Raw genomic sequence first — 144,179 nt, forward strand, 5'->3', positions numbered from 1 at the left:
GTATACACTAAACTCATGATAGCCACACATTGGTATTAATCTATTCCGTCTTACTAAGATGTGTCTCACCCGTTATACAATTGATCTTTTTCAGAACCTCCGCATGATTGAGATTAGCAAGCTCGAGATTGGGTTTGTCGGCATAGTATTTTCGTGAAAGGGTACAGATCTTGGATGTATTTTTGGGTTTATGTTTTTAGTTTTCTGAGATAAATATATATAGATACTGGATGTTGGGAAATTTTGGGATGTTTATATAGAACTCTGGTATATTATTGAGGATGTTTATTTTTTTCCACTATGTGATTGAGGTTATGATATAAGACACCGGTGATTGGATCACTTCACTCCTCGAGCCCCACTTGGCGGGTTCAAGGCATGAGAGAAGAGGCAAAGGTATCTCATTCAAACCCATCTTTACTATTGCTTACAATATCTCTAAAGCAATCTCTTACTTAGGGATTGGAGTGATCCCCTGAACTACACCCCAGGCCCTCCAAGCCACTCTTATTTCCTTTTTTTCAGGCGATAGAGATCGGAAAATTCATCGGAGATCCTTCGACATTTTATCCTGCAAAAATTGTATTATGCATGACATGTTGATTAGGGAGTATAATCTCTCTGAGAATAAATATTTCTAAGAGATGATACTTCTTCCTTTTTTTATTCCTTATCATCCTGTCCAAAATGAAATATGAAAGAAATAGACATTTTGATAGTAATTTCTAAAAATAGTTTTTCATTATCATGGATTCATAAAAAATTTTAGACAACTATCAAAGCACTCTTTTATTGTAACTACCTCTATTCATAAGAATACACACTCCGTGGACCAAATCTAATCTTATTTTCTTCTCAATTGTGAGGATTCAAGTGTTATCACCATACTAATTAATATAACTATAGTGGTTGTAAATTGTATATGTATGGAAGATCCTTCCAAGTTGTTTATTTTTCTTTTGGTTGAGATAGCATAAAACTTAGTTTGCTTAGATAAAATTATCTATCATCAAATTAAATTATACTTTTATTACAAATTTACTTGTTTATGCGTGCTCAAACACCTTTTGATCATGATATGAAGGTTGGTGACTAGTTAATCATGGAGATAGTATATTGCTAAAAACAAATTGATTATGCCAACCCCCATAAGAGATTCTAGTGCCCTATTTCACAAGAGGTATCCTAAGAAATATAGATAGTAGAAAAGAAATGGTAAAAACCATAGAATATTATGAAAAAAATGAGAGAGAAGAAGAGGTAGGTAATCAAACACATAATAGAAGAGGGAGAATATAGAGAAAGATAGATTAAAGATAAGAGAGGAGGAGAGAGAGGAGGTGGGGGATAAAGAGGAGTTAGGCCATTTTACGGCCGACTAGTTGTATTGAAAAGTTAAATTGGTTTTTAGATCCTTACAAGATAGAAAATACACATATTTATATAACTTCTTCAAGTCAAACTTGGAGTTATAAAAAATTCAAATAAAAAATGTAGGATATTTCAAAACATTATCCTAATTATTAATTTGACATGCTTCTAAACATTGATTCTAATTATAAATAAAGGACATTTCTAAAAATTAAAAAGACCTAATTATTGTAGTTGACAAAACTTTCATGCCATAAATTTTGTATACAACCCTGCCCCAAATGCTTGTTTGCTCTATCATCTGATGGTTGGACATTCTTTGTCATTGATTAATAGGCGAGCTTTGTCTCTTGATGATTGTGCAACCTTTTGTCTCTTAATGTTGTGCAACCTTTGTCTCCTCATAAGTATATTAGTGACATTTGTTCATTGAGCAACTATGTTTTTTATGTTTTCAGGATTTACTAGTGACATTGGGTGACTATGTTTGTATATCTTGAAGATATACTCATGACTTCTTTAAATAGAAAAAACCCTATTGTAATGTACGTCAACTTTCCATATGTCATGTGCATGATTATTCGGCCCTATGTTACATCTTTGGAGAATGCACAAATTAATATCGCACAAACAACACTATGATTGTATTTGAAAACATGAATTTTAGGTTTTGGTTTTGAATTCAACTTTTTGACTTTATATTTGTAGTGGCAATGACTCAACAGCTTTCAAGGACTACCTACAATTGCTAGAGTGATGAAAAAGTTCACATTTTATGAGTACTTATGTAGGCTTACCTTGTATGCTCATCTTTTCATTAATTCCTATTAGTAGTTTTCTTTGGCAAGCAAAAAAATTGTATTAACCTAAATAGTCTTTAAGGGTCTTAACTAAGAGTTAAGCTTTATTTCAAGAACATTGTTAAACTTTTCCATTAAGGACTTAAATCCTTCAAATAAAAAAAATTGTAACATAATTAATTGCATGGGGAGGGGGGAGTGGATCTCATTATTTTGCATAGAGGTATTGTTAAAACTAGGGGTGGAAAACGGGTCAAAACCTGACGGGCGACCTATGACCCGCCCGTTTAAATCGGGTTTGGATTTAATATAAGTTGACCCATCTATAAATGAATCAACCTGAACCCGACCCGTTTATTAAGTGGGTTAGGTGGGTTTGAGTCAGGTACCCATCAAGTGACCCATTTATCTTGCTATATATATATATGTATATATATTTTAAAATGAACCCTAAGCGAGTAAGTTAGTAACCCTACCCTCTCCGGCTCTCCCTCGTGACTCATAGCTCACAGCGAGAAGTGTAATGCCCTAGGAAATAATATGCATATTAGAGTATATAAACATAATTAGTATATGTGAATGCCGAAAATTAACTAGACAATGTTTAAAATTAATTCCCTTTAATGAGAAGTATTATGTATATTGCAGGAAATGAAGACAGTAAGATGTGGTGATAATCATCTTCTGAATCAAAGTTTTCTGAATCAGTAAGGATGAGAATGGTTTCTTCAGTCATCTCTTCTTGTTCTGAAAAAACAGATTTTGCATCTGCATCTAGCTTTTGAGTTTATGATCAATAGGCTCAAAGGGCAAAGGTTTTGCTGGGATTGGAGATCTTTGAGAAATAGGGGTTGATGGAATAAGAGATTGCATCTATAGTCCTAAAAAGAAGAAACTTTTTGAGAATAATAATATATCATCAATATAAATCAAGGTACTATGCAGGATAGGATTAAAAATCCTAGTCATCGCCTTTTGAAATAGTGATGGTGCAATCTTTAAGCCGAAGGGCAAAACTATCCATTGGAAGTCGGGAGCCCCAAGACCTTCCAAAGGAAAGCAATCAATCTAGGACCACATCCCCAATACAGGCCTTCCCATGGCCACTCAAACGGAGAACTCGGGTCCTTCAACCAAATGCTTTACTAGAAGAGGTCCTCGGGGACCGTACAACCTTTCTGATGTGCAGGATCCTCCTTAGAGGCAAGCACAGAGCATACTCGGTGCCATGTTATGATCATCAAAGGAACCTATTACAGTTTCGTTAAACCAAAGGTTTTCCTTGCGCCAGCACAGTGACTCGGCAGGTTACGGGTATCCACTGTAAAGATATCCCTCATAATATCATAAAGACATTACAAGCTCATAGAAGTAGAAGATAGAAGTCCTTTGAACAAATAGTCTTTAGGGGAAAAGAGGAATTTAGAAAGCCATGGAAGAACACAAAGAGGAAATTTTATTTTCCAGCTTTGGATTCATTCCAGTTCAACTCTACCTTACAAGAGGGAAGGTAGTCCCTTATATAGAGGTCTGAGACCTCAAAGCTTACATGCTAAGCAAACATCGAGGATGACATAAAGTAAACATGATAAAGACTTAAAGCTAGACGACGACATAAAGCAAAGTGGGTGAAGACTTTTGTCGCGTCGACTGACTACTGATAAAGACGACTTACATACTGACAACAAACATAATTAAAAGGTGACAGCACATGGGCGGCTGCATTTGTGCAGGAGTGACTCACCACATTTAATTATGCAACACTTCTTGACTTTGAGCCAACAAACTCTAACTTACAAGCAAACTTATTACACACGCAGACATAGAACGGCCCACCATTGTGGACTTTAGGAGATAATAATGCATAAAATAGTCTGCCATTATGGACTTCGGTGAGATGGCGAGAGGTTGAGGTTGACGTAATCTTCATCCGTGATTTCTCCATGGATCGGATGGTAGTACGTCTTCTGCGTCCAAGGATTGTCTTCATCTTCATCTGTTTCCATAGGATCTGGATCAGGAGGGTCCTTGTCAGGTGGCTTTGGAGCAGGAATCTTGTTTGGAATGGCCTTAATGAGTTCAGAACAGAACTTTAGGTCACTCATTTCGCAGAGATGATTCAACAGTAAGGGCTTGTAGCTTGGCCATGTACTTGGAAAGTTGTACAGTGTCTCCCATTCGTAGACTTGATTTTGGGACCACAAGAGCTTCCTGGTTGGATTGTAGAAATACGATCAATGGAGGATGAAGATATTGTGTACTGTAGTGGCTTCAGCTTGGTCCATCTTCCATAGGTTATTGTGACCCATGAGGGTAGTCAACTTCTTTATCCATGTGGAAAAAGGATCGAACAGTTGGAGGAAAGTCCAGAACAGGGATTTCTGGTTGGCTGGATCATCAAAATGAGCGTACGTCTCTTAAAGAGGGAGGAATACAGCATGTACCTGCAAAACAGAGATATACCATAGATACCATAATACATAAGTATTAAAGGATGGCAGATGGATGATGTATGGATTGAGAAAAGGGTATGATGGGAAAGTCAGGTGATGGTCTATCAGGTCAGCATAGTGGCTACAGTAGGGTTTTGCATAGAATTTGATCAAGGAGACATCGGTGGTTTCCGGAGGTATTTCTGGTAGGAAATGAATCTGGGTAGAGGCTCCAAGGTAAAGGATATCTAGAGGTGAAGAGGAGGATGAGGCCATCAGAATTAGAGGAATGGCTTGGTGACTGGTTATGAGAAAGGATGTTTTCTAGGGGTGAGACAACATATCAGCGAGGACATTGTGATCGCCTTTTATATGCTTCACAGAGAAGTCATATTTGGAAAATTAGTCTTCCAGTCTGAATATGTGGATCAGGGAGAATCTTGTTCCGGAATTCAAGCATCTTTGGGAAAGATGAATTGCCCATTTCAACTGTGAAGTGCTTTGATCTAACGAAGAAGTCAAATTTATGAATTCCATTTTTCACTACAATAACTTCTTTGAACACAGTGTGATAGTACTTTTGAGATTCTTTGAATTCTCCACTTGCGTGTCCATAATAGGACCTCTTGTTATCTTTATCTTCAAGCAGTAGCGCGCCCCAATAATGGTCATTTTCGTCTGACTGTAGGATAAGATTTCCTGTGGATGGAATAGTCAGAGGCGGTGGATCCTTCGCAGCTTTCTTAAGATATTTGACAGCCTTTGTCTGGTCAGGACCCCATGGAGGTGGTTTCTTTTTCAACAGCTGTGACAGGGAGCTGGTGTAGTGACTTGCATGCGGGATAAAGTCTCTGATGTAATTAATGATGCCAAGAAATTGTTGTATTTCTTTGACAGTGAGATTATCATTAGGAAACTGCAATAATTGTTCAGCGAGATGAGGACCTGGACAGATAGTTCCATGGGATATTTTCATCCCCAGAAAATCAATTTCTTGTTGTCCAATCATGCTTTTCTTCCCTGACAGCATTATCCAGTACTGTGATGCCAGCTGGTGGAAATGATCAAGAAGGTGATGATGATCTGCAAGACTTTTTGAGAATAATAATATATCATCAATATAAATCAGGGTACTATGCAGGATAGGATTAAAAATCCTGGTCATCGCCTTTTGAAACAGTGATGGTGCAATCTTTAAGCCGAAGGGAAAAACTATCCATTGGAACTATTCATTCGGAATACAGAAAGTTGTCTTGTATCTGTCATTTGGATGAAGCCCAAGTTGCCAAAAAGCACCTTTCAGATCAAACTTGGAAAATATTTCTACCTCTGCAAGATGGATGAATTGTGTCCTGGCTTTTGGAATAGGGAATTTATCATCCCTGATGAACACATTCAATGGCTTGTAATCAATAACCAATCTTTTCTTTCCTCTAATCTTCTCTGATCTTTTTTCAACATAAAATGCTTGACATGCCCAAGAGGAATCGGTTGGTTCAATGAGACCTTGCTTTAATAAAGAATAACATTCTTCTCTGGCAAGCTTAAGGTCTGATGGAGTCATTCCCGGAAGGGTAGCCTTGGTCGGACTAACATCTTCATTGAGCTTGAAGGGAATGTGAATGACAAAGTCTGGGTTTTTCCAGAATGGATGATCATGGATGAACTGATCATGACTTTCTGCACACAATTTCAGAAGTTTGTTTTGTATGGGCTGAAAATCTGGAGGAGAATACGAAAGAGAATAGATTTTTTTTGTCTGGGTAAAAGGCTTGAATTCTCTTTTGTATTTAATTCCAGTGGAAAGAATCCTCAAGGATTTCGAAAGACAATAAACATCTCATCCTAATAAAACATCTTTTTGAGGAAGTGGACTACCGATAACATGAGTCCAAATGATGCAATTAGGAAGGAGTTTAATCCCAATTTTCCTTTTGGAAATCAAAGTGATAGTAAAAATTTGATCATCGGCAGCTCTAAAGAATTGAGTATGGGAAGACCAACAATCTGATGGTAGAACTTTTGGATTGATCATGGTCTTATGGGATCCCGTATCAATGAATGCAACAGTAGGAATGGGTTTACCATATTTTTCAGGGAGGAGCTGGATTTGAACATGAGGACTTATCTGAGAATCTTAAGAAGAGAGAATAGGTTGGACTTGGAAAGTTTCATCCGAATCATAATCATCTTCTGAATCAGAGTTTTCTAAATCAGTAAGGACGAGAATAGTTTCTTCGTTCATCTCTTCTTGTTCTGAAAGAACAGATTCTGCATCTGCATCAAGTTCTTCATTTTGTAATTGATGGGCAAGCTTTGCAGATTTTTTCCTGTTCATTGGGCATTGCTTTGCATAGTGGCCTTTCTTCTTACAAATGAAACATCGAGAAGATTTGTCATGTCCCCGTCGAAACTTCTTTTTGAAGAATCTGAACTTTTTCTTCTTTCTGTGATCTTTCTTGTAAAGTTTGTCAGAACCATAGTCCTTGAAATGCTTCTTCTTTTTAGGACTACAGATGCAATCCTTTTCTTTGCATTTGATCTGCAAGTAAGGCTTCTTACATTACTTTGTGAACTCATGATTATGTTTCATCATCTTTGAAAACAACTGATGGGTATCACATAACTTTTCAAGAGCAGTGAGTGCTAGTTGATGAATTTCTCCTAATGAGATATCTCTGAGTGGTCGTGAGAGAGATGCAATCTTCCTCTATAATTCTAGCTGGATATCTTCTGGTAGAGAGTTGATGTAAACTTGTCTGAGATTGTCATCATGAAATCCACCAAGAAGATAATATCGCTTAGACATCCTTTGATAGTGAAAATTGAGGTCTTTTCTTTTTAAGGAGCAACATCTCATTTTAAAATATTCTTATCGAACTTCATTAGCATGAACATCTGGATCTCCAACGAATTCTTGATAAAGTGTACCCAAAGCAAAAGAGGGAGTCTGGGATTTAATGAATGTGACTTGTCTGTATTCACCAAGCCTTTGAAACCAGTCTCTTAAAGTACCAATAAATTTGGACGTGAATTCAACGAGAACTATTTCTAAATTATTCCCGTGCTTTGAAAGTTGAAGATCAATCCGTGCACCAAATTCACCAATTCAATCTCTCCATTTATTTGGAGGTAATCCATCAAAAGAAAACCAAGAACCATTAGTTGAATGATGGGGAACCGAATGAGGAGTAGTTGAAGTAGCCTTAGAAGGTTCTTCCACAATGGGAACTGTGGTGTTTGTTTCTTCATGGAATTCCTGTGTTCTAGATGATCCTGGATCAGTGGGAGATGCCATCATCATATTTGTGAGATTAGTGATCTCTTGATCTGAAGAAAAGGACGATGTTTCAGTGGAAACATCACTGTTATCTTCAATGGGTACTTTAGGAACAGGGTCGGCAAGGAAAGATGGAGGTTGATCAGGTGACACATATGGGCTTTTGAGTTTATGATCAATAGGCTCAGAGGGCAAAGGTTTTGCTGGGATTGGAGATCTTGGAGAAATAAGGGTTGATAAAATAAGAGAATGCCTCTTAAAGATCTCAACAGTGGATTTGAAATGCTTGGAATAATCTGGCTATTGGTAGGATGGAGTTGGCGGTGACTGGGGAATGAAAGAATACGGAGGAGCATATGGAAAAGCTTTAGGGATATATGTTGGTGAGGGAATTGGACAATGATCTCGTTCAATCTGAGATACTTGATCTTTGAGTCTTCTGATTTCTGCTTCTTTATCATTAAACATAGATCCAAAGTATCCTGCAGAAATGAATTGTCTAAGCTTAGCATCAAGACAATCAATTCTTCTTTTGAGATCAACATATAAAGCTTCAATTCTAGAATCAAGGTTGCCAAATCGTTGGTCCATCTTAGTGCCATGATGTATAAGTTTATCAACTTTGTGATCAATGGCAGTCAATGTTGTATTCTGCGATCTGGCATTCTGAGTTTGCCAATTCAGGACTTGTTTAGCTTGTAATGGAAGCTTTCTAGAACCGTCTGGTTGGACTTCAGAGGGTTGGATGAAGGGTCTGGTATGAAGGTTGGAGTCTGTGTATGATCTTGGTTCCAAGGGTGGAAACTGTTTGTTATACGGAGAAGCCATGAAATAGGGATTGGCTGAGATGGGATTGGTTGAGATTGGGGTAGGTTAGAAACTGGAGTTTGGTAAGGTTCTTGTTCAGGTTCTTCTGCAGGAAGGAGTCCTTATTCACGAAGAATTTCAAGGGCTCTGTCATAGATCCATAAGGGCTTAGGTTTCAGATCTGGACATCGGATTCCTGTCCATGGGCTGCTTGGGTCATCAGGTTTTCTGTGAGAAGAGAAAGGTTTACAGGATGGTTTGGTTTCTCTCTAGTGAGATTGGCCGCAAGTGCAATCTAGGTCGCACATCGAGGGATCAACATCCCAAATGAAATGTCCTTCAATTTTTTTGGTGTAGATGGGGGATCCATCTGCTTCAACGTGGCTGATAGGAATGTCATCTGCAAAAGTAACAGGCTTTATCATCAAGGATTGGAACACCGGAGGAGTGCTGGATGAAGCTGTATCTTTTGGGTTGAACACCGTCTTTACTGTTCCATCAGGAAGTCTCTGAAACTTGGGATTTGAGAGATGGATGGGTGACGATAGTTTATGAAGTTGTTCATAATTGGAAATCCATTCCAGAGGAATGAGTTGCTTTAACTCTTCCCTGGGAATCTGTCGTGGAATCTAGAGAATAGTGGGAACATCATCTTCTCTTTCAGCAGTGATCTGGATTGTATCTTCAGACTGTCCCGGAAGGGGAAGATCAACAACATGATCTTGAAGTCTGTAAATGAGCTGATGGTAAAGGGTAGCCATTAAGGCTGAAGAAACTTGTGGAGCACCAGTAATCTGCAGCTGGACTTTTATGCAGTTCCTCAGATTCTTGTCTTTCATAGGAATATTGAAGTTAAGAAACAACGTGAGACAGACGCTACTAGCTTGGAGAGTGGTAAGCGAAGTGCCAATTGCTGCGTGCTCATATTGAGTGTATGTAGTATTTAGTAGAGTGATCCTGGCTATAACTGGAAGTCCTTTACGGCCATGAAGGGTAAGAAGCAGTCTGACAGCTCCAAAGTGGAGATGAGTATAGCCTTCTCTGATCCATTGGTTGATCAGATCTTGATCAAGCTCAAGATCAACATATTGTTCTTTGGAGGAGGCTAGAATGAGACACTTATCCAGGGCTGTAGTCAGGATGAACTCCTTGACTTAAGGTCTGTTGTGAGATATAAGAAGAGTGCGAACTTGGTTGGCTAGAGATTTTTTTCTTCTAAAAATATTGTAGGGATTTACAAGTGGAAGAGAAGTTTCTTGGATCTGAGCAGAGTCAGGAAGAAGTACTTTTCTTTATAGAGGGAGGAAGAGAGATGGAAGAAGAAAGTCGAGCAGGTGTAATTCCTGTACTTTGAGAGTGAGAATCCATGGTTTGCAAGTTTCCCCTTTGAACTATTTATACCTCGTCCTTCTAAAATTTACTTCTATGATCTTAACTTCCCTGGACTCCAAGCAAGAACTTGGCTCTGATACCACACGAGAGTCAGGAGCCCCAAGACCTTCCAAAGGAAAGCAACCAATCTAGGACCACATCTCCAACATAGGCCTTTCTATGGCCACTCAAATGGAGAACTCGGGCCCTTCGACCAAATGCTTTACCAGAGGAGGTCCTCGAGGACCATACAACCTTTCTGATGTGCAGGATCCTCCTTCGAGGCAAGCACAGAGCATACTCAGTGTCATGTTATGATCATCAAAGGAACCCATTACAGTTTCGTTAAACTAGAGGTTTGCCTTGCGCCAGCACAGTGACTCGGTAGGTTACGGGTATCCACTGTAAAGATATCCCTCATAATATCATAAAGACATTACAAGCTCATAGAAGTAGAAGATAGAAGTCCTTCGGACAAATAGTCTTTAGGGGAAAAGAGGAATTTAGAAAGCCATGGAAGAAATAAGTAACATGAAGGATAAGCCTTCAGAAAAAGTTTACTTCTTGAGATTGAATTCTCTGAGAGACCCCACCCCTTTGGCCGTTTCCATCTCTTTCTCTCTCTCTCTCTCTCTTTTCAATTTCTTGACAGTTCTTCGCCGAATTGAAAAAAGAACACTTGCTAAAATATTCCTGACTAAATTTGAGAATATGAATTGAATTAGATTCATGTTAATTAAAATATGCTCGATTTTAATTGAGCATGTAAAATTAATTATATCTATGTTCAAATTTTATTTTAAAATGTGCCTGAGTTAAATTAAACTACAGAGATTTGATTATATTAGATTTTTGTGAATAATTTGGAATTAAATTAAACTACAAGGATTTTAGTATATCGGGTTTTCTTGGAATATAATGGAATTAAACTAAATAGGAGAAATTAATCATACACTTGTTTTCAGCAAAAATATATTTTTCTCGGGCAGTTATTATAATATGAATTATCACTCAAATCGTGTTGCATGAGTATGTTTTATTTTTATTACATAATTGAATCTAAGGATTTTTTATGAAATTATACAGTGAGAATGTGTTTATACTGATTTATGGAAAAATTGTGAATGCGGTGGAAATGTAAAATGACGGTTTTATACCGAGCAGTGAAATGTGAAATGATGGTTTCATACCGGATTGTGAATGGTTGAAAATACTGATATGAGATGTATGTTAAGAAAAAAAGATTATGATACTACTTTTATTACTTAAATTGCATTATATGGTTTAAAAACGCTGATGACCAGTTGTAATGATAGCACGGTACCGTAACTATAGACAAGATAAATTCGTGCAACCACATTGTACTACGAAATGTTGGTAATGGAAGTCTATTTGGCATGTGAAGTGTTGTGGAACGCCCCTACAGTTTGGACCAGACTGTAGTAGGCAAATCATACTGCAGACAACGAATTTTGACTTAGCTTGGTGGTAGGTCAGCCAAGGCTAAGTCCAGTCTTTGAACCGCACAACCCGATAATGGAGGTTTATACATGATGATGATGATGTTGTTAGTCCAAAAGGGTGGTTCTTCTATGCATATATGTGAATTTAAGTAACTAGTATTATTTACTGAGCTGAACTATAATGTGAAGGAAAATGTGTAATTTCAACTGTATAAGTGTGAGTTATATTTTGCAAATGTCATACTTGTCAAATAAAGTAAATTAATGATTGTACTTAATTTCACTGAAGCTCATGTTTGCCACACACTGATAATAATCTATTCCGTATTACTAAGAGACTTCTCACCCCATGATTATCTAATATTTTTCAGATGTCATGTAGAGTATAACAGTGATCAGAGTAGCGTAGTGAAACGTGGGTGAGATAAAAGGTCGTGTTTAGAATTATATTATTTTATTTATGTTTTAATGAGTTCAAATCTTTATTGTGATAATGGGATTGCTATTATTATATTGTGATAGTTTAGTACTCTAATAATTTATATTTAAGTCTTCCACTATCTGTTTCAGTGATTAATATAATATGAAATATTCAGGTTATTACAAGTGGTATCGGAGAAATTTAAGCAAAACTTTCCGGGTTGCTACAAGAAGCCTCACTCCCGAGTCCCATCTCCCTGCTACCCAGAATCCCAAATATGAGATCTCATCTCACAATTCTCACCTAGTACACAGGGCCGCACTCCGTAGGCACACAGTTGTCGACCCACCACAGCGGCAGTACCCCCTAGCGGCCACGCCATTATCCACTCACTCACACTTGCATACCGTAGACGACAAACTCTCTTCTCTGCCTCACTCCCGAGTCTCGCCTCCTTGCTACCCAGAATCCCATATTTGAGATCTCATCTCACGATTCTCACCCAGTACGCAAGGCTGCATGCACGCAGCCGTCGACCCGCTGCAACGGTAGTACCCCCCACACGACCACGCCACTCTCCACTCACACTCGCAGATCGCAAATAGCAAACTATCTTCTCAGTTCTCGCTTTCTTATACTCGACGACGGCAAAATAAAGGAGTGTTTTTCTACATTTTAGGTTTTTTTATTTAGATATTAATAAATAAAATGAAGGAATGTTTTTTAGAATATGTCGTTTTATATGAAATATTTAAAAAATTTTAAATAAATAAATTATATTTTTAAACGGGTGACTCGTTTACTAAACGAGCAAATTTGGGTTTACATATTAGTCATCCGTTAATAAATGAGTTAACCCAAACTCATTTAATCCTGATCTGTTTATGGCTCATCTGAATCCGGCCCGTTAACCTGTTTTGCTATCTCTAATTAAAACCTTCGTAAGTACTTTTATTTTAATTTTTTAAAAATGAAACTTTTGGCTATTGTTCAACAAAAAATTAAAAGTCTAATAGATCATTTAATACAAATTTCATGGGTTAAAAAGAACTCACATTAAATAGTTTGACTCACTTATTAAAGAAAAAAGAGTTGACGACATTGCAAAATTTCCTGCTTTTGAAACATAAAATTTTGTTTAGTTAATACTAGGAAAAACATACAAGTATAGCTTTAAAATGATGCTTAACCCAAAATTAAGGTCCTTAGGATATCATTTTAGCCTCTTTATATCCTAATTTAATAAAATAAATTATTATTTATTTAGCCTCTCTTAATATCTTTTGCCTTAATGACTAACTAAGTCACATTCTTTAAGTGCTCAATATATTAAGATTTTTTTTTCTTTAGACCACTGAGTAGGTTATGATGTTGGTATCTTAAGAAATTTTCGATGAAGTTTGAAAATATGAACATCTAATATCATAATAAGTAAAGCATTATTTTCTTAGTGCTGTAGTATGTGACTCATATTTAGTGGAACACGTGTATAGAAAAAACTTGGGCTTGAAATTTATTATTTTATTAGCTGAAACGATTAATGGGTTGGGGGTGCGGGGGTAACGCCTTCTCAATATGGTATAGGGATATTTGAGGAATTTTTCCAATACCTTTGTATGGCTAGTGTAAAGACCAAGAATGTAAAACTATTAAAATAATTAGAAAAGATAATAAATAGAGTAGATAAATAAATAATAAAGGGAAAAGGGAAAATTTGAAAGAAAGAACAGTAGACCTCGTCGACAAATCTCTTGTCTTTGTCGACGAGTGTTCTTCTAGGGATCATCGATGAAGTTCAGTCCCTCGTCAACAAAAAGATCCCAAGTGAGCGAATTTCATATTTTAAGTTTCGTCGACGAATGCATCCTCTTGTTGACAAATTCGCTTCTGTGGTTCGTTGATGAATCCTCTCTTCTCGTCAACAAAACCACGCGGCAACATCGTGTATAAATTGGATTAGGGTTGCTTCTCCACGAAGAATTCATTTTCTTCTTCGTTTTCTCTCTCTATAAACGTTTTCTCTACCTTCTCTCTAAGTTTCTGGCCTGGATTCAACCCAAATCAACAAATGGAACCTGCTAAGTTGTTCTAGGGGAGATTCTTTACACATCTAGTGGAGCAGATTTCTAAACTAGGCTTTTCAGGAAACGCTCCAAAGTTGAGGTAAGGGTTTGGATTCCTAGTCTTTGGGTTTTTAAAGGTTTATTTGAGATTTATAGGTTGAGAAAGTGTTGAAATAGTAGGTATTTGGGATTTATTTGAGTAAACTAGGGTTTTGATTTAGGGTTTGGGTGAGCGCCGCAAACATCATTTTGGGGTTCCTGCCGGCGTAATTCAAGAAATTAGGTAAGTAGAATATATTAAATTAGGATTTTTGAGGAAATAACTGGTGAAAAATAGAAATATTATGTATATATGCATATGATTTTTATGTGGGTTTTGAAATGCCAACTGTTTGAATTGTAAATTTTTGAACTTAGGGTTGTGCTATTAGATATTATTTGTGAAAATGGAAAGATAAAATAGCAAATTTTATAGTATATTGCGTAAGGAATTAAATGTTTATTTTCAATATATCAATGATGATTATGGGTTGGCTTATTTTCAGTGAACGTATGAAATATGTTGCTAAGTCGTGTGGTATAAGTAAATAAAGTTTTTGTGTTAAACTATAATATATATATATATATATATATATATATATGTATGAGATGCTGGAAATACTGGAAATGTATTGAGAATTAAAAGGTGATACAAATTATCTTGCATGTGTTTGGTAATGTTAAATTACAATGTATGGTTGAGAACTCCGGTGGACCAGGAAAAAGGGCACAATACTGTTGCGGATATGTATGGAACGTTAGTGCACCCACACATCTTAGATAGAATGTGGAGACGGGATGGTCGATTGTGCTGGGGAAGTGTAGTTTCCCCCCTGGAGTCTAAACCAGTGTGAGAAAAACCAATTGTACCTAGAGACTGTAGAATGTGGTTGATTTAACTCTGGAGGGCCAACTAGGGTTAAGTCCAGCCTTCGAGTTGCATAACCCATCATGGGACGAAAGCATGATTAGGATTTATCACCGGTATAAAGGGTTTTAAACGCATAATTGTAAATTTAACCATGGATAATATGAGAATAATGGATATAGAAATAGAAGTTTTGGAAAGAATGGATAAAAGAACAACAGACGAAAATGACATGAAAACGGAATATGTGAAAACAGACATGAATATAGAAAGAGATGGTGAATATGTGACATATGAATATAGAATCTGAAAGTGAATGTAATGAATGACATAGAAATAACAACATAAAGAGTAATGTAACAAGGTAATATCAGTATTAAATATAGTAATATTACTTATATTTGGGGCGGGGTATTCTCTTTGCCCGAGGGCTTGCTGAGAAAGGCGAGTGCCCTGATAGGTATCAGATATTGCTGTAGGCTGCATAACGTATTAGAGCAGAGGGAAACTACTTGTATGAGCGGTTAATCTTCCCTATTCTTAGGAACTTCTTCCAGTAAACCTTTGTGTGAATGTATGAGTACGAGATAAATCATCCACGTAAGGGTTTACTGAGTAAGGCAAATGCTCTGATATGCTTCAGTTGTGACCGTAGGTTACTTAAGGTGTCAAAGCAGATAGGTGCTACTTGTATGAGCTGGTAATCACCCTTATTTTTGAGAACTCTCGTTGGTAAAATACCTTACATGTGCTTGAGTAGGAATAAAAAATGATTTCATAATTGTGGTTTCATTTGAAAATATTGAATATATATATATATATATATATATATATATTGTACTTAAACCTCATAATTGTCACACACTGATTTAATGTATTCCATCCTTACTGAGATGTGTCTCACTTGATAGTTGAATTTATCTTTTCAGGACCTTCACGTGATTGAACTTAGAGAGCTCGGGGATGGTATATAGCGTTTTTGAAGGAAGAGAGAGTATAAACTTCAGTTATAATTTATGGGGTTGTATATATTTATGTTTTCAGAGTTATAAATATTTGTGAATACTAGTTGTTGGTATATACTTTTGGGATTATATAGGTAGAAACTCTGGTATATTATGTAAGAATTATTATTATTTCCGTTGCGTAACTGATATAAAGTTAGGTTAAGGTAAATGGAACATATGGTACTCAGGCCCCACTAGGTGGGTTTGGGGCATTGTCAGATGGTATCAGAGGTATCTTTCAAATAACACTTCGGACCCTAGTTTCAGATTCGGGGCGTTACAGTTAGGGTGTATAAATATATATGATGGAACCCTACTTTCGACAATAATAAAAATTAGTCATTGCTCGCTCCTGTGGATGTAGGCATATTGCCGAACCACCTTAAATCTGTGTATTTTTATTGCTCTATCTCTTTGTTTTTGTACTATTCATCATAATTGCTGCACATTTCCTAACGTTTAGTAATATTGAAACGATATAAATTGCTATTTTGTTAGAGAGAGCATGACTTTCAAATTGAATAAAAACTTTTATTTACTAAACGCTAAATTTGAACTTATATGAATTTGGATAAAACATATATATAAAACTATATTGATTTCTCTTTGTAAAATATTTAAGTTTGAATATCGAGGGTTTCGACTTTTCATCTAAATAATACCTTAGTATTTAAGCAAAAAAAAGATAAGTTCATTATCCTTATGAATTAATTGCGTATTGTTGTGAAACGTGCGACAATTATGATGAATAGTACGAAAAACAAAAAGATAAATAAAACAACAAAAACACACAAATTTAACATAGTTCAACAGTATGCCTTTAGCCACAAAAGTGAGCGGCAGTTGAATTTCACTATATAAAAGTAGGGTTACGTCATATATATTTTATACTAACCATACACGTTCAAAGGTATTAGAAAAATTTCTCAAACACCTCACTACCGTACCACGGGGATGTTGCCCCTGCATCCTTAGCCTATTAACCGTCTCAACCAATAAAACAATAAATTACAAGCTCTGTATACGTGTTTCACTTTATATGAGCCACATACTACAACAAGTATTTAAACAAAGTCAAACACAATCATTTCAAATATATATATTAATTTTTTAAAATTTAATTTTGAAATTTGAAGTTTATATTTCTACCTGTACACATAGTGTAAACACTATCATATGTTTGACTACTAATAGAAAATTTATTACTTAATCCACCATCTCCTAAATTCCCAAGGCTTTTAGGTTTCGAGGCATCATTTTGGATTCTCTCTCTCTCTCTCTCTCTCTCTAGGGTGCAGATTTGGTTGATCCGTGACCCTTGATCCTATTACCATAGGCCAATCAAATCAAATGCACTAATATTGTCAAAAGCAATTTGGTTTAATGATTATTAAATTGTACGGTGAATATTACTGGAGGATTTTGGTCAATGTTCCTTTCTATTTTTTGTAATACAATCTCATAGTCTAGTGAATTGGTTAGGCATGTTTATTTTGTCTTTTACACCATCCACCATGCACCTATCAAAACAATAGCATCCAACTTTTATTTTTTTATCATTAAAGAAAAACCCATCATGATTATTATACAACTTGCACCCAAACATTTCAACTACCTTCTTTATTTCTTTCTTTCTTTCTTTCTTTTAGTTCATCATTTGGCTGTTCCACATAAAGAAATATGGATCTTCCCCCTTACCAAAATTAAATATACATATTTGAAATGGAGTGTGGTGGGCAATGCAAGGGACATGGTTCAATGTTTGTCTTTTTTTTAAAATTTTTTTTATTATTAATTATTATTTTTAAAGTTTTTAGATATACTTTTTTTTAAACGAAACGGGATAATTTACTACACACAATAGTCGGATATTCACACATGCATGATTGGAATCTTTGAACATAATGAAAAGGTTAAGCATACTATGATTAGCTTTGATAATTTATGTGGTTGTTATCTTGTTAATTGATTTACTATTAGATTAAATTATCTAATCACACTTTCGATAATTTTTAACTCATAATTATTTTATTTGAGTAAAACTTCTTTATAGAAACTTAAATTTTAAGGAGTTGGCTGTCTGTTTAAAACATGATGAGATTATCAATATAACCTAGTTAATTGGCATTTCTAACAATTATGTTAAGTTCGATATGCCAAATTACTTAATAAAAAATTTCAATTAGTTTGGTTAATTAACCAAATTTACTTTTTTCCGGCCAAATGTTTAATCCCAATACGTGCAATATCGATTTCTTGAGCTCAATGAATAAAGTACATGATATGAATTGGTTGAAGCACTTAAAATATGCATCTCAAGGATAATAGTGTTTGGTAGGTGGTTCTACTTTTGAGAGTTAAAGACTTCAAAATTAGAGTACTCATGGAATTACATATAGTCGCGGGTCAATTACTATGTTAACTAATAAATAAATATTCAAAAAGTAGAACTTTGTATATTTTCTTAAATTAATTATATAAGTTTTTGGTTCGAAGACATGTCTACTATGTATATTTAATTTTTCCCATAGTCCGACAATATTATTTAGGCACAAAATTCCCTAAATCATTGCAAGGTTCTTATTCCTACATTTTGAAATTTAGTGGGAGAATATGGGGAGATTTTCAAACTCATTGGATCTTTTCATTGTGGTTTTATGTTTTTCTTTTTCTTTTTTTTTTTTTGGGTGATAAAGGAAATGAATATAAAAGAAATCTTGAATAGCACCCATTTTCATCAATTTGTCTACATGAGCATTTTTTCCAAAAATAAATAATTAATTAAATAATTAAATAGCAATATTCTCCCTTCGTATCGCTAGTAATTCCTAGACATCTGCAACAAAAGCAGCCTAGTGATGCGTAACAGTATTTGAATGCTTGATGATCTTGATTGCTTCTCTAATTGTATTTGCACCCTCTTAAAACTTAACTCCCACGCTAAGAGAAAAATCAGGTGAATGACCATAATTTTGCTATCATATTTTTTGATATAACAAAGTGCTTAGAGAGATTTGTTACAATGAATACATCTTTAGGAGGAAAAACTTTCAATCAACAAATACTTATAACCTGAGTTCATCAAATAATTACCTGAGCTATCTTTTCTTCCATATTTCTTAATTTTCTATTGTAGAAACATTTGGAAGAGGAGCAATACACATTGTAGAATTAATGTTACTTAGCCCTAGAGAATGTAGAGAGTTAAAAAATCGTATCATTAGAGATAATATGTTTAATCTTCAATCTATCTTCTAAGATGAATTCCATGAATTGCTTTCGATTACCACCAACCCATCTATCGAAGCAAATAAAAAATAAAAAAAAAATTGTGAAATCATTTCCAACCCTCCACCCAAAACCACCACTTATCTCCATAGTTACTTTTTAAAATGAATTTACATGTGAACGAGACATTTTTAAGGGGATATCAAAAAAGATATTACGGCTTTTAAGATACTCAGTCATTACAATACCAATAAATCAACTTACCCATGAGGAAAGTATTATATATTTAGCCTTGCATTCTGTAAGAGGAATTTTATATGAATAATTCTTCCATTGAATTTACGTATGTACATCCCAATCTTTTATAATACAATCAACTAATTTAAATAAGGAAATAATCTCCCTATAGAATAAAATAAAATAAAATAAAATAAAATCTCCTACGTTTATCCACCTTCCTAATTTATTCATTATTCACAAAGATACTTGGGATTTTAACACTCCCTCTCAAGTTGGATCATAGATATTAATCATCTCCAACTTGCTAATGAGATCATCAAAGTTCTGTTATCCAACCCTTTAGTGAAGATATCTGCAGTTTGTTCCTTGGTAGGTACATAAGTCATACAGATAATTCATTCTTCAATTCTTTCTTTGATAAAGAGTCTGTCCACTTCCACATCTTTGGTCTTGTCATGTTGAACTAGATTGAGAGAGATATTGATGACTACCTTGTTGTCACAATAGAGTTTAATAGGAAATTTCACCAGGACTTGTAGTTCCTCCAAGAGTTTTTGTAACTACAGTCCTTCACATATTCCTTGAGTATCTGCCCTGAACTCTGCTTCAGCGTTACTACAAGCCACTACATTTTGTTTTTTGCTTCTCCAAGTTACTAGATTTCTTGAGACGAATGTGCAATATCCTGTGGTGGACCTTTTATCTTCCACTGATCCTACCCAATTTGCATCTGTAAAGATCTTAACTTTCTTGTTTTCACATTTCTTAAAGAAGAGTCCTTTGCCCGGGGAGCCCTTGAGATATCGAAGGATCTTGTACACAACATCTAAGTGGGCTTCTTTTGGTGAATGCATATGTTGGCTTACTACACTAACTACAAATGCAATATCTAGTCTAGTATGTGATAGGTAGATTAGCTTAGATTAGTTTACCAACCAATCTCTGATACCTCTCCTTTTCAACTAGTTTTTTTCACAGTCTCCAACCCTCTTTATTGCTCAATCGAGGTCTCACTAGGATTGCATCCAAGCATACCGGTTTCACTTAAGAGATCAGTAACATACTTTTGCTGAGAAACATTAATTCCCTTTTTTGTTCTAGCAACTTCCATGCCCAAGAAATACCGCATTTGTCCCAAGTCTTTAATTTCAAATTCAGTAGCTAGAACCCTCTTCAATCTTTCCATCTCTACCGTATCATCCCCAGTTAGGATTATATCATCAACATATACTATTAGAATTGTTCTCTTGCCCTTTTCAGACTGTTGGAAGAATAGGGTGTGATCTGATTGCCCTTGTCAATATCCTTGGTTCTTTATTACTTTTGCAAATCTATCAAACCATGCTCTGGGAGATTGTTTAAGTCCATATAGGGACTTCTTGAGTTTACACACTCTGTTTTCTTCACTTTTCCTACTGAATCCTAGAGGTATAGTCATGTAAACTTCTTCTTCTAACTCACCATTTAGAAATGCATTCTTAATGTCAAGTTGTTGTAGTGACCAATCTAAATTAGCTACTAAAGGCAGGAGATCCGAGCTGTATTCAAGTTTTCCACTGGTGCAAATGTCTCCGTATAGCCAATGTCATAAGTCTGTGTAAAACCTTTTGCAACAAGTTTGACTTTCTATCGTTCAATTGTCCCATCAGATTTATGTTTCACTGTAAAGACCCATTTACAACCAACTGGCTTCTTCCCTTTCAGAAATTTCATTAACTCCCAAGTTCCTTTTTTTTTTTTTCTAGTGCCCACATTTCCTCCATGACCGCCTCCCTCCATTTAGGTATTTCCAGGGCTTCTTGAAAGTTCTTTGGAATTCTCGTCTTGTCAAGATTAGATACAAAAGCACGATAACCTATAGACAAACTTTTATAAGACATGTATTTAGACCAGGGATATTGAGTACATGACCTGGTTTTTTTTTCTGATTGCAATAGATAAATTGATGTCATCAAGTATAGGATTATCAGATAAGAGCTCTATTACCGGATCAGGATTGGGTGTGGACTCATGGTTATTTGGAGCCATCACCGGTTCCAACACTCTTGCTGCTTTAGGTATGAGATTCTCCCTATTCTTTGTGTTCGACTTTCTTGAGTAAACAAGTATATTTGCGTTGGTTTTTTTTCCTGTATCTCCCTCTAAGATCAAGCCCTCTTTTGTGTTCGTCAGGTCAGGAAGTGAAGCAATGGAAGAATCAATAGATGGGTCAGGGAATGAAGCAATGGGAGGCTCAATAGCTGGTACGAGTTCAGATGGTACATATTTAGTAGTAAAGAAGTCAACGAACCGATCTTCACTCCATTTCTCCCCCTGAAGAGAGGTCTTGGGGAAATAAGGAGTGGTTTCAAAGAATGTGACATCCAGGCTAACAAATGTCTTTTTTGAGACAGAATCATAGCATTTATATCCTTTCTGGGTGGGGGAGTAACCAATGAAAACACATTTAACAGCGCAAGGATCCAAGTTAGCCCAATGGTGAGCATGAACATGAATAAATGTAGTACAACCAAAGATTTTTAGCGGAAGACTAGAGGGAAGGCGAGAGGTAGGAAAAGGTTCCTGGAATTTCTGGAGAGGAGTGGCAAAAGAAAGTACTCAACTCGGCATTCGATTAATGAGATGGGTAGCTGTTAAGATGACATCTCTTTAGTTTTTCATATTTGTAGTGAACATCAAAGCCCGAGCTACTTCAAGTATATATCTATTTTTTCATTTGGCAACCCCATTTTATTGAGGGGTATCTACACAGGAATTCTGATGAATAATCCCATTTTCTTGAATATAAGTTCCCAGAATTTCATTAAAATATTTCGTACCATTATCAGTACGTAAAATTTGAATTTAAGTCTAGAATTTTGTTTGAACCATGGAATGAAAATTGACAAAAATGGATTGGACTTTTGTTTTATCTTTCAACAAGTAAACCCAACAAAAACGAGTGTGGTCATCAATAAAAATAACAAACCATTTTGCATGGGTGCGATTGGGGGATCGTGAGGGTCTCCACACATCACTATAGTAAACGGGCGGGATGGTTTGTATATGGATGATGGGAAAGAGGCACGCCAGTGTTTTGCAAGCTCACACACTTCACATTGAAACTCTGAAGACTTTTTATTTAAACATATAGATGGAAACAAACATTTTAAATATTAAAAATTTGGGTGACCCATCCTAGAATGCCATAACAAAAGTTCATTCTCTCTTGCAATAGATACATAATCACACATTTCAGTATTATATTGTTTACTCAAGCTTGCCTCCTCAAAGCAGTAGAGTCCTTCATACACCTTAGCAGCGCTAATATAGGTCCTGAAAAACACAATGAGATGAAACAAATTTAGCCGAGTAATTGAAATCTTTTGTTAACTGGTTGATAGATAACAAAATGCAAGATAATTTGGGAACATGGAGGACAAATTTTAAAGTTACAAAGTCAGATATGCGAATATTTCCTTTATCGACGACTGATGTGAGAGAACTATTTGCAATTTTGACTCTTAGATTTCTAGCATAAGGTGAATAGGATGAAAACAATTGATAAAAATCAGTCATATGATCAGATGCACCTGAGTCAATTATCCATGGTGGTTTGTAACATGATATAGAATTTAAGGCTGACAAATAATTACCTCAGTGAGCTAGAGAACTAGTGGAAGACTGACCCGATCTTTGAATTGAGGAAATCATTTTATACAACTGATTCAACTACTCAGGGCTGAATGCACTACTTGAAATATTGTTGGTTTTTTCACCTTGTGGTTTTTCAGTTAAACAATCAGTAGTAGCCTGATACCCACAATTTTTTTGATATTATATTGGCTTCTAATCTGTAGGTTTTCCATGAATCTCCCAGCAGGTTTCTTTTGAATTCCTGACTTTTGACAATGTTCGCACCAAATTTTTCTTTTTTTGTGGCCGAAAATTCAAGCCCCATTTCTTTTCGGGTTAGGGCTGGAATTTCATGAGTTCCGTGCGTCTTCAACATCACTTTGTGGCGACTCTCCTCATGCCGCACCTCTGTGAAGACCTCCCGAGTCAAAGGTAGGGGATGCCGGCCAAGGATCCTCCCTTGTACATCATCTAGGTCATGATTGAGACTCGCCAAAAACTCGAACACCCTCTCATTTGTACCGTATGTTGTCGCCAGAGCATTCCCACTCTTCATCAACACTGAGGTCAAGTTCCTGCTAGAGGGTGGTCATCTCCATGAAGTACTCGGTGACCTCCCTTTCTCCTTGCCGCAGTTGCCACAGTCGGGTCTTAATCTAAAAAATTTGGAAGTAACTTTTGGCGTCATAGTATGTCTCACGAATTGAGTCCCAGACATCCTTCACCATTGGAAGGAACAAGCCGATTGAGGGCTTCATCGAATTTATGAGCCATGTCGTCACCGTGGAATTCTCGGCTTTCCATTTTTGCAGAGCTGCAATGTCGGTTGTGGTTGGCTTCTTCCGTTCGCTAGTAAGGTATCCTAACCACCATTTTTCTTCTATCACTAGTTTAATGGACTGAGACCATTCACGGAAATTTTTTTAGTTCAATTTCTCCACTGAGAGTGGAAAAGCCATTTTGTCTAACCCTGCAAACTCACGGTTGAGATGATGTTAGAGTTGTCGTCGAGAGTTTCAGAGGAACTCAACACTTTGCTGTTGATGGCGACTTCGTTTGCCATAGTTAGCTAAACCTTACCTCTGATACCATGTAAGAAGAATTCTATTTGAATAATTCTTCCATTGAATTTACGTATGTACATCCCAATCTTTTATAATACAATCAACTAATTTAAATAAGGAAATAATCTCCCTATAGAATAAAATAAAATCTCCTACGTTTATCCACCTTCCTAATTTATTCATTATTCACAAAGATACTTGTGATTTTAATGTTTTGAACCATGTTTTCTTTTTGTACACGCGTTCCCTCAATATATGAGCCACATATTATAACATGTAGCATATTGTATGACATATTACTACTTATTTGAATACTCGCCTATAGTAACAAGTAGTAACTTACATTTGGAAATTTAAAATTTAAACTTTACATTTAAATATATTATTACGAGTTGATGATACATGTATTTCCATCCAATTTTTTTTATACAAAATTTAACAGAAAAATTATGTCATATTTTATTTAAATTTATAAAAATAAACCTAAATTATAGCCTTTGGATCTCCTAAACGAAAACACAACAGCATGGTGCATGGACTTTCCCCGAAATTCCCCAAATCATTTTATGTCACGCTCAAGATTGCAACAAATGGAAGAAAAAGACAATGCCATTTCCCACAAGATGCACAGACCACAGCTGGTTCCTCTCTCTCTCTCTCTCTCCCCCCATTCCTCTGCTTGTCTGGCCCAGCTGATGATGACAAGGGCCGCTACCGCGAGGCCAGGCAAGCAGCAGCCAGAGCTGGCGGAAAAAAGGTAAATTCGTAGTCTAGAAGACGACTCGGAGGTACAGGAAGCCACTCCTTCTCCTGTTGACTGCTGTAAAGTTCACTTTCTCCATAACAGTTCTTCCTCTCGGCAACCCCCACCCGCCATCCTCCAAAAAAAAAAAAAATAAAATAAAAAAATAAATAATACGACTTGAATGATCGTAATTATTGATCGAAACTTCTGTTGTTCGCGAAATTACGATCCAAGGAGGAGGATCCAAGGGCAGAAACCTCTTTTTGGATTCGCTCCCGTTGCTCGTCTCAGCTGAATCCTTGGGAAGGCCTTACTCTGATTTGGTCGTCCCCATCTCATTGCTGCTTTCCCGAGAAAATTCGCAGTTTGAGGTATCTATTCTCGTTCTTCTTCTTGGAGTTCTGTTGGTTTCTTGTTTGTTCTATTGGGTTACTCTGGTTGGCTAGATTCTGATGTTTGCGATTCTTACTTTTGGGGTGAATTTCGCGATTCTTATTTTGGTAGCCGTGGAAATGTGAGAAAAGAGTAAGGAAATTGGAAATTTGAGTCTTGTAGTTTTCTTTATTTGAGACCTGCGGAAGTGAAGACTTGGAATTTCTTGTGCTAGAAATTCCCTGAGGATATAGTAGTTGAGGGACCCAGGGGAAAACAGTTGGGAGAAGAGTTTTTGGTCCCCCCTTTTACTTCGACTTCGTTTTGGCTGAACAGGAGGGTAAGGCTCTCTGGAGATCTGCTTTTTGGGTGATTTTGTGAATTTGGTTGGAGCACAATGTTGGAACTTCTGAGGGTTTTGCTACCCTTACTGGTCTTTTATGGAGCCGGGTAGTCTTCTTAACTTTGCTTTGGTGTTGTGTTTTTAAGAAATGTTTCTTTAGTCGATATGCAAAGATACTGGAGAGCTTTGCTGAATTAGTTTATGATTTCCTTTGTTTAGTGGAGGATGCTTTACCACCCTCATTTGCATATTTCCTCTTTCCTCTTCGTTTATAAAAAAAAATACGAAGGTTGGTGAATACAGCGTTGCCTTGTTTTAGGCTCTCATAGGTGACAAGTGCGACATTGACAAATTCGGCTAGGTTTAGTCTGCATATTTTCCCTTTCTTGTTGACGAACTTTTTTCCTCTTTGTTCTTTCTCTGTCAAACATATGCATGCTACTTGCTGCAAGACTTGCCCTTTTACTTTCTAAATAAACTATTTCATTATGACAATTCTAAATAAACTATTTCATTATGACAATTTATCTTGAATTTTAATTTTTAATTATTTTCTGTGCTGTGATGTTTTGCAGAGATGGTACACGCTCATGCACTTGCTGGGGATCATGTGTTTTATTGCATTGATCACTGGGAATAATATCAGTGCAGATGGAACTGTTTCTTGCAGTTTTGATACTGGCTTGTTTGCATTCTTCTGTGTTGTCTGATTCACAAGGTACAGCACTATGCATTTCTGATACGTTAATTAATTCTAGTTAATTGGTCATGTTTGTTGCATGCAATTGCGAGTGAATAATATTCAGTAAACATATTTAAATTATTTAGTTTCTTGATTATTCAATTATATCAATTGGTAGATTTTAATAGCAAGAACAAAAAGTCGTATTTAGATTATTTTCAGGGAAAAATTTACCAGCCTCCCTTGATGCATAGCAAAAATATGTGGACCTCCCCTCACACTCAATTATATCAATAGGTAGATTTCAATAGCAAGAACAAAACGTCGTATTTAGATTATTTTTAGGGCAAAACTTACCAGCCTCCCTTGATGTATAGCAAAAATATGTGGACCTCCCCTCACATTCAAAAAGTTACACCAGCCATTTTTTGTGACACTAACCTGCCCTTCATTACTGTTGATTTTAGAGAAGAAAATAATTCTCTTATTTTTTAATGATAAATGTACAGCTTGTATATAATGGAAGGAAGAAAAGTTCCTTTCTCTATATTCGGTAACAAAATACTAATTACCACAAAATTAGGAAACTAGCCAAATATAGGAAACTACAAAATAGGAAACAAAGTAATAGAGATATAAGGAATTTTCCAGAATCTCTTTATTCCTAAATTAACGTAGTCAACTAATAATAAAATCAGAATTGCTGCAACGGTATCCCTAAAAATCAGGGATTGGGTATTTCCTCACTCCCCCTCAAGCTAGGCATAGATGTTAATCAAGCCAAGCTTGGTACCCAAATCTTCAAAATTCTTCCTTGGTAGAACTTTAGTGAGGATATCTACTATTTGCTAACTTGTCGGTGTTTATAGCGGACTTACTGTCTCATTTTCTATCTTCTCCTTTATGAAGTGGCAATCTATCTCCACATGTTTTGTCCTGTCGTGATGCACTAGATTCTTTGCAATGTTAATAGCTGATTGATTGTCACAAAATTCCTTCATTGGTTTAGAAGTGATGATTCCTAGTTCCCTTATTAGTCTTTCCAGCCATATTCCCTCACAAGTTCCGAGTGCCATAGCTTTGAACTCCGCTTCTACACTGCTCTGAGAAACTATTGGTTGTTTCTTACTTCGTCATGTTACTAGGTTCCCCACACATACGTACAATAACTAGATGTTGACCTTCGGTCAGTTATTGATCTGGCCCAGTTAGCATTTGCGAACACTTTCATATCTTTCCTTGTGTTTTTCATAAAGTACAAGCCTTTACCTGGTGTCATTTTAAGGTACCTCAGTATCTGGTTGACAACTTCCATATTCACGAATTGACTGATTACACTAATCGAGAACCCAATATCAGGTCTGGTTTGTGAGAGATAAATCAGCTTCCCAACAAGTCTTTGATATCTGCTTTTGTCCACTAAAACATTGTCCTTATTAGCTCCAAGCTTAGTACTTGAGTCCATGGGTGTTTCAGCTAGTTTGCACCTAAGCACTCCTATCACTTTAAGAAGATTTAGTACATACTTACATTGTGACACTGAAATTCCCTTTCTTGACTGGGCTACTTCCATTCCAAGGAAGTATTTTAAGCTCGTAAGATCCTTGGTTTTGAATTCTTTGGCAATTAAGGTTTTGAGCTTGATCAGTTCGTCTTCATAATCACCTGTTAAGATGATGTCATCTACATACACAATGAGAATTGCTAATTTTCCTTCGGTTGAGTGTTTGATAAACAAAGTGTGATCTGCTTGACACTAAGAATACCCATACTTCTTCACTGTTTTGTTGAACCTGTCAAACCAAGCTCTCGGGGATTGCTTCAGTCCATAAAGGGATTTCTTGAGCTTACATACCTTATTCATAGTTGCCTGTGTTTCAAAGTCAGGAAGAATGTTCATGTAGACTTCTTCTGTAAGGTCTCCATTGAGAAAGGCATTCTTAACATCAAGTTGGTGAAGAGGCTAGTCAAGATTGACAGCCAATGATAGTAGTACTTGAATAGTGTTTAATTTGGCTATGGGAGCAAACATCTCTTGGTAGTCGATGCCATAGGATTGAGTGAACTCTTTTGCAACAAGTCGCACTTTAACTTTGTCCACGCTTCCATCAGCCTTGTATTTGATGGTGAATATCGATTTACATCCTACTGGATGTTTCCACTCGGTATGTCTAAAATCTCCCAAGTTCCATTTTTCTTTAGTGCTTATATTGCTTCCCATACTGCAGACTTCCATTCTGGAATTTAAATGGCTTCTTGAATGGAGTTAGGAACCTACACTTTGTTCAGATTTGCTATAAATGTTTGGAAGCTAAGTGACAAACCTTTATAAGAGAGATTTGCTAGGTGGCTGGAAAAGCCTTTTGAGGTTGAAGAAATTAGAAAATCTGTCTTTGATATGCGTAGAGGCCTTAACGACTTGATGGAATTTTTCTAGGAAAATGGGAGAGTGTTGGAAGTTGATATCCTACATTTTTTTTGATGACTTCCATTGCGAGCGTGTGGTCAATATTAGCGCAGGCTCCATTTTTGTCACCGTCATTCTAGAAAAAGTGAGAGCTAGAAGAGTCAAGGAATTTAGACTGATAAGCCTAGTTACTAGCTTGTACAAAATCCAATGAGAAGTTCTAACCATGGCACAATTCGCATTCATCCATGATAGACAAATCCTTGATGCAATACTGGTGGGTAATGAGGTGGTTGAGGAACTGAGGAGGAGTGGTAGGAAGGGGATTCTCTTTAAAGTGGATCTCGAGAAAGCTTACGACATGGTCAACTAGAGTTTTTTTAGAAACGGTGTTGGGTAAAAAAGGCTTCGAGGACCAATGGAGAAAGTGGATTAAGGGGTTGCCTTAGATCTACTCATTTGTTTGTCATCATCAATGGTCAACCTAGATAGTGGTTTAGGGCCTTTGGAGGTCCTAGACAAGGGGACCAGTCTCCTCATTCTTGTTCACCCTAGCTAATGGCACTCTTAATAGGATCCTTCTCTGTAGTTAGGGTAAGGGAGTTATTAGTGGTTTGCATGTGGGGAGGGAGGAAGTGGAGATTTCTCACCCCCAATTTGTTTCTTTTTGAGGACAATTTTGCTAAATTTCAAGAAGTCTTTTTGTTGCTAATTGTTTTTTAAACAAATCTCAAGCCTTAAGATTAACATATCCAAGAGTGGGATTAGTAGGCAGCAATATGGGGGAGAGTGCTCTTTAGAATTTCATTTCGCTAGTGGGTTGTGAATCCCTTAAGCGCCCCTTATCATATCTTGGTCTCTCTTTATTGAGGGAATCCGAACACTAAAGCATCCTGGGATCTTGTGATAGATAAGATGGCTAGGAGATTTGAGGGTTGGAAGAGGGCTTATTTCTCTCTTGCGGGCTGAGCCTCTTTACTTAATGCCTCACTCTCTGACATTCCTATATGTTATCTCTCTGTTTAAGATTCCTTTGGAAGTTATCAAATCACTAGAGAGGCTGATGCTACAGAGGTTAATGCGTGATTTTTTTTGGTTGGGTTTGGGGAGGGTAGGAGAGGCCACCTAGTTAGTTGGGATGTGGTTAGCACACCTAAGTCTGAGGGAGGTTTGGAGATCGGGAATGTGGTGTCCAAAAACATCTCCATTTTAGGCAAATGGCTTTGGAGGTTCCATTTGGAAGTTGACTCCTTATGGCATAAGGTAATTAGGAGCAAGTATGGGATTAAACAACATGGGTGGGAGGTGAGAGGCAGTGGCCGCCTCTTAAGTGTGTCAATGGAAATTCGTGTCCCAGATAGCTTGCCTTTTCTTTCCTCTTATTCGATTTAAAGTGGGCAAGGTAAAAAAATTTCCATTTTTGGGAGGGTGTGTGGGTGGGGGGAGTCATTGTTGGAGTTGAAATTTCCTTGTTTATTCCAGATTTGTTTGTTTTATAATAAATCATAATGCTCCCATTAGTCATTCTTTTCTTTTTTTTTTTTTGGGGGGGGGGCGCTTCTTTGGAATTCCATTTCTTCAGAAATCTCAATGAAAGAGAGGTCGAAGAGCTCACTAGCCTTATTTCTTTATTGGACAATCATGTTACTACCATTCATGAGGACATAAGAGTGTGGGAGTACATTCTCTTCTAAATCCTTTCTATCCCACCTTTTAAATCTCCCTCCCCTAATCTTTTTCCTTGGAACTAGATTTTTTGGAGGGCAAAAGTACCTGGGAAGATTTGAGCTTTTGGTTGGATGGTGATCCTGGAAAGATTAACATGCAGAATTTGCTTTAGAGGAGAAGGCCACATAAAGCTCTCAGTCTTGTCATGTACTTCATAATTTGTGCATGCAACGAAAAAAATGCACATATTTTTGTGGCATTGCAATTTGCAAGTTAGCATTGGAGCTCTAGAATGCCCTTTTCTCTCTTGTGGGGGAATAGTGGGTGGACTTGAGAGAGGTGGGAGACTAGTTATTGGTAGGGTTTTGGAAAAAACAGAAATGGAAGAGCTCTTTGGTTTGTGATTGGCTTTGCCATCCTTCGGACCCTACAAATTGTGAGGAATGCTACGATTTTTAATGGTTGCTCAACCTGCTCATGGTTACTTTGGGATAAAGGAACTTTCTTTGCATCCCTTGGGTGCACTCTCTTGCTTCTTATTATTAATTTTTTTTTTTCAAAAGGGTATTACCACTGTCTAACCTTACGAGAGATTGAAGGCAATGCTTTTGTAATTAACACTTGTTTTTTTGTCTTGGTTCCTTGAGTAGCTTATAGTGTTTTTTCTATCTTTTGTTATCCAGGGAGGACTTATTGTCCTATATTTTGTATTTTTCTTATTATTTTAATAATATTGTCTTTTATCCAAAAAATAAAATAAAAATAAAGACTCAATTTGATTTGCTTGTTTGGATACTTCATACTTATAATGCTAAGGAGTAATTTTGTACCCAATTTACTACCTATATGGCTAATTGTAGTACAATTCATCAATGATCTTGTGCCTATGCAACAAAATGGTGTTGTAGTGAGGAAAATAGACGGCATCTTGAAGTCACTCGTGCCCTACTTTACTATATGAATGTCCCTAAAGTGTTTTGGATTGATGCTGTGCTCATTGCCACCTCTTTTGTCAACATAATACCGTCCTCTATTCTTGGTGGTAAAATTCCCTACTCTGTTCTCTTCCTGAATGCTCCTTTATTCTCTTTACCCCCTTGTATATTCGTGTGCATGCCCTTTGTTCATCAACTAACCCTGGGGTGGATAAGTTGGATCCTCATGGCATAAATTGTATTTTTCTAGGCTATCCATGTACTCTAAGGGTATCACTGTTATATTCTTACCTTGCATTGTTTTTTATTTATGTTAAATCCTTTGAGTATACAACATACTATTTTGATTCCTGGAGCCCTTTCTACCTTGATAAGTCCTTTCCTTTGCCTAGCCTTCGGAAAGGTAAATAGACCTACACACAACATCTAAGCTTTAATTTTGTGTGCTATGGTTTCTTACCACCTTTATCTAACTGTTTTGTTAGTACTCTATCCTTTGCAGCTCTTCTTAAATTTGTTTGCGCAACAATTGTGGGTGGAGGATGGTTGGAAAGATGTGTTCGTTATTGTTAAGGTTTGATATACATTGTTGGCCCACAACCTAGTAGCTTAAGATTTTGGTGAAGTGGTAATCTAACATGGCATGAGAGCTATGGTTGCTAGGAGGTCTTGGGTTCTACTCTTGTTGCCTGCTTTTGATATAAGTTTGTTAAAATTATTGTGTTCCCAATATGGGTGTTATTCGTTGTGTGTCTATCTCTCCAAGTGCATCAGAATGTACATGCAGGGGAGTGTTAAGGCTTGATTTACATTGTTTGCCTACAACCTAACAACTTAAGCTTTTATTTAAAGTGGTAATCTAATAGTTACATGATTATGATGCTTGGGAATTGCTACCTCTTCCTACTGATAAGTCTATGGTTGGTTGTTGTTGGGTGTATACTGTGCAACTAAATCTTGACGATTTTGTGGCTCATTTGAAGGCTTGCCTTGTAGCTTAGGGATATGCTTATATGTATGGTTTGTATTATTTTGATACATTCTTCCCGGTTCCCAAACTTACCTCATTCATTTATCTTTGTAGCCACCACTTGTGTTATTGGCCTCTACACCAATTAGATGTTAAGAATGCCTTCCTATATGGTGATCTTCAGGACGAGGTCTATATGGAGCAACCATTTGGGTTTGTTGCTTAAGGGGAGTCGGGATTAGTTTGCCGACTCAAGAAATCATTGTATGGTTTAAAGCAATCTCGTTGGGTATGGTTTGGTCAATCCAGTGTCATAGTACTTGAAAGGGGTGCAGTAGATTACTCTGTATTTTATTGTCATATTGCTTTTGGTAGGATTTTGCTTGTTGTGTAGATGATATTGTGATTACTCTAGATGATTATCAAGCACTTGAAGCATTTTCTATAGACAAAATTTCAAACCAAAGATTTAGGACCATTGAAATACTTCTTAGATGTAAAAGTTTGTAGATTTCATATAGGGACCATTGTCACAAATTGTATTCTTGACCTTTTAGATGAGATTGGGCTGGGTTTTGAACGTGTTGATACACCCATGATCCTAATAGCAAGTTAGTGCTGCAGTGGGTGATTTGTATTGTAGACTCATTGGAAAGTTGAACTCTCTCATGGTCACTCTACGAGATATATCTTTCACAACAGGTGTTGTGAGCTAGTTTCTTGATTTTCCGAGAACAAGTCACTAAGATGTAGTCATTTGTATCTTAAGACACCTCAATGGTGCACTGGGAGTGCTCAGGTTCATGGTCACACTTAGGGGCAAGCATAATTCGGTCAAAACCAAATTAATCAAATTATTGAGCCATTTCCGTTAGTTCTGTTCGGTTCGTTTAAAAAATAAATCAGTTTGGTTCTGTTTCTATTTTAGTTAATATTTGGTTTTTGGTTTTCGGTTCGGTTTGGAGATTTATTAAATTCAGTTAACCGAATTAACGGAATGATATATATATTAATAATAATTAAATATTATAATATTGAAAGATAAATTAAGGAATAAACATATTTGTGGTAAGCTAGGTGTAGCTTTTATAGAAGATAAGATTAGGGAGGGACGACTCAGATGGTATGGACACTTGCAACGTAGGTCACATAGTGCACCTGTGAGGAAGAGTGACTTAGTTACTGTGGAGGGTAGTAGAAGGGGTAGGGGTAGACCTAAAATAACTTGGGAGGAGATAGTGAGTGAGGATTTAATATCCTTGAATCTATCAAAAGAAATGGTCCATGACCACATAAATTGGCGGAAAAGGATTCATATAGCCAACCCCACTTAGTGGGACTAAGGCTTGGCTTTGTTGTTGTTGTTGTTGTTATATTATATGTACATTAAAATCAGTTCTACACACTTTTATCGACGATTAAGGGCCTTAACCCTAAATCAGTTCAGAGACTTCTACTTCCACTCTTCGAGTCTTCCTCTTCTCAAATCTCCCTCTAGTTTTGAAGTTTGAGCTATCTTCAGACTTCAAAATCGAGTCTTTAGTGATCAGTCTTCGTCATCGTCGCGATTCACAATCGAAATCGTCTTCATCGCTTCAATTTTGTTGGTTATGATGTCACTGCATCACCTCGACCTTGGTCCTCTCCCATTAGCCACTCCCCAATTTGGCAGTCCTCCACTCCTTAACTGCCAACTCCCCCTGGTCTGAGCTCTCAAACTCAAAGCTTGGAGCCTTGGACGGCTTGCTGCTTCCGAAGGCCGAAACCCTAGGCTCTTTGCCCTCTTCCATTCATCGACTAACCACAGATCTGAACAAGGTTCACTGAATCACCGATTCTCTTCTTCTCTTTGTAAAATTTTATGTTTATAAATTTTTTTTATTTTTGGCCTTCTTTATTTAAAATTATTTATGTAGAATTTGAAATGGTTCACCATTCACTGCTTTATTTTTTAAATTGTTTATTAAAAATTCAATTTGTTTTGACTTGGTTAACCGAATTAACTGAAAGTTTGGTTCAGTTGGTACAAAATTGGTTAATATCATAGTTCCGTTCAGTTTGGCTAAATCCCTAACCTGAAAATTTTGAGGTAATTCGGTTAATTGACCGAATTACCTATACCAACCGAATGCTCACCCCTAGTCACACTTATATTTCAGGGATATACAAATACAGATTGGGTTAGATCACCTTGTGAAGACCCTAACTTGGTATCCTCGAAGAGTAAGAAACAAAATGTCGCAGCCCAGTTGTGTGATGACTGATGACTGCTGAGTTAGAGTCTCAAGCCATGGTCCACACAACATGTGAACTTGTATGGGTAAAGAAGATGCTGGAAGAACTTGGTTTTCCACATTCTCAGCCCTGTATGATAATCAAGTTGCTATTCATATTGCCTCCAACCTGGCCTTCTATTAGTTGACAAAACACATTAAAATTGATTGTTACTTTGTTCCAGAGAAACTTTTTGCAGAAACTCATTACAGCCATTCACGTGGACTCTGAATTACAGCTTGGTGATTTTTTCACGAAGGACTAGTGCTTGTGTTAAATTCATTTGTACAGGCTAGGAGCATATGATATCTATGCTCTAGCTTGAGGGGGAGTGTTACTGGTTACTTTAGTCATTTAGCATTGTGTTATTGTGTTAGTAATGTGAGTTAGAGTGTGAGTTAGTTTGGGTATTATGATAATTGTTATGTACTTGGCATATATATATATATATATATATATATATATATGCATATATATATTTATATATATATATATTATAATTAGAGGGAGAGACCTATCATTTGATTTGGTCTTCCAATTTAGCAAATATTTCAACAGTAGTTAAATATATTTTTTAAAAATTGAATATATTGTTGTTTACATAATGTTTTAATTTGACAAAAGATTGATAAATCTATTATTCTGTGTAAATTTTATAATTAATTTTATGATATGCATGTGCGTTTCATGTAAAAAATTCAATTTATGTAAATTTAAGTAGTGAGTGAAGTGAGCGTAGTTTAAGTACATGTCTGTCCTAGAACTTACAAAGATAGAAGATTCAATACAAGATAGAATGATCTTTTTTAAAATTTTCAATTTATCTGTTTGACCCTCCCTGCATTTTTTTATATCCTTCTACATTACCTCTCTAATGTTTTTCTTTGTGACAACCTTATGAGTGCCTCTGTTTTGCCCTCTAGTCCTTTCTATTGCTTCTTGCAAGAATATAAAACTTACAACGTTTGATTTGATGGTCTGAATGTTGCATCATAAATATTTGCATCATTTAGAATGAGTTAAATATATTTTTCAAAAGTAAAGGTTAACATTAATATGCAGTTTTCTTAATGACGTGGATAGGTTCTCTCTCTCTCAATGTTTTGCTGGGCATGACAATGATACCGTGAAATAAATTTTACAAACATTTTCCATATCTTTTCTTATATCTTTTGTTTTTGGACAATGAGAACTTATCTGCTTGCACATGTTTTAAAATGTACATTGAAATTCTGAATAATTAGGTAGCTCAATTGTGCATGGTGGATCCTATTTTCCATTTCAGGGGATGCACTCATTGCATTGAGGAGTTCGTTGAATGCTTTGCCCAATCAGCTTTCAGATTGGAATCCGAATCAAGTTAACCCATGCACTTGGTCCAATGTTAACTGTGATGTTAATTCTGTTGTTATTTCAGTGTGAGTTGCTCTTTTTGTGCCTTTTCTTTCCTATTCTTCAACCAGTGTTACACTTCCAAAATTTGTGTTGCTGACATCTCTGTAATATCATGAATTGTGGTAGTTCATGTTCTTTTAGTTGCCTAATTTTGTTTCTTAAATTGTTGTTGTATGCTTATATATATATATATATATATATATATATATATATATATTTTCCTTCTTTGCAGAACATTGTCATCCATGGGCTTTTCTGGAATATTGTCACCAAAAATAGGAATTCTGAGGAATCTTTCGACACTGTAAGTGTGGAGTTTATTCTGAGAAATCACTATCCATTCTAAATTACATTATTTTACATTCTGGATGCATTTATTTAGCCTGAAATCTTTTCTGTTGTCCAACAATGACTAAAAGGAATGTTACTGCAAGTTTTGTAAGCTTCTGTAGTTTGATGCTGTCATCCTTCTGTGGCTTTTAGGGGTATCGGTTGCTTGGTTTGAAGCATTTTGTGCTTCCTCAAGGAGGCTGAGCCATAGCTTGATCCCATTGCCATGGAGGGCATTTTCACATTGAGTTTGAGGCCCGAGATTACATGACATGAATGAAATCTAGCCATGCCATGCTGCATCATTGACATTCAAATAACCTACCCTCCAAATCACATGGGAGCAAGCCCTCACCACTAAGCTACCTCTAGTAGTTATTCCATTGAAAGTTAGGAGGCATTTGGTATCACTGCCAAAAATTATGAAAGCAAAAACCAGGAACGATGACTAAAAACCAGAATCAGAAACTAAAATCCAAAAATTAGCAAGCTGTTTGGTTAATATATATCTAAAACTAAGAGTGGCTTAGCGGGTATCAATTTGTGGATTAGGGTATTAGAGGCTTTTAGATCTTTAACAGGTGGCGAGTCATTTTCTTGGTTGTTATTACATCTTGGTCTTCCGCGAAGGGGTTGATCCTTTGTCTGATTTTGTTGTCTCCCCCCCCCCCCCCCAAGGATATCGTGATCAAGAAAGTGGGCAAAAGATTAGACTGGTGGAAGAAGGCAAGTCTCTCATTAGGGGGCAAAAGTCACTTGTTATTGCTTCCCTTGCCAATATTCCCATATATTTTTTTATCTCTTTTCAAATTACCTTCTAGGGTGGCTAGGAAGTTGGAGAAGATTATAAGAGATTTCTTGTGGTCTGGTACCAAGGAGAATAAGAGGGACCACCTAGTTAGCTGGGAAGCCTGAGATGTTGTTAGGAGGCCAAGTCCGAAGGGGTTCTAGGGCTTGGTAATGTGGTGTCTAAAAAAATCTGCTTAATTGGGAAACGTTATGGAGATTCCTTTAGAATCTAATCCGTTATTGCATTGGGTAATAAAGAGTAAATATGGAATGCACAGGAATGGGTGAGATTCCAAAGGGAGTGGCAATGCTAATCATGCAAGCTCTTGGATGTTTGTTTCATAGGTAGCTTGTCTTTGCTTTACTTTCACACACTTCAAAGTGGAGATTGGGGATAAAATTTGTTTATGAAGGATATGTGGGTTGGTGAGTCTTCATTGGAGATGTTGGTGCTGCGTTTGTATAGACTTTCTTCAGTTCACGAGGCACCAATTACAGCATTTTATTTTATTTTATTTTATTTTATTTTTTTTTTGGGGGGGGGGGGGGGGGATGCTCTCTTTCTTGGCATTTGCACTTTTTCAGGAGTCTCAATGAAAGAGAGGTTGATAGAGTTAACTTGTTTGCAGGGTGTGTTGGATTCTTTCTTGCCAAATTTGCGGGTGATGCAGCGCTTTGGACTAGGGACACTTTGGAGTCTTTCTATTCAAAGTATTTCCTTTCTAATGTTGCTAAATACACAAATGCTCGTCCCTTCCTTTTAAACAAGGTTGTTTGGAAAGCAAAGGTTTTTTTAAAAATCTGGGCTTTCATATAGACTCTTCTCAATAAGATCAATACGAATGTTTTACAAAGAAAATCGCCATACAAAGCCCTTGGTCCAGACATTTGCATGTTGTGCAGCAAGTCAAAAGAGACTTCTAGCCATATCTTCCTTCATTGTAAGGTTGTGAGATACATGTGCAACAATCTGTTTTCATATTTTGGAGAGGTTTGGTGGCTCAGTTAAGAAGGTCAACAAAGCCCTTGGTCCAGACATTTGCATGTTGTGCAGTGAGTCAAACGAGACTTCTAGCCATTTCTTCTTTCGTTGTAAGGTTGCGAGATACATGTGCAAGAATCCTTTTTTATATTTTGGAGAGGATTTGGTGGCTCAGGAATCTATTCATGATTTTTTTGATGGTGAAGTTTTGGGAAGAATGAAAGTGGAAGGATTTTTGGCATTGTGCAGTTTATACAGTACAGTGCTACTGTGGCTCAAAAGGAATGATAGAATTTTCAAAATCAGGAGGCTTCTCCATTTTTGCTTTAGGAGAAAGTTACTTGTTATGCTTCTTTTTGGGCAGTGTCTTTTGGGTTTTTTGAGGGTCTAACACTGTCCAATATCCAAAGAGATTGGAAGGCAACTTTGAAGTAATTGTGTTTTTAGTTTTGTTAGATTATCACTTTACCTAAAAGCTTAAGCTGTTAGGTTGTGGACCGACAATGTATGTCAAGCTTTAACACTCCCTCACACGTGCAACCCGACAGCACGTGGAGAACACACGATAAATAACACCTATTATAGGGAATACAACAATTTTTTTAAACACCACAGAATAAATGCGGACAACAAAACTAGAACCCAGGACCTCCTGCAAACCAGCTCTGATACTATGTTAGATTATCACTTTACCTAAAAGCTTAAGTTGCTAGGTCGTGGACTAACAATATATATCAAGCTTTAACAAGTTTGATAGTTCTTTGTGTCTTTCTGGGAGGATTTCTTATCCTCCATCCTTTGTAATTATTTATGTCTTTAATAGATTTGTTTTGTTATCCCAAAAAATAAAAAAAAAATCTAAAACTAAGACAAATTAAAAAGTTGATTAAACAAATGTTCATTTTTGTCCTTGAATCAAATAACAATTTAATAAATATGATTAAAATAATAAAAATACAAAATAGTTCAAATTTTAAATATTATAACAAAATACAAAAAATTATAATTATTTTACTTAATTATTATATTTCAAAATTCACTTTACAAGAACAATCTTATTGTACATGACAATTGAAAAATAATAAAATATTTTGTAAATTGCTTTTGTTATTTTTAAAATTTGTTTGAGAATTTTTGGACATTTTTATTTTAACTAAATTTTATACTCATATGATCATTTTATCTATATTTTAATTAAAAGTTTCGTATCAAATGAATGATTTAATCCATAAAAAAGTTGGTTTTGGATAATTGGGATCGTTTGAAATCAATTATAGAAAATTGGTTAAATTATGGATTGACACTTGGTTGAATTATGCTCGCATCTAACATTTCTTTCACTATATTTTCTATTTTTGCTTTCTAAAAATAAGGATAGTGATTAGGACAAACATTAGTAGGGGCACTACTTGGCAATAGAGGAATACGACGATCATGTGTTCATTGAGGTGGCAATCCCCGTGGCTTTGCAAATAGGTCAAGAAATTCCAAAATAAGAGAGTCTAGCCCTTCATCCTGGCCATATTGATGTTGTCACTTTGGTGCTCGAAGTTGTACCAAGCAGCCATGTTGCTCCTTTCTAAGGTGCTTCGCCATATGATGGTTTGTAATTGTAGTGACATTACCACAACGTTTGCCTTTAAGAGTCACTCTCTGGCTATTCACAGCAAACTTCATAACAAGTTTAGAGAAATTCCAAGTTATATCTCCTAAAACCACTTCATAGTCTTTTAGTGGTAGCAAAAAGAAATCAACACACAAGCCATGGTTTTGCATAGTAAGTTTAACCTTCGGATACTTGCTTTGACATGTCAAGATCCTTCCATCTACAAGCTTCACATCAAACTATTCACATTGCTCCACAGGATAGGCTAGCTGTTTAGCAATTCATGAAATTATTAGTGCTACTTGTATCAATTAAGATAGTAACATATTGGCGTTTTAGGAATCCACTAATTTTCATGGTTTGAGGATTAGCATAACCATTTAAAGCATGATCTAAAGAAGTAATAGATTCATCATTATCATCAAATTCCATACCTTCCTGATTTGAATAAGGGGGTTCATCCTCAACCTCTTTTGGCTCCTCCATTGGTTCAATCATCAACAGTCATCCCTTTTTGCGACGGTGCCCTCTATGCCACTTTTCATCACAATGCCAGCACAAACCATTTGTCATTCTCTCTTTAAGTTCCTTATTAGTCAATCGTTTGGCAAGGGGATTACAAGGAGTAGGTGGTGTGATAGTGCTGCTAACATTCTACTTGCTAATGGTCTTGTTGGAGCGATGTTATTCTTCTCCCATATTCTCTTCTTCTAATCGTGCATAGGAAATTGCAGCAGTCATAGTTCGTGGCCGGCGTACTTTGACCAATGCTGAATTTCAGGTAGGAGATTTTCAATAAAAGTGCTAACGAGTTGGCTTTTGTTCCAATCTTTAGTGCTATTTGATAGCTACTCAAATCGTGTCTGGTACTCCAAGTAAGTGCTAGTTTGGCATATTTTAGCAAGCTCTCCATCGATATTCACATATCTAGTGGGCCCAAATCAGACAAGGAATCTAGAAACAATTTCTGCCCATGAAAGCATTCCATAATGAGCTTCAAACCAGTCATACCATTGAATAGCATCGCCATCCAAACTAATAGAAGCAATCTCAACTTTTGATGTTTTTGGAGTGCGGTAAAAGGAAAGTATTTTTTAGCCCTAGAAACCTAACTGGTAGGGTCATCACTGTCCCACCGAGGATATTCCACCTTCACTGAGAAGGACCACAATCACGCTCTCCTTGGTAACCTCCTTTGCGCATGTATGCTCCCTACAATTAGCTAATGTGGAGGCATCATCTTACCTCTCTTTGTGGGAAGATGTAATGAGTAGTTTAGAGAGCGATGCCGGGATCTATTCAAATGGGACTTACACATTTCGCTAAGTTCAGCCTTTAGCCTAGCTTCTATCTGGGATTGTGCTGAATTTTTTGAGGCCATTACGTATGAGTGATGATCAGGAATTCCAAGATCTTGCTTTTGTTCGCAGGTTAATGGCATCCACAAGAACGCCGGCTCCAAATGATGAGACCTTTGGGTTTTATCGTGGAGAAACAAGGTTAAGAAGGGAAAATAGTAAGAAAAAATTAGGGTTGAACACTTCGAGGGGATCTGCCTCCAAATTAGCCAAAGGCTATGGATTATGTTATCACTGGGATAGACATACATACATACATACATATAAACTTACTCCTATTAGGAATGTAAAATATCCCAATCCAAGTCTTAATGGACTCAATCCCAATTGGTTTGAGAATCTAAACACATTAAATAAAAATATCAACATTAAATGGCCCTAACATTGAATAGAATTCATTGGGAATCATAATAGATTAATTAGAAATCCCAATTGATTTGGGAATCCGAACACATTAAATAAAAATCTCAACATTAAATAACCCTACCATTGAATAGAATTCATTGGGAATCATACTAGATTAATTAGAAATCCCAATTAATTTGGGAATCCTATCATTAAACAAAAAATTCCAATTGATTTGGGAATCCTAATAGTTATAAACAAGGGTCTTAGAAAATCAATTTGGTTTTATTCTTGGAAGATCTTCTACAAAAGCTATATATCTTTTAAGAAGATTAGTAGAAAAGTTTAGGAAAAAGAAAGGGACTTGCATTATGGTTTTTATTGACTTAGAGAAAACGTATAATAGGGTACTTAGGGAAGTTCTATGGTGGGTTTTAGGAAAAAAGGGTATATTTAGTAGGTATATTGATGGCATTAAGGATATGTACGATGGGGTAATGACTAGTTTTAGGAGTTAAGACTACTGGCGGAGAGGTTAAGGAATTCCCTATCGCAATAGGTGTACATTGAGGATTTTCTTTGAGCCCTTATCTTTTTGCCCTAGTGATGGATGAACATACTAGGAGTATCCAAAAATGAGGTTCCATCGTCTATGTTGTTTGCAGATGGTTGTGTCTTGATTGTTAAAACTAGGGTGTAGTAGAATCTAAATTAGAATTATGGAGAGAATCTTTAGAATCTAGAGGTATTTGGATAGCAAGAAATAAAACAGAACATATGAAATGTAATTTCAGTTATAGTAGGAGGAATATTGGAGAAAGATTAAACTTGGTGGTCAATAAATCAATAACACAAGTAGATTTTGATACTTTAGATATATTATGTAAGGTGAAGAAGAAATTAAAGAAAATGTAATAAATAGAGTAAAAGCAAGTTGGGGATAATGGAGAAGTGCTTTGGGTGTGTTGTGTGATCATAGAATACTCTTAAAAATAAAAGGGAAGTTCTATAGGACCATTGTAAGATCAATTATGCTATATGGATTGAAATGTTGGGCAACTGAAACAACATATCCAAATAGTAAAACTTGTTGAGATGAGAATGCTAGGGTGGATGAGTGGTATAACATTAAAAGATTAGGGAATGAATATATTCATAGTAAGTTAGGCGTAGCTCTTGTAGAAGATAAGATAAGGGAGGGATGGCAAACCATGTGCAACGTAGGCAAAATAGTGCACCAGTGAGGAGAAATGAGCTAGTTACTGGGAGAGGTAGTAGAAAGGGTCGGGGTAGACCTAAAATAATTTGGAATGAGATAGTAATGATTTAATGGCCTTGAATTTGTTGGAGGAAATTGCCCATGATTGCATAAATTATCAAAAAAGGATTCATATAGCTGACCCCACCTAGTGGGACGTAAGGGTTGGTTTATTGTTGTTGTTGTTGAATAAGTGCTGAATTGAAGAAGTTCTAAAAGTTAAGTTCTGTTTGGTTGTGTTTAAAAATAAATACTGATTATAAGTGTTGATTAATAAGTGGTGTTTGGATACTCACTTTTATTATAAGTGTTGTGTGAATCCATTATTATAATGTTATTACTATACTTCAAAATATTAATATACTATACTATATAACCAAACAAATATATGATTATTATACTATTAAATAAGTTAACAATTTAATCAATATAAATCTATATTATTATTGTCATATAAATAATATTATGGAGAGTTTTTAATATGAGTTATATAGCATGACCACAATAATTAATAAATAACTACTAATTATGTCAATAATGATATCATTAATTAAATTAACAATTTTTATTAATATGTTTCTAATTAATTTTAATTCATCATTGTTGATAACATTTTTTAATACAACATATTTGTAATTATTAATAATGTATTACAATTATAGTTTATATATTATTTTTTCATAATTAGAAAAATCTAAGATTGGGGAAGAAGAAGGGGTTTTTGGATCTGGGAGGTCCTGTGATGGAAGTGCTCTTGGCCGAGGTTGCACAGCCATGCTCATAGCGGAGGGAGTGAGAGAGAAGGCACAATGACATGTGGAGGAGAAGATGATGGTGGTGTGAAGAGGAGAAGATGAGGTGGCAACAGAAGGGGAGGTGGGAGGTAGAGGCTGTAAGCAAGCACACAACAGCGGGGAGAAAGGAAGAGAGAAAGAAAGGGAGAGGAGGTTTTGTGAATTTACAAATTTGCCACTAAATTTCATTGTAATTACAATTATGCAACTGCCTCTCTATAGTGCCACTTATTAGTGGCTAAAAAGCTATTCTCCTTTGCTTTTTGAAAACAACTTTTCTTCTTCTTAAATAAGTGGGTCTATTGTACCACTTTTTCCCATAAGCACTTATTTCTGTGCAAGCCAAACAACACTTTTTTTTAAAAGTACTTATTTTAAGTGATAGGTGCTATAAGCACTTTTTTTGAAGTCCCAAATGGGGGCTAAAATATTCTTGCAACAGGTTGCCAAAGCTATAACCATAAAACCCGATTCTCTCTCTCTCTCTCTTTTGCAAATAACTGAAAACCAACGATAGAAACAGAACACTAGCAACATAAACAAACATGTTTTCATAATCTCTTTCTTCAATGTATAGAAACAAAAACAAAAGAACAGAAAAGATACCAAACAAATCCTTAGTCTTTCAGAAATATATTCTTTTGTGACTGAGTGGTTCATAAGCATATGTGGTACATTCTTTTTTGTTTCCCTTGTCATATAGAATTTGTAATTTGCAAATGGGGTTAGAGTCAAACTTCTCAATGTCTGCATAATATATTATTTCTATAATAATTGAAAAATATCATTTTTTTAATGCTTAAAATTATGTCTATATTTCCCCCTTTTTTAACATAGTATTTTTTTTGATTCTGTGGGCGATGCAATGAGTATATTCAAAAAAGAGAAAGAAAATTAAACTTCAAGAATTGTTTAGTGAAAAAAGCATTCTTACTGTTTCATAGTTTATTAACAATGTAATTTTTTTTGATTCCATGGGCGATGTGATGAGTGTATTCCTAAAAGAAAAAAGAAAATTAAACTTCTAGAATTGTTTTGTGAAAAAAGCATTCATACTGTTTCATAGTTTATTTTCATTTTGTAAAAATTAATATATATATATTATATGTTAAAAATTTTTGTCATTGTTGTCTTTGATTTTTTCTCTTTTTATATAACATAGTAATCTTTTGACCATGTGCAATGCAGTGGGTATACTTCGAAAAGAAAAAGAAAATTAAATTTCAAGAATAGTTTAGTGAAAAATACATAGTATCATATATAGTGGACTTATTTAGCATAATTAACTAACAAAATTGTTTACTTCTTGATTTTAAGTGATGGATGTTTTAGTTAGGAAAAGCACATACATGCAAAAGATATGTTGCAAGAAAAAAATTGTGAAAGTTTATCTCTTATAATTATAAAACTCTTTTCAACTGTAGATTTAGAAAAAAAGAACCTAGTAGAAATAGCTTACATATGAGAGAGTAAGAGTCATGAGGATTGTACAATGACTGATTAATGTAAGTGACGTTGGAAAGAAAGAAAAAGAAAAGAGCAAGCCCATGTGAAGAGAGAATTCTCCCTAAATAAAAAAGAACTTAAAAAAAAAAAAAAATGAAGAGATAACAATAATTGAAGCATTAAAAGGTCTCATGTATTTTTTAACAGAAGAATTACAGCAAAATAGAAATCTTTCTAGCACTTATTATGTGCCTGTGAAAAATTTGAATGTTATAAAACAAAGTTAATTACTCTGCTTGTCCTCAAATTTCAATTTGGTCCAAATAAAAATATCATTAGTTACAGTTTTGGGTGGTTTTGCAACTTGTAAGGATAATGGGGTATTTTTGGTCTTTTGGACTGTTTTTCTGCCTGTCATAATGAAACTTTCATGCAATTCCTTCAAATAGATTTCAAAATTAGTCATACAACCTATTAAATTTCATATAGTTGGCAGCTGCTTTCACCCATATTATAGAAATAGTAAGGCTAAAAATACAAAGATGCCACTTTACTCTTAACAACTAATGCATAAATTATTCAAATGAAGTGGTTAAATAGAGAAACCCTTCTTTCAGTGGTCTAAAATGTTAGAAGTAAAATTTACTTTGAATGTTTCTTTTTCAGAAGGATTTCTTTTTTAGATGCCTGCTAGGCTGAGTTAATTTTGAAATGAGGTGTGTAAATAAAGTGTTCCTCAGAGCCATGTCTGATTTCATGTTTGCTAATGTGGAAATTTTATGGTCTTGACTCCTGAGCTAGTACCAGTGTCATGGTTGCACTGGGAAGAGTTTTCAGTTGCATGTGTTTGGATGAATTTTTACCCCTCTACTGATTGATACACAACATGATGATTTCAAGTCTTTGTTGTCTTTTTTGAATTTTTGATGAGTTAATATTTTAGCTGCATTCTTCATGCAGTAATTTGCAAGGAAATGGCATTACTGGCGAGATTCCAGAAGAATTTGGAAATTTGTCAAGTCTGACAACCTTGGACTTGGAAAATAATCGCTTATCTGGTGAAATACCTTCTTCCCTTGGTAATCTGAAAAAGCTTCAATTCTTGTAAGTTCTACCTATCAGATTTCATTTTTGTGGAGTGTTTAATTTTTCTTTGCATCACTTTTTATAATTCTGTCATTGTAAGTGTTTTTTTTTATAATGTGAGCAGGATTTTGGGTCATAACAATCTGACTGGGACAATTCCTGAATCACTTACAAGTCTCCCAAACGTGATCGATCTGTATGTGATCAAATCTTCTGTGTTGCGCAGATGATATTGGAAAATAACATTTACTTGAGTCATTCTTGTATGAGTTTGATCTGAAAGTTTCAGAATTCCAACAGATTATCTTGTTTTGATGTTATATAATACAAAAATTTTCCTTCAGTATTTGATTGAGTTATTTAAACTGTTTTTTGCAGTCAGCTTGCATCGAATAATCTCAGCGGTCAAATACCTGAGCATCTATTCCAAGTTCCCAAATACAAGTATTAAAATTTCTATTTGAAGAAAATATTTCTTTTATTTTGATATGCTTCTGCATATTTACCCTTGCCCTTTCTCTCTTCTTGTCATTGTTGCTCTTGTTCGTCCGCATCAAACTTGATTTGACTTGGATTTCTTATTGCAGTTTTAGCGGAAACAATTTGAATTGTGGGACCAATTCTTCACACCTTTGTGCATCTATTGGTAGTGGTTCAGGTAGAGAGAGTATTATGAGATATGGCTTTGCTTTACAATATTGGAAATTTTTTCTGCAGTACATCTTATCTATATGTAGTTATTGAAGGTGCAAAGGATACTAAGATGCAAGTGGTGCCTGAGTGTGAGATGTGAGGCACAGGCACAGGTGTGAAGCACATGTTCTGTAATATTGTCTATAAAATGCCATACACAACGCATTTTCACACTCAAAACCATTCAGACTAATATTTCAATGCAAAAGTTATAAAAATTTAATACAAAAACGTAAGAAAACATCAATAGAAGAACAATGGGAACACCAAGTACCAAGCGAATGCCAGTGCAAAGAAAATACCTTCCACAACTCAATAGAAGAACAAAGGCAACACAAATTACCAAGTGAAAGCATAGTTAGGACCTGAGAAAATACCAACTACCGAGCACCAAGCATGGTCCAAGTCAACATAAGAACTCAACTACACGAGGAAAAAGAAATTGCCAACTAGAAGGCACAGTTCAATTAAAAAATACTAGATATGAGCACACAAGAGCATGCTTTTAAAACTTCGATTGATGACCAACTAGGTAAAGCCATTGGATTGGTCAGCATGATGCTCTAATATGTATAAATATAAATGTGTATGTGTGTTTCTAGATAAAATTTGCAGTTTTTCTATTTTTCTGAGCTATTATTACATGATTTAAACAAATATTGGAAGCTAAGAGAGAGAAGAATTTTGGATTACTTCGATTCAATTATAAAATTGCTAGAGGTGTATTATTGTTCATGTATATTTAATAGAGTTAGTCTACGTATTCTGTTCTTGCACAAGTATAATTTGAGAGAGATAGATGTGTTGTTTTTTGAGAGTATTTGGGATTCTAGATTCAAAAAATGGGTGTCTTTCCCTTCTTCTGGAGCGTCCAGGGCCAGATTATAGCTTGAGATACCAGGGTTGCTATGTTTAGAGATTGTACTTTTGGGTTTTTTCTTTGTCTGTCTGATTAAACTTTTGAAGAGTGGTCATGATTTACATCCTATGGAGTATGGCCCTACATATCTATCTCAGCATAATATTTTCTTTGATGAGTTGGCTGTTTAATTAGTGCGAATTAGTGGGGATTGACTTAACCGTTCTTAGAAATTTGAAGGGTAAGTTTGGGAGTTTGAGGGCGTCTAGTAGTATGAAGAAATTTATTAATTAATTAATTAATTTATTTATTTATATTTTTCATTTGAGATTGCGGCCTTTGGGATAATGGCAGTTTCACTTGGGTGGCTAGATATGCCTCGTCTAGTATTGACAGATTTCTGTTTACCAATGCTTGGGAAGACTTGTTTCTGAATGTTGTGCGGTCCTATTTATCAGAGATTTCTGGAGGGAGTGCGTGTTCAATGATGGGTAGGTTTTAAAGTCATGAGAAAATTGAAGTTTGTTTAAAATGGAGCTGAAACAATGGAATTAAGAGGTGTTTGGGAATATTAGAGAGCAAAAAAATGAATATGTATTCTTTTTTCTTCTTGAGATTGTTGGGTTGGATAGGTGGGAGGAGTGCAGGTTGTTGGGGAGGAGGATAGAGCTAGGAGGATTCATCTTTGTAATGTGCTGAAGGTTCTCTTGCTCAGGGAAGAGAGGAGTTGGCATAAAAAATTGAAGGAATGGCTGAAGAAAGGGGATTGTAATTATGATGTGTTTAGGGTGGCTAATGGGAGGAGAAAGAAAAGTAGCATTAGGGAGTTAGAGTTAGGTTCCAGAAGAATAGTGAAAATCAGTTGTTATACATAGATGATCACAAGAGTAGGTCGATGGTGGAGGTCTTGATTGGATCCCATAGGAGGATATTGCTAGCTGGTTAGGGTGACCTTTTGAAGTAGAGGAAGTTAGGAGGGCCGTGTTTGATATGGATAGGGATAAAGTACCAGGTCTTGTGATTTTATGATGGCCTTTTTTAGGATAGTTCGAAGGTGTTGCAAGATGATATCATGAGGTTCTTTTGGGAAGTTCATCGTAATGTGGTGGTGGAAAATAGTGCTAACTCAACCTTTATGCCCCTTATTCCTAGGAAGGAGAGGTCAAGGAGGCTGAAAGACTTCAGGCTGATTAGTTTGCAACAAGTGTTTATAAGGTTTTAGCTAAAGTGTTGTCTAAAAGACTTAGGAAGTTGTTGGGCAATATGGCGATTATGGCTAGTTTGCTTTAATTGAATATAGAAAGATTTTAGATGCAATTATGGTGGCAAATGAAGTAGTTGAGGTTATTTTGGGGGGGAAGGGGAAGACGGGTGCGGTTTTTAAACTGGATTTTGAGAAGGCCTATGACATTGTGAATTGGGGCTTTCTAGATAATGTGATGTGTAAAAAGGGTGTTGGGCCAGTGTGGAGGAGGTGGATAAGAGGGTGCCTTGGCTTTAGAAAATGTTGGTGATAGTTAATGGTCAGCCAAGGAACTGGTTTAGGGCTTCTCGGGTATCAAGGCAAGGGGATCTGCTGTTTCCATTTTTGTTTACTTTGGTGGTTGATGAATTGAGTAGGTTAATTTCCCATGCTCTGGGTTTTGGACTCTTGGGGTGATTAGAGGATTATTTGATTGAGGATTTGGAGGTATCTTGTCTTCAATTTTGCGGATGACACTACTTTCTTCCTGGAGAAAAGTGTTGGAAATTCTGTAGGTCCTTATTTTTTAATAATTTTTTAGAAGATTTTGGGGTTAAAGATAAATTTTTCAAAAACTGGGGGACTGGCATTAATTTGAGTAATGGTGACTTAAAGATTTCAGGACTCTAGCTGGTTGTGATTCTTTGGCTTGGCCTTTATCATATCTAGGTCTTCCTTTAGAGCGCAATCCTTTGTTTGTAGCTTTTTGGGATCTAGTGATTGAGAGAGGGGCGAGGAGGCTAGAAGTTTGGACGACGGCTTATTTATTGAGGGTATGATTACTCTTATTAATGCTTTCCTTTCTAACATTCCATTTAATTTTTTTTATCCCTTTTTAGAATCCTCGCAAGTTTGGCATGGATTCTAAAGAAAATTATGAGAGATTTTGTTTGGCCTTGTTCAGGGGAGAATTAGAGGGATTACCTTGTTAGCTGGGATGTGGTTAGGTGACTTAAATTTGAGAAAGGGGGGGGGGGGGGGGGGGGGGGTGGGATTAGGGCTTGGTAACATGGTATCTAAAAATATCTGTATAATTAGAAAATGGTTATGGGGGTTCCCTTGAGAGGTTGATTCCTTGTGGCACCAGGTTATTAGAAGTATGGAATTCATTAGAATGGGTGGGATATGAAGGAATGATTCCCACATCAGCCCCTAGAAGTTTGTTTCCTAGGTCGATCATTTGTTCTTTCCACTTACTCGTTTTAAAGTGGGTAATGGTAATAGAACTTGTTTTTGAGATGATATTTGGGCGGCAGAGATTTTGGTTGGAGCTGTTGGTGCCATGCCTTTTAAGACTATCTATCATTCATAATGCACCAATTTCAGCCTTTTTCTTTTTAAAAAGAGGGCTCTGTTTCATGGGATTTCCATTTTTTCAGAAGTTTTAATGAAAGAGAGGTTTATGAGCTTAATTCTTTATTGTGTTTGTTAGATTTTTTTGTTCCTACATGAGTAGAGATGCTCAGGTTTGGATGGGGGATTCTTCAAGTTCTTCTCTTCTTAGTCTTTTGTTACTCATCTTCTAAAACATTAACGTAATGCTGTTCGGCAGGCAACAGTTCCTTTTTAAGATTTGGGCATTTGTTTGTGCTCTAGTTCTCAATAGGATTAATACGAAATACTTGCTATAGATAAGGAGTGCGGGTCTTGGATCACTGGTAAGGTACCTTTGTGAATGGTTGGTCATGTGGTCAAGTCCAAGGAAACAGCCTTTTTGCATAAAAGCAGGGGTAAGGCTGCATACACTGTGATAATCCTCACCCTACCTTTGCAAAGCGGGGAGCTTTGTGTCCTGGGGACACCCTTTACTTGCTACAGATAAGGAGACCTTATAAGGCCCTCAGTCCAGATATATGTTTACTGTGCTGTGTGTCAAACAAGACCAATGTGCACCTTTTCAGCTTTTCCTTCATTGTTGGGTGGCGAGACATCTTTGAAATGCTTTGTTTTATTATTTGAGCGACTCATGGGTGGCGCTGCAGAAGTGTATGATTTTTTGATGGTGAGATTTTGGGGTTTTGGAAGAGTGGAAGAGGAAGGGTATTATTGATTTGTGCAGGGTATGCCATCTTTTGGACTCTATAGCTTGAGAGGAACGTGAGAATTTTCAAGGGTAAGAAAATTATTTGCTTTTTCTTTTGGATAAGAGTAATTTTTCTTGCTTCTTTCTCTGGACGCAACTATTGGATTTTTTTTGGAAGGGGGGTTATGGGTTGTGAGGCAGTGTTATTGTAATAATAATAATTATTATTATTATTATTATTGCAGAGGATGCCTTATCCTCCATCTTTTTGTACCTTTTTTAGTCCTTGATGGAATTTTTTCTATCTAAAAAAAAAAAATCTTCGCCTTCACCTTCATTAGATGTGTAGCGAAAACAGATGGAAACAGAGTCTGGTTGTGAAGGAGGCTGGAGGAGGAATCTGGTCTGACAGAGGAGGGAAGGATACTGACCTGGTTGCGGGAAGACACAGGTAGGCAGAAGGAATGCAACTGGTTAGAGAAAAACTAAGCAGCAGATTATTTGGGCTCGAAATATGAGTAAAAGGAGGGGAAAGTGGAGAAAAACTGAAGGTAACAGAGGCCTTGTCTGCTGGCTGGGTTGAAGAAGATGAGGATGGAACCATGGTGAGAGACTGACCTAGTTGTTGCTGGTAGATGAAGAGGAGTATCTGGCTGTTGCTAGGGTTTGGTGAGTCCCAGAGAGGATTTTCATGAAAGTTGAGGGAGTTTGAGAATTGTGTTAAGGCTTTGAAAACTAACGTGTAGTCCCAAGAGGGAGGGGGTGAATTGGGTTTTAAAAGCTTCTTTTAACTCTTTTTATGGATTCACAACTTATTGTAAGTTAAGTATTCAAACAAGGATGATTTGAATTATAATATAAGCTAAAAATCAATATTCACTTTAAAACTTTAAGAATGAGTAAATTGATTATGCAGCAGTGTCAGTTAACGCCCAACCAAAGATTTTGATTTAATCAACACAAACCAATGATTCAAAATGTAATACTCTCAGCTTTTGAATAATTCAATCAATCAATCAAAATACAAGATACTTAACCAATTGTAAGAGCTGCAGCACTTCCTTAATTCAGCGTTTGCAAAAACTCAGCTTAGAGTTTTAAATAAAGCCTTGTATGAATGAACATTTGTGCACTTCTTTTAACCAAGATTTCCGCAAACGATTAATCAACGTATTCCATTTAAGGTTTCCGCAAAAGATTAATCAACGTACTCTCTTAAATTAAAAGTTTTTTTCAGTCTCGACCTTTCAGCTACCTGCACTTAGAATCACAACCACACAATTTATATATACTGAAAATTTAAAGAGTAAGGATAGAGAGTGAGACCGAGTTTTTTACGAGGTTCAGCTTATACCTAGCCTACGTCCTCGCCTTAGGCAAGACTACCTAAGGATTCCACTAGAATGCTCCTTTGCGGGCAGACAAACCATTTACAATCTCTCCTTTAGGGTGGAGCGCCCTCTCCAAGCGATACCCCACGCTCAGTAACAACGATCCAATAAACCTGAACCGTCAAAGAAACAAAGAAATAAGAAAAATTTCTTTTGTACAAGAGATGCTCTTAGATAGAGCTGGTTAGTACAAATAAAGTTCAGCTAATATACTTCAAAACAAATATCAAAGAGAATAGGATTTGAAGCTCAAGATTGTATCACTGGAATTCTTCTCTTGATGTGAATCAGTAACTCAGAGGTTTGAGCTTAGAGAAGAGTGACCAGAGACTCAGTATATCTCAGCAATTCTCAGTATGAATGTGTAAGCAAGAGAGCTTTGAGAGAGAAAGAGCAATATGGCTTGAAAACAGATTTTCAATTCTTCGCCCTGATTTGATTTGAGAAATCATGTATTTATAGGCCCAAAAAGTGTTTAATTCGTGTTGCCTAAGTTACTTGGAGTGTTTCCTAAGTTCATACGAAGTTTGGGGCACAAGCAATATAAATTTGAATTTTAAAAACTTTAAAAATTATAGCCGTTAACAAGGGTCAGGCGCTTGAGGCTTCGGGGTCAGTCGCCTGTGCCTTTTGAAAACAATGTAAATTTTCTGTTTAAAACTGGGTTAGGAGCCTGGACCTACACTGCCTGTTCAAAATTTGTCCAGAAAAATCTTCAGGCGCCTGAGGTCTAAAGTTTAGTCGCCTGAACAGTTATAAAATCTGTTTTTTCAGTTTAGTTTCAAAACTCTTAGCCATATTTCTTTTTTACTTTTAAAAAGCATTTTTCGGGGTTTTCAAAATAAGGTCTCTGAGTCCATATCAACCCCTAATGAGCTTCAAAGCATTTCAAAATGATATTTATAATGAAGTACTTACATAAGTCATCCTAAAGACTTAAACACTCTAAGCTTGAAGTCCTTATATATATCTTTGCTTTGAATCCTCTTAGACTTGAGCTTGAGTTTTCTTTAAGCTTCCACATGTTTTGAACATCTTGGTCCTCTTGAGCTTTCTTTTGATCACTTTGTTGATGGAGTATCACTTTTATTTCTTTGATCCTTTTGAACTTTGTCATACAAGGTTTCCTGAAAAATAATATCTTAAAAACAACTTGTTAAATTAACCTTTATTTGTTATTATCAAAACAAGATTTGAAAGCCATGTTAGGCCAACAGGCTTGATATACATTGTTGGCCGACTACCTAAAAGTTTAAGATCTTGGGTAAAGTGGCAATCTAACATGGTATGAGAGCCATGACTGCCAAGAGGTCATAGGTTCTAGTCTTGCTGCCCACGTTTACTGTTCGTTTGTGTAGAATTATCTAATTCCCTATAATAGGTGTTATTTATCGTGTGTTTGTCCCTCCGTGTGCAATCGGGCTACATGTGTATATGAGTGTTAAGGCTTGATATACATTGTTGGCCCAGAACCTAGAAGCTTAAGCAGTTAAGCTTTTAGGTAAAGTGGTAATCTAACAAGTTGAAACAAGTTTCAAAAATTGGTTCATAACTGTTGTATTAGCTGTTATGTAATGGTACTGGTAGCTTTTGAGACTGTTATGGGGCGTTATCTTGGAGTTGGAGGTCCCTTGATTCACAGCCAAGTAATAAAAGAGAAGATGTAGTATGTTGTGCACTTCTTTAAATGCCTTAACACACAAATAAGGGGGGTTTGATTAGAACACAAATAACTCAAATAATAAAAAAAAAAAAAAAAAAAACACAAGGCTCGCCTTACGATGCCTTAACCCCAGCTGTGGTGCTTACTGCTCACCTTAGTGTGCCTCTTAAATGCCCCTTTACCTGTGGCTGGTAAGGTGCAGGGGCCAGCATCTCATGCCACCATACTCATGGACACGCTTTGCAACTATGTCTTTTCTCCAGTTTTCTCTTCTTTGACCAACTTATCCCTAGCATTTACTTTCCTTGGCAGGTGCTTCACATAAACCAAGCATTCCACTGATAGTCGGAATTGTTGGAGGATTGGTTGCTCTTCTTTTCTTTGGATGGTTGCTGCTTTTTATGTGGAAGGGAAGACGCAAAGGGTACATGCGTGAAGTTTTTGTGGACGTTCCAGGTTTGTTTTGCTTTTAGTTGATGCATGAATTATTAATTTCTGATTGACAGGCTAAATATCTCATGTCTTGTGATTTTCAACATCAGAAAATGTACATTACTGCATTTGCCAAAGAGGGGTTTGGCTCAAGTGGACACTGAAATATTAGATGTTTATAAGCTCATTGGAACTCTGGAAGTTAAACTCAATTTTATAGCATTTCAGTGCAAGATCATGAAATAAATCTCTATTTTACAACAGAACATGTCCTGAAATTCTGATGAGTTGGTCAATTGTTGTTCTGTCTTGTTAAGAATTCAGTTTGATTTGAAATTGATCAAGTAAGAAGGTTGAATAAAAACTCTTCAGAATTTCAGTTATATTCATGCTTGAGCAAATAACCATCCAGCCAGCATTCGAGACATGGCTAATTTTAGGTTCAGGAAATGGAGTAAAACTAAACTGGTTGTTGGGCTTAATATGCTCTCTCTTTCTTTGATAAAGCAAAACTGGCTTTGCTAGCATAATCTTAAAAAAATGAGCGCACCTCTGGATTTGTTAAAAAATTCTATTTTGATTTCTTATAATATGATTTAAAAGCTGCTGAAAACTTATTCATTGTATTGGTGTAGATTGGATTCTGGTTTGCTACCAACATTTTCAAAAACCTCCTCTGAAATAGTTTTGTCTTTCCAGCTAATTTAGGTAAAAAAGTATATTATTGTGTCACTATCGTCTATGAATCATTGTTTGAACTAAAAGCTTTAATAACTATATTTTCATATGTTTGAATTGAATTCAGAAGCTACAATATGTTAAACTAACATAGTTTTTTTTGTGCTTCCTTAGAAGATACAACTAATTTGATGCTTTATTACATATATTTGGTCAATTTGAAGGAAACAGAGGGTACTTAAGAAATTTGAAAAAAGAATTGTACAATAATGTAGTGACTCGGATGAAATTTCATTTCTTCAAATTGTTTTTTGAAATTCAATTTGTTTGGCATGATAATTTCCACTGGTGGTATTTATGAGCTTGCAGAGCATGGGTTTAGCTTCCACTATGTTTTAGATTGTGAAAGTTTCCAGTTACATTAACCGGTCCTGTGTTTAAAAGTTGCTCTAACTCCTTGGGCAGCTATAATCTATGCTTGATTTTGACTTCGATGTGAATTTCCTTTTACTTGAGTCTTTGGTTATTGACTTATTGGTATCTTCATGACCAGGTGAAGTTGATCGTAGAATTGCATTTGGGCAGTTGAAAAGGTTTGCATGGAGGGAGTTACAACTAGCCACAGACAATTTCAGTGAGAAAAATGTTCTTGGGCAGGGGGGTTTTGGAAAGGTTTACAAAGGAGTGCTTGCAGATAATACAAAAGTTGCTGTGAAACGATTAACTGATTATGAAAGTCCTGGTGGAGATGCAGCTTTTCAGCGTGAAGTTGAGATGATAAGTGTAGCTGTTCACAGGAATCTGCTACGACTGATTGGGTTTTGTACAACACCTACAGAGCGCCTTTTGGTGTATCCGTTCATGCAGAACTTAAGTGTTGCCTATTGTCTACGAGGTATTTACAACACCTGTTGATAGATGAACTATGCCCTCATTCTTTATGTTTTATTTATTTTTTGATAACAGAGGACGCAATTGTAAGTTTGTGTACTCTGGGCAGTGGGCACCATGGTACCCCCACCCATGGCACCCGATAAAGCAGACCATAAAGGTGTCCTAGGTGGTTCCATGCGATGTTTTAGAAGGTGCAATTGAGGTTTAAAATTCCTCAAGGCAGTCTAAAATACCAAGTGCTTGAAAGGCAAATGCATAATATAGTAGGCTTATGCGTTTGTGCAGATGGTGCCTTTTGCTTATTTAGTTGAAGCTACGCATTTTGAGTTTGTGTATTTTAAGCCAAATTTGGTTTTGAAATAGGCTAGCAAAATTTAATCAGATTTATATAAGAAAGGACTAAGAATTGTTCTAATCTTAGGATCCCTAAAACTCTTGAATGTAAATCTTTCCACAAGAATCGAAGGCTGCATTTGGTTCAAGAACACAATTTGAACTTTGTAATTTTATGATTATCTCTTTGCATGATTTACTCAAGTGATTTTAAGTTCATATCCTTAGATTGATCAACTAGTAGTTTACAAATCATATTTGAATTTTGTTTGTAATTTTCCTAAAATTTTTCACATAATTTATTTATTTATTTTATATATATATATATATATATATATATATATAAAATAAAGTTCAGAAAAGACTTTTGCCATAGCACTTAAGGTTTAGACCTCACCTCATGAGGGTTTACAGCACCTCATCTTATGCCTTCACCTTTTAAAACATTAGTCCCATGGAATCATTTGTAACCAGGGAGACTCGAACCTAGGACTTGCATTTCTCATTAGGCAGCCTCCTTGGGGTTTATGCATCATATACTTCAAACTTTGTTTACCTTTCTTAGTACGGTTTTTATGTCTGTTATGTATATTTCTATACATATGCATCAACTGGACTTTTTTGGGGCATGCTTTAGGAATTTTAGTTCAATCATTTATGTGCTGATGTACTTTGTTTCTGCTGAGATGTATTCTGGCATACATTGTAGGAATAATGCCCAGAGACTCAATTGGTGCTTGAATTTGGGTCAGGAATACGTTCCTTTGTCATTAATAGTCTTTTTAATGCCAAAGTCGTTAAGGCTCTAAGTAAATTGGTCCTAATAAAGCATGAACAAGGGTTTAAAATGGTTCAGTTCAGTTCAGTCCAAGGATAAATTGAAACTGAGTCTGAACCTACCCAAAACATCGCAGGAATCTAAGCCTAAATTAAGGTTCTGGTTCAGTTTGTTTTGGTTCTCTGATGAACTAAAATTTTATTTAAGTGAAAATGAAGCAAATAAATGAACTTGCTGCAGAACATTCAAGCAAATAAAAACATCCTGGCAGCAAAACCCAAAAAATAAGGGAATATTGGAACTAAATAACAATTCAAGCTAAAGTGTGAAAACAGTAAATACTAAATAACCCCAAAAACTAACATTTGTAATTCAAATAGCGTTGCGGCATAATGGCTGGGAAAAAAAATACAAGGACAAAGGATGCAAGAGCAGTTGATTTCAATGGTTATCATTCAAGAGGAAAAAAAAAGGAAAAAGGGAAAGGAGAACGACAAGTAAAAAAAAGAAATAGAAATTGTAAAGTGGGAAGAAACATATGAAAACAAGAGGTGAGTGGCTACTAGGAGTGCTGGACAATCTGGTGACAGTGAGTGGTGATGGCGGCGAATGGACAAAAGGCTGCTATAGTGCTATGGGAGACTGGGAGTATTTCAATAAAGGGGAATTTGGGGCTCACTCAGGTTCAGACAGCATTTGGATTTATAATTTTGCCTAATTTTGATTAATTTGTGTGACACACAGATACATACATATAGATAGTGATATCCAGGTGTTAACATAAAAGGCATTTGATCTAAGTGATTTTGCACTATAATCTAAACCCTGTAGATCAATGGTTTAAGCCTCAACTTTCACTTCTCAGAAAATGTAATTTTTTTTTTCAGAGGCTAAAAATAGAAAAGGTCACTATGGGTACTAAGGGGGTGCAACCCAATGACACAGGTAGAGAACACACACACACACACACACAGAGTATCAACACAATCAATAGCAGCCTGAACATTAACAAAATGATGCCCCATCAAACCAAAAGTACATGGTTTTAAACCATCTTTCCTTTACAATTCTATAGAATATGTTTCTTCCTGCAAATGTTCTGTCATGTTTCCTTTCCCTCCACACAGAGGGATCTGTTCTGAAATTTGATTTTTTCTTTGTCTGTTTGTACCCCCCCTCCTGCAACACCACACACAAACACACACACACACACAGACAAAAAATTAAAAAAAAAAACTCACAGTATATATTGTGAAATTGGTAAATAATAAAATGCTTTTCAAGTTTCTTATTGGGAAACTGGAAAACAAGGAGACATTTTTGTAGTTCTTTAGGAAACTATAAATGGAAAATGGAAATTGTTTTTCACATCTAAACAAGTGCTTTACTCCTGTGATTGTCTTTTGTACTATTTTAGAAGAGATAAATAAATAAAAGTGAAAAGCCTGAAAGAAAAAAGAGTCTGGTGAATGCCAAAATAGACAATGAAATTTTGCTAAAGTTGTGTTTGGGAGTATGAATTTCAAATCTTGGATTTTGATTTGTGTGGATTTGGATGGAACTCAATACAATTTTGTATTACATTTTTTTTCCAAATTCATAATCCAAAATTCCAAGCTCCCAAACATGGGGTAAGAGTTTTGGACCAATTAATAAGAACTAAGAATACAGTGTCAGCCTCATTTTTGTATCGAAAGCATCTGTTTATCACCACAATTCCCCTTTTCTGCAAGTTATCAAGTGTCAAAATCCTTTCATATAGTGCTTTCTAATAAAAAAGAAAGCAACTTTAGTGGAAGCAATTGTAGCTTTTGATGAAAAGACACTCCTTTCTCCATGTGGGCACCTCTATAGTGTATCAATCATCTGGGAAAAAAAAAAAACCTTAGAGCAGCCTCTCTTTGGGCTCTTCCATATCAGACCACCCTTCCCTTGTAGTTTGTAGTGTGACAAGCATGGTATTAAATAACGGCCGTTACGTAGCGTAACGGCCGTTACGTAACAGAAAATCATCTCTCCGATACCGTTACAGCCCGCATTAGCGGTGAGCAGAAAATTCACGTCCGTAACGGCCGTTACAGAACCGTAACAGCCCATAACGGCCGTTACACTAACGTTACGACCCGTAACGTCCGTTACGACACATTACAGCCAACAGCCCCTTACACTACTGCGTACCTTCCTTATCTCCTCAAATCTGCTCCATTTTGTGTGTTTCTCTCCATCATCTAGCTTAGATCTCCTCTTTTGAAGCCTCCAAAGAAACGAAAGCAGCTTCGAAGCTTCGATTTGTTGTGTTGTTCCCTCTTTCACTCTTCGTCTCTTTCGTACAGCTTCAATCTACTGATCTGAAGCTTCAAAATCCCCAAAATCAGCTTCGATTTTTGCCTTGAAGATGTTCTTCGCAGTTCGCAGCCATCGCAGGTCAGCTGACTGGCAGTTCATCTTGAAGGTGTTTGATTTTTCCCTTGAAGGTGTTTCGATTTTTCCCTCTTCGTCAGTTCATCTCCTTTGTCCAGTGTAAGAACCCAAAAATCAGCTTCCAATCTTCGATTTGTCGCTTGAAGGAGCTGTGCTCTGCAGGTCGCCTCCATTTGTAGGCTCGCAGTCACAGCTCCAAAAATAAGTTTTGAAGCCTTCGATTCCCCCAAATTTTGGGGGCTTGCAGGTTGCAGCTCTCTCGCAGCTTCGGTGGGGACTCGGGACTCGGGAGTGGGTATGTTTCTTCAGTTCTTCTACTTCATTGGTTAATGTAATTGTAAATTACCAATTTATTCTAAATTAATAATTTAGTTTATTTTATAATTTCAGTTTATATTTATTATTTAATTAGTATGCAAATTTATGAATGATTATATAAGTAGAATTTATTAATTAAAATAAAAAAATTAGTATAAAATTATTAAAACATAAATTTATAAAGTTACTTAGAGAGTTAGAGTACAGATTTAGTAAAAAATTATTAATTAATATTCTACATAATTATTTTTTTAAATACCTTGACTATTAATAATTTAATATTAGATCTAAAATTTATAATAAATCCTAATTTCTACACAATTAGTCAAGTCTCAAGTGACTCAAGTACACTACCATTTAAATAATTAAATTGTAAGATTTACAATTCCATATTTATTTTTTGTAAATTGTAAATTTTAATATAAATTATTGTATTGTAATATAAATTATTGGGTCGATTGACTCATTTTAAGTAACTTTATGTCTTTAATCAATTGATTCTTCATTTTAATTACATTTCTACATCTTTTTTACCCATTAAACTGATGCAAACTTTAAAAAAAATGCCTTTTTTTTATAAGCAGCGCACTGAAATTAATATAAAAATCATAATGCCTATTAAAAAGCATTTGTAGGTTAAATGAAGGTTGTCAAAATTCATTAAAAATCATGCATTAATGGATTTCATGCTTATTTTTCGATTTTGGCATGGTTGTGCATGCGTGAAAAAAATTCACAGCCGTTACGCCTGCTTCCCGTTACGTAACACCTGCGTCTCCCGCGTCCCGCGACCGTTACGCGATGTTACCCACTACCGTGATTTCGAACCATGGTGACAAGACTCCCATATATGCTGTCAAAAAACTAAAAAGGTCCCAATCCTGAGCTCTTCTAAGAAAAGGTACTTTCCTTATTTGACACTACCCTTCCAAATATGATTTTAAATAGCGGCAATGACTGTTACATATGGCTGTTACATAAAGGTTTTTTGCATTGGACACTTCACTATAGCATTGAGGATAAACATCCCAGCTATAACAGCTTCTACAGACCAATACCATTATGTAACGACTGGCTGCTACAGGACTGCTATGGCTGCTACAGAGATGTCACGGAAAAAAAATTATTATTTATTTAGTCTTATACTTTTTGTAAATGCAGATTCTTGCGTGCAAGGTACTAGGTAGAGATAGCATTGCAAATGAGCAATTGGATGTCCTAGAGATGGCAAAGAGGGAACCAGGCAATGCTTAGGAGTTCAAGTGTCACGTGCAAGTGAATGAAGTGGGAATGATATTAGGGAAGGTAAACATCCTTACTCTGTGGTTGATGCAAGGGAATGCCCTTTTGGAGTACGATGTTGGGGGTGATTTAAAGTTTTCAAGAGGGAAGGGCGCTGGGCCGCCTTTAATTGACCCCACCAAGCCAAGTCTCTCTACAACATCTTAGGATTTGGGATTGATCTGGGACTGCCCTGTCTTTCGTGATCAATCTCAAGTGTGCTAGTGGAGTGTTCGGCATTGTAAAATTTTTAGTTGAAAATATAGTAAATAGAGCAATTAATACTTGACTGTGAGCCAACTCTAATATTTATTATGTAGTTGAAATAGAGATAAATGTAGGAGTGTGCACATTTTGCACCTTGTGCCAGAAATTCTTTGGATAATCCCAAAGAAATTCACACGGACTGAGTGACCATGGATTTAATTAAATAATATATATATATATATATATATATATGAAAATAACATAAAATTGGATACTTATTTATGGGTAAAAGGCACTGGCCTCCCTTGAGATTTGACAAAAAGAAACTGACCTTCCCTAGGATTTAAAAATCCTGAGGACCTCCCTTGAGATTTCAAGAATTCCAAAAACCCCCCTCGAGGTTTGCCAAAAAGGCACTAACCTCCCTTTGTATTTTGCAAAAATATAAAAATTTTGAGTGATGAAAGTGTCTCAAAATCAAATTTTTTTTTTTTTTTTTGGGGGGGGGGGGGGGGGTAGGGGTGTACAAAATTTACCAAAAAACCGAGAACCGGACCGAAACCGAACCGTTTGAAGCTTCGGTTCGGTTTTTCGGTTTCGGCTTTGAATTTATAAAAAATAGATTTTCGGTTTCGGTTTCGGTTTCGGTTTCACTCAAAAACCGAACCGTAAAAACCGAAAACCGATTATAATTTTAAAATAATTATACCCTGTGGGAACTTTGATTACAAGTACATTTGGGAAAAATAATTATACCTTGTGGAATATATTATTTTTTTAATTTGAATTATTGTCTTGTACTTTCTTGGGGAGTGGGGAAGGATTTTATAAAGGATGCATGAGAACCGAAGCTTCCCATTTTGGCCATGTGGGATGAGTGCTATTGGGAAGAACCGAACCAGTAGCAGCCTGGTACTACCACAGCACGCATCGTCTTCTCCATCTTTAGTTTCAATCCTCTTGGCTCCTGGTCTTGGAATCCTGGTAACTAGCCGAGTGCCGACTGCCATGCCCTCCGACGCTCACGCCCACACTAGCGACGCTCACGCCAATGCCAGTCGCCAACGCTTACATCTCCACGCCGACGCAGTCACACACAGCAACGCCCACGCTCATGCTCAATCACAGCAACGCCCACGCCAGCGCCCACATCTCCACGCCCACGCTCACACACAGCAACACCCACGCCAACGCCCACGCTCACGCTCACACCCACGCCAATCACTCACGCCCACGCCAGTCGCTCACGGCCACATTATCTCTGGTGCTCCGTCCCACATCGGTTGGAAATGGGAAGAAAAAAGTTTCCCCACCCTATTTATTGAAGTTGGATCTGCTCATCCTCTTCCGTGCTGGGCTTTGCAGTCAAAGCTTTGGCCCAGTTGGAATAATATAGGAGGCTGTGGGCTGTGGCCTGACTTGGCTTTAAGTAATAAGTAATCATTTTTTTATTTTGTTAGTTTAAAATTTGGTAAAACCGAATTAACCAAACCGAACCGTAAAATAAACGGTTTGGTTTGGTTTTAAACTGACGGTATACGGTTCGGTTGCGGTTCAGTAGTTTCAAAAACCGAGAGGTTCGGTTCGGTTGACGGTTTTGGCAATAACCGAGCCAAACTAAACCGTGTACACCCCTAGGGGGGGTTTGTTTGTGGGACTTTAAAACCTCAAGCTAGGTTCATGAGATTTTTGAAACCTTAAGGGAGGTTAGTGTCTTTTTGCCAAACCTCAGGAGAGGCCAACATTTTCTACCCTAATATTATTTTATTTATTTAAAAGAAAGCCCCACAAAAATATTATTTTTGATGTCAAAATTAGTCACCAACTTTATAAAGCTTGACCAAGTACTAATATCAATTTGCAAGATATAAAATCCTTAAAATTAAAATTCGTTAGTTAATAAAAGCATGGTTGACTTTGGGAATGAGGTCTAGAGAACTCCCACCTAGGTCATGTTTATAATTGCTTGAGTGGCGATCGAGTAGTAGGAGGCATGGAAGAGTAAATAAAATCAGCAAGTAATAGGAAGATGTAGGTTAAGTGGATACTTCTTGGAGGGCTTGCCAGAAGGAGGGCCCTTTATATGAAAAGGAAGGGGAAGTCATTGGACAGATATTGATTTTTATAAACAAGAGAGGAGGACATAGATTTGTGGAAGAACTCTGCCTGAGAAGCTTAGTCTTGAAAATGGTATTGTACACAGTTATCTTTATTCTCATAAACAAGGAGTAGGTTCCAGAGTATATATCAACAACTGTCACCCTCACGCTAGGAGGTAAAGAAGAAAAGAACTCATGCCAACCTGTAGATGGGAAAGAGAACAAAAAGATTAAAAGGAAAGCATATCCTGCTTGATACAGCACCACAAGGACACAAATAGGGTACAGAGCAGTGCAAGGACACAGATTTATGTTGTGTGCATCCATGGACGAAACAGAAGGGGTAAAGCACTTCACTACTTTTTTATGCTGCATGTATCCATTGTAGAAAACAGAAGGGGTACAGAGCAGTGCAATGACACAATTTATGTTATGCATCCATGACAGAAAGCGGATGGGACAGAGAATCCATGGAAGAAAAATAGAAGGGGTGCCGATTGAAGGCAGAGGGGGCACAGAGAGAGAGAGCTTAGAATGAACAGTGTCTTGGTGTTGGTTTCTGGATTTGTAGAAACAGAAAAAATAGAGCTTAGAATGTTGAAAGGATGAAGATGATAGTAATGATGATGATGTGGATGAATTGTCTTGATGTTGGTTTCTTTCTTTGACCACACATCCACTTAGTGCCCGTGGGCTGAGTTTTTGGTTTGGCGATGTTGAGCTCACACATGAAAAAAGCTGTTCTAATTTAGCTCTTTTTCAAGAAGTTACTTCTATATTTTGAGTTACGTTTTGACTATTTATAATTCACTAGTTGTGATTATTTTAAAAATTGAGTTATGATTTATATTAAATATAGAATGTTTGGGACATGTTTTATTTATAATGGTGTGCTAAAAAGTCCTTCATTTTATTATTACCACTTTGTTGAAAAAAGAAATGTTAGGTTTTGTAAAGTAAACTATGAAGTAGGACCTCTCGATCCAATAGAAACATGAAGTCTAGGGAGTGGCTCTTTGATATGGATTTTTCATTTAATTTAAAATTCATGTATCTGTGTGTCTAATGGTGTGTATATGTGTGTGTGTGGGTTTGCTTCAGATTTTTATAGATTGATGGTCGTCATTGGAAGATAGTTTATCAACCATTCAGATAAGAAAGAATTTTTCAATAGAAGAAACTTAAAAAAATCTTGGATTCTTATAAGAATCCCAGAGAGTGAATTGAATACCCATGGATCTTATTGGGCTGAAGCCAAGCTTCCATGGTCTATGATGGGCCACAGTCTTTGCATTTTAAGCCCAGTATATTGGTTGGGAAAGGAGGACGTAACTGGTATTTAAAGGAAGGGAAATCTATTCCCTTCCCAATTCCAACAGATGTGGGATTGGAGTAAATTGCAAAGGCTGGCGCATGCAATTGCGTTTGGCATGTGGGCAACACCTTTTGTGCTGTGGTCCTATCGAGGTCAGAGGGGTAACTCGATGAACTCATCCCATATCGAAAACTGAAAAGATGGGGGAGCCTCACCACTTGTATAAAATACCTCTCCCATTCTAATAACCAATTATTATTCTAAATTATGAAGTAAAATTTATTTATTTTATAAAACGATTTAAAGAATTTTTATATTGATAGGGTGGAAATAGGAATTATGTTTAAATGAGAAAAAATTTATGAATATAATTATACAATTTTTACTTCAATATCATATAAAATTTTATGTACACAATTAGTAACTGATTTTTCAGTTTTTTGGTTCAGTTCTTAGCTAGAAACCAAAACCAAAATGAAAATTTTTTATTTTTAGAAAAAAAAAGGAATTTGAAACTTTAAATTGAAAAACTGAACTGAATTCGGTCTGGTTTTCGGTTTTCCAGTAAAATCTGTACGCCCCTATTAAGAAGGTCTGCAGGGTCAGATCATGAATCGTAAGATTCTATAAACAATGTAAAATAAATTAAAAATTTATACATTTTGGAATTTTATGACAACTCTCAATAAAATAATCCTAAAAACTTGGTAGTAAGTTTTAGAAATAAAAAAAATAAATTCAGGAATGCAGCTAGCTTGCTAGCTAACACCTAGCAAGTTTTTCCTTCAATAATTTTGTCCCTAAAGAAAAATTTGAATGGTCTGAATTGAAAAGTGCTCTACAAAAGACTGATTGTTGTTAGCTTATTTATTTAATAATTATAATTTAAAAGAAAAGAAAAAATGAAGATAAAAAGGAAGAAGAAATTGCTAATCGTAATTCAATGAATTGATGTAAAATTTCTAGGGCTTGTTTGGTATTATTGTCGTCTTTTATTTTCTATCTCTATTTTTACACAGTGAAGAAATAGATTATAAAAATGCATTTGTTTTTGTTGCCAGTTTGTGTTTCCGTTGTTGGTTTTCAGTTATTTGCTAAAAAATTAAAAAGGTAGATTTTATGGTTTTTAGTTGTTTTAAAAACATGTTGCTAGAAATTTTAATATGTAGAAACATTTATTTTGGATTAAATTATTCATTTAATACATTTTAAATTAAATTTAAAATTAAAATAAAGTGATTGTATGAATTTAAATATAATTAAAATAAGAATATACATACAACAACAAAACCAAGCCTTAGTCCTACTAAGTGGTGTCGGCTATATGAATCCTTTTCCGCCAATTTATGTGATCATGGACCATTTCTTTTGATAGATTCAAAGATATTAAATCCTTATGTACTATCTCCTCTCAAGTTATTTTAGGTCTACCCCTACCCCTTCTACTGCCCCCCAGAGTAATTAAGTCACTCTTCCTCACAGAGCACTATAAGGCCTACGTTGCAAGTGTCCATACCATCTGAGTCGCCCCTCCCTTATCTTATCTTCTATAGGAGCTACGCCTAACTTACCTCGAATATGTTCATTCCTTAATTTATCTTTCAATGTTATACCACTCATCCATCTAAGCATTCTCATCTTTGCAACTTTTACTTTTTGGATATTATGTTTCTTCGTCGCCCAACATTCCGATCCATATTGCATAGCTGGTCTTATAGCTTTCCTATAAAACTCCCCTTTCAATTTTAAGAGTATTCTACGATCACATAGCACACTTGAAGCACTTCTCCATTTTACCCAACCTGCTTTAACTCTATGCATTACATCATCTTCAATTTCTCCTTCAGCTTGCATAATAGATCTAAGGTATCGAAATCTACAAGTGCTATTTATTTCTTCATCATCAAGTTTAACTTTGTTTCCAATATTCTTCCTATCATTACTAAAATTACATTTCATATATTCTATTTTATTTCTACTTATCCTAAAGCCTCTAGATTCCAAAGCTTCTCTCCGTAATTCTAACTCAGCCTCTACTCCATCCCTAGTTTCGTTAATTAATACAATATCATCTGCAAATAACATATACCATGGAACCTCCTTTTGAATACTCTTAGTCAATTGGTCCATCACTAAAGTAAAAAGAAAATGACTCAAAGCAGATCCTTGATGTACATCTTTGGTAATTGGAAATTCCCTAGCTTCTCCATCTATAGTCCTTACACTAGTCATTACTCCATCGTACATATCCTTAAAGACATTGGTATACCTACAACATATACCCCTTTTTTCTAAAACCCACCATAAAACTTCCCTAGGTATCCTATCATATGCTTTCTCAAGGTCAATAAATATCATATGCAAGTCCCTCTTCTTTTCTATAAATTTTTCCATTAATCTTCTTAAAAGATAAATAGCTTCTGTGGTAGATTTCTCAAGCATAAAACCAAATTGATTTTCTGAGATCTTCGTTTCTAACCTTAATCTTTGTTCAACAACTCTTTCCCATAGTTTCATCGTATGACTCATAAGTTTAATTACACGATAGTTATTACAATTTTAGATATCTCCTTTATTTTTATATATATGTATTAAAGTGCTTTTCCTCCATTCATATGACATTTTCTTAGTTTTTACAATTGTATTAAATAAATTAGTTAACTTTATAATTCCGTTATCACCCAAGCATTTTCAAATTTCAATTGGGATGTTATCTAGTCCCATAGCTTTCCCATTTTTCATCTTTTTTAGCGCAAACTTAACTTCGTTAACTCCAATTTTGCGAATAAATCTTATATTTTTAGTCTTTTTCTCATTTGACAACTCTAAGTTCTAGCCTTCTATTTGGTTTTCATTAAACAACTTACCAAAGTAACTTCGCCATCTTTCCTTAGTATTTTCGTCCTTAACCAAGACAATATCATCCTCACTTTTTATACATTTTACATTTCGTAAGTCCTTGCTCTTCCTTTCTCTAGCTATAGCAAGTTTAAATATATCTCTTTCCCCTTCTTTTGTATCTAATCTATCATACAAACTATTAAATGATCTATATTTAGCTTCACTAACGGCCCTTTTTGCATCTTTTCTTGCCTCATATTTTTCAAAGTTATCTCTATTTCTACATTTTTGCCACGTTTTATACCAAATTCTTTTTGTCTTTATGATTTTTTGTACGTCTTTATCCCACCACCAACTTTCTTTGCTATTCGAGAATCTTCCCTTTGATTCACCTAAAATCTCTTTTGCTATCTTTTTAATAGAACTAGCTAATCTATTCCAAAGAGTATTTGTATCTATTCCATCCTTTAAGGTCCAATCCCCATCTTTGATAATTTTATCTTTAAATTTTATTATATTTTCTCCTTTTAGGTTTCATCATCTAGTTCTCCTACACTGGTTTATTTTATTCTTTTTCATCCATTTTTAATACACATATCTAACACTAAGACTCTATGTTATGTGGTTAGGCTTTCACCTGGAATAACTTTACAATTCTTGCATGATAAACGATCTACCCTCCTAGTTAAAAAAAAATCTATTTGACTTCTATGTTGTCCACTTTTAAAGCTTATTAAGTATTCTTCTCTCTTCTTAAAGTAAGTATTCATTATACTAAAATCATATGACATAGCAAAGTCTAAGATCATCTCCCCTGACTCATTTTTGTCTCCATATCCATATCCTCTATGTATCCTCTCATAATTTTTATTTTCTCTTCCAATGTGTCCATTCAGATCTCCTCCAATAAATATTTTTTTAGTCCCTGGTATGCCTTGTATAATACTATCCATATCTTCCCAAAATTGTCTCTTAAGATTTTTTGCTAAGCCAACTTGAGGAGCATAAGCACTAATGATATTTATTATCTTTTGTCTTAATACCATCTTGATTTTTATAATTCTATCCCTTACTCTAATTACATCCACAACGCTATCTTTTAAGTTTTTGTCTCTAATAATGCCTACTCCATTCTTATGTTTTTCTTTTCTAGTATACCAAAGTTTAAATCCTGATTTATCGATTTCTCTAGCTTTCTCCCCCACCGACTTAGTTTCTTGAAGTCAAATTTTATTAATTCTTCTTCTAATCATTGTATCCACAATTTTCATGCTTTTGCCCGTAAATGTCCCTATATTCCACGTTGCCAATCTAATCCTTGTTTCAATTGTTATGTCCAACAAAATTTTTATTGTGAAGTAAATTTTGAAAGTATAACAATTAAGGAAAATAATTACAATAAATTTTATTTTTATTATAGTATTTTTAATTTGTATTATTTTGAAACTTTATTATTTTAATTATATTTTAATAATATTATTTGATTTAAAGGAGAAAATGAGCATTTTAAAATTAAGTTTTTTAATTTTTAAGTTCTATAAAATATTAACCAAGTAGGTTGCTAGTTTTTGTTTCTAATTTTTGATTTTTGTTTTTATAATTTTTGACAGTGATACAAAATAACTCCTCAACTTCTGTGGTTTTTTATTAGACCATAAGAAGAAGAAGGAGAAGAGGGGGAAAAAAGGAAGTGGAAGAAAAGAAGAAAAAAAAGAAAGATTTTTGTTGAAGGAAGAGCTTTTTGTTAGTCACAAAGAAAAGAAGAGGAAAAAGAAAGCTGTATGCTCTTTGCTTTGGGAAAAAAAGATGGGTCTTTGGCTTGTCGATAATAAGAGAAAAAGAAGAGGGAGAAAGTAAAAAAAAAAACTATAAAGATAAAGCATAACGACTATAAGCCTGCAATTTTAAGCTTTCAGCTTGACTCTGCAACTTTGTATCTATTGAAGCTCTTAGCTGATTTCAAAGCTCTGATCAAGCCTCTAGTGTTGGGAGAAGGAACAATCCAAGCCTATTGATAGACAACCTAGGATCTGCCTATCAAGAACTATAAGCTCACAAAGAGCTTTCAATTTTGAAGGAAGAGAGCTTTCAAGAGATGCTTAGCTGCTCTGTTGACTTGGATTGAACAAATCCTAGAGCACACTCATTTTTTTGCCCTAATTTTGATGCATTTGAGCTAACTAGACAAAATTTTTTGTCCATTGTAAAATGTTTGGGCCAATAAAAATATATATTGGGCCTTTTTCCTTAAAATCCTAAATTGAAAAAAATCCATATTCATTGCACATGTAGGACTGCAAGTAAGATTGTGATCCTAAGATCCTAATGACCTGCTTAAGATTTGAATCGATTAGGCAAATGTGGATTGTAGGATTGCACGATCCAGATTGGGATTTTGATAACCATGCTAGGGCTGACTCTAGGGTTCCTATCCTCACAAGTTCAGTGTTGAGATTTAGAGTTCTTTCTCAAATTTATTTCAAATGTTCAAGTGACACTATTCTTCGATGGGAACATTGACCGAAGCATATCCTATTAGTTATATGGAGAAGATTAAGTGCACCAAAGTACTTGAAGCCTTGTACCTAACTTCTCGCCTTAATATTTGCTAGGACCGGGTCCATGGGGTTGTATGGGTGTGACTTGTTAGCTCGTTGGAGCACTTCCACTCTTGTGATTGCATGGGATTAGTTACATTTACCTTGGAGGGTGTCTTTATGTTGCTAAGGCTGTATTGCTTTGGAAATTGGTGTATCGGAGAGATAATTTTATAATGTCAAGAGATGACCTTTTCCATCCTAAAAAGATGAATAAAGGAATCCAAGGAGAAGTATCATACTACCTCCAAGACATCAATATTTTTGCATTGGAAAAGCTGTTTTTTCAAGTGATATGTCAAGGATTAGGGTTTATGGTTTGATGGTCTAAGCTTTGGGAGGGAGCATGATTTTGGGGCATTCTTGACTTGTTATCTTTTCTTTATGTATTCTCAGGTTTGTTGGATGGGAAAGTGGGTGCATGAGTACTTTCCTTTGTTATTTGGATTTCACATGATCACCAGTTTGCACTTGGCCTAGTATAATTAGGGTCCTTATATTGCAAGAAAGATTTGTATGATTAGTGTTGATGTGTCTACAAGACTGCGTGCCACCCATGTAGATTGTTGTTTCCTCCCGATGTTTTCTTGAGAGAGACTTTGGGAGTATGCTTGCTGCATATTCAATGCTGCCTCAAGGAATTCAGGAGGCACATATGGGTAAATCTCAGTCATAAGAACTAAGAAGGCATTTTCGCAAGTTTGGGCGTGAATTATTTTCTAGAGGCAGGATTAGGAGGAAGGATTCACCTTTCATCCCTATGCTAGGGAGAATCTTGGCTTTTAGTGGGGTTTGCATTTTCATATGCTTCGGTTTGACACTTAACCTTTCTCTTACTAGGAGCCCTAAGAGATGAAGAGTTGTTTTCTTTCTTGGTTCTTTTTTGGATCATTATTCATTATTTTCGAGTCCCCTTTTGCTAGTAGCTTGGTTTGATGTGGGGGGGGGGGGGGGGGGGGGGGTTGCTTTAGGATAATGCCTTGGTCGAGGACAATGAGTCCTGTTAAGAAAATGCAACATTGAAGGAAGTCCGTTGCTTGAGATATGTGCTAGATATATGAGGTTGTTTGTGTTAGTATAATGCCATCATTGAGTTGACATCCGTGAATTGGTAGATCCTTGGTTTGTAGTGACAGTGAGACAATTTACTAGTGGCAATTAGTGGTGTCTGAAGGGACATGTCATGAACATAGAGCTTCTTGCTCTACCTCAACCAGTCTAAGGGAGAGAATTCTGATTGCCTTGTAGGCTGCAAGGGGTGTAACTAATTTGGGTCCCTTCTTTTGACCCAATGAACCAAGATGTCCAGCTATCTTAGAAAGGCTAAGCATATAACCTTTTGTTACCTGCCTTGGGATTCTTGTCAACATTCAATTTCATTGGGTGTAAATTGTGGACCTTGAAGATAAAAACACAAAAAATAAATATAAGCCCTATTGGATCATGGCACTTGCCAGATTATCTCTTCAATGGCCCTTGTAAACATCATATTTGACACATACTTGCCATTTGTTTATAAGAAATCCATGCTTAAGATTCTATGGATTTTTATTTTACAAGTTTGTGGGTTAAAAGTAAATGGTTTTTGATGGCACTTGCCCTTTCTCTTTCAAAAAGAATTCCACTCTCTATCACGAATCTCCCTTTGGTTTTGAATGTAGCAGGAGATGTCAAAGCTCACGTTTCAGATCGAAGGGAAGAACTTCGACTTGAGACTGGATAAGGTGGGAGATATTTAGTTTATGCTCGTGTTTGAGGAAAACCGTTCTTGGACTAGATGGATTAATTTTCAAAAGAAGCAGTTCTTTGGTTTGCCAATGGTCTTCCAAATTTTGTTCGGTTGGTCAGGGGTTCTCGAAATGTCTATGTGGGAAATATGCTGTATTGGATGTTGATTAAGTGGACTTGGTGGGGAAGTTTTTGGAGTTAGGGTTGGGATGGAATGGTAAGATTTTTTCTGTGGTTAGGGCTGCAAACAATCCAAGTCTCTTACGAGTGGCTTGAGAGCTTGGCTTGGTAAGGGCTCATTTATTATCTAAATAAGCAAGTCCCTAGCCTGATTTTTAGGCTTGGTTTATAAATGAGCTGAGCGTGAGCACAGCCGGGCTCAGCTCATTTCGACTTGTGAGTGGCCTGATAACTGGCTTGAATGGACTAATTTATTAGGCTCGTTAAGGAGTTTGTTAATGAGCTTGTTAATAGGCTTGTTAAGTTGATCAAATCTCGAGAGTTCAATACTGGTCTAACCACCCAATGAGAAAGACAAAAATTTGACCCAAACAAAATAGGTGGATGAAATAGTTATTATTAGGTCGTTTATAAAATTTTAGCTCAATCTTGAACTCAAACTCGCAAATGAGCCAAGCCTAAGCTCAAGCTGGAGCCCAAGCTCGAGCCTGAGCCAATATTTTTAATCTCAAGCTGAGATTGAGCCCAACTTTTTGAGCTCGAATTGAGCTGAGCTTGAGCCCGAGTTGAGTCCTACTCTGTGGAGCCAAGCTCGAGCATGCTAAAGCCTGATTTAGCTCGGCTTGTTTGCAACCCTATCTATGGTTATTCCGAGTGGCACAAAAGAGGTTAATTGGTGCAACTTTGCGAGTGAGTTTTGCAAACTAGTTGAAGAGCTTCGTGTTCAATCTTGAGATGCAGGTGTTGTGAGCCACTGAGCACTTTTGTGCAGATCGTTAAGTCAAGCGATTTTGAAAGAGAAGATAGGTGAAGTAGAAGGTTGCGAAAGCAAGTTTCAACAAGGGAAGTAGGTTGTTGTGGATGGGTTAGATGAGATGTGCGTTTGATGTGGACCTGAGTTCAAGTTGAAGGTTGCTGATGAGCTAATGCCAGAAGATCTCCTTTTAAAGATGGACGTTTGTATTGCTCTAGAAGTTGGGCTTGCTGAAACTACGAAGGCAGCTTGGGCTTAGGAGGAGGGTGCAACTCTAGTTGAGGTGATTAGGGCTATGGTAGGGGAAGATAAGGATAAAAAGTCTAGGTTGGACTGAGTAGTTATTGTATTGGACTTGGGAAAGTTAATTGAAAAAAAAGAGGATCCTCATTTATTTATAAAATGGGATTATTAATCAAATAGGCCCATTTTATTTAGGGCCCAATTTTGAATACCCATCATAAGGAAAGGGTGATTGGGCCAATCATAATGGCCAGGCCCAACACTTAAGCCCCACTAGGCAAGTGGAGAATATAGGGGAAGAAGGATCTTCACCCATCTATAAACGAGGGTCAAAATCTCTTTCCAGCTTCTCAAGACTTATGTGGAACATTTTATATCATGGATTGCTTACTGGATGTTGGTAGCTTGGTTTCAGAAAAGTCTTTTGATGATAAATAATCAAAATTGTCAAAGTAGGTGAAGATTTTGGTTTTGTAGAGGGCAAGAGGATGCCATAGGAAAGGTTTATAAAGGTGATGATGTTTTGGGAAGGACATGAAGCCTCATACCTAATGGTAAAGGAATATAATGGTCCTATAGTTTATACTCGTAGGAAGATTGCACAAATGGGTGCCAAATGAAAAAAAATTGTCCAAAGAAAAGAGAGAGCACTCTATTGAGGTAGTTCCAAAGATTTTAAAGAGGAATTTAAAAGGATAATTAAGTATTGTGGAAGACATATATGCTAAGAAGATGGACAATTCTTGTGACTGGGTTAGCCAAGGAAAGGAGGTAAAAAAAATGGGGGTAGTTATTAGATAATGCAAGTGATGGTCTTAGTGACTTTGATTGCAGTCTTAGTCAGTTTGACTAGGGTGGGGGTTTGCTGTTGGATGAAATTATGGAACAATATGGATATGATTCTAACTCTAGTGGAAATATCATATGTACACCCCATTCCCTTTGGAAGGATTGGAGGGGGTTTCTATATTTGATAATGATAGGTTGGTTAATGATCTACAACGTAAGGATAAAATTTTACCAACATCAGTGGAGGAAATTTCAAGTAGGATTTATAAGTTCAAGATCTTATGGATAAAATGGATCTAAAGTTTTGTGATCCTGGAGGGAATTAAGTGCATTTTGAAGAGGGTTAGCTAATTTGAAGTGTTCAGTGAGTTATGAAGGAGAGGGGTTCCTTGGTTAATTGTTAGTTTCTTGTTTTAATTTTTAATTTTTTAATTTAATTTAATTTATTTAAATGGGATGGACTTCTTGCCCTCATTCATTATAATTTATCTTTCTCTATTTAATATAATTTTTTTATTATAAAAAAAATAAAATAAGAGAAAAAAATGAAAATCACAACAAAAACAAGCCCAAGGCCCATGATATTTTGTTTTCGGTTGTCTAAGTTCAATCTTGACCTTCCCTAAGATATTTGATTGGTAAAATGATGATTGGTGAAGCATTATTATACTTGACCATCCAATTGGTAGGAATTAGTAAGATTCTTTATTGGCATGGAAGTGGGGGAATAATTGGTATACCACTTGTTTCTATATTGTAGAAGCTGTTGATTTTCTAGTTGAGTGAGTTTTGCCTCAGGAATTCGGTGTTTAAGAACATCTTGCTACTTGGAAAATGGTTATGGAGGCTCTTCTTGGAGGTTGATTCCTCATGGCACATGGTTATTAAAAGCATGGTTTAGCATTAGGATAGTTGGGATACTAGAGATGGTGGCAATGTTTCTCAAGCCCTTGGAAGTTTATTTCTCAGGTTGCTTATTTCTTTAATCCTCCTACACATTTTTGAGTTGAAAATGGGAATCTTGTTTGGTTTTGGGAGGATGTGTGGGTGGGTTGGATTCTTTGGTCCCCTTATCTTTTTAGTCCATCTTCCATTCATAGTGCTCCAATTAATGCGTTTAATTATTTTGGGGGGTGCTCTTTCTCTTGGAATTTTCATTTTTAAAAGAAATCTCAATGGGAGAGCGGTTGATGATATGGCCATTTTGTTTGGAGTGCTAGAGACTTTTGTTCCTCAAATGTGGTTTGGTTTGAGGATTTGGAACAGGGATTCTTCTAGTTCTTTTTCCATGAAATATTTTCTCTCAGTTGTAGAAAATACAGATCCCTTGCTTGCTTTCCCTTGAACCATTTTATTTGGAAGGCTAAAGTTCCTCTCAAGATTAGGGCTTTTATGTGGACTATGGCTCTTAATAGGCTTAATACAATGATTTTCTGCAGGTGAGGAGGCCTTACAAGACTATCAGTCCAGATATTTGTGATATGTGTATTGAGGTGAGTGGGACTAGTAACCACTTGTTTCTCATTGTCAGATTGCTAAGCAGTGTTGGGCTTATCTATTCTCAGTTTTTGAGGAGATCTTAGTATTTGCACGGCCTCTTGATGCATTCTTGTTGGTGCGATATTAAGGCTTTGGGAGGAGTAAAAAGAGGAATAAGGTTATGGAGATTGCGGTTTTTGCCCTTTTTTTGGACCATGTGGCTTGAAAGTTATGCAGGGATTTTTAATGGCAAAACAAATCCCTGATATCTCCTTTGTGATAGACTTATTTTCCTGGCTTCTTTTTGTGCTCATTTTTTGGGTTTCTTTTAGCGAATCTTGTTGTTAGATCTTCAGCGAGATTGGAAGGGGGCTCTTGTGTAATTGTTTTTGCTTTTCTGCTTTTGTTTTGTATTTAGGAGGATATCTTACCCTTCACTCTTTGTCATTTCTCTTTTTCCATTTATGAATTTTCTTTTTCTACCAAATAAAAAAAACATTTGTTTTTCCTTTATTTCAACATCATTGTGAAATGGAGATTGGCTATTTAATCGCTCTTAAGCTCCATTTGTAACTTGGAAATGGAAGAAGGAAAAGAAAATATAAAGGATTTTGCTTTTTCTTATTTAGTTATATAGGAAAATGAGAAAGAGCATAAAATATATTGTAAACCAACCAACAAAAAAATATTAAATGCCATTTACCTTTAATTTTTATTCATTTTCAATCATATCTAAATAAATTCTAATTACTTCTGGTATTTGAGATAGAGAGAAAATATAATGCAAATTAGTTTCTTTCTTGTTTTCTTTTCCTTTTCTTTTCTCTCACAAAATCCTTTATCCGGACAGAGCTCAAGTGTTATGCCCATGACTATTTGAAATTTGTTCACATTTAATGACAGTGACGGTCTCACCCAAAAGCATCTGAAAAAGCTGCTATATATGGAGTATGCCTCTGAAAATGGTATAATGAACCAGCAACTGTTAATGGAGGTAAAGGAGCACTATGACTTTATTCTGATCATATGAAAACAACTGTTCAATGCCAACTTGAGAAGTAAATCAATTGAAATAAAATAAAATAAAATATTTCATCATTGAATTTCTAATAACACATCTTATTGCAAATTTGATGCCACAAAAAAGGAGTTAGGTGCTTTTACATCACCTCTAGAGGCTTACAGGAAAATGAATACAGTAAAAAAAAAAATCAAGTTTTGGATTCCAATTGCACCTTCCCCTTAGATAGCAGGATGGAGATGAGCTGTTTGTGGTTGACATGCTTGCTATTGTCTACTCTGGTCTTAAATGTTTGATATGGAGACAGGAAGCATTCATAATTGAATTGCTGAGGCAGTGAGTTGCAATAATAGCTCAGGTCAATTCCGAGGGTTTGAAGACTAATTGAGGTGAAAATTGGGAAGAAATGAGTGTATTAATACAAAGAACTGCCTCAGTACCTCTCTCAAACCTTGATTATATTCAATTAAATATATTTTTTTTCTTGACAATGTACCCTTGATTACGTACATGGAGACAAGGCTCTACCTGCATAAGAGCCTTTGTATATGTGGACGAATATATAAAAAAGGTTGGGGGGGGGGGGGGGGGGGAGCCTAATGGAAGAGCTGCCATCTATGCGGGGTCTGGGGAAGAGGCGGATTATGATGGGTCTATAGTACACAGCTTATCCTGCATTTGCGCAAGAGGCAGTTTCCACACCTTGAACCCGTGACCTCCAGGTAACTTATAAAATAAAATATGGTGAGGACATGCATTTCGTCTGGACAACTGTTGGCTTGTGAGAATTTGATATGACATCTGGTAGCTGCAACTGGAATTATTGTCATTTTTATACTGACATTGACAGGAAATTCTCAAGGTTTCACATTATCGTTCTTGCCATCTGGATCATCGTGATCATTATCCATTACTATTCCAACTATTTCTAGCATCCTAAAAAGTGAAAATTATTGTTGGACAATAAATCATGCAATTTCTTGTCATGGATTATATGCACCTCTTTTAAAGTGATGATTTGAATTTATCAGTAGGTAACTTCTACCTACACTGGACCACTCAGTTGTATTTGTTATCTAGTGTATTGCTTTTGATTTATAGTGCCCTTTCTGATTATATTTGATTAATTTTGAATGCTAATACAGAGGTTAAACCTGGGGAACCTGTTCTGGATTGGGTTACAAGAAAACGAGTGGCCTTGGGTACGGCACGTGGACTGGAATACCTTCATGAACATTGCAATCCCAAGATTATCCATCGGGATGTTAAGGCTGCTAATGTGTTATTGGATGAAGATTTTGAGGCAGTTGTTGGTGACTTTGGCTTGGCAAAGTTAGTAGATGTGAGGAAGACTAATGTGACAACCCAAGTTCGTGGGACAATGGGACACATAGCACCTGAATACTTGTCCACTGGGAAGTCATCAGAAAGGACAGATGTTTTTGGTTATGGGATAATGCTTTTAGAGCTTGTAACTGGTCAAAGGGCGATTGATTTCTCACGCTTGGAAGAAGAAGATGATGTCTTACTGCTTGATCATGTAAGATAACCTTGAATGTGTTATAATATCTTGGTTGTCTATATGCTTCTCTTTCTCTCTCTCATGGTCACCTCAGATGTATACTGATACACCTACAATGCCACATACATTGCATATATGCACATGCATTTGCAGCACAATTGCAGTTAAATTTTTAGCTAGTGGGATATGACTCTTGTAACACGGGGTGCTTTGTGGGGGTGATTCATGGACCTATGAATTATATCTAATATCTGTGGCTGGGGCAGATGTACACTTCTTTTATGTCTCTGCATATGCATAGATCTGACTCTGTTTTCCAAAAAAGGCCAACATCATGCTTCTGTTTTAGACATTTGCTGCCAGATATCTATGAAGGTGTCTTTGTCATTGCTATTTTACTTCTATTTTTCAAAATTAATACAGGTAACAATGTTTTTGCACTTATCCAGAAAGGTAAAATATTTTGACAATAGCAAATAAATTCTTCCTAGTTCTTTTTAAGAATTTGACTTTGCGAGAAAGAGATGAATTCATTACACTTTCATTTTCTTCAAATATGATTGTGAGTTGCATTGTATGGTAATGCAAGATCCTAGTTTAATCACGCAATGGAGTAGCAGACATGTTGCCACAAAAAAGTACTAGTCCATTTAGCTTGCGCCCCTTAAGCCAATGCTCAGAGTTTTGATTTCATCTTAGAAACTGGTGTTGCATTTTATATCATGAAACTGTTAGGCAAATGCTTTGGAAATCAAAATTGTAACTTGCTATTCTTGTGGTTAGTCCCCATATGCCTTGATGGTCTTGCAATTATATCTAGTCCATTTAGTATTAGGCATTGTTTTTGAGTTTTTGCCTATTGTGTAACTTAATTCTGTTTCTTATGTGAAGGTTAAGAAGCTGGAAAGGGAGAAAAGACTAGATGCTATTGTGGATCGCAACTTAAATAAAAATTATGATATCCTGGATGTTGAAATGATCATTAAAGTTGCGCTGCTCTGTACGCAAGGATCGCCAGAGGATCGACCAGCAATGTCAGAAGTGGTACGGATGCTAGAGGGAGAGGGACTAAATGAGCGGTGGGAAGAATGGCAGCATGTTGAAGTTACACGTAGGCAAGAGGACGAGAGGTTACAGAGAAGATTCGACTGGGGAGAAGATTCGATTTATAATCAGGATGCTATCGAATTGTCTGGTGGAAGATGAGGTGTTGAACAAATCCAAACCCCTTCCCCCTGCACTGAGAGCATGTGTTTCCATTTTTTCATAGGTTAGCTTGATGATGCCTTTGGTGGAGCATATTTGTTTTCCCAGCTCCTACTCCTTTCCTCTTGTTATCTCCTTGTTTTTATTTTTTTTTTGTGTGCACATGTTTATTAAGAGACATGAGATGATGTATTTTGTATGACAAAGCTTTTCAATTTTGATATTGAGATATCTAATGATTGCTGCAGTATGGATTTCTTAGAGTTTTGTTTATGCAAAAAGGAGGAAATAAAAGCAAGAAAAATTGGTGTTCTATTTTCTTGTCATCTAAGGAGATAAATTATGCAATGCACACTTGCCCATACATAGTATGTATGCTTGCTACATGGTATATTCAGTGCGTACTGGTGGGTATTCCAGAAGGCACATGGTTCACGCTGGCATGGCTAACAAGTCCGCTTGCTTCTTTGGATTATGGGTTTCCTTGAGTGGTCATCAACATACAAAGGAACCCAGTCAGGGATTTTTTCAGCGGGTATGTCATTTGACTCCTGTTCTTGTACTGATGTTACCCAAATGAGCATTGTCTACGTTCCAAATCTCTGTTTCGATTAGTTGCATTGCGTTTCCTGGTTTAGTGAAAATTATTTCATAGTATTCTGATCAACTCTATTTTCACAACATCCAGCAGGAATAAAGGAAAAATTGCAAAATTCCAAGGCATGCCAATCTGCTCCATGCGGTCATATTTCCTGCTTGTCGCGATACATTCACCCAGGCATATAGAAAGAACTATGCATTCCTTTAAGCCCTCCAAATCATCAGCAATGCTGAAGCATGAAGATATTCCCCGAAGCAATGTTCTCTTGGGGAACCATAAGGTGTGTCTGGGTTCATACGAGAATCACACTCTTAAGAAGTGCTATGGAGCTTGTTGAGTTTGGCTAGCCAACAGAATAATTTAACTCTGGCAATGGTCTGAATAAGACCAAGTTCTCCAGTTGTTTTCATCAAATATTGGGTGGTTGTTTCCAGTAACCAGGCCAAATCAGTGGATAATTGACTGTTGCCTGTAAACTCTTCAAATCTCTTGTGCTATCTTTGCTGACGGGAAGATAGATTATTCTGTTCACCTTGGGGAATATGAGGTATTCTTTCAACAAATTTTATTTTTATTTTTATTTTTATTTATTTATTCATTTTTTATATTCCATCTTCCTTGAAGCAGAAAGTCTTGAGACTTTGTTCACTGTATTCTCTGCAATTTCCATTGTGGGTGTGTGAAGTTAGATGGGGCATGGGCTATCTAATGGTCAATGTCCATTAATCTACGCCACGAAAGTTCTGTGGACCGAACAATATTCATATGTTCCATCCTTTTTATACCCCTTGGTTTTTGGGAGAGCAAATTTTATCCCAATTAATCTGTGTTTTTTTTTTTCTTTTTTTTTTGTTTTTTACTTTCTGCATCCCCATAGGAAATTGCTATTGAGGGGACACATTGTTATGTGCATTTTATACAATGTTATTGTGTCGGAGGCTGCTTGCGTGAGTCTTTCTACCACTGAGGGGGAGTTGTGAGTCATCATTTGTCATTTAAAATTTTGACCTTTTTTTTTTTTTTTTCCCAGTTCTAAAATTTTTGACATTTGCATGAAAAATTTGGAAAATATTTTTTTTCGATGTTTTATAGAAAAAGAGAAAAGAAGTTAGTTTCTCATAGCATGCTAGCAAATATGATCTAACCTAAGCTGTATCTTAATTTCAATAAATTATTTGTTAATTTTCTGGCTGATTTTGTCGTCTTCACTGTTTCTATCAGATATGGCAAAAGTCTAGTTTAGCTGTCTGACAAGCTCGGGTCTAATTGTCGTTGCTCTAATTCCAAATTGTAAGCCAGTGATTCTGAGCTAAATGGCTTGGAGTTTGGAGGCTTTGTAATCTTTAGGTTTTGATCCTGTTGCATTATTTGTTGGAGATTCTTCCAGCCTGAGTCCTCTTTGAGCATGAAGAGTAATTCTCCAGTGATTGTTTGATGATATGGATCGAAGTCTGTTTCTAACCATACACAACTTTCAAATACTGCTTTTGTGCTCTTGAATTTCGGCCCTGCTAAGAAAGAGGATAATAGTTGGCCCCACTGAGATGATAATAGCTTGGACTGTTGGAGTTTGTTCAAATCTTTGAATCCAAGGAGGCTAGTTTACAATATTTTAAACCACTTAAGGAGGCAAGGTTTTGGTTCAACTACCCGAAGACTTTCCTTATCATGGCACTGCAAAAAGTGAAGGATTGTTGATAAAATGTAGGGCAATATTGAAATTCCTGAAATCTACACTCTTAATAACGGATTCATATCCTCAAAACTTAAGATTTGTGAATCCAAATGAACTCTGATCAAGTTCTTGACAATAGTTTTTGGTAAATTAGAAGCAAACCTCTGCTTTTTTAAGCTATGGAATCCAGTATCAGAGAAGATTGAAGCTGATATTTGCTTGTTTGGGCGAGAACTTTTACAATATTTTTTCTTTGTTATGGGTTGGGATGGGCTTTTGCTATATTGGAAGTGCAGTTGGTGTTCCCCTTAAATGGAATGAAGAACCTCTCATTTGTTGGAATTTGTATTGAAATTGATGCAGTAGTTGGTTACCTACTTGCTTCTGTGGAAATTTGTGGATAATGAGATCTCGACAAATGAGGTGGGGCATGCTTTTAAACCTACTCGCTGCAGCTATTGTTGAGTTTTTCATGTTCAAACAAATATGCACAACCCAAAACAGGATTGGATTGCAAGGATGATAAAGTTTGGCAAATTTGATGATTGAGTATACTTGGGAGCTGAGCTATAGTTTGGCATCCATTCAATGCGGAGAAAACTTGAAATGGTTTAGCCAAAAATCTACGTTAATTATTGTAGGTGTTTTGGGGGGTGGAGGTTTACAAATAAATTAGGTTCAAAAGGTTAATCATGGGATGGAAATCTCAACTTTGTTTGCAGCCCTGGACAATGAAAATAAATATGATACTTATTTTCTATTGTCGAGGGCCTTGAGGCTTGTTATACATTGTTGGCCTACAACTAACAACTGAAGTTTTTTTGTTAAGTGGTAATCTAACATGGTATCAGAGTTGGTCATCAAGAGGGTTTGGGGTTCTAGTCTTGTTGTCCGTGATTATTGTTTCTTTATGAAGACTTATCTTATTTCTTATAATGAGTAATGTTTATCATTTTAATTATTTCTCCATGTGCAACCGTGCTACTTGTGCGGGGGAGTGTTAAGGCTTGACATACATTGATGACCCACAACTTAACAACTTAAGCTCTTAATTTTAGTGGTAATCTAACACCTATGTGTGCATAAGTTAATTCTAGTAATGAGTTTTCCGTTCAAAATGTAACTAATGATATGTGGAAGTAGGGCATGAAATTTTTACATTTGCTGAAAGTTGAGGGAGACTCTAGTTTATAAGGTCAGGCTTCACCCTACTCAATACTCGTGCAATGGTCTATTTTTAAAGTCAAAACTTTGAGGTCCATGGGGCAAAGCAAGTAATACCCCACAATGACAAAACTTTTGATATCAATAGTCAATGTGATTTGTAGGATGCACAATCGTTAGGTTGAAAGGCTTGGACTTTGATGATTTCTAGAGGGGCTTGGAGATCCAACATCAGTAGTGAGTTGAGGGAAATTTTGGTTCATAAGGTCAGAGTTTCACCCCAGCCACATGAAGTGTCTTTTGACTGCAAAACCATGAGGCTCATGAGCCAAAGAGCACAATACCTCGCTCAAGCCACATGACAACTTTCAGAATCAACAAGTTTCTTCTCTAATACATAAATCTATTGGTATGGTTGCTCTAGTTGGTTCTTCCCCAATTTCAACTCACGAAAAAAGAAATCAAGCTAATGTCCTTAACAAAGAGTCTTACAATGTGGTAATGGGCAAAAAAATATTATCAAGGGGGTAAGAGAAAGAGGATATCTCAATGAATTATCAAATGGTTCATGTGGAGAGGAAGATGACCCATAATTTTTGTTTGATGCTAAATCTTTCTTGTTGGAGTCTAGGGGACATTCCCATAATAAAAAATGAAGTCAAGAAGTTTATCAAGGATGGATAACATGATTAGTTTTTGTGAGACTAGAGTTAAAGATAAATTATTTGAAACCTCAAAGTTTATGAGAAGGAATTGCATCTTTTCAAATATATATAGCTCTTAGGCCCTTTTGTTAAGTCTATATTGATTTTGATCCCTTTGCTTATAAAGGGGTATGTTGTGTTTGTGTTCAACATATTATTGTTTTGATGAAGCCTTCCCTGATTTTGATTTTTCATTTTTGGATCATTGTAGTTTATGCATTGAATAATATGGTTGCTTTCAGTCTCCTCCATGTGTTAATCTAGACTCAAAAGAACCGTTGCAGGTTTGAACTATATTGTTGCAGTATTGCTTCTCGCACTAAAAATGAAATTCAATAAATTTTGGGTGTTGAACTAGGGCAATCCACCCATAAGATATGTAGGTTGACCACTCATTACTGAGTGGGTTACCCTTGATGATTGTGAGCAGCTAGCTGAGAAGATGTTAGGTAAGTAAAACCTCCAATTCCACTAATCTGCCTCTTATATTGGTAGGCTATAATTTTTGAAAGTAGTACAAAGGTGGCATTTGGTTCACAACGTCAAAAATGTTTTTAGAATGACATTTGTAGAAATCTCATTTCCAATTTGTGGAAAATGATTCATATAACCGACCCCACTTAGTGGGACTAAGACTTGGTTTTCTGTTATTGTTGTTGTATAATAAGAGATTCTCACATCAATGTTTTGTTGAATATAAGAATCCTAATAGACGTTTTAAGAAGATGATCAACATACCCTTTATATGTGTATATTCAATATATGAAGAATAATTAGATTAAAAGATTTGGTTATTAATAATATGTGGGATGTGAAAAATTTACAAAAGATTTTGGGTTTTAAAAAAGCAGAAGAAGTGATGGAAAGAGTTGGGAAACTTAGAAACTCTTCGGACATCCTGCTATGGCTCTCGGAAAAGAATGATTGCTTTAATACAAAGTCGTTATGAGATGCTATCAAAGTTAGGACTCCAAAGTTTGATTGGGTAGTGTGAGTTTGAAACAAATGGTTACCGAAAAAAATTGCTTTCTGTATGTGGAAAACTACTTTTGAGTGCTTAAACGTTGATGAAAAGGTGAGAAGGGTGGGGGTATCACTTGCTTCGACATGTGATTGTTGTGAGGTGAGACAATCAGAAGATGTTGAGCATGTTTTGAAAGGAAGGTTTTGGTGGATGTAAGTATATCGTTCCTTAGGCACCAAAGTTGGAAAGAAAGAGTCCAAATGTGATTTAATAGGGCTTCCAGATACTCTCAATTCGGAACATTGATGGGCTTGATTCTTTATTTAGTAATTTGGAGGTTATGGAGAAGGAGATGTGTGGCTAGAATGGAGGGGAAATTGAAGAGTAGTACAGATGTGTGGCTGTCCATTAAGAATTGGGTGGGGGGTTTTGAGTGAGAACATGACAGTTATGACTCATTTGAATGATGCTCATGTTCGGATATTACAGAATCTGGAGGTGCAAATTGTGAATAAAAAGAATAAAACTATGCAAGTTGTGAGATGGCTAAAATCGAAGCAAGAGAGGTTGAAACTAAATTTGGATGGGAGCAGCTTGGAGAACCCAGGGCTGACGGGTGGTGGTGGCATCCTTAGAGACTGTACAGGTTCTTTTATTTTTGATTTTTCAAAATATTTTGATTATTATTCTAATAATGAAGCTGAATTGAGAGCAGTGATGGAAGGAATAAAGTTTTGCAAACAATTGAGCCATACTAGTATTGACATTAAATGTGATTCGTATATTGTAGTAAATTGGGTAAGATCTAGTATATGCTCTTTATGATATTTGTGAAATTTTTGGGAGCAACTTATTGGTGTATTGGAGGGAGTAGATTTTTCTATAAATTATTTCTATAGAGAAGGGAATAAAGTGGCAGATGCATTGGTTCGACAAGGTGTCATGGGGAGAAATAGTTTGTTTATAAATAGTAGTTAACTTCCTAGAGTTATCAAATATTTGTATAGATTGGATAAGATGGGTACGACTTATATGAGGTATGTTTAGTTGGTTTTCTTTTGGTATTGGTATAGGTTTATTTTCTTCTTTTGTTTGGTTTGATGCATGAGGTGTTTTATTGGTTATTATGTAAGCCCCAAGTGTCCTTTTGTTTCGACGGTATTCCTCCGCATTAAGTGAGGGTTATTAATAAACTTAAGAAAGGAGGTGCTGCTCTCTTTTACCATATATATATGAAGAATAATTATATTTTTAATACAAAAAATAAATAAATTAAGAGTGTGTATTTAATTAAATCCATGTCATAAAGTTCTTAAAACAAGCATAAAAAAAAAAAAATGAACACTTAAATAACTTAATTAATCAAAATAATTGAGGTGATGTGTATATTAATAATTAAGTATAACACAATAATAATGTTATTTTTTTATTAATAATTTATTATTTTAAATATATTGATAAGAGTAATAATAATAGATTACAGGGATATTGTTGTCCAATTAACTCCAAAAATAATTAGGAAAATTTAGTCCAAACAGTAAATTTTTATGGAAGACTTACAGTCACTTACCCATAAAAAAGGACATCAATGAGATGTTCATATTTTTGGGAATGGGCAGCTGGGAACAAGTGCCCTATTTTTGAAAAGCTTCAACTGGTCCCCAACTTTTAATGCATGAAACAATGACATATATTACATTTTTGTTTTTACCCGACATTTTAAATAATTATACCATATATATAGTACACTACCAACCGAGTAGTGAGTAAATACAAGAGTGATATTTAGAAGGCAAGTGTAGTATTTCTAATTTCCCTTACCTAGCTTATGCCATATTTGTCGGATGTAAAGTCTATCATGAGGTGCCCTAAGTTCAAATGTAGCTCCAGAAATTATCCAATTGTAAATTTTCTTTAAGTCAATCTTTCAGGCTAAAAGTGACTTGCTTTGAAGTTATCTAACCATAAGTTTGAGTTAAAAAATTTCTTTTCGTTAATTATTCTTTACAACTGTTTTTTATCATTGAAATTCTTTGTGTGTCAAAGTTAGGACACAAATAAACTAGTCAATTGTCATTATTAATATTATGATTGAGAACATAATTCTCTCTCTCTCTCTCTCTCTCTCTCTCTCTCTCTCTTTTTTGGTCAATTGAGAGTCTATATTAGGTTTAAATTACATAATATGAGATGATTCATTTTTTTATTTAAAAACGTGCATTAATTATAGTTGGTGTATAGAGTGAAATAAAATTGGATGGAAAAAAGTTAAATTTATTTACTTTTTAATTGAATTGAATTTTTATCTTATTGAATTGCAAAGGAAACACATATTTTGGCGCAAGCATCATTTCTTGGTTGATGAAAGCAATCTTAATTCACTAGACTATGATTTCCATGATATGTGAAATTTTTTGAGGACAATGGAATTAATGGGCTTGTTTACTCAAAACCTTAAGCTCAACAATAGATTTCATTGTATCCATAAATTGATTTTTTTAAGGTCGAGTCAGTGTTACTTCTAAATTTAAATTCAATTACAAAAATAGTCTCGCAATACAATGGAGTTTGTGTTGCTGGGTTAATCTAACTGCAGATAATTACTTAGAATTCAAAATACTTTAAAAATTGTAAAATGTAGCATATAATTTTTAATGAAATATATATATATATACTTTCTAAAATTAAACATGAATTGACAAAAAACTCTTATATTTCTCAAAACATAATAACCTCTGGTTGAATTCATAATGAAGCCAATGGGCACAATCAAAATTAATAATAGCACCCAAAAAACATGTAATTGATAATTCAAAATCAGCAATAGAAACACTTTCTCCAACAATTACCCTTCTCACTCGATATTATGATTATTGAAAATTAATTGTTGCATCACGTGCAAATTTTCACTTTCTTCGAGTATTTAATCGAACCAAGTCTTTTATTCTAATCAAGACCGAATTATACTTCATAGTACACGTTAAAATTTTTCATAAAGAACGTAAATGACATTATGGATTCATAGCCATCATCATAAACAAACTCGACGAGTAATGAGAGGAGGAGAGAGCTTGAACCCTATTTTATTTCCTCTGTTCAATTCTCGTTCGCGATGATCGTAGGCTCGTGATGAGTAACATTATGTTTTTCATAATTATTCCGTGTTTGGCAATTAAAAATTGACCAAGACCCATTCTTCTCATTTTCACAACACCTGCGGCTACCCCACTCGACCACCTCCTCAAAATTAGCATAAGACTTCCCTCCCTTCGCCGTCGCTGCCTCCGCCGCCTTCTTCCACTTCGAAACCCTCTCCTTCACCTTCTTCCCCTTTTCCCCACCCATCATCTCCCTCACCACCCTCACTATCTCCTCCCTCCTCACCTCCTTCTCCACCGCCATTCCTATCCCCCACTCCTCACATACATAAAAGCTGTTCATCCACTGCTCGCCGTGCACCGGCCACGACAGCAGCGGAACCCCCGCCCCCAAGCTCTCCAACACTGAGTTCCACCCCGTATGTGTCAAGAACGCCCCCACCGCTGGGTGCAAAAGCACCTTCTCCTGCGGACACCACGTCGTTATCAGCCCCTTCTCCTTCACCTCCGTCGCGAAGTTCTCCGGTAGCGTTGCCGTCTCGCCCATCACCACGTCCGGCCGCAGGATCCACAAGAACGGTTGGCCGCAGCTCGCCAGCCCCCATGCAAACTCCCTCACGTGCTCTGCCGACATCACCGCGATGCTCCCAAAGTTGACGTAGACCACAGACCCGGGTTCCTGGAGGTCGAGCCAGTCTATGCACTCAGTGTTCTCTTTCCAGAGGCTGGACTCGAGGGAGGACTGGTCGGTTTCGGGCCAGTTCCGGGCGAGGAGGTTGAGGGGTCCCGTAGTGTAGATGCGGGGAAACTTGGCGGCGAGGGCGCGCAGGACTTCGGACTCGAAGTCGCCGAAGGTGTTGATGATGATGGCGGAGGAGCGTGCGCAGTTCTCCATTTGTTCTATCATGAAGTTGAACATGATGTCGTCTGCATTGGTTATTCTGCAGAATGTTGGCATATGCTTCAGCTTGATCCCTTGAATTAAGCCCGGGATCCAATTCAGAGGGGTTTCAAGATAATCATTGGTTAAGCAGCTTGGATCTGCAACAAATTAAAGTCATCGTCAGATGATGGTAAGTTGGAATGTGTTTAGAAAAGACCGATGAAATGAGTGAATGACCCAAAATTATTATTATAATATTTTCTTTAGAAAATAATTATCAATTTGAAGCTGACATATATATATATATATATATATATATATATATATATATATATAAAATATAGTATTGTATTTACTATACATTATTTAAAAATCTAAATCCTTATAAAAGAGGAAAGAGTGCCAAGAGTCGACGCGATCCACTGAAATTCAGTGCAAGTAGTTCTGAGTCGTGTAAAAAAAATTAGAGGAAAAAGTGATGGAGTGATCTTGTTGCCACAATCCAGTGAGATTCAGGCTAGATGTTCCAATTCGTGTAAAAATTAAAAGAAAAAATAGTTTCTCCTCCACGATTATAACGTGATTATGTATAAGATTTGTGTATATCTGAAGAAAGAGTCTTAATTAGGGCGTGCCTTGGAATGGAACAAGTCCTCTATCAGCTAGTTCTGCAAAGTGGAGGTATCCCATGAGGCCGCAAGAAGAAGCAGTCCAGAACTGGGCCTCAGGAATGCCCAGCTCTCTCGCAGCTTTCATGGTGAAGCTCATGACCCCATCCGAGATTATGCACGTCACCGGCGGCACTCCCGGTGAGGAATTGAGCCTCTTCAAGAGGTCCCGGAAGGGACCCAGGCTCTTCTTCCTCGTGGAGTCGCAGACCGACGCGAGATCCTGCGTTGCGTCCTTGTCCGACGGGGGCAACCCATCCGGTATCGTATCGAACCGGAAGTCGGGCAAGCCCTCGACAGCCTCAGGCCCCTTCGAACGGATCAGGCGCCGGTGGTTGAACTCTGTGTTAACAAAGGTGATGTGGAAGCCTCTTGCGTGCAAAAGCTTGGCAAATTGCATTAGGGGGTTGACATGGCCTTGGGCAGGGTATGGAACCATTACTGCATGTGGTTTGTTGCTTGGGGTTGCATCTGTTTCTGGCATTTTTGACTTGCGAAATGGGTTTTGTGCTTGCAAAAATATTGAAGCTAGCAAGCTTTTGTATGCAAGAAGGTTTTTTAGTATATAGTCTTAATGATGAAATGGGTTGGGTAGAGGTTGGGTATTTATAGGGGAAGCGGCCTGCTTGATCTATGTAAGGTTGGGTGTATATTATTAAATATGACCCTACGGGTTGTGGAAAGGTAATTGCAGAGGCAATATCTCCATACGATCACTTTAAAAGATCCCAAGATGGGGATGAGAGTTGAGGAGTGTAAAAACTGAAAAGTGGCAGTAGATTCAAGTGGATTGGCTTTTGGGAAAGGCAGCAGCTAGCGTAGGGCCGCCCCACCACTACAGATTTTTTTGACAGGGAAGAGAAAAGTAAGTAGCTTGAACCTTTCAAAAGGGGAATATAAAAAAAAATCACCCTTACTGGGAAAAAAAATTATATATATGAGATTTCCACAAGTAAATCAATGTAAATCAATGGAATAATATAAATAATAAATAAAATAAGATATAAGAAATTTAACGTGATTTTCTCCAATATTGAGGTATGTTCACGAGACACAGTGGTCCAAATCCACTATCATCAAAATTTGTATAAAATGGGTATAAAATGCACAAATGTAGTAAGATGAAAAAGGTCTAACCAAATATTATGAACAAAGTTCTCAAAAAATAACCAACCAAAAGAGTACAACCAAAAGCTCCCAAAATGCTTATACACAGTCAGAGTTGCCGAAGTGAGGAGCAGCAGCAGGTTGTTGCGGCAGAGAGGATGATCGATGTAGGCGTGAGGAGCACGATATACAAATGGCTGCATGCGTTTCTATGTGAGTGGGAAATCCAAAAATGGAGAGAAACAGAGGAAGGGCCGGCTGCTTGCTGTGTATTGAATGCTGCGGTTGGAGAAAAGCTCACCCGGTTTGATGGTGTGCGTGGAAGACAAGCATAGGAGACATACTCTAGGCTTTGCTCCACTGGGAAGCCACACACCCAATAAAAAAAATTCGCCCATTTTCAATGCATCGGGCCCCACAAAGAGGGACACCAACAAATCTCCCCCTCCCTTCTTATGAGGACGACTTCACCAATCCAGCCAAAATTTGACACTTCACATGCTTGTCTCTAGACAATGCTTTTGTCATCATATCCAAACCATTATCATCGATGTGAATTTTGTCCAGCTGCAATAATTTCTTATCCAACACATCTAGAATTCAATGATATCTAACATCAATATGTTTTGACTTTGAATGGAAGATAGAATTCGTGCTCAAATGAAGTGCACTTTGGCTAACACAATCAAGAACATACCTTTCTTATTCCATGCCCAACTCTTTCAAGAATCTCTGCAACCAAAGCAATTCTTTGTAAGTTTCGGTAATGACAATAAACTCGACTTTCGTAGTATATAAAGCAACACATTTCTGTAATTTTGATTGCCATGCCACAATTCCCCTTGAAAAAGTAATCAAATAAACCGAAGTTGATTTTCTAGAATCAACATCATTGGCCATGTCGGCATTTGTGAATCCATAGATCATAGATTTACCATTACCAAAGCACAAACACACATTTGAAGTGTCTTTAAGGTATCGGAGAATCCATTTTGTCACTAACCAATGCTCCTTTCCCGTATTGAAGAGAAATCGACTAACAACTCCAACAGCATGAGTTAAATCCGGTCTTGTGCAAACTATTGCATACATTAAAGAACCAAGGCCGAAGCATAAAAAATTTTATTCATCTCTTCCTTGTCTTTCTCACTTGTAGGACTTTGTTTTGTACAAAGCTTGAAGTGATTGGCGAGTGGGCAACCAACGGGTTTTGCTTTATCCATATTGAACCTCTCAAGTACTTTTTCAATATACCTTTTTTGAGACAACCAAAATTACCCATTTTCACGATCATGAACAATTCTCATGCCAAGAATTTGTTTCACCGGTCTCACGTCTTTCATAGCAAAACACTTGCTCAACTCCAACTTTAACTTGTCAATCTTGAAGGAGTTTTATCCTACAATAAACATATTATCAATATAGAGTAAGAGAATAATATAAGTACCATTCGAAAATTTTTTCACAAACACACAATCATCTGAAGAGGTTTTTGAGTAACCATGATCAATCATGAGAGAATTAAATTTCTTGTACCATCTTCGTGGTGCTTGCTTCAACCCATACAAACTTTTCTTTAACTTGCACACTAAATTCTATTTCCCCTTTTTATTTGAAGCCTTACAGTTGTTTCATGTAAATTTCCTTTTCCAAGTCACTATCTAAGAAAGTGGTTTTTACATCTAGTTGCTCAATTTCTAAATTCAAGTTTGCTACCATGCCAAGAACAACTCGAATAGATGACATCTTCACAATTGGTGAAAATATCTCATCAAAGTCAATTCCCTTTTTCAGACCAAAACCTTTCACCACAAGCCTAGCCTTGTACCAAATATTTTTTCCATTATATTTCAACCTAAACACCCATTTGTTTTTTAAAACTTTCTTTCTAGGAGGAAGTTTAACCAAATCATAAGTATGATTGTCAACTATAGATTTCATTTCCTTTTGCATAGGCTCCATCCATTCAGCTTTATTTTCATGATACATGGCTTCTTGATAGCTTTTAGGCTCCCTTTGATCCGTTAGAGTAACATAATCACTTTATGGATATTTAGTTGAAGGTCTTGGCTCTCTTGAAGACTTTCTCAATGGAGCTCACTCTTGAACTTGTTGCTCCCCCTCGTATTCATCTTCAACATCACTAGGAATTTCATCATTTTCAACATCTTCAAGAGGTGGATGAACATCTTCTATATTTTCATCATATGCCATAGGTGGAGAAGGTGACTCTGAGTCAACAAAATCATTCCCATTAAATTATAATTGCTCAACCATGCCAAAGTTTTCAATTGTTTGATCTTCAAAATATACAACATCCCAGCTTCTAACAACTTTCTTATCAACTGGATCCCACAATTTATGTCCAAATTCATCATGCCCATTGTTGGCCTAATATGACTTTTCAATCTTGTTTTGATGATAACAAAAAAATGATGGTTTAATATGTGATGGTTAAGTGGTGATGTTTTAGGAAAGACAAAGTTCAAAAGAAAAGCAATGGAGAGATCAAGGATTCAAAAAGCCACATTCATATGAATAGTGATCCAAAAGAAGCTCAAGCAACACCAACATGAGTAAAGTGCATGTGGAAACTTAAAGCTAACTCAAGCTCAAGTCAAAAGGGACATGAAGCAAAATACCATGGAAGGCTTGAAGAATAGAGTTTTAGGCTTTAAGAACAATATTGTAAGTACTTCATGTTTAAATATCTCATGAAATATTTTGAAGCTCTTTAAGGGTAATTATGGGCTTAGAGACCTTATTTCAAACCCTGAAAAATGTTTTATAAGTAATCAAAGTAAGAGAGCAAAGAATTTTTGAAGACTAAAATGAAAAATCAGAAAAGTGACTGCCCAGAAGACTGAATTAATATTCCAGAAGACTGAAGTATTACTTCAGACGACTGAAGTTTAACTTCAGTCTACCAAAGAATTTCTTCAGAAGATTGAAAAATAAGTTTAGTCTGCTGAAGTATTTCCTAAAGGAATACAAAAGGGGTAGTACACCTTCAAAAGGCTGAACCCTCAGTTCAGTCGTCTGACCCTATATCCATGTAATAATCCAAGAATTTCTACAGGAATCATCAACGAACACAGGGGCTTCGTCAATGAGGGCTCTTCAGGATCTCGTTGATGAAGACCCTTCTCGTTGATGAGAAGATACTGAGAGAAGGTTTAAAGCAGACTAAAACTGGTCGACGAGGGTGTAGGTTCATCAACGAAACTTTCTATAGGACTCGTCGACTAGGTGACGTGTCTCGTCGACGAATCCTGTACTATAAATAGCTGAAACTCAGATTTTTAACCAAAATCTTCAGCGCAGATGCCTTTTCTCTCTCTCTCCTACGACCCCCTCCCCTTCTTTCTTCGATCCTAGCCACATTTCTTACCAGATTGAAGATCTGAGGCCACCACGACACTCCTGGTGAAGTTCTCTGCAAGTTTGCCGGAGCAAATCGTGGGGAAAGTTGATTTGAAATTCATCCCAAATCCAGGGTAAGGTATTTTATTCAGATTATGCCTTCTTTGTAGTTATAAGAAATGTTGTAGGTAAGAAAATACTAATATTTTGTTCTGGGGGATATTGTTTTCAAGATGTTGAGTTAGGAACCCTGCGAGTATAGGGCCAGAATTTAGTAGGGGCTTTTCAGAATTAAGGTAAGAGAAATATGCTATGCTAGCAATTTTTAATATGTATACATAAGATTATGAAAGTGTATTTACAAGCATGTATATCAGATTATTTTTTAGAGAATTATGAATATTATTTTTATAGTAGAATTACAGAAATTGAGCATGAGACTACGTTTATTCAAATGTGTGGCATGAGTTTATTATAGTACCATATATATAGATTTTACAGTGTTACAGATATACAGATATTCAGATATTTCAGAATATTAGAAATGAATGAGACTTACAGTATTTTAAGAGAAAAACATGATTTGTAGACCATAACACTCTTATAGTTTATTTAGACAGATTATATACTGATAGCATCAAGATGCTACAACAGATATACAAAATACACAAATATTATGCATAGAGCATACATATATTATACACAGAGCATATAGATATTATATATAGAGTATACAGATATAATATACATATATTTTATACAGATATTACAGATAGTACAGACAGAAAGTACAGATGATACATATAGATAATATATATATATATATATATATATTTTAGTCATATATCTCAGATAATATAGTTCAAAATTATAGTGTTATGGTTGTTTTTGAAATCATGTTAAAAGCAACAAGATGAATATATTTTTATATATGTATACAGTATTACACAATATCAGATCCTTGTGGAAATTACAGACATATATAATTACAGCAGAGCATGGTACCATTGTTAGTTTCAGGCACGTGCAACCACATGACACAGATATCATGTGAATTCTGTCTAACCGTGCTAGGAGAGATTTGCAGTCTCTCCAGCATGCTGGGTTGAGGTAGCCGGTTAGACAATGATAGAGGTTTGAGACAGCCCGGAGAGATTGCAGTGGGCTAGGATCTTCATAAATCATTACAGATTGGCAGAAGATAGAGATTGACTTACCTGGAGGGTCGACCAGAGTAAGTCCAGCCTATGAGCCGCATAACCCTATCATGAGGGGATATATCATGATATACAGATCCCATGGTATAGCAAAAGTTCCTATGTACAAATATATCACATAGTAGCAATTTATATTATTATACTAGCAGTACCTTCAGATAGCAAACTTAGATAAACAGTCATATTTTAAAGATTACATGATAGATAAATATATTTTGTAAAGTTTATCAGTTTTCTCAGATTTCAGTATTATTTCAATATTTTAAATATGTAACTCAATCGCCATACACTAGTAATAGCATATTTCCACCTACTGAACGTTGTCTCATCCTAGTGACTTATTATTTTTTAGGAGAACCAGCTAGGTGAGCAGATCAGGCTCGCGGGTAGAGGTTGGCTTGAGATGCCTTTGTGGGAAGGGTAGGTATTTTTGAGATAACAGTGTTTTGGGATAGTTTTCAGATTATAGTGACGTCACTGGGTATTTTTTATTGTAAATATATTTCAGAACATTATAGTTTTCTGGTACTATGTATAAGATAATATACAGTTTTTGTTACCGCTGCTTAGATGCACATGATATACAGAATTATTCTCAGCACTCCTTGGAGCCTGAGTTTACCAGTAGTACTTCAGATATATGACATTTATTATATTCAGGAAAAAAAATGTTGAATAAATAGTAGGTCGTTACAGTTTGGTATCGGAGCCTAGGATGCTAGGTTTTGTAGACTTTAGAACGCAGCGGATACAATACCAGAATATAGGAAAAGATTTTGAGCATTTGCTCTTTGGTCCGAGTACATGATTATCATGGTGGTTTCTGTGTTTTTCCTGGGGTGACGATTTCAGGAAAATCATAGTAAACTATCGACGAGTCGTGTGTTTGGGTCATAGGATTTGATTTTGGGGTAGGAACAAGGGAAATAGTTGACAGTGAATTTGAGGTTTTAGTTGGTTGGAGTAAAGTAGATCTTTATAGGATTTTAAAATAGTGTTTTGTGTATTTTCAAGGATGGATTCGGGTAGCAGTGGTATAGATGCTGGAGGTGATAGACTAGGACCCTCAAATATGGGAGGTGGAGATACAGATGCCATACTACGCAATGTCACTCAGCAGGTGATGACTGAGATGACTAGGAGTGGAGGAGAGTGTAGTTGCATGATCGAGCAGTTTACGCGGATGAGACCTCCTTCTTTTGCTGGAAGACCTGGTCCGATTGTGGCTAAGAATTGGAGGATGTTGAGGAGATCTTAGCAGTACTGGCATGTACAGGCAAGCAGAAAGTGGTGTTTGCGACATTTAAACTGACGAGAGAGGCAAAGCGCTGGTGGAGATCAGTGCGTATGATTGAGGAATAGAGGTCGGATTTAGTGCCAGTGTCATGGAGTCAATTCAAGGATTTGTTCTTCGAGCGATATTTCCCTGCTATCGTTCAAAGCGCAAAGGTAGCAGAGTTTTTACATCTGACGCTGGGGTTGATAACGGTGACACAGTATGCTGCATGATTTCTTGAGTTATACCGTTTTGCCCTATATTTAGTACCAAACGAAGAGAAAAAGGCTAGAAAGTTTAAAAAAGGTTTGAAATAGAGTTTATTTGAGCAAGTTATTAGCTTTCGAGCTCAGATATTTACCGAGGTGGTGGATAGAGCTGCTGTTATTGAGAGTGGTATGCAGAGGAACGCTGTAGCTCAGGGTCAAAGGAAGAAGTCTGCGTCTCAGGATTTACAGGCGAGCTCTAGCCGAGGGCCATGGAGAGGAGATCGCTATGGAGGTGGTCGAGGACAGATGACGGGCCGTGGTGGTTTTTATGGTGGACGAGCTGCTCCTACTTGTCCTAGATGTGGCCGCAGACATCTAGGTGAATGCAGGATGAGTGAGGACGTCTGTTACAGATATGGGAGACCCAGGCACCGATCTTGGTTGTCTCAGGGATCGATAGCTTAGGCACCAGCTCCTAAACCATACTGGGGTGGTTATCAGGCGCCCTGTGGAGGATAGCATAGGAATACAGCACCAGCGAGAGTGTATGCGTTGACACCAGGTGACGCCGATGCAGCTGGAGACGTAGTTACAGGTACCCTTCTTTCTCATATATAGCTATTGTTTTATTTGATATAGGTGCAACTCACTCTTTCGTTTCTACGGTATATGCTAAGTTAACGGGGGTATGAGGCACACTTGTTAGATATTGGGTTGGCTGTAGCTATGCCGACTGGGTCAGTGATGAGATGTAGAAGGGTACTTAGGGATTTTCTAGTAACTATTCAGGGGAAAATATTGCCAGCTGATTTGGTGATATTAGATATGTAAGGATTTAATATAATTCTGGGCATGGACTGGTTGGCAGATAATCACGCTAGTATTGATTGTCATTTGAAAAAAGTAATTTTCAGACCTCTAGGTGAGCCAGAATACAAATTTCTTGGTTCACAGGTACGTTCTTTGCCATAGCTTGTGTCGACAATACAGGTGAGAAAATTGATTCAAGAAGGTTGTCTGGGATTTGTTGCTTACATCAAAGAATCGCCGAAAGAAGAACTGAAACAAGCTGATGTTCCTATAGTTAGAGAATTCTCAGATGTATTCCCAGAGGAATTACCTGGTTTGCCACCAGACCGTGAAGTTGAGTTTACTGTGGATCTTCTACCGATTTCAGTGCCAGTATCTAAAGCTCCATATCGGATGACCCCAACTGAGTTAAAAGAACTGAAGGAGCAATTGCAAGAATTAATGGATAAGGGATTCATCAGGACCAGTGTGTCGCCCTGGGGAGTACCAGTCTTATTTGTGAAAAAGAAAATGGGACCATGAGGATGTGTATAGATTACAGGGAGATAAATAAACGGATGGTTAAGAATAAATATCTTCTTCTCAGAATTGACAATTTGTTTGATCAGCTCAAGGGGACCTAGGTTTATTCTAAAATCGACCTGCGGTCAGGTTATCATTAGGTGAAAATGAGGGCAGAATACGTCTCAAAGACGGCATTTCGTACTAGATATGGGCATTACGAGTTCTTAGTGATGCCATTTGGGTTGACTAACGCACTCGTAGTATTTATGGATTTAATGAACCGAGTGTTCCATCAGTACTTAGACCAGTTCATAGTCGTATTTATTGATGATATACTGGTCTACTCGAAGAGTTTTAAGGAGCACGAGCATCATTTGAAGCTAGTATTGCAGACATTGAGAGAGAGAAAGTTATATGCGAAGTTCTAGAAATGTGAATTCTGGCTAAAACAGGTTTATTTTCTCGGCTATGTGATATCTGAGGAAGGTGTATCTGTCGATTTGAGTAAGATAGTGGTAGTGGTAAATTGGATGAAGCCTGGAAATGTTTAAGAGGTTCGAAGTTTTCTGGGATTGGCAGGCTATTACCGACGCTTCGTTAATGGATTTCTTAGTTTATTAGGTCCATTGACGCGACTTACGAGGAAAAATGTAAGGTTTGAATGGACTGATGATTGTAAGCAGAGCTTTTAGGAGTTGAAGCAGAGGTTGGTTACAACCCTAGTATTGGCTATTCCATCAAGAGAGGATGAGTTTGTGATATACAGTGATGCGTCCCTAAAAGGGCTTGGGTGCATATTGATGCAGCATGACAAGGTTATTGCATATGCTTCTAGACAGCTTAAAGAATATGAGAAGAATTATTCTGTGCATGACTTGGAGTTAGCTGCAGTGGTGTATGCTCCTAAGATTTGGAGGCATTATCTGTATGGTGGTAGGTACGAAATCTTCACAGATCACAAGAGTTTGAAATATTTCTTCACCTAGAGAGAATTAAATATAAGACAAAGAAGGTGGCTTGAACTTACAAAAAATTATGATTGTACTATTAGTTACCACCCTGGGAAAGCGAATGTAGTGGCAGATGCTTTGAGCAGCAAGTCAGTAGAACCAATACTCGCAACCATAGAGATTCAGCACCCGATCCTGATGGATTTGGAGAAACTCAGTATAGAGTTGGTAGAGGATAGTCCTCAGACATTTGTTGCCAGCTTGATTGTACAACCTACATTATACGAGAAAATTAAAGCAGCTCAAGGTGATGATGCAGAGTTTGTAGACGTTATGGCTAGAGTGAGGGATGGTTAGGGAGAAGGAGTTTAGCATATCAGATGACGGAGCCCTGCGGTTCCGTACTAGGGTTTGTGTTCCTGCAAATACCGAAATCAGAAGAACTGTATTAGAGAAAGCTCATAAATCCCTATACACTGTTCATCCGGGTAGTACTAAAATGTACAGGGATCTACAAGAGTACTTTTAGTGGAGTGGAATATAGAGAGAAATAGTCGAGTTCATCCAGTAGTGCTTGATATGCTAGCAAGTTAAGACTGAGCACCAAAGACCAGCAAGACAGTTGCAGTCGTTGTTTATTTCAGAGTGGAAGTGGGACCACGTTTCTATGGATTTTGTCAGGGGGCTACCACCAGTGCGATAGGGGATGAATGTGATCTGGGTGATTATAGATCGTCTAATGAAGACTGCACATTTTATCCCTATTAAAGTTGGCTATTCCATGGATAGACTGGCAGAGTTTAGGAGATAGTTCGTGCCCATGGTTTACCAATATCCATAGTCTCAGACTGGGATCCTTGGTTTACTTCACAATTCTGGAAAAGATTTCAGGAAGCTATGGGTACACAGTTAGCATTTAGTACAACTTTCCATCCCCCAGATAGATGGTCAGACTGAGAGGACAATTCAAACTTTAGAAGATATGCTTTGTGCATGCGTGCTAGATTTTTGGGGTAGTTGGACTCAGTTCTTACCATTAGTTGAATTTGCCTACAATAAAAGTTACCAGTCTAGTATTGGCATGACTTCATACGAGGCATTGTATGGCAAGAGATGTCGTTCTCCTCTCTTCTGGGATGAGGTAGGCGAGAAGCAAGTTTTGGGTCTAGAAATTGTACAGTAGGCTTGTGAAAAGGTCCAACTAATTAAAGAAAGAATCAGTACTGCATAGAATCGACAGAAAAGTTATGCAGACAATCGCCGCTGGGAGTTAAAGTTTGAAGTAGGAGATCGGGTATTCTTGAAAGTAGCTTCTTTGAGAGGGGTTATGAGGTTTGGAAAGAAGGGCAAGTTAAGCCCTAAGTATATTGGCCTCTTTTGAGATACTAGAGAGAATAGGGTCAGTTGCCTATAGGTTAGCTTTGCCACCAGTTTTATCAAGAATACACGACATTTTTCATGTTGCTATGCTAAAGAAATACGTCCTAGACTCATCCCATATAATTACCTATGCAGAGATAGAACTCAATGATTCATTCGCTTATAAAGAAGCACCAGTAAATAAATTAGACCGAAAGACACAAGAATTACGCACAAAAGAAATTCAGTTAGTAAAAGTTTTGTGGAAGAATCAAGCTATAGAAGAAGCTTCGTGGGAACTCAAGGAGCAGATCAGATAGAGATACCTGCAGTTGTTCCAAGAGCTATAAAGGTAATCAGGTAAAGTATAGTAGTTAGATAAGTTTCTTTTGCAGGTACATGTATGGATTTAGTTAGTAGACAGTTTTAGTTTTATATATGTAATCTCCCATATGTAACCATGGTATTCCTCCGCCATAAGTGAGGGTAAGTAATAAAAGAAGTAGACCATTTTCTTTTATGAGATGATAGAAGGTAATACAGATAGTAAATTTCGAGGACGAAATTTTATAAGGAGGGGAGAATGTAATAACCCAAGAATTTCTACAGGAATCGTCGACAAACACAGGGGTTTCGTCGATGAGGGTTCTTCAGGATCTTGTTGACGAAGACCCATCTCGTCGATGAAAAGATACCAAGAGAGGGTTTAAAGCAGACTGAAACTCGTCGACGAGTGTGCAGGTTCGTTGACGAAACTTTTTACAGGACTCGTCGACGAGGTGACGCGTCTCATCGATGAATCCCACCCAATAAATAGCTGAAAGTCGGATTTTTAACCAAAATCTTCAGCGTAGAACCCGTCTCTCTCTCTCTCTCTCTTATGACACCCTCCCCTTTTGTCTTTGATCTTGGCCCCATTTCTTGCCAGATTGAAGATCTGAGGCCATCACAACACTCCTGACGAAGTTCTATGCAAGTCTGCTAGAGCAGATCATGGGGAAAGTTGATTTGAAATTCATCTCAAATCCAGGGGTAAGGTATTTTATTCAGATTATGCATTCTTTATAGTTATAAGAAATGTTGTAGGTAAGAAAATACTAATGTTTTGTTCTAGGGGATATTGTTTTCAGGATATTGAGTTCGGAACCCTGCGAGTATAGGGTCAGAATTTAGTAGGGGTTTTTCAGAATTAAAGTAAGGGAAATATGCTATGCTAGCAATTTTTAATATGTATACATAAGATTATGAAAGTGTATTTACAAGCATGTATATCAGATTATTTTTCAGAGAATTATGAATATTATTTTTATAACAGAATTACAGAAATTGAGCATGAGACTACGTTTATTCAAATGTGTGGCATGAGTTTATTACAGAACCATATATATAGATTTTACAGTGTTACAGATATACATATATTCAGATATTTCAGAATATTAGAAATGAATGAGACTTACAGTATTTTAAGAGAAAAACATGATTTCTAGACCATAACACTCAGACAGTTTATTCAGGAAGATTATACAGTGATAGCATCAAGATGCTACAGCAGATATACAGAATACACAGATATTATGCATAGAGCATACATATATTATATATAGAGCATACATGTATTATATACAAAGTATACAGATATAATATACATATATTTTATACGGATATTACAGATAGTATAGAAAGAAAGCACAGATGATACAGATAGATAATATATATATATATATATATTTCAGTCACATATCTTAGATAATATAGTTCAGAATTATAGTGTTATGGTTGTTTTTGAAATCATGTTAAAAGAAGTAAGTTGAGTATATATTTATATATGTATACAATATTACACGATATCAGATCCCTGTGGAAATTACAGACAGATATAATTACAGCAGAGCACGGTACCGTTGCTAGTTTCAGACATGTGCAACCACATGATTCAGATAGTATATGGATTCTGTCTAACCGTGCTAGGAGAGATTTGCAGTTTCCCTAGCATGCTAGGTTGAGGTTGTCGGTTAGACGATAACAGAGGTTTGAGACAGCCCGGAGAGATTGTAGTGGACTAGGATCTTCATAGATCATTACAGATTGGCGGAGGATAGAGATTGACTTACCTGGAGGGCTGACCAGAATAAGTCCAGCTTACGGGTCGCACAATCCTATCATGAGGGGATATATCATGATAGCGGAGGTTTCTATGTATATATCACACAGCAACAATTTATATTATTATACTAGCAGTACCTTCAGATAGCAAACTTAGATACACAATCATATTTTAAAGATTACATGATAGATAGATATATTTTATATAGTTTATCAGTTATCTCAGATTTTAGTATTATTTCAGTATTTTAAATATATAACTCAGCCGCCACACACTAGTAATAGCATATTTCCATTTACTGAGCATTGTCTTATCCCAGTGACTTATCATTTTTTAGGAGATCTAGTTAAGCGAGTAGATCAGGCTCGCAGGTAGAGGTTGACTTGAGCTGCCCTTGTGGGAAGGTTATGTAATTTTGAGATAACAGTGTTTTGGGATAGTTTTCAGATTATAGTGACGTCACTGGGTATTTTGTACTGTAAATATATTTCAGAGCATTATAGTTTTCTGGTATTGTGTATAAGACAGTATACAATTTTTCAGTTACTGCTGCTTAGATGCACATGATATACAAAATTATTCTCAGCACTCCTTAGAGCCTGAGTTTACCAGTAGTACTTCAGATAAATGACATTTATTATATTCAGGAAAAAAATGTTGAATAAATAGCAAGTTGTTACAATCCAGACTAAATTTTTCAGTGTTTTAAGGTACTTCAGAAGACTGAACCCGACACTTTAGTCTACTGAACACTGTTAACGGTTAATTTTTTTTAAGTATTTTAAAAATCTAAAGAAAGGTTTCTTGTGCCTCAAAATTTATGAAAACTTGGGAAATACTCCAAGTAATCTTGGGCAATATGAAATTACTTTTGAAAGCCTATAAATACATGGTTTAGCAAATTAAACTCACCAAGAAATTCAAAGTCTGTTCATAAGCTGAAAGTCTTGTTGCCCTCTCTTGCACTCATCCTTGCACAACTTATTTGCTGAGATTTCTAAAAGTGCTGATCATTATACACTAAGTTCTAATTGCTAATTCTCATCTGGAGAAGGATCTTGGTGAAATTTTACTTGAGCTTCATTCTATTTCACTTTGATATTTGAATATTGAAGTATATTAGTGCTTTTAAATAGTACTAATTTGCTTTTTGTGAGAGTGTTATTGCACACATAGATTATTTCTTGTATTCTTGTAGTGTATTGACGATTCTAGGTTGTTGGATCTTTGGACCAAGTGTGGGGTATCACTTGGAGAGGGATCTTTAACTTTGAAAGAGGGAATCATAATAGTTTGCTCTGCCTGGAAAGGAGTGTACTAGTGGAATCCTTGGGTGGTATTGGCCTAAGGCGAGGACATAGGCTGGGAATAAGCCAAATCTCATAAAAATCTCGGTGTCTCTCTTTCCCTACTCTTTATTTTCAACATCTATATATATTGTGCTGTGTGTATGCAAAGTGCAGGTAGCTGAGAACAAAAATTGAGATTAAAAGAAGACTCTTAGTATAAAAAGTACGTTTTGATTAAACTTTTGTGGAAATCGAAAAGGGAGTACATTGTTTAATCGTTTGTGAAAATCTTAGTTAAGAGAGTGCAAACTATTTTATTCAATACAAAGCTTACAAATATTCACAGGGCTACAAACAAGCAAATATCTTGAGTTCTTGCAAAAACTAAAATTACCAAAGTGCTGCATACTATATATTAGTTTGGTATTTTGTTGATCGATTATTTTAGTTTTTGGCTGGTTGTTGGATTGCTTAAGTTTTGTTTACTTGTGTTATGATTGATTTGTGAGTTGATTTAAAAAGCTTTGCTTTGTGTTTTGATAAATTAACAAGAGGTTAAAATTTTCATAAAAAAGAATTAAAATTTTAAAACCCAATTCACCCCTCTTCTTGGGCTAACTCTTTCACTTTCAATTGGTATCAGAGCGGGATTATAGCAAATCTTAATAAATAGCTATATAAAGATCTCGATGGCACACGTAGGAGTGACTTCCTTTAGAGAGGGTCAATCCTCAACTAGACCACCCATCTTTTGTGGACTCAACTATACATTTTGGAAATAAAGAATGAGGATCTACCTTCAAACCATGGATTGGAAAGCATGGAAGGCACCTAAAGAAGAAAAAGACGTGATTGAAATTGATCACAAAATGTTACATGTAAACTCTAGTGCTATTAATGCCTTATATTGTGCCCATGACATAAATGAGTTTAATAGAGTCGTAACTTGCAAAACAAGAAAAGAAATATGGGACAAACTAGAAGTAACTTATGAAGGCACCGTTGATGTAAGAGATAATAGAATTGGCATGCTTACTAGTGAATATGAAGCTTTTAGAATGACTTTGAATGAATCTATCACATGTATGTATATTAGGTTCACTCACATCATAAACTCCCTTAATGCCTTAGGAAAGAACTACTCAACTTATGAAATGATTCGAAAAATCCTTAGAGGTTTTCCACCCATTTGGCAATCTAAAGCCACATCTATTACGGAAGGAAGAAACCTTAAGAATACTTCTCTTGATGAACATATAGGATCTCTTTTCACCTATGAGATGGCTATGAATGAAAGAAATGTTGAAAACAAGAATAAAAAATCTATAGCTCCTAAGGCAGTTAAAGAAAGCTCTAGTGAAAAATAGAAAGATACACGTGATTTAGATGATGAAGAACTAGTATTCATTAATAAGAGGTTTGGAAAATTCTTTAAAAGACACAAAAAGTTTGCTAGAAAGTTTAAAGGGTCAAAATCTGAAAAAGGAGAAACTAGTAAAAAGGAAAATAAGAAAGAACCCCCTACTTGTTACAATTGTGAAAAGGTTGGACATATTAAACCTGATTGTCCACAGCTTATAAAGGATGCCAAAAAGAAGAAAAAGAAGGCGATGAAAACTACTTGGGATGATACTAGCTCAAATGAATTAGAGAACGAATCAAGTGAATAAGAAGTGGCCAACATATGCTTCATGGCACACGATCATAAGGTAAATTCCTATTACAATTCATCCGATGAATCAAGTGAAAGTTTGTGTAGTGATTCTTGTGATAGTATGCCATCATACAAAGAAATGCAAGCTAAACTTTTTGCTTTGTACAATAGATTTGTAAAAGTCACAAAAAGGAACATTACTTTAAAAGAACTAAATGAATCACTCAAAAATCAACTTGACACATTAAAATCAGTTGAAAAAGAAAAAGAATCACATATTGATGAACTCATGAAGAAGATAAATAACTTATCTCAAGAGATAGTTAAATTACAAGTGAATGGTCAAAGTAACAAAGACTTAGAAATAAAGGACCTTAGATACAAAATTGAAGACAAAGAGAAAACCATATACAAGTTTACTAAAGGAAAAGAGAACTTTGAAAAGTTGTTAGGTAAACAAAAGATGTCATTAGACAAAGAAGGAATTGGATTTAATGGAATTGAGAACAAAAAGAAAAAAAGGTTTTTATATGGGATATTTTGTCAAAGAATCAAAATACTATGCAAGTACATCCTCAAACAACATCTATCAACACACTACATGCTTCTTATGTAATAAAAAGGGACCCATTAAATTTGATTGTCCATTTAAAAGAAAGAATGTAAAAATAAAGACAGTATGGAAAATTAAAGAAAACAAAAATGAATCAAAAAGTCTAAGAAAGTTTGGATTCCTAAGAGTAACACATTGAATCCTTCTTGTAGGTTTGCCTTAGGATAACCACATCAAAAGACAAATGGTACTTGGACAGTGGGTGTTCTAGGCACATGACCAAAGATAGATCCAAATTCACCACACTCATGCTAAAAGATGGTGGATATGTCACTTTTAGAGACAATGCTAAGGGCAAAATCATTGGGATTGGTAAGATAGGTAAAGAACCTTCTCTCACCATTGATGATGTGTTATTAGTAGAAGAGTTAAAGCATAATCTCTTAAGCATAAGCCAATTAAGTGACAAAGGGTTTGATGTAACCTTTAAACAAGATAAATGTGTTGTTGAAAATTGAGAAAAACATAATGTTCTCTTCACCGCTCAAAGAATTGATAATGTATATTGCATAAACTTTGAAAAGATGAAATCTCAAAATATTACATGCATAGTAGCTATGAATGAGGCTAGTTGGTAATAACATAGAAAACTAGGACACGCTAATATGGACCTATTATCAAGATTAGCTAAAAAGAACTTAGTTAGAGGACTTCCTAGTACAAAGATTATTAAAGATAAAATATGTGATGCTTGTCAATTAGGAAAACAAACTAAGTCCAACTTTAAGAAGAAGAAACATATCTCCACCAGCAGACCCTTAGAGCTTATTCACCGAGATTTGTTTGGACCAACTAGGACACAAGGTCTAGAAGGAAAGTAATATGCTTTCGTCATCGTTGATGACTACTCTAGGTTTACCTGGCTACTCTTCTTAGCCTCAAAAGATGAAGCATGCAATATGTTGGTAAACTTACGTAAAAGACTTCAAAATGAAAAGGTTATGGCATTTTAAACATAAGAAGTGATCAAGGAAGAGAATTCAATAATAAATACGTTGAAAAATTCTACAATGAACATAGAATTAGATATAACTTTTTAGTACCAAGAACTATACAACAAAATGGAGTTGTAGAAAGAAAGAATAAAACCCTTTAAGAAATGGCTAGGATAATGTTAAATGAAAACAAACTACCTATATAATTTTGGGCTAAAGCAGTTAACACCGCATGTTATGTGATAAATAGAGTGTCTATAAGATCAAGTTTAAATAAAACTCCCTATGAATTATGGAAAGGAAGAAGACCCAATATAGCTTACTTTCATATATTTGGATGTAAGTGCTTTGTGCTTAATGAGAAAGATAACTTAGGAAAATTTGATGCTAAGTCAGATGAGGGTATTTTCCTAGGATATGCAGCAAATAGCAAAGCATATAGAATGTACAATAAGAGAACACTCATAATTATTAAATCAATCCATGTAACGTTTGATGAAACTAATCCTTATACTAAAACAATTCAAATTGAAGAGAAAGATGATTCTTTGCAAAAACTAGAAAATTTAGATATTGAAGAAGGCAAAGAAAAAGAAGAGAAGAATCAAGAAACTCCAAAAGATAATCCTATTAAAAATTTTGAATTTCCAAGAGAATGGAAATGTGTAAGAAATCACCCCAAAGATCAAATAATAGGAGAACCTACTAGAGGAGTAACTACTAGATCATCATTGAAAAACCTATATAATCACTATGCATTCTTATCTCAAGATGAACCCAAAAATATTGAAGACATTTTAAATGATGATTAATGGATAATAGCTATGCAAGAAGAGCTGCATTAATTCAAAAGAAATAGAGTATGGAAACTAGTTCCAAGACCCGATGACCACTCAATAATAAGAACAAAATGAGTATTTAGAAACAAAAATGATGAAAGTGAAATATTTGTAAGAAATAAGGCAAGACTTGTTGCACAAGGATACAATCAAGAGGAAGGAATAGACTACGATGAGACTTTTTCTCCCGTAGCAAGAATGGAAGCAATAAGAATGTTGTTAGCATATGCATCACATAGCAAATTCAAAATATATCAAATGGATGTAAAAAATGCCTTTCTAAATGGTTTCATAAATTAAGAAGTATATGTAGCATAACCACCGGGTTTTGAAGATATTCAATATCCCGATCATGTATTTAAATTGACTAAGGCTTTATATGGTTTGAAACAAGCCCCTAGAGCTTGGTATGAAAGATTAAGGGGATTTTTATTAGAAAATGGATTTTCTAGAGGAAAAGCAGATAGTACATTGTTTATCAAAACTAAGAAGAAAGGCATGCTCATTATCCAAATCTATGTGGATGACATCATATTTGGTGCAACAAATGAAAACTTATGTAAAGAATTCACAAAATGTATGCAAGATGAGTTTGAAATGAGCATGATGGGAGAATTAAACTACTTCCTTGGACTACAAATTAAGCAAGCCAAAAATGGAACTTTTATAAATTAATAAAAATATATAAAAGACATGCTGAAGAAATTTGATATGGAAGGAAGTAAGCCCATAGGAACTCCCATGAGTACCTCAATAAGCCTTGATAAGAATGAAAAAAGAAAACTCATAGATATGAAATATTATCGAGGCATAATAGGAAGCTTGTTATATTTGATAGCAAGTAGATCGGACATGATGTTTATCATTTGTATGTGCGATCGATTTCAATCCACTCCCAAAGAATCCTATCAAATAGCTGTTAAAAAAATACTAAGATACTTGATAGGAACTCTAGACCTAGGATTATGCTATCCTAAGGACATTAGTTTTGAAATGATTAGTTACTCAGATGCGGACTATGCAGGTTGTAAAATCGATAGAAAAAGTACAAGTGAGACTTGTCACTTCCTAAGATAGGCTTTTGTCTCTTGGTTCTCCAAGAAACAAAATTCCATAGCATTATCCACAGCTAAAGCTGAGTATGTAGTAGTTGGGAGTTGTTATGCACAAACCCTATACATGAAACAATAACTAAAAGATTATAATTTAGAATATACAACAATTCTAATCAAATGTGATAATACAAGTGCTATAAATATATCCAAAAATCCTATATCACATTTAAGAACAAGACATATTGATATAAGACACCATTTTTTAAGGGATCATGTTCAAAAAGAGGATATGTCACTTGGGCAATATGAAATTACTTTTGAAAACCTATAAATACATGGTTTAGCAAATTAAACTCACCAAGAAATTCAAAATCTGTTCATAAGCTGAAAGGCTTGCTACTCTCTTTTGCTCTTATCCTTGCACAACTGATTTGCTGAGATTTCTAAAAGTGCTGATCATTCTACACTGAGTTCTAATTGCTAATTCTCATCTAGAGAAGGGACTTGGTGAAATCTTGCTTAAGCTTCATTCTATTTCACTTTGATATTTGAATATTGAAGTATGTTAGTGCTTTTAAATTGTACTAATTTGCTCTTTATGTGAGTGTTATTGTACGTAGAGATTATTTCTTGTATTCTTGTAGTGTACTGACAATTTCAGGTTGTTGGATTGTTGGACCAAGCGTGAGGTATTGCTTATTGCTTGGAGAGGGACCTCTTCCTTTAAAGAGGGAATTGTAACGGTTTGCTCTACCCGAAAAGGAGTGTACTAGTGGAATCCTTGGGTGGTATTGGCCCAAGGTAAGGACGTAGATTGGGAATAAGCTGAATCTCGTAAAAATCTCAATGTTTCTCTTTCCTTACTCTTTATTTTTAGCATCTATATACATTGTGATGTGTGTATGCAAAGTGCAAGTAGCTAAGAATGAAAATTGAGATTAAAAGAAGACTCTTAATATAAGAAAATACATTTTGATTAAATTTTTGCGGAAACCCAAAAGGGAGTACATTATTTAATCGTTTACGGAAATCTTAGTTAAGAGAGTGCAAACTATTTCATTCAATACAGGCCTTACAAATATTCACAGGGCTACAAACAAACAAATATCTTGAGTTCTTGCAAAAACTGAAATTACCAAAGAGCTGCATACTATATCTTGGTTTGGTATTTTGTTGATTGATTATTTTAGTTTTTGGTTGGTTGTTGGATTGCTTAAGTTTTGTTTACTTGTGTTGTCATTGATTTGTGAGTTGATTTAAAAAGCTTTGCTGTGTGTTTGATAAATTAACAAGAGGTTAAAAGTTTCAAAAAAAGAACTAAAATTTTAATAACCCAATTCACCCCCCTCTTGGGCTAACTCCTTCACTTTCACCCATAGCCAAGAAAAATACATTGCAATGTCTTGTCATCAAGTTTGGATCTTTCATCTTTTGGAATATGAACAAATACACGACAACCAAACACTTTCAAGTGATCACAAGTGACATCCTTACATTTCCAAATTTTTTCACGAACTTCATATAGTAGAGGAATTGAAGGGGAAAATTAATCAAGTCCACCGCTATCCTCATTGCTTCACCCCAAAATGATTTTAGCAACTTCACATGAGAGATCATACATATCATTCTCTCCAGTATGGTTGGGTTCATCTTTTCGGCAATTCCATTTTGCTGAAGGGTTTTCTTGACGGTCTTTTGATGTTGATGGGGATCAACATGCCTTATGTATCCCTTTTACTGAATTGATGACACATGGATGACCTCCCGATGTCCACTCCTTTGTTGACATGTTAACACGTGGACGACCTTGAGATGTCCACTATTGTTTATATCTGTTTTGCAGGAACACATGGGATCAATTGAAGATCTTCTACTTCTTTGATGGAAGACTTTTTTTATGTGAAGACTTTGTTATTGTGTTAATTTATATTTTTTGTGGATATGTTATTTCAAGATTATTAGGTGCTTAAAGACCATGCTTGAAGACCCAAGTGAAGTATTGAAGTAAAGTCCAACTCAAAACCCATATGGGTCCCATATGGCTTTTGGGCCCCATATGGCTCCAATGGGTCCCACACAATTTTGGCCTTCCTTTTGGAATATGTTTAAATTTCAAATTTGAATTGTAATAATGCAAGACAATTAGGCTTGACTTGCATGCTTATGAGTTGGAGTTCCTTGTTTTTAGTAAATATTAATTGTGTTAGGTTAATAATTGTTGAAAGTTGTTGAGTGTTTAATGCTTTGTCTCTCAGGCTATGCCTATAAATAGCCTTATTGTAAGAACAAGATTTCAAGTTGAAGTTGAATATATAAGAAACATTTCTTTGCTTGTGTTTGTAAAGCTTGTCCCTCTCCTTGTGAGTGAGTAGTGTGAGACTACGTCGTTCTCTCCGGAGGTCAAGTGGTGAGAGACCACTAAACTATCCAACAACTCCATCAACCCCTCCTCCATCTAATACTCTCACGGCCCCCATCAACACCACACGACCAGCACCTTCATACACCCACACGACAATCATGATCTACACTTCATTGCTGCGTTCATCTTGTGATTCAAAGCTTGTACGAAGGATATATGGTGTGACCTAACTACGTGTGGAAAAATGTCAAGTTATTCAAATCAATTCCTTGGTAACTTTAGTACTTGTGTTAGAATCCTTTGCTATATCTTGTGAACCCTTGCTAGTAGATTAAAATGACATCTTTGAATAACCCCTTTGATCCATAGATTGCAATATTGGTACTTGCTAGTTAAAATCAATTGTATGAATATTAGTTTGCTAACATAGAACTTTTATTCTTGAATATTTGAAATAACAACTTTTCAGCATATAAATTGATTCCTTTGTAAAAGAACCAATTGGGACTTAATTGCTGGACAAGTCATACACCTTTTCAAAATCCTTGAACATGTGAAATAAAGTATGATTTAATGTGTTTATGTTTGGATAATTAAAATTTTAAGTTAAAGTGTTTAAGTGTATGTGCTTGTGTGAGGGTTGAATCATAGGATATAGGTCGACCATTCCCGTCCTACATCATCATGGTATCAGAGACAAGTTTGAATTAGGCGAACCCTCTGAGTCCCAACATCTTTATTTTTCGTCTGCCAAATTGATGTGAGATTTTCACTATCAAAACCTTCTCGTCTTCAAGAACATTAAACACAAAAGCTGTGGGAAATTTTCTTAATTTTTTTTTGACACCAATATCGCCTTATTTGGAGTTTTGTAGCAAAAGTTATGCCTCAAATTCCGAAAGATGTTCACAGGTGAAAATTCATTAGCAGCTCTCGGGTTTCTAGAAAAATGGGCGACGATTTTTCCTAGAACGAACCACTTATACTATGAATTTTGGGTATTTGGACTTTAGTTATGTTAGGTTTACACTTGACCTTGCCTTGTGTAACCAAACACCATTCCAAAGGGCTGCCTTAGTGCTCTCCGAATCCTTTCCCAACCCCTAGGATATCTACTCAAGTCGGGAATCCTTATTGAGGTCGTAAGATTCATGTTGAGAGAAAGCCACTTATGACTCCTAGAGAAAGACCTTCCCTTCCTCCACAAAGGCGAGTGAGTCGCCAAGATGACATTGCTAGGATACCCCCATGTCATGAGCCCTATGCCCAACATTGGGATGATGAGGACTATGACGTTGATGACCTTCATGTTAGGAGATCTTACCGAAGGGACCATCGTGATCCTTACGAGGATGTAATGAAGCAAGTAAAGATAGAAGCCCCCCCCCCCCCCACATATAATGGACAGATGGACCCTAAAATCTTCCAAGATTGGTTAACTAGGATGGATTCCTATTTGGATTGATATAAAATGATTGACATTCATCGGGTTAAGTTTGCAAAAATGAGGTTAAAGGGGCAAGCCAAACTCCATTGGATGAATGTTGAGAGGCAAGCAGTGAGTTTAGATCATAGACCCATTGAGCATTGGGATCTAATGAAGGATAGGTTAAGGGAGAAGTATGTACCCCTTAGCTATAGAGAGTGCCTTATGGATAAGCTTTACAGCTTGCGCCAGGGTAGCATGACTGTTTCAGAATACATAAGTCAATTTGATGAGTTGTCTATTAGATATGGTGTCTATGAGACTGTTAGTCAATAGATCTCCCAATTTCGTAGAGGATTAAAGCCTCAACTAAGGAAAGAACTGTTTCTCCATCACATTGAGTCCCTTGAACAAGCCTATAATTTAGCTCATGACTTTGGGTAAATGAATAAAGGGCCTCTGGGAAAACGGTTTGGCCACTCTTCAAATGAGCCACACTCTCAAAGGGTACAGAGCCATAACAAGTCTCAACCAGCACAATCAGGTCAAGTCACTTTTCGAGGGAGCAATCCCACAGTCCAAAAACCTATGGACAAAGGGAAAGCACCCATGACTGGATCCTCTCACCATAGTTCTGGTAGTGCAGTTTGCTTTAGGTGCCATAAACAAGGGCACTTTTCCAAACAATGTCCCACTAGGAACTTGGCACTTGATAAGGAAGATGGTGAGAAAAAGAAGAAAGAAAAGAAAGAAACTAGTGGGGAAACCTTAAATATCATAAATGAAGAGCTGTTTGAGTAGGATTGTCAAGATACACAGGAAGTGTCGGTGGTTGTTACTACGGAGACTGAAATACCCTAACTTGAGAAGGAAACACCACTGGAAGTATCACCTATACTTTCCAAGTTTGAGGATGTCATCTCTAAGCCACCTAGTGAATTACCTTCCATAAATGAGATTCAACATGTCTTTATCCTTGTTCCTTATTCATCCCTGCCTAATCTACCAGCTAAATCTAGAGTGTGATTAGTTTGATGCATTTTCAAAGCACATACATGATCTACACTCTGACATAAGAATGAAAATTAATTTGAATAATGAATATTATAAATCTGGTGCCGACATACATTGCAAGTTACAAAAATTTTCAGAAGGCGATATGGTTATGTTCTGCATTCATCTTGAGCGGATTCCATTAGAAAGGGTGAGAAAGTTGCATGCTAAAAAGATGGAACATTTCAAAGTTTTAACGAAAATTAGTTCTAATGACTACATGCTTAATATTCTTATTGATTTTGGCATAAGCACTATGTTTAATGTTAAAAATCTAACCCCTTTTCTTGAAGCAACACCTTCTGTGGAGCCTTCAAATTTTAACCATGCAGGTGATCCTACTTCATTCCCTAATCCTATTGAACTAGAAACTCCAGAGTTATCTTTGTCTCCTCTTTTACCCATACCAATAAACCTCGATAAGATTGAAGAGATCTTAGATGATAAGGCAACGTTCACACGAGCAGAATCATATCAAGAGTTCTTTGTCAAGTGGAGAGACAAGCCACTTTCTGAGAGGAGCTGGATACTTAAATAAGACCTCTGTCATCGCACCTCAGAGTTGTATTCCCAGTACATCACCTTTAATTCATTGGAGAGGAATTCTTTTGGGCTCGAGAGAGATGATGGGGATCAACATGCCTTATGTATCCCTTTTACTGATGTGATGAAACATGGACGACCTCCCGATGTTCACTCCTTTACTAACATAGTGACACGTGGACGACCTCTAGATATTTACTATTGTTTATATCTGTTTTTTAGGAACACATGGGATTAATTAAAGATCTTCTACATCTTTGATGGAAGACTTTTTTTTATGTGAAGACTTTGTTATTGTGTTAATTTATATTTTTCGTGGATATGCTATTTCAAGATTATTAGGTGCTTGAAGACCATTCTTGAAGACCCAAGTGAAGTATTGAAACAAAGTCCAACTCAACACCTATGTGGACCCCACATGGCTTCTGAGCCCCACATGGATCCAATGGGTCCCACACAGTTTTAGTCTTCCTTTTGGAATATGTTTAAATTTCAAATTTGAATTGTAATAATGTAAGACAATTAAGCTTGACTTGTGTGCTTATGAGTTGGAGTTCCTTGCTTTTAGTAAGTATTAATTATGTTAGGTTAATAGTTGTTGAAAGTTATTGAGAGTTGTTGTTCAAAGTTGTTGAGAGTTGTTGAGTGTTTAATGCTTTATCTTCTAGGCTATGTCTATAAGTAGCCTTCTTATTGTAAGAACAAGATATGAAGTTGAAGTTGAATATAGAAGAAACATTTCTTTGCTTGAGCTAGCAAATCTTGTCCCTTTCCTTGTGAGTGAGTAGTGTGAGGCTACGGTGTTCTCTCTAGAGATCAAGTGGTGAGAGACCACTAAACTATTCCACGACTCCATCAACCCCTCCTCCATCTAATACTCTCATGGCCCCCATCAACACCACACGACCAGCACCTTTATACACCCACGCGAGGATTATCATCTACACTTTATTGCTGCGTTCATCTTGTGATTCAAAGCTTGTACCAAGGACCTATGATGTGACCTAACTATATGTGGAACAACGTCAAGTCATCTAAATCAGTCCTGTTGATCCTATAGGTCATACCCTTTTTTGATTATGACAAATACTCTAGTATTTAACGTCTGTCAAGTTTGTGTGCAGGTTCATATTGGTGAAATCATATGGTGGCATGTGAAGACTTGAAGACTAAAGACCCTAGATATTCTTTTTTATTGTAATTTATATTATGCTTTATTCGAGACTGTGATAGTAATATAGGAAATAGTCTATAATAATTGATGTACATCATACATGTAGGAACTACAAGCTCAAAAGACCTTAGAAAGACCTTAGGTCCATGCACAAACACATAAGATTGTCCCGATAATCACTTGTATTATCAAGGGAAACAATTGAATTGAAATTGGGCTTATAGGGAAAATTTGTGAGGTTTTAGGTGATCGAACCCCTGGTGTTCAAAACACCTCGGGGAACCGAACCCTTGACTAGTCTGAAGGTTGACTTGGTTTCCGGCGATCGAATTTATTTGACTGTAGCATCCTTGGGCGAATGAACTGCTATTCTGACTTTTCCCACCAACTCGGTAGCTTGAACTTTACATTCAAATTTGCCTCGGGCTACCGAAGACATGAGTTCGGCAAACCAAACTCATGACCGGGTGATCAAACCACGGTCTTTTGAAATCGCCTTCGGTTCAGCAGACCTGTTGACCTTATAGGTCACACACGATTTTGATTATGACAAATACTCATTATATCTAATGGGTATTTGAGATTATGTGCAGGAATTTAAATTGACAGATCAGAATGCACATAGAGAAAGTGAAGCTTGAAGACCTAATTACTTTATGTTGTAATATATTTTATTTGTGTAATTGGTCTGTAATAGTAATTAGGGTTTTTACTTGTAATAATCACACACCCCACATACATGGTCTAATAGGTAAGCTCAAATTGAATAATAACTAAAAATGAACCTAGAAAAGACTTTAGGACACTCACCATTGTACTTGTATGTGTTAGACACTTGAATATGATGATTGTGAAATGAAATAGGACTGAAATGCACAAAAAGTGTACCTTTGGTCGACTGACATGTGCAGTTCATTTTGCCCTCGATCGACGGAACTCAATCTGGATCAATTGGTTGATCATAGTCCGATCGGCTGAGCTTCTGAAGCTCATTTGACCCCGGTTGATCGAACCCCCTTGAAGTCAATACTTTGACTTCCTGGTCGACCGAAAGAAATTTGTATACAACTAACCTGGTCGACCGAATTCCTATGTGTGGGAATCCAACAGTTTGGTCGACCGACCAGTCTAGTTCATTTTAGTCTTGGTCATCTGAACCTTACTAATTTGAAAAAAATCGCCTCGGACATACTTGTCCGATCGACCGTACCTGAAGTTCATTTTTGATCTGGTCAACCGAACCATATGAACTTGGGTCGACTGAAAGTGTTCTGGTCAACTGGTGCTCTTGGGTCACCCTGCATTTTTTCTGTGGTTAACTATTTTTTAATAGGGTTAAAATAACTAAATGTCATTAAAACTTTTCTAATAATCCCAACCTTGTCCTAACAGTTATAATTTCAGGGGAGTCTATATATACCCCTTTATTTGGAAAAATTGGTAACAAGATTAGCAAACTCGATCAAGAAATTCTCTCTCACTCTCAAAAATCCTACTACTCATTTTCTTACTCCAATCACTCATACTTACCCTCTCCGATTGCTTAAATCCTCTGTAAGTTGATTGAGTGTTTGTTTTAATAGGTTTACTTTCATATCCTTGATTGATTGATTCAGTTTTTATGAGTGCTAAACCTAAGTGTTCTTAGAGGGCTTTGCTAATAAGTCTCACCTAAAAAGACTTGTGTTGAACGTTTGAGTATTGCATTTTCGTTGCAATATCTTAGGAAGTTTGTATTTGTTTTTGGGTTACAAAAACTTTTTCAAAAACATTCTCAAATATCATGGGTGATTTATTTCGACATAGTTTTGAAAAGATATTTTTTTATGTGGTAAAATCTCTGTTGCAATATTCATTGATTTTTATATCATTTGCTGAATACAAAGATTAAACTCGTTTTGCAAACCAAACACATACATTACTTAAGCTTTATATGATTGAGAAAATCTGCTGGTAGAAATATATGAAGTTAGACTGATATCTTTGTTTGAGTATTTATATTGAACTTCTTGTGATACAAATATCATATTGGTTTGCACTCTCACGCACTGATTACATTAATAGCAAATATTTAGTTGAGAGCATATATTAAACCACATTGAGCTTACATATTGAATCATTCTGTGGTGTATGTGATTGCGCGTAACTGGGTACATATTTGCTTTACATGAAAGCATAATCACTGTACCAATCTCATTGATTGTGAACATACTGTTGTATTTCTAGGCATGGGCCTGAGGAGGGAGACTAGCCCTTTGAAATAGTCTCGGATTGGCTTAAACCCGGTTAGGAAAGTTAGGTGCACCATCCTGTTAAAGTGTAGGTTGAGGTCAGCCCCGCTAATTGACCTGGTTATAAAGGTTGAGGTCAACCCTATGCTAATTGACCTGGTTGTAATCAGTGCCGCTCCACTCGTTAAGTGAGCCATTAGTGGAATCCTCGGGCTTGTGAGCTAAAGGCGGAGACGTAGGCACAGTTGGCCGAACCCCAATAACATATCGTGTGCCTTGTTTATATTTTTGTACTTTACATCTACCGCACATGTATGTTATGGTGTGAATGATGTGCTTTATTTAAATTTCCGTATAGTATGTTATTGGCACATTTGGAATTGCATGGAAAGACCCTAGGTGTATCATACAGGTATTTCATTTAACCTAGGAGATGAACTTTAAAATTCCAATTCACCCCCCCACTTGGGAATACACCAATTCTAATAATTGGTATCAGAGTCTCATTGCACTTGACTTAAATGTGTTTGCAAAAAGATCGTAATAACTCAAATTGATGTATCCCCATTCGGTGAGGGTTAGTCACCTTTCAGTCCTCCTATGTTTTGTGGTGTCGATTACACCACGTGGAAAATTAGAATGAGTGTCTTTATAAAATCAATGAACTGGAGGGCCTGGCAGGTGATTGTAAATGGAATTGGTATGTCTGTAGAAAATGATATTAGCTCGATGCATGCAAATTCATTTGCCATGGATATGCTATATTATGCTTTAGATACTAATGTTCTTCATGAGATCATGGCATGTAGAAGCGCACAGGAAATCTGGATTGAGCTGGAAAGGAAATATGGAGAGATCCAAGACAAGGAGATTGCCACTCTAGAAGATCCAAGATTAGATGATCTCGTGGTGGAATATCATGAGCTAGTAGTCAACGAGGAGGCATATGTGTCACCTCTTGTTTCAGTTTGTTATGTAGCTGATGATTCTTATGTTGACCATTGCAAAATATCATGTGGAGAATCATATGTGGTTCTTTGTGAAAACACTGTTGTTATTGCATACCATGATTCATGTGAAAATTATTGTGCTAATTCGTTTGATGAATCATCTTGCATTCATTGTGATATTATTATTGAAATAGCATGCGATGGTTCTTGTAATATTTGTGACATATCTCGTGAGGAACCATTAATTGTTTCTAACAATGATACTATTTGCATGGACTCATATGATAATTATAAAGACAGCTCTTACATTGAATCATGCAGTGTGTTTTATGATGAAAGCATATCAGCGAATAGACGACTAGAAAAAGATTCATTTAAAATTCATAGATCTCTAGTCAAAATGTCATATCATAAAACTTTTCTGAAAAATAAAAACAAAAGGATAGCTGTACAATTGAAATAATTAAAATATTATCATGCTATTCTTGATAAGAAAAAAATTAAAAAGATATTGAAAATTGTCTGCTGAAGGAAAGAAGTAGGTGACTATTCTAGAGCTTCACTCAAAGTAAAATATGGAAAGAATAATCATGCTAAACTTTTAAAATTCAAAAGAAATAAATTTATCAAAAAGAATACATGCTCTGTTTATCAAACCCATAGTAATGCCTCAATGAGTAAAGCTAAAATAAATAAGCATAATACTGCACACATATATAAAGTTTGCTTATCCTGTATGAGAAAGGAGCACGTTTGGCTTAGTTGTCTACTCAGAAGTGCTAGAGGCTTGGGAAGAGAAATGGATTGGCTAGTCATGATAGAGAATCCTATAGGACTCAAAGAAAAGTACATTCAAAGTGAAATCATCTTCTGACTGATCCTTTGTTATTCTCTAAGTTTAGAGGTTGCAGTAATTGCAAGACCAGGAAGTGATCTACGTTCAATTTGTCAAATGTTGGTACGTGCTTCAATTGTGTAGTAATTCTTTACTAAGAATCCCTAAGAATCATGCTAATATGAAAATATGTGTAACATATCAAATCTGAGCCTAAGGGAGAGCTTTCGATCAAAATGAAGTCAAATCAGAGAAATTTACCATGCTCGGTTGACCGAGCACTGATTGAATAAAATCTCCTAGTCGACCAACTCCCTTGACTTTGACTGTACGGTCGACTGTCCATAAGCTTCTCCACTCCAATCGACCGAACCTATCGGTGTTCCCGTGGTCAACTAAACAGAAGGACAGGATGCCACCTCAGTTGACCACCCATTTCAATACAAATTCGTTTTGGTCGACCAAACAGTGTCGGTGCATGAAGAATATGAATCATCGGTCAACTGAATCTGCTCCTGGTCGATCGAATTGCGATATATATATATATATATATATATACTTTTTTCATCATTTTTTCTTAAAAACTACAGAGCTTTCTCCACTATTTCTCCATTCTTTCCCCAAAGCCATTAGTCCAGTGCCAAACCTCTCTTATTTTGCACCTATGGCTCGCCAAAATGAGCATATCGAAGCACACGATCTGGCACATGCAGAGGACGACTACTTCTTGACGGAATGCTCCAAGATCAGATACGTGCATGAGTTTCGTCCTAAGGAAGCAATTTTGGGTAAGATTCTAGACTTAGAATTTATGGATCAATATTTTAGAAATTTCATGGACATGTTTGAGTATCAAGGCTGGAAAACCTTCATTTCATATTAGCCTAGTGGACACTACCCTACGTACGTTAGGTTGTTTTATGCAAATATAGGGAATGATGAAAATGGTTATCTTTCTAGGGTAGTAAGGACAGACGTTTATTTTAATGCACAGTATCTCTCTGATGTCCTTGATATAGAAAGTGGGGACTTCGAGTGACCAGACGTGGTAAATTCCTGGATTCATGAACAAGATTTTATGGTTGCCACATTTGCAAACCTAACCATGTCCGATCCATGTGCAGCTAGTCAGAATCATCCCCCATACTATAGGCAGTTTACTTTAGAGGCCAAAGTCATGCGCCACTCAATCACATATAATATCTTGCCTAAGGTAGGTTTTAGAGTGCATGTATCTTTCTTGGATTGCTTTATTATGTGGTGCTTGTTCGCTCGGAAAAAGGTAGATCTACCAAGCTTGGTAATACGATAGATGATGGCCAAGGCGATCGGTATTATGCCATACTGAGGGATCTTGAATAAGCTGTTGTTGGTCTTACAAGACTTAACATCTTGTTTTGATGCTAACAAATAACTAGAGCTTAACATGCTTTGGTTAAGTGATTTATTTTTAGGACTCAATGATGAATGCAAGGTTAAAGAATTCATGAAAGCTTGTACTTCAAAGAAGAATGATTATATCAAAGCTTGAGGCATGGATTAAAACTTGAAGATCATGAGAGCATTGATATTAAAGAAAAATCTTCAAGAATGAAAGCCCAAGTGATCAACATGGAAAGTTCAAAGAAAGAAGAAGTAAACATAAAGACCTCAAGGAATTCAAGAATTGAAAATTTGAAAGAGTCTATAGGAAATGTCATGTAAGTGCTTCAAATAATTTCAATACGGATGCATGAAACTCTTAGGTTAATTTATTGGACCTAAATACCTTTTAACATACTTGGAAAATATTTTTATAAGGTCAAAAATTGTTTCAAAAAGGTTAGAATCATTTTTGGAATGAAAAACACCAAAAAGAGGATTTCCCAATTACTGTCATTTTTTCTACATTGGCATTAAGGTGCACTTTTATCTATCAAAAACTCCTTATTTTAAAATGTGTTCAACATGAAATTGTAGTATTTTTGCTTCAATTTTTTTTGAAACCAAGAACACCTAATTTGGAGCTGTATAGAAAATTTTATGACTAAAATATTGAAATAGGGTCGAAGTTGTCGGCCAACTGAACACTGTTCACGGCGGAACATCAGAAGACTGAACTAGACACTTCAGATGTCTGACCCTCAACCTCGGTCATTTGAAAAATATCTTCTGATGACTGAAGATTAAATTCAGTCATCTGAAGAATTTTTTGAAGGTTTTCTAAAGAGGCAGAACCACCTCAGACGACTGAACTCGAAAGTTCAGACGTTTGAACACTATTAACGGTCATATTTTTTAAAAGTTTTTAAATTCAAACTTATATTTCTTGTACTCCAAACTTTCTATAAACTTGAGGGACACTTCAAGATGGGGAACATGAAATAGAGTTGATTTATCATCTATAAATAACCCCCAAGGCTAAGGATTAAACACACCAAGAAAATACGGCAAATAAGCTTTCTTGCTCACAAATCTCCCAATTCTCTCAAAGCTCTCTTGTGCAATCAATTTCCAAGTTTCACTACTAAGATTTGCTGTGAATTTATCAAAAAAATTCCGAGTATACTCTTAATTCTTTCAACCTAAAAAGAAGGCTTACGATGATATTTTCTCGAGCTTCAAGTTATATTCCATATTGTTATTTACTTTGAAGTATATTAGTTTTTAAACTGTACTAATCAGCTCTTTATGAGAGTACTCTTTGTACACATCTATTGGTTGTATCTTTTGTATTTCTTGGATGATTCGAGGTGTTTGGATTGTTGGCTAAGTAAGGGGATATTGCTTAGAGAGGCGGACTCTAGCCTATTTGAAGGAGTAACCGAACAAGGATGCATCGTTTGGAGAGGCGGGCTCTAGCCTACTGAAGGAGTGTGTAAACAGTATTATTCCACCCAGTAAAGGAACATGTTTAGTGAATCCTTTGGTGGTTTGCCAAAGGCGAGGACGTAGGTTGGGTATAAGCCGAACCTCGTAAAAATTCCCGTCTCACTCTCTCTTTCCCTTATTCTTTATTTTCAGCATATTTAAATTGCGTGGATGGTTTAATTGATAATCATATATACTACGTAATATAGAAATCAAGTAAACTTGAAGCCTAATTTTGATTTGGGTTACAGAAACCAAAAGGGAGTACATTGGTTATACCATATCTTATGGAAACCATATGAGAGTACGTTACTTGGTTAATATCCCAAAGATAAATTAACTGAGAGTTTAGTTGAGTTATGAATGTTGGGAAGAGTGTAGATATTGTGTTGATTAAATGTTATATTGCACATCATATTAAAGAAGCAAACCATTACTATAGGGCTTGATTCAAATTTATAACCAGGGCTGATAACAAAAGCTGAAAGTTGAATTTAATATATTGATATATTGTGGTTGAATGGTTTAAAGTTTGAATGTGTTTATATTCCAAAAAGTGTTTATATTGTGGTTGAATGATTGTGTTATTGTGAATTGAATTGAGAAATAAGCTTTTGCTGAAAGTTTGAAAATCAATAACAAATTAAGAATTCCTAAAAAGGAATTAAAAGAAAATTTTAAAATTTAATTCACCCCCTCTCTTGGGACTACACTTTACTTTTCAATTGGTATCAGAGAGGGGTTATAGAAAATCTTAATTAGTAACTATTAAAAGATCCTAATGGTTCACTTAGGCATAGCTCCCTTTGGAGAAGGACAATCTTCAAGTGGGCCACCAATCTTTTGTGGACACAACTATACATTTTGAAAAAAGAGAATGCAAATATACCTTCAAACCATGGACTGGAAAGCTTGGGAGGTTGTCACGGATGGCGATTTAATTCCTACCACATTAGTAGATGGAAAAACAAATACCTAAGGAAAAGAAAGACATGACTGAAAAAGATTATAAAATGTTGAAAATAAACTCTAGTGTTATGAATGCTCTATATTGTGCTTTAGATGCCAATGAATTTAATAGAATAATAACTTGCAAATCAGTTAAGGAGATATGAGACAAATTAGAAGTGACATATGAGGGAACTATAGATATTAGGGATAATATGATCAATATGCTTACAAGTGAATATGAAGCCTTTAGGATGAACCCAGACGAATCCATAACTAATATATTTACTAGGTCCACTCACATAATAAATTCCCTAAATGCACTAGGAAAAACCTACACTATTTATGAGATGATAAGGAAAATTCTTAGAGGGTTGCCAACTATATGGGAACCAAAAGCCACTGCCATAACGAAAGGAAGAAATCTGAAAACCACTTCCTTAGATGACAGATTTTCTCCTCACATATGAAATGACAATAAATGAAAAGAACGGAAAAACCAAAGCCCAAGAATCAATAACTTTTAAAGCCTTAAAAGAAAACTCAAGTAGTGAAATGGATGAAGATGAAGAAGCCTTCATATCTAGAAAGCTAGCAAGGATACTAAGAAAGAGAAACAAAATTAAAAGAAGAAACCAAGACTCCGAATTAGATGAAGAAGGAGAATAAATTAGCAAAAAGAAATCTAAAAGTAAAACTCCTACATGCTATATTTGCAACAAAGCTGGACATTTAAAATCGGAATGTCCTCTACTTAAGAAAGAGTCTAAGAAGAAAAAGAAAAAGTCCATAAAAGCCACTACTTGGGATAGTACAAGTTGTTCGGAAAATGAATCAAGTGGCCAAGGGATTGCTTATACCTATTTTATGGCTTGGGACGATGAGGAAAGCTGCTCATCTAAATCTTTAAATAATTCTTGTAGTGATGAATCTGATGGTGAGTGTATGCCATCTTATGATGAATTACAAAATGATTTATTCAAAGTCCATAAGACGCTAATCAAAGTAACTTAAAAAAATACTTTATTGAAAAATAAGAATGAAGGATTAATGAAAGAGTTAGAAGCAATTAAAACTACTGAAAGAGGAAAGGATTCAAAACTCAAGAAAATAGAAAGTAAGAATGAAGCTATAACAAAGGAGTTAGAATCCAAAAATCTTGTTGAAAAGGAAAAAAACGTGAAAAATCAAAAAATTAGAATGCAAGAATGAAAAAAGTGAGAGAAGACCTTCTATCCCTATCCTTTAAGGTATATGAGAAAGATATATATATTTCTGAATTAGACGATAAAATCAGAAAATTGTCTCTAAAATTAGAGAAATCAAAAAAGAAGTTTGATGACAAGAAAGATAAAGAGATAAATGATCTCAAGAATTAAATTGAAGATAAAGAAAGAATCATTTATAAATTTACAAAAGGAAAAACAAACTTTGACAAAGTGGTAGACTCCCAAAGAATGTCTCTAAACAAAGAAAGCATTGGATTTAATGGAATTGAAAAAAAAAAAAAAAAAGGAATCTTTTTACATGGGTTATTTCTCAAAAGCCTCCAAAGATAATGTTAGCTTTATCGTGATCCCAAGAGAGGGGGTGAATTGGTATTTTTAAAATTTATCTTTTAGGTATTCCTCCTAATAGCAGTATGTTCACAAGCCTATGGTCAATCTAGTGCAAATAATGTAAATATACCAGAAATTAAATAAAGCAGTTTAAACAATGACACAAGCACCAGAAAGCAGTAAAGAAAGGATGACACGTAGATATGTTATCGAGGTTCGGCCAACTGCCTACGTACCCGCCTTGGCTAACCAGCATAAGGATTATCACAATAACTTGCTCACTTAAACGGGTGGAGTGGCACCCATACAAATTAGGTCAAATTACCACAGGGCTGACCTCAACCTTTACCAATCCTTACCAGGCTGGATTACTGCCCCTTCAGGCCACGCTTGGAATCTCTCAGATATACAATCAAATGGTACAATATATGGGTGTTTTCACATAAAGAAGATTTGTACCACAAATGCGCACAAACACAAACACCACAGATGATTTAAAATGTAAGTTCAATGTGGTCTAAGTAGTTTAACTCTCAAAGATATTTTCTATCAGTGTAGTGAGTACGTGAGAGTATCAATAATAATCTGTATATCTCAAAATATTCAATCAAACGTGTTTACACATAATACCAAGCAAGGCTCAATAATATCAATCAGAGAATATCTCAATCACACTAATGTATATATGCTTGGATTGCAAAATAGATAATCTTTGTTTTCATCAAATGATATATATACTTGTATAAATATTACCACAAAGATTAGTGTAACAAGCACAAATATCTTTTCACAAATAGTTTAATAAATTCCACAAGATATTTGAGTAAGCTTGAAATATGTTTTTGCAAACCAAAAACAAATACAAACTTCCAAAGATATTGCAATGATAATGCAACACTCGGAAGTTTACCACAAGTCTTCTGGGTAGGCTTATTAGCAAAGCCTCCTAAGAAAACTTAGGTTATGCTATCGAGAGAAAAATTGATTCAAACACTTCAAACAATGAAAGCAAAACCTTTTTAGAATATACACTCAAAGCACTTACAAATGGATTTGAACTTGAAAAGGTAAGCTAGAGTGTTTTTAAGAAAGGTATGAGCAATATGAATCAAAATGAGTATTTTTGCTTGAGAGAGAAATCTTTAATCCTTTTTGCTAATCACTCATTTATTTTCCCAAATAAAACAGTATATATAGACATACCAAAATATTTGACCATTGGGGACCTATTAGGGATTGTTGGAAAAGTTTAATGACACTTAAACCAATTTAACCCTGTTTAAAATTATTAACCGCGGAAAAAAAATAAGAGCAACCCGAGAGGTCCGGTCGACCAGAAGTGTTTCGGTTGACCAAGATTCGAATGGTTCGGTCGACCAGGGGACTTTTGAACTGAAAGGCTCGGTCGACCAGAGAGGGAGATTTCCCAAACTTCCAAGGTTCGGTTGACCGGGCCTTTTTGAACTGCATGGTTCGATCAACCATACCGTTGGAAATTCTCCCGAGGACCCTCCGGTTGACCAGGTAGTTGGAGTACAAAAGTGGTCAGTTGACCGGGAGGTCAAAATGTTGACTCCTAGGTGGTTCGGTTGACTGGGGTCAAATGAACTGTAAAGTCTCAGTCGACCGGGATCGTGGTCAATGGTTGACCCAGGTATGGTTCGGTCGACCAGGCCAAAAATGAATTGATTTGGCTGGTCGAACGAAAGTGCACTAAGTGTGTATTTCGGTTCTGTCTTGACACAATCAAGCCCTATTTAAGTGCCTAACAAATATATGTGAAAGTGTGAGTGTCCTAGGGGCACTTGGGGTCCAATTTGAAGACACCGAAAAAGTTCGGTGTCAAAACCCTAAGGTCTTTCTATGCTCATTTTCTTATTCATGGTTTGTTTGAGCTTACGTAGTAAATCATACATGTGATGTGTGTGCTTATTACAAACCGAATACCCTAATTACTATTACAGACAAATTTCACTAAAAATTATTACAATTAAGAGCATGAGTTTGTCTTCAAGCTTTGAGCTTTCACATGCCATTGATAATATGCTAATATGAACTTGCACATGAACTAGATATTTATTAAATAAGGAGTATTTGTCATTATCAAAATCGGGTGTGACCTATAAGGTTAACAGATAATGCAAGCACACCCTTTAATGCTTACACTAACACCGTATGCTATCAATGTAAGAAAAAGAGGCATATAAAGTTTGAATGTCCATTTAAGAAAAAAAGAGTGAAAACTAAACAAATATGGAGAGTTAAAGAAACATCCTTTATGAAGCCAACCGGACCCAAGAAAGTATGGGTACCGAGATGATAGACTAGTTCATAAATGAAAAACTCAATGGATTAAGTCATTCTTTTTAAAAATTGAGAAAGTAACTTAATTCATGATTAACAAACAAACTAGTTAAAATAGAAAAACTTAAAGATGAATTGAAGATAAGTTTGAGAATGAATGCCTATATGAGATGCTATATGCTTACATGCCCATATGATATGCTACATGATATGCTTGACATATATTGAAAATTTATGGCTCACTATGTTGAAAAATTGAGCATGTGATTATTGAGTATAAGCATGAATTTTGATATAAGATTAATTCTTGATCATGTATGCTATTGATGAATCACATGGATAAACTTACTGCTCTTTATATTGAAATCTATGAGCTATGAAAGATATAATGGTTATATTGGTATCCATGAGTTGTGTATAATGTGATAATGACTTTGGTATCTATAAAGTCTTTGGTATCCATGAATATTTTTGGTATCACATTTTAAAAATTTTAATTGGTATCATAATTTTAAAAAAGCTCACTTGGTATCACAATCTAAAAGTTAAATATGTTTTTGAGCATGACAAGTATGATTATATCTATGAGCATGGTATAACATTAATAATATTGGCATGATATTGATATTTGATATATGATGTGAATAAATGTTTTGAAACATGGGATGATAAGCATAATTGGTAACAAAACAGAATGTATTGAATTCAGGGGGAGTGTTATGACTTATTGCTCATATTATGATTGTTTCCTTATTGCTTAATTGATATTAAAGTTAATAAAAATTTTAAATTGATATCATGAATTTAATTTTAAATTGGAATCATAAAATCAACAATTGGTATTGAGTGTGTTCATATGTTGGATATGCAATGTTTGATGATATGCTCAGAATATGATTTTATTTGAAATTAATCATTTTTTTTTCTCTTTTTGATTGATGTCAAAAGGGGGAGAAGTGTTAAGCAAAAATTGAGCATGAGATTGCAAAAATTGAGCATTAACATAATATATCAAAAGGAGGAGAAGCACTTAATGTTGATTGATAAACTTGAACTTGAATAAAGTGATGAGCATGATTGCAAAATGAAGTAATGAGCACGATTATAAAAGAGTTTTTAAAATTAATATTGATCTTGCGAATTTTGCTAAGATGATACTTATTGAAAGGGAGGGTCTTTTTAAGGCTCACTTCAATTTTTGCTTCTTGTTTGTCATCATCAAAAAGGGGGAGATTGTTGGCTTTATAAGTCTTAACATCTTGTTTTGATGCTAAAAAACAAGTAGAACTTAACATGCTTTGGTTAAGTGATTTATTTTTAGGACTCAATGATGAATGTAAGGTTAAAGAATTCATGAAAGCTTGTACTTCAAAGAAGAATGATTATATCAAAGCTTGAGGCATGTATTAAAACTTGAAGATCATGAGAGCATTGATATTAAAGAAAAAAGTTTCAAGAATGAAAGCCCAAGTGATCAACATGGAAAACTCAAAGAAAGATGAAGTAAGCATAAAGACCTCAAGGAATTCAAGAATTGAAAATTTGAAAGAGTCTATAGGAAATGTCATGTAAGTGCTTCAAATAATTTCAATAAGGATGCATAAAACTCTTAGGTTAATTTCTTGGATCTAAATACCTTTTAACATATTTGAAAAATATTTTTATAAGGTCAAAAATTATTTTAAAAAGGTTAGAATCATTTTTGGAATGAAAAACACCAAAAAGAGGATTTCCCAATTGCTGTCATTTTTTCTACATTCGAATTGAGGTGCATTTGTCTATCAAAAACTCCTTATTTTAAAATGTGTTCAAAATGACCATTGTAGTATTATCTCTTAAATTTCTTTTAACATCAAGAACACCTAATTTGGAGCTGTATAGAAAACGTTATGACTAAAATACTGAAGCGGGGTCGAAGCTGTCAACCAACTGAACACTGTTCACGGCGGAACATCAGAAGACTGAACCGAACACTTCAGATGTCTGACCCTCAACCTCGGTCATCTGGAGAATATCTTTAGATGACTGAAGATTAAGTTCAGTCATCTGAAGATTTTTCTGAAGGTTTTCTAAAGAGGTAGAATCACCTCAGACATTGAACTTGAAAGTTTAGACGTCTGAACACTGTTAACGGTTATATTTTTTAAAAAAATTTAAATTCAAACTTATATTTCTTGTGCTCCAAAATTTCTATAAACTTGAGGGACACTTCAAGACACTTGGGGAACACAAAAAAGAGTTGATATATCATCTATAAATAACCTCCCAAGACTAAGGATTAAACACACTAACAAAATACAGCAAACAAGCTTTCTTGCTCTCAAATCTCCCAATTATCTCAAGGCTCTCTTTTGCAATCAATTTCCAAGTTTCACTATTGAGATTTTCTATGAATTTATTAAAAAAATTCTGAGTCTACTCTTAATTCTTTCAACCTAGAAAGAAGGCTTACAGTGATATATTCTCGAGCTTCAAGTTATATTCCATATTGTTATTTACTTTGAAGTATATTAGTTTTTAAATTGTACTAATCAACTCTTTGTGAGAGCACTCTTTGTACACATCTATTGGTTGTATCTCTTTTAGTTCTTGGATGATTCGAGGTGTTCAGATCATTGGATAAGTAAGGGGATATTACGTAGAGAGGAGGGCTCTAGTTTATTTGAAGGCATAACTGAACGAGGGTACATCGTTTGAAGAGGTGGACTCTAGCCTATTGAAGGAGTGCATAAACGGTATTGTTCTGCTCGGTAAAGGAAAAGTTTTAGTGAATCCCTTGGTGGTTTGCCAAAGGCGAGGATGTAAGCTGGGTATAAGCCGAACCTTGTAAAAATCCCCATCTCACTCTCTCTTTTCCTTATTCTTTATTTTGAACATATTTAAATTGCGTGGATGGTTTAATTGATAATCATATATACTACGTAATATAGAAATCAAGTAAACTTGAAGTCTAATTTTAATTTGGGTTGCAAAAACCAAAAGTGAGTACGTTGGTTTCACCATATCTTGCAGAAACCATACGGGAGTACGTTACTTGGTTAACATCCCAAAGATAAATTAACTGAGAGTTTTGTTGAGTTCTGGATGTTGGAAAGAGTGTAGATATTGTATTGATTAAATGTTATATTGCACATTATATTAAAGAAGCAAATCCATTACTACAGGGCTTGATTCAAATTTATAACCAGGGCTGGTAGCAAAAGCTGAAAGTTGAATTTAATATATTGATATATTGTGATTGAATGGTTTAAAATTTGAATGTGTTTATATTCCAAAGAGTGTTTAGAGTGTGGTTGAATGGTTTGATTACTTGGATAGTTGAATGATTGTGTTATTGTGAATTGAATTGAGAAATAAGATTTTGCTGAAAGTTTGAAAATCAATAACAAATTAAGAATTCCTAAAAAGGAATTAAAAGAAAATTTTAAAATCCAATTCACCCCCCCTTTTGGGACTACACCTTGCTTTTCAGCTTTTTCGATCCATGGGAGTCACCCGTATTAATGTGGCTACATTGAAGAGAAGGAGATCTATTGATATATTTTTTGCCGTCACCCTGAGACTTATGGGGTACGAGCTGGTCGGCAACGTCTGGTTGCCATCTAGGTGTGCTGCAGTACAGGTGGAGGCCCTACAGGAGTTTCCACAACAGCTCGCGCAGCCGACTAACGTTGATTTGATGGCTGTAATCACCAGCCTCTTTGATTCTTTTGGGCAATTTAGAGGATCAGTTCAGTCAGATCCCAGAGACCTCGCGTCATCATCTACTGCACTCCATGACGAGTTTCATCAGTTCTCTATCTCCACTGCTAGTCATTTCTCTGATTTAGAGAGGACCATGGTGGTTAGCTTCAGTGAGTTAAATGACTGGATTCAGGAGATGCAGGATGAGAGAGATTGGATGACTATGGACTTCGATTTTGACGCAGGTGATGAGGGAGATATCTAGGCCTAGGAGAGCAATTTGCAGATTAGAATTTGTGGCTATGATTCATTTTGTTTCATCATGACTCACTTGAAAAATGAGTAGTTCAGAAACTATCCCAAGTATAGGAGTTCTGTTGTGTAGTATTCAGCCCAAAGGACAGATTGTCTCCTCACAGAATGCAGTTTAATCTCAAATTTTACGTAATTCAAATTAGAAAGTAAGAAATAAAAAGGCACTGAACACAATTCAGATTTGGGTTTTATGGATTGCTTGAGATTTCTTTTGATCAATTAAATGAACATGCAATTTAAATCCTAATCCCTAACACGCACTGAATTTAATAATGAGAATGGAAAACCTACACTTAATCAGGCCATAATTGAAACATGCATTTAAACTTCGGAATAAAAACTAAAGAAGATAACTTAAACACGTAATTGAAACAAGCAATAATAAAAAAACACAAACGCAAACAAGAAAAACCGAACTTTTAATAAAACCAAGAACTTAAATCAAGATCAAAATTTAAACATAAACAAGAACTTGAACAAAAATTAAAGCTTTAACAACTCAAACAATGGCTAAACACTATAACAATGGGAACTTTATTAAGATTAACCTTAAAATAAATTGAACTTCAACAAACAAAATTTAAATTTTAAGGAAAACTACTAATTTAACTTCTAAAAAAAATTATTTTTTTTTCTTTTTTTATTTTATTCTTTTTTTTCCCTTTCAAGAACCAAATTGGACTTTAATCAATTAACTAAATAACTCGAGTAATATTTAGATCTAATACTAAATTTAGTTGAGAGAAGAAAAAAAAAAGCTTTAATACTAATAATGCCCAAACAAAGATTCAAGGTTAAAACTTTGACTAAAATTCAATTTAAAAATAACCATGCTCAATTAAATTGCTAAAGCAAGAATAAAAAAAAAAACCTAAAGAAAAGGAAGGGAAAGAAAAAAAGAAAGAAGGGGAAAAGAGAGAGAGATGCTCGGGTGCTATGGTAGCAACAAAGTTGCTGGTGGTGTTGCAGGTGGTTAGCCGCAAGGGAGGTAGGAGCTTGGGTCTTCATAGTTTCAGCAAAACAAGATAGCAACTACAGAGGTCTTTGTCTCCTCAACTTTAGAATAGCAGCACACGGTAGCCAGGGTAGCTCAAGTTTAGAGTAGCATCACTGTGGAACTTGTACGAAGATGCAGCGAGGAGCAGCAAGAGGTCTTCGTATCCTTAGCTTCAAGGCTACAACAGTAGTGTACCGCACAACAGTAGGCTAGCTTGGAGGGCTTGGCTGGGGTGTCACGATAATGGTAAAGGCTTCGACAAGGCATGGAGGATGGCAGCAACATAGGAGAAGTAGCAGGGGGACATAGTAGAGTAGAAGAAAAAGAAGAACTCAGGTTGGCGGGGTTGGCAGAAAGGAAAAGGGAGAGAAAGGGAGAGAAGAGGGAGGTTGGTCTTAGAGAGAGAAGAAAAAGACAGAGGGAGAGAAGGGAGAAAGAAAAAAGGAAGAAGAAAGGGAAGAAGGGAAAGGAAGAAGGAGCAGGAAGAGGGAGAGAAGGAAAGGAGAGGGGAGATGAAGCGGGTGTTGGGGAAGAAAAGAAAGAAATATAAAGGGGAAGGGGGAGAGAAGCCCTACGCCCACAGATGGGGGATCCAGACCTGGCTACATGGTCGGGTCACATCAGGTAAGGTTCAATTTTATTTTTTATTTTTATTTTTTTTTCTTCTTATTTTTTTGTTTCTTAGTGAACGAGGGTGATTTCGATCATCCTAGAACCCGTATCTATCAAAGCTCAAAACTTAAAAGTAGTAGATAATCTTCTTATCTTTCTCCAAAATTTTGAATTGTCTCGATCAGAGCTCGGACGGAAAAATTATGCTTGAATTACGAACTGGTGCTGGTTTTAACTTCTGATAATTTTTCTACGATAAAAAAAATACCAAAAATTCATAAATTTCTCGATAAAACCCAAATATTACAAATAGGACACCGTGTTAAAATATTGAGAGTAATTAGGTATTTAATTAAAAATATAAGCCCCAATGCATGAATTAAACCACCTAATTACGCAGTTTAAGCACGTAATTACACTCCCCAACTAATGTTTTTCTAGTCTCTAGCAAATAATGTGAATGAATTCTAGGGCAGTATCCACAATTACTAACTCTAACAAAAATAAATGCACATGTGACACAAGCATACCATTTCACGTACAAGAATATAACCAAATTTCACACCAACTCATTTATATTCAATGCGCACAACTCTGAAGCACGTCACTCATGCAAGTTTCATTATTATATAGCAATTAAGAACATATATTCACATGAAGTTAACTAGCGGTACAATTCAGAGTTAATGCGGTCATATAAGTTCATGTATAAACAGGTGAAATCTCAAAGAATGTGCAATGTGTGTGACTCGTTACACCTAGGATACCAGTGGACACCTACAGAACAGTTGTTTTGAATCGGCCTAACTGGTGTACTCTCAAAAACACTCAAAGAGGATAGGTTCATTCATCATATGTGAGGAGGAGTGTCATGATCAAACATCCCACATATTGCAAGGAACAAACGCTAAATGTATGAAGTGGACTAGTCTAAAAAGGATCTAGCCTATTTGTGAGGTGTCAGGTCCTTCACCCTAACATCTTCTCACCTAGTCGCCATGTCCAACTAAGACCACCCTAGATCAACTTATTCACAAACCAGGCGTGAATACATCTGAGGCATTAAGCGGTTGAAGAATCTTCATACGCGGTAAACATGTGTCGTGTTCTTGACTTTTTGTGGTATTTGTGCGGAACAAGCATTAGCATTTCATTTCATGTGCATTTCTATTTGTCTTATTCTTCCTTCTACTCATTCTTTAATTTTTGTCTTTTCATTGTCAATTAGGACAATCATTACACTCCTTTTGTTATCTTCATACTACCAATAGGAATTAAGTTCGAACAATAATCCATGAACTAAGTCTATTTCTAGGGGTGGCTCAGCCTTCACATCTTGAGTAGGCTACAAGACTTAGGTTTCTATCTCCCCACTAGATGTCACCTCTAGGCTAACAAGTCAAAAACATAGACTAGTATATAAAGAATCGTCCAGAAGAAAGGCGAATTGAGTTTCATGAACTCTGATTTGATGTTGACACTCAAAAGGATGATAAATAGCTCAAGGATACCTTACAAGGTGTCATAGTCGTTATGGGTGTTCTCTTAATGCTCACAAGGAACCCTAAGTGTTACAAGTCACGTGAACGTGTATTCTCAGTCTCATGAGATACCATGTGAATGTAAGAGTTTATATAGCCAGATTAACACAAGTGTATTACCAATCGATTTTTCATGGAGTTACAAAATCATATAAAGAGAAACTACGCATAAATGATTCGAGTGTGTAATTCTTAGGTTATATGCAAATATGTGAAGGGTATAAGTTAGTGTTCATCATGGCATAAGTCATCTTTTTTTTTTTTTTTAAACATAAAACCCAGCAAGTATACGTGCACAGTGTCACATGCAAATTTTCATCCCCCCCAAATAAAGTGGAACATTGTCCTCAATGTAAAAGCAGAGGGGAAATAGAAAATATGTGCATAGGAAAAGTGGAGCGTACTTGGGTGGAGAAGTAAGGGGAAAGAAAAACTAAAACTAAGGAAAAATGTACCTGAAAATTAACTAAAAATAAAATAAGGTAAAACAAAATGAAAGTAAAGGAAAGAGAAACATGACAGTCTATTTGGCGGAGGTTTTGGAGGAATTTCATCTGGTTGGTGCAGGTCTATAAATTGAACCGACGAGTCTCCAAAATTGAGTTGCCACAATGAATCAGTCTTGTTAGCTGCACAAAAGTTAGTCTCAAATAAATCAATACATTCTAAGGTACTAGACAAAACATGTGCAGATTGCCTTCCTTTTTTTTAACAAAAAAGGATCTTTATTTAGTATATTTTCCAGGAAAGTCACGTCTTTAAGAATTGGTCTTTGAGGCAAAGTTGTCGGAGTAGTTACCCTTGGTTCTTCAGAAGCATTAACATTAAAAATTTTACCTAATTCCTTGAAAGTTAAACATTCATCATTCTGCTCATCCTCTTTATCGGGTGTACCAATCATCTTACCACTGCGGGGATTTGCTTCAGCATTGGACTCCTTGACATTTATTCCAGTCGGGAGTGACAGTTCCATGGCTTCCAAAATCTGAGGATAAGGTACCATAAGTTGGTACTCCTTATTAGTATCAGCCTCCTCATTAACTGACTGCTTCACTTCTACGCCCGTTTCCTCTGGTTTTTCTTTGACTTCATCTGTCTCAGCTGTAACTTCAGGTGCCGGGATAACAAGTTGTCTGTCGATGAGTATGTCAGGTTAGGAAACTTCTTTCTCGCCTCTCGAAGTAATAATGGTCTCCGCTGTCTCAAGAGAAACATTATGTATTTGTTGTTGTTGCAGCTGGTATTCTTGAGGACTAGGTTGAAATTCTACTAGAAATTCCCCTTTTTTTAAGATATCTAACTGCGTGCTCATTGCATTAGTGGTGTCCCGTAATTCATTTATGACCTGAGTATACTAATTGATTTGAATTTGTATGAACTATTGGAAAACATCTTCAAGAGACATCCCTAGTGGAGTAGGTGCTGCATTAGATTGAAATTCTAATGGCGCACAGTTCTGAGGGATCTATTGTGGTTGATATTGAGGCGAAAGAGTGTCTGGATAATATGTTGGCTCATATTTATTTCCACCATTGAATGCGTTGATAGGTTGTACTCTCATGGGTGCCTGATTGTGTCGTGTATTCCATTGTTGGACACTTTCAACTAGGCAATCAAAGAATGGTAGTGCTTGATCTGGTTCCTTGCTGAAGAGTTCTTCACTGCACATGGTCTGGACAAAATGCTTGCAATCAAGAGTAAGAGGTGTATAGAAACAATAACTAACCTCCATGATTCAAACCCATGATGTGGACAAGTACTTAGCAGATCCTTGAACCTCTCCTAGCAAGCCTGAAATGTTTTGTCCCCTTCTACATAAATTGAATGATCTGTTCCTGCAAAAATTGATTTCTTTGTGAGGGACAAAACTTATGTATAAATTCACGTTCCATATCAGCCCAATTAAAGATATAGTAAGGTCTCAAAGAATTAAATAAGGACACTTAGGTTCCATCCCGTAGAACTAAAGTATCAATGACGTCCTCCCGCGTTGCATCATGAAGTCAACTTCGTCATTAGGTAAAACAGTGTAAGATGGTGTAGTGGTGTATGTAAATTGCAAAAAATCCATAAGCGCCTGTGGTGCAGGTGTAGCCATATTCATTTATTTATTTTTCAAAACTCAATTTTTTTTTCTCTTTTTTTTCATGAGAATAATTAAATGATGGGAAAAACACTAATTTGAGACTAAGATCGACATTCCCCAGCAACGGCGCCAAAAACTTGACTCACTCGAAAAATGAGCAGTTTGGAAGCTATCCCAAGTATAGGAGTTCTGTCGTGTAATATTCAGCCCAAAGGCCAGATCGTCTCCTCAGGGAATGCAGTTTAATCTCAAATTTTATGTAATTCCAATTAGAAAATAAGAAACAAAAAGACATAGAACACAGTTCAAATTCAGGTTTTCTGGATAGTTTGAGATTTCTTTTGATTAATTAAATGAACATGCAATTTAAATCCTAATCCCTAACACGCATTGAATTTAATAATGAGAATGGAAAACCTACGCTTAATCAGGCCATAATTGAAACATGCATTTAAACTTTGGAATAAAACTAAAAACAATAACTTTAACACGTAATTGAAACAAGCAATAATAAAAAAAACTCAATCAAACACAAATGCGAACAAGAAAAACTGAACTTTTAATAAAACCAAGAACTTAAATCAAGATCAAAATTTAAATGCAAACTAGAACTTGAACAAAAATTAAAGCTTGAACAACTTAAACAATAGCTAAACACTATAAAAATGGGAACTTTAATAAGATTAACCCTAAACTAAATCGAACTTTAACAAAAAAAATTTAAATTTTAAGGAAAACTACTAACTTAACTTCTAAAATAAATTATTTTTTTCTTTTTGTATTTTATTATTATTTTTCTTTCAAGAACCAAATCGGACTTTAATCAATTAACTAAATAACTCGAGTAATATTTAAATCTAATGCTAAATTTAATGGAGAGAAGAAAAAAAAAAGCTTTAATACTAATATTGCCCAAACAAAGATTCAAAGTTAAAACTTTAACTAAAATTCAATTTAAAAATAACCCTACTCAATTAAATAGTTAAAGCAAGAATACAAAAAACCCTAAAGAAAAGGAAGGGAAAGAAAAAAAAGAAAGAATGGGAAAAGAGAGAGAGAGATGCTCGGGTACTATGGCAACGGCAAAGCTGCTGTTGGTGTTGCAGGTGGCTGGCCACAGGGGAGCAAGGAGCTCGGTTCTTCATGACTTCAGCAAAATAGGACAGCAACTATAGAGGTCTTCGTCTCCTTAGCTTCATAATAGCAGCACATGGCAGCCATGGCAGCTCAAGTTTAGAGTAACAGCACTGTGGAACTTGCAGTAAGATATAGCAAGGAGCAGCAAGAGGTCTTCATCTCCTCAGCTTCATGACAATAGCAGTAGTGTACCGCACAGCAGCAGGCCAGCTTGGAGGGCTCGACTGGGGTGTCACGGCAGTGGCAGAGGTTTCGGTAAGGTAGGGAGGATGCCAGCAACATAGGAGAAGCTGCAGGGGGACACAACAGAGTAGATGAAGAAGAAGAACTTGGGTTGGCGGGGCTGGCAACAAGGAAAAGGGAGAGAAGAGGGAGGCTAGGCTTGGAGAGAGAAGAGAAAGATAGGGGAAGAGAAGGGAGAAGGGAGAAAGAAGAAAAGGAAGAAGAAAGGGAAGAAGGGAAAGAAAGAAGGTGCAGGAAGAGGGAGAGAAGGAAAGGAGAGGGGAGATGAAGCGGGTGCTGGGGAAGAAAAGAAAGAAATACAAAGGGAAGGGGGAGAGAGGCCCTATGCCCACGGATGGCGGATCTAGACTCGGCTGCATGGCCAAGTAACATCAGGTAAGGTTCAAATTTTATTTTTTATTTTTTTTCTTTTTCTCCTTTATTTTTTGGTTTCCCTGTGAATGAAGGTTATTTTGATCATCTTAGAGCTCGAATATCTCAAAGCATAAAACATGAAAGTCATAGATAATCTTCTCATATTTCTCCAAAATTTCGAATCGTCTCTATTAGAGCTTGGATGGAAAAATTATGCACAAATTATGAGTTGGTGTCGGTTTTAGCTTCTGATAAATTTCCTATGATAAAAAAATACCAAAAATTCATAAATTACTCAATAAAATCCAAATATTACAAATAGGACACCGTACTAAAATATTGAGAGTAATTAGGTATTTAATTAAAAATATAAGCCCCAATGCATGAATTAAACCACCTAATTATGCAGTTTAAGCTCGCAATCAGTTAATTTTATTAAACAGAGTTAAAACAATATAATAATTCCCTTGGTGTCCCCCAGTGGTCATAATTTGTGCCTTGCCGATATATATGAGTTCATTTGCACAAATTAGGGGTGATAAGCAAAAAGGATTAAGCTAAAACTCTCTTAAATTTTCAAATCCCGTTTTACTCATACTACTTCCATACACTCTCTTACTTAAAATTGATTGATTAACCAAGTGTAGTGAGAGTGCTTGTACTTGATTCCGCTTTGTTTAATACTCTCATTTGTATTGTTTGTTGATTGTTGTTGATATTGAGAGTTAAGTAAGAGTTTTCCCACTGATTTAATCTAATAAATCTTGTGTGGGGACAAACTTAATGGCTTGAGGGTCTTTGTATTGATATTGCAATATTCCTTAGCCAATATTTTTGTGTGCAAAATATTTTTTTCTAACCTTATTTTCAAACATCTTTTGTGCTAGTATCTTGAGAAAATGTTTTTAGAGATTGTTTGATTTCATTTGTTAAAAATATTTGAAACCCTAAACTGTGATTGAGATATTCTATAGTTTGTTTCAAAGATAAGGTTGTTAGTACATTCATTGCGTTTGATTAGATATAGACATTGTATTGAGTGTAGATTGTGCATATACATCATTGAGCTTATAGCTCTTATCATTTTGATGTGCATTGATTATTGTTTGTGCGTATTGGTACATCTCTGCTTGTGTTTAGATGCAAATTTATTTGTATGCAAAATTTGTATTAAATTTGTTGTATTCTAGGAATGGGCCTAAAGAGGGAGACTAACTCTGTGGAATAGTCCCGGATTGGCTTAGACCCGGTTAGAAAATTTAGGTGCACCATCCTGGTAAGGTGCGGTTGTAGGTTGAGTTCTGCCCTGTGTTAATTGACCTAGTTGTAATTCGGTGCCACTCCACCTATGAAGTGAGCCATAGTGGAATTCTCGTACTTGTGAGCCAAGGTGAGGACGTAGGCAGTATTGGCCGAACCTCGATAATATATCGTGTGTGCACTTTATTTTTATGCAATTTATTTACTGCACGTGTATGTTATTCTTCAATATTTAGTGAATACTCTGCATGATTTAAATTTACGCATATTATATTTATCTGCGCATTTGGGATTGCATAGAAAGACCCTAAGTTGTGAAAAACTGTTGTTATCTAGTTTAACCTAAGAAGAAAGTTTAAATTTCCAATTAGTATCAAAGCCTCATGGCATTGACTTAAACGTTTTTGCTAAAAGATCGAGATGACTCACATTGGTGTATCCCCATTTGGAGAGGGACGATCACCTTCCAGTCCTCCTCTATTTTGTGGTGTCGATTACACCACCTAGAAAATTAAAATGAGCATATTTATAAAATCAATGCATTGGATGGCCTGGTGGGTGATTGTAAATGAAACTCATTTACCCTTGGATCAAAATGATATTAGGTTAATGCATACGAATTCATATGCCATGGACATGTTATATCTTGCATTAGACCCTAATATTCTTGTTGAGATTGTGGCATGTAAAAGTGCACAAGAAATATGGGAAAAGCTAGAAAGGAGATATGGAGAAGCAAAGAGGAGGAGTCTCTTACTCCAAACATTTTAACTCCAAAAGATTAAAAGGAGGTAAATCATGGGTAAATAATGTTTATTAATGAAGAGGTATATGATTCACCTTATATTTTAGTTAATGATGTATTTGATGATTCTTGTGTTATATCCTGCAATACATTATGCTATGAATCATTGACTCGTTCTGAGTTGTGCTTCCAAGTGCAAAAGTGTCAAGTTGTATCAAGGATGAGTCCAGGATCGTATTCCACGGGGACCACTAAGTATCAAAGTATTTATGCAAGTTTTGTGAAATCCTGTTGCTGAAAAAAATAGGGTTTGAAAATCTTTTTGGTCTTTTATGATTTTGAAAACAGTAAACAAAGTGAGAGAAGTTTGAGTAAACTATCAAAATGAAACTGAAATTTTATCAATTCTCCAAAAATGTAAATCTAATAATGCAACCAAAACTAAACAGATTAACTGAAACAATTTTACCAAACACTCGGGCTACGGGTTCAACGTCTGTTTGCTTCCACCATTTACTAATTTCCTAGGCCTTACTCCTTTTCTTGTTAATCCAATCAAGGCATTAAGAAGATGAAATTTTATTACTAACGATCGAGTAAATTGGCCACATCCAAACGGAAGAAAATAAAAACTCTTATTACGCATTAACTGAATTTTATGTAAAAACAAGTTGATTAAAATCCTAGATTAAATCAAGGTTTTGATGTGCCTAACGTCAACAACAAAACAAGAAGCAAGAGCTAGCGATTTATCAACGATTCCTTCAATTTTTGGTTTTAACCAAATAAAAGTTTAACAATGATATCATAGGATAACTAATAAACCATGGAACGCAAACGACATCGATCCACAACCCGACTTACCGAACTTAGCCACTCATGCTTGCAATAGAAAAAAAACAAGTATGGAAATCCTAATCTACTTAAGGAAATACCTAAACACGCATTATTAAAGATGACAACTACAAATAAGGAATTAAAACATGCAATGGAAACTCCATCAAACACACACTAATTAAAAATGGCAACTTAGAATATGGAATTAAACATGCAATGGAGATGCAATCAAAATTAAACACACTCACAAACAGTAAAAATCAAACCTTTAACAAAATTAAGAAATTGGATCAAAACCAAACTTCAAGGGCAACCAAGAACTTAGACAGAAATTACCCTTAACAACCTAAACTAGACTGAACACAATAAAAATGAAAACTTTAATACGACTTGACCCTAAACTAAAACAAGTTTCGACAACAAAAAAATTTAAATTTGAAAAGATCAACTAAATTAAAACGGGATTTAAATTAAATGAATGATAAATAAAAACTACTAAATTAAATCTAATAACACTTGAATTAAATACAAGATAAGTAAATAGAAAAAAATTAAAATCACTTAACAAGTATCCAAACTCTAACTTTTCAATAAACTGTAATAAATAAATAATAAAAAACATTATTCAATTGTAATAAAAGGAGAGAGAGAGAGAGAGAGAGAAAAGAGAGAAGTTGGCTCATGGAGGCTTTCGGCCATGGCAGCAGGGTGCTGTGCATGTGTTCTGCTGGTGGTTGTGCTCTGGTCGCTGGAAAAACTGCTGTTGCCTTACCAGTAGGGGCTAGAGGAACAGGGGCTGGTGCGTGGCTTCGGGATTGGAGGAGCTGCAACTGGTTCTGCAAGGTGGAGTGGCCCGCAGGTCTTCTGGTGCTATTGCGTTGCAAAGGCAGAGGGTGGCCTTCGTGGTGGTTCTCGACCGCAAGGGAGGTTGGTGCAGGTCTCTGCTACTTTGCTGTGGAGCTGTGGCAGAGGGTGGATGGGGAGGAAGCCGAGAGTTGCTGTTTTTTGGGCGGCTGATGAGGCTGTGTGCAGAGGATAGCCAAGGGTGCGGAGGCTGAATAGGAGCAGGGGCTGAACAGAGGGAATGCGAGGGAGAGTTAGGGGAAGGAGAAGAAGAAAGAGAAGAGAGAAGAGAGAAGGGAAAGAAGAAGAACGTAAAGAAAAAGATGGCTGAGAGCAAGGGCAAGAAGAGTAACAAGCAAGAAGAGGAAGAAGAAGAAGAAGAAGAAGAAGAAGAAGAAGAAGAAGAAGAAGAAGAAGAAGAAGAAGAAGAAGAAGAAGATGGAGAGTGGCCCGTAGAGCTGACCCGACAACTTGACCCGACCCGGCTTGCTTAGTCGGGTCACATTTTTGCTCTCTTTTCACTGTAATATTTGATCCTTTTGAAGCCAATTTCTTACAAAACTCAAAACACTAAAGTTGTAGATAATCCTTTTCTATTTCTCTAGAAATTTGAATCGCCTCAATCGGAGTTCGAACGAAAAAGTTATACATAAAATACGAACAGGTGTCAGTTTTGGTTCCCAGGACTTTTCCTGCGATAAAAAGAATTATTAAAAACTCGTAAATTGCACAATAAAACTCAAGAATGATAATTTCGGCACTTCATTAAAATATTGGACAAATTTGGACACTTAATTAAAAATATAAGCCGTAAAGACCGGATTAAAGTGCCCAATTACGCAGTTTTGACGCGTAATCAATCATCTTATGTTTCTTGTGATGATAAGGCACACACTAATTCAGGTGATAATTCTTATATTAAATCTTGTGTTGAATCATGTGCATCTAACTTTGGAAGCATGACATATTATGATAAACTGAAAAAGAAATTCCTTAATGCTCATAAGACTGCAGTTAGGATGTCTAAGCAGAAAATCTTTCTGAAAAACAAAAGTAAAAAGTTGGCAGCATATTTAGAAAATCTAAAAAATTATCATGTCACATTAGGTAAGAGAAAGATTTAGAAGATATTGAACATTATTTGCTTAGAGAAAGAAATGGATGATTATACTAGAGTCACATTCAAAGTTAAAAATGAAAAGAATAATCATAATAAACCCTTAAAAGTTAAAAGAAATAAAGTTTTTAAAAAGGGTTCATGTTTAGTTTATCAAATCCATAATCATGCATCGTCACGTAAAAATGGAAGAGGCTTAGATAAAAGGATGATATGAGTGATCAGAAAAGCAAGCCTCATAGGACTTAAGAAAAAAAATGGATTCAATTGGAATCATATAATCATTTAATCCATCCTTAGTTCTTAGATTCAGGATTTGTGATGACTATATGGCCTAGGGAGTAGTATGTGCTTAAAATATCAAAAATTAGTATATGTCTTCACTATACACTATTTTTATGCTAAGAACTTTAGAGAAATCATACCAATGTGAAAATTCAATAAATTTATTCAATTTGAACCTAATTTATATACAATATAATGATTGGGTAAAAATATGAAAATATTAGTCAAAGTATGTTAAAGTAAAATCCACTTCCAAATGGACAAGGCATGTTTTCCTGGTAATTAATTCCAAATGCTTAAGTCATACTTGAAGATAAAACATCTTAAGTTAAGCAACTGCTATCCATTGCACATAAATGAGCTTTAGGGATCCATCCTAGTATACATACCTTTAACCCTAATCTCATTAATCAAAACCTAGTCATCACTATAGGTATAAGCACCAATGATAATAAATTCCATATCTACTAGTGCTAATTAAAAAGACATCCTGCTGATAATCAAAATTAGAAGCATCCACTAAGGGAATCAAGTAAATGAAAATATTCCTTCTGAGCTTAAAATATAAAAATCCTCTATTCTTGGTTCACCTATCTTCTCCATAGGAAATCTTTACCATACCACAATCACATCAGGTAAAGATCCATCCTCTCATTGGTTCGTATCCTTACTCCAAAATTAAGATCATATCTAAGAGATACATTCCAATCACGAAAAAGCATAAGTTATTAGTTGTTCATATCCTCCACAATGCTCTTTGCCATAATAAGTTAGGACATATTCTTTAGAATGCTCAACTTGTACAATGTCCTGCTACTACCAAAATACTTTTCTGAACACAATAAAGATTGAAACCTTTAGAGTATTTATTTTAATTCCTTTCATAAGCTCTTATACTTTAATTTAAACCCATTAGAGCTTTATATCCTTAGAAGCTAAGTTTAAAGGCTAAAATGATTGCTATAGGTTTCAATCTAGATGATAGAACAAAATTCATAGAAACCTACGCATGAACCTCAAAATTCAAAGCCATTTGAACTCATGCCTCTCACTCATAAGAAAAGAGGTAGACATAGGCTTATCATCTTAATGAATACACATTGTGACTTTTTGGTTCGATAAGCCTAAAGTAATCATAGCCAAGCTTGAATCATTAAAAATCTTAAGATCTTGGCTAAGACATTTAGAGATGAAAAAGGCATAAAATGAGTTGAGTGCATAACTCAAGGGGAGCTTTTATTCTTCATGGTTATATAAATTGAAATGCTCTCTTAATATCTTACTTTTTATGCTCATACGCCTTTATGAAATCACCATGGTAGACTACTATCCATAATATACGGAATGATTAAATTTCCTTGATGGATAGATTATACTTTATAAATTGTTGATTGCAACCTGATTGCATGCTTAGTCTAGAACGCCTCCTGCATGATAGATGCAGTTGATGTGAATTGCATGCTAGTAGTGGACTTTAGGTCGTTGCATGCTTTATATGAATATTATGTTGAAAACAACCATTTATTGGGTACATATTTTATGGGAAAATGTCTGATTTATACACGGCATGCTGCCGAAATTTCGATAGGAATTTTCGCAAGTAAAACCTTGTACATGGATGATTATGATAGAATAAATGTTAAAATATTTTTGAAAGTATGAGTCAAAATTAAATGAAAATCAAGTTTCATCCTCACATTATCATCAAATGATTAGGGGAGCTCAGCTCCATCCCTATAGAGAATGCTTAAAGAATCAATATGCATCACTTTGCTTTTTGTATATTGAGTCTCTTCTGGAAACCCTGAGCATAATATCCAACTTTCATGGTTTTTATGATTGGAATATGGTTTGCTCTTGGAAATGAGCATTATAGCATGCCTTAATATCTATTTTTGATGCATGTGTGACCTATAGGGATGACCATACTAATCAGGGTCAAATATAGTTAATAAATATTCATTATAGTTGATTTTACAGATTTAGATTGATGCCTTATACTACT

At 35.9% G+C, this 144,179-nt stretch overlaps 2 protein-coding genes across 6 annotated transcripts; one reads left to right on the forward strand and one right to left on the reverse strand.

The window, feature by feature from the left end:
- The first annotated feature begins 24,682 nt into the window (after nucleotides 1–24,682).
- On the forward strand, nucleotides 24,683–79,089 carry LOC131159604 (probable LRR receptor-like serine/threonine-protein kinase At5g10290). Of its 5 annotated transcripts, none has more exons than XM_058114636.1 (13): nucleotides 24,683–25,185; nucleotides 25,319–25,636; nucleotides 26,105–26,247; nucleotides 35,751–35,883; nucleotides 36,093–36,164; nucleotides 45,729–45,872; nucleotides 45,979–46,050; nucleotides 46,233–46,298; nucleotides 46,442–46,512; nucleotides 54,039–54,182; nucleotides 55,390–55,731; nucleotides 77,260–77,654; nucleotides 78,528–79,089. In XM_058114636.1, exons 3-13 carry the CDS (start codon nucleotides 26,181–26,183, stop codon nucleotides 78,840–78,842), a joined length of 1,821 nt encoding a protein of 606 aa, XP_057970619.1. In that variant the 5' UTR covers nucleotides 24,683–25,185; nucleotides 25,319–25,636; nucleotides 26,105–26,180; the 3' UTR covers nucleotides 78,843–79,089. The 5 variants fall into 5 exon arrangements, with proteins under 5 accessions (XP_057970619.1, XP_057970620.1, XP_057970618.1 ...); XM_058114637.1 differs by having other exon boundaries at nucleotides 25,523–25,636; XM_058114635.1 differs by lacking the exon at nucleotides 25,319–25,636.
- Nucleotides 79,090–86,872: 7,783 nt separating this feature from the next.
- On the reverse strand, nucleotides 86,873–89,331 carry LOC131159606 (7-deoxyloganetin glucosyltransferase-like). The gene is made up of 2 exons (XM_058114639.1): nucleotides 88,567–89,331; nucleotides 86,873–88,089 (listed from the first exon to the last, which is right to left on the reverse strand). The coding sequence occupies exons 1-2, from the start codon at nucleotides 89,081–89,083 to the stop codon at nucleotides 87,047–87,049; spliced, it is 1,560 nt and encodes a 519-aa protein (XP_057970622.1). The 5' UTR covers nucleotides 89,084–89,331; the 3' UTR covers nucleotides 86,873–87,046.
- Nucleotides 89,332–144,179: the final 54,848 nt, after the last annotated feature.

The sequence above is a fragment of the Malania oleifera genome, chromosome 7 (genome assembly GCF_029873635.1).
Source record: "Malania oleifera isolate guangnan ecotype guangnan chromosome 7, ASM2987363v1, whole genome shotgun sequence".
In the NCBI taxonomy this organism is placed as follows: domain Eukaryota; kingdom Viridiplantae; phylum Streptophyta; class Magnoliopsida; order Santalales; family Ximeniaceae; genus Malania; species Malania oleifera.

Coding starts and splice junctions, on each gene's coding strand:
- LOC131159604 (XM_058114634.1), top strand. CDS start 34,455: ATGACTGCTGAGTTAGAGTCTCAAGCCATGGTCCACACAACATGTGAA. Junction 34,558..35,750: donor TTTTCCACATTCTCAGCCCT/GTATGATAATCA, acceptor TTTCCATTTCAG/GGGATGCACTCATTGCATTG. Junction 77,655..78,527: donor ATGTCTTACTGCTTGATCAT/GTAAGATAACCT, acceptor TCTTATGTGAAG/GTTAAGAAGCTGGAAAGGGA.
- LOC131159606 (XM_058114639.1), bottom strand. CDS start 89,083: ATGCCAGAAACAGATGCAACCCCAAGCAACAAACCACATGCAGTAATG. Junction 88,090..88,566: donor AGGACTTGTTCCATTCCAAG/GCACGCCCTAAT, acceptor AATTTGTTGCAG/ATCCAAGCTGCTTAACCAAT.